Consider the following 110,859-nt stretch of genomic DNA (forward strand, 5'->3'; position numbering starts at 1 on the left):
GCCAGAGATACTTTATGTTATCTTTTCTGAGAAAGACTTATCTCAAAAGTGATGGTCTATTTTGCAGTGTTGCATGAGAAGTCTGCATATATAAAAATATCTTGATCTTCCCACTTCCAAATATTTTGTTTTAGCTACCTGGGCAATCTGTTCCTTAATGGTGAAATCATGAAAACAAGCCACTATGTCCCGGCTTCGGTTAGGCATGGGGGCTCTGTCCAGTTTTATTTAGGGAGGTATGTAATCAGCCTCCGAGTTAGACACAGTTAGCAAATGCTGGCAGAAGCACGCAATGAGTTCGTTGCAGTTTTCATTGCCTGAGGTCTCTGAGAAGCCGCGGAAACGCAGGTTGCTCTATCTAGCTCTGTTTTCCAGGTCGGCAAGCTTCAATTTGAGTTGTAGGTTGTCAGACTAGAGTTCATTGCACGCTGATTTATTATTTTTGGATAATTCGGCCTGACAGAGTCTCGTGTCCAGCTCATCAATTCTATGACCCATGGTGGTTAGCTTCTTCTTCACTTCCTCCATATGGGACAGCAGCTCTTGTCGGTATGTTTTTATGTCGGCTCTCAAATTGGTGAACCACTCCCAAAAATTCAGAGTTTAGCAGGTTTGGAGGATCTGAGGCCATTGTATCTGCTCCTGGGCTCGAAGGGAGCAAATTGGCACAATCTTGGATATCGCCCACACCTTCTTCCCAGTTCTCTGCTGAGTGTTTCCCTTCCTTGCTATAGGAGAATCGTTGGAAATCTACATTTTTTGATTTGAGGTCATGTCTGAGAGCTTAGCCATGCTATCGAGTATATTCTGGAAGGAATGGAGGCAGATTCAGCTCTGATTCCGATGGATTAACGGAACGGCAACGGGTACTCGTGAATTAGGCTTCCATCCTCCTCCGTGAAGTCACTTCCCCCCACGTCCTCTATTTCTGTGGATAACCCGATCATCCTCCCAGTCACCTCACCTGTAAACCAGGAGACATCTTAAGACTTCTTGCTCTCCTTCTCTACACATAGCCAAGAACTCTGCTAAAACAAGCTGTTTCTATAACTTCCAAAATCCATCCCTTCCTTTCTGAACACACTACCAGAACCCTTATCTACTCTCTCATTTCATCCCACTTAGACTACTGCAACCCACTCCTCAAAGGTATCCTGGCAAGCCATCTCTCTCCACTACAATCTGTCCTAAATTCAGTTGCATGATTTATCTTTCGCCAAAGTCATTATGCCCATATAATGCCTCTTCTCAAGTTACAGCATTGGCTCCCTATCTGTTCCCATATATAACTCAAGCGCCTCTTACTCACCTAATATAGCCTTCACTTTGTAGCTTCTCACTATGTCTCCTCTTATCTCTCTCTACACCCCTCCTCGTGCACTCCGCTCAGACAAATCACTCCTATCTATGCCCTTCTCTTCTCCTGCCAATTCTTGTTTCCTTGCTTTCCAGCTGGCTGCATTGTGTACTTGGAAGAGATTTCCTTAACTGGTGCATCATGCTCCCTCTTTTACCTTGTTTAAATTCCATCTAAAGACCCACCTTTTTGAGGTTGCTTTTAAATCTTAAATCTGATTGTCCGCCTTCAGCCTCTAATTTTAACCATTGATTTACTATATGAAACTCCAAGTTTTTTAACCTGTATGTTAGTCTTGATTGTAAGCTCTATTGAGCAGGGACTGTCTCTTGTGTGGTTTGTTCCATGCTGGGTATGGTAAGTAGTGATAGAGAAATGTTAAGTAGTTGTGGTAGTAGCAGGAGCCCAACAACAACAGCACCATGAATAAGAATGTTCTAACTCACACAAAGTTTAATGTATATAATAATTAAAAAAAAAAAAAAGACAAAAGTGGAAAATCTGAAGAAAGAACACAAGGCATAAACACTCCAGGCCTAGTGTCCCATAACATGTCTCAATATCCCTTTAGATAGCAATAAAAAGTCTTATCTCACTCAAGGCACCATAGCTAGCTGCCTAGCTTGGCCGCCAATGGTTTGCACAGACTACTGCATCTCCAATCAATCCCAGTACAATCTCTATCTTTCCCATTTGCCACGAGTTCTGTCTGTGGCCACACTCTGCACAGCCCCTCCCATGAACTGCTCCATGGTCTGCCAAGTCAAGTCCAGCTCAATCGGGTCACAACACTCCCATGCACGCAGTGCTGAACAGGCTTTTTTTGTTTGTATTTTTAAGACATTAACATTTCCAAACCTTGTGTTACCCTGGGTGAAACCAAGGAACGTTCTTTTCATTGAGGAGGAAGGGAATGGTTAAAAAAAAACCAAACACAAACTACAGAAATAGTAGGTGAGTGGAAGCTGACTCCTCCCATCTCTAAAGGGAGTCTGCCAAGGGCATCATTTACTTTTAAATGAGCAGCCAGCACAGAAGCAAAGCATCCATTCCATGAACATCCTGGAAAAATAAAATACAATATCCAACAGACTTTACCTGGAAATAGCAAATGGCTTTTACCAGAATTCAGCTCTGAATTTTCATTCTAAGCCAGCTCCAGGTGTTTTTCCCACCTCAGCTGATCAGAGACCCAGAAACAGTATTAAGGCGGTGACAGTGTGAGAAATACACGCAGTGTATTACACATGATTGACATGTGACTAGAACCAGTTCATACACCGGTCCCAGCAGAGAAACCAGTTCCACGTGCTCTTCACACAGTTCGTCAGCTTCTCCGTCACAGGGCAGAATTATCCCATCAGTCCACGTGGCAGAGAGAGATCCTGACCACACCCCTCTCCCTTTCCCTTTCCCTCCAGCCCAGGGCTTAGAACTGCTGGACGATGAGTTTCTTTTTCACGTCATGAGCGAATCTGTTCAGTTTGAAGAGTTCACTGTCGTAAAATGCTGAAAGGTTGTGAATGTTAATCTGGCGAGCCTAGAGGGGAAAATAAAAGATCCATTACAAAACATCAAGAGCAATCCAGGGCAGCTTTCAGCTCTTGCACTGCAACGCAGAATATAACACTCAGACCTCATCACACTGTCTTGTGACCTCGAGATCAGCCACTTTGAACATGAGATCTGTTCCCATCCCCATCATGTCCCCTTCCGTCTGAAGGTGAATGCACCAGCCACCATCTGCTGGAGACAGAGAAATACTGAGGAACTGCAGGTGACCAGTGCTTATCCAGCAGTGTCAGTTAAGCTTCCTCTATCTCCATCTGCTGGCACAGATGCATAAACCCAGGAGTCTGGAATGATCCAGGTATGTACAGGGAAGCATATTTACACTGCTTTGTTGTGAATCTTAGCTATCAAGAACTTGACCATTCCTAATTTACTCAAAAGTGTCTACTGTTAAAATTCTTAGTATTTCTCTGCTAAAGAAATCTTCTCTTACTAAGCCCTCTTCACTATCACTTGTGAAAACATGAAGCAGCACAAGGCCCTGTACTGATCCCGGAGGCCCACTCTTTGCTTAAGCAGAACTCCATTTACCACCACCTTCTGTTCACCACTCAAAAACCAGCGTCTAACAAGGCCATCAAGTAGTGCTAGAGAAATAAGCAGTAGTAACCACCTCGAGGCTGCTCAGTTTATGAGTTTTGTGGATACAGTGTCAAAAGCTTTACTGAATCCGGCCCACATCCTGCTTTAATTCTCTGGTCATCCAAGCAAAGAAGTTGATCATATCTGTTTGACATTATCTCCCAGGCATGTAGCTCTTGTCAAACAATCTGATCAGTTTCTTAGGGTATTAATTTCACCGTACTCCCGCCACAAGTTAAAGGTTCCTGTCTATGAAGGGTGGAAGCTTCCAGGTCATGGCAGAGGTACTAGAGCAGAGGCCACAGCAGTGAAGTTGTCTGAACAGACAGTCAGTGGAATGGGAATTTGCTGACCATATATCCTGTAAAGCCTCTCCCCTCCTTCCATTTGACTCTCAGGGGGAACACAGTGAACGACCAAATTTCTTTCCATGTTTCCAAACCCCCAATTATTTTTGTCCAGGTTCACACAAGGGTTATTACAATTTCGGCACTCTGTGTATCAGGACAAGTTCAAACAGCAGCCCATGCTGACTGATTAATTCCATGTAAACAGGAGACAGTCTGGCTGCCAGCGAAAGATTAAAACAGAAGGTTGTGTGCACTAAACGCCTGACCTGCACACAATGAACATATCTCACCGCTAAGAAATCCTTCAGAATAAAGGGGTGGGGAGGTGGCCTGTCTAGTGAGCCAACACCATGTGCTCACCTTTCTTTCAAAGTGAGACCTGAGATGACGCTTCATTGCCAACACAACACATGGTAATGGTCAGTCCCTGCAGAACTGGCCAGGACTGCCATCGGACAAGGCAGGAAAGAACTCTGGACTCACCAAGGCAGAGCCATCCTTGGGGGGGGGGATGAGGCAGGGTGTAAACCACAGTGACTGTCCCAGGCCCTGCAATGCTGCAATAAACCCTGCCTCCAGCACTACATTCTCTGGTTGGTGGGCACTCTGGGACTCTGCAACCCTCCTAGGATCAGCCCTGAATCTAGAGGGGAATAAAGCTGTCCCAGGAAGAGGGTAAAATAGTAAAAACCTACACCCAGAGGTCAAAGCTGCCCCTGGGATGGACACTGCCCTATCACAGAACAGCAGTATTAAAATTGGATTTGCAATCAAACTGATGTGTCAGCACTCTGCTAACAGAAAACTTCCATCTGAAGAGTCAAGATCAAGAAAGCGAACATTACAAGCTCAGCAAGTTCCTCTGCACAGACAGATCTCACTCCTCCCCCTCATCCTAGCAGCCGAGAGACAGCACCTACTGCATGCTGGTTGCAGAGCTTCATCACTGCATATCCCATTAAAAATTAAACAAACCCAACTGAAAAGCACCCAAGAGAAGTCCGATTATCTTGGGTGCCGAATGTTTCTGGAATAAGCAGAATGCTGCCTATTGCAAAGCCGGAAACAGCAGCAGGGGGAGAAGACTGGGGGCAGGACGGATGATGGATGAGGCTGGGTTACTCCCCACGTGATAAAATAGTTTGTGCCAACAACTACCTGCTTTACCCCCTTGATACAGATGTTGGCATTTCCTCCCAGTACAGCCTGCATCAGAGCCAGGCTGATGGCTTTAAGCCCAGCACTGCTGCTCGAGCCTCACAGCCCACAGAGCTTAGCAGAGTTTTATTAGTTTGTCTGAAGAGTCACTAAAGTGACCCATAAAGATCAAGCCGATCAGCTGCACGTCAGATGCAGGTTAAGCCTCGCAGCTGCGTCACTTTTCACCAGCATGCTCGACTGTGGGATCTCTCAACTGCCACCTCCAAGCTGTGGCAAACGTAATGTAACTTGGTTCCTTCCCTTCGCGGCCCAACATTTAACCAAGGACATCGGGTTTTCCATACAAGCTGATGTCATCAGCGTGCTGCCGACAACTCCTCAACCGTAGGGAAATGGAGCAGGTTGCCAGAGTGGTGCAGTTTCCATGAAGATTAGCGAGGAGGAATTTAACACAGCAGGGAAGCCAGAGGACCAAAACACACTAGCACATGAGACCCTGCTTTGTAAACTTCAGCCTGGGTAGCCAAAATGTATGACCGACAGCTTTTAGAGAAGAGATTCAGGTAGGGGTTTATAAGCAGTGCAGGGCAGACAGGAAGAGAACAAGCAAACCACAATTGAGAGCTTTTGCCAGTCACTTGCTCTCAAACTCCACTGCTGTACATGAAGAATCGGGGGGAGGATTAAAGAACATGCATCTCTTGTTTAAGAGCGCTGGTGACCAGACAAGATGTCTTACCTTGTCCACTAGGTCCTTCTCCGGCACTTCAATCGCATCCTGCTGGGCGCCATAGCGGTTCCTCTGATACGTCACCTGCTCTGCCACCAGCTGCTTCAGAATGAAGAGCAGCAGCTCGTTGTTGTCCCGCCTGAATGCTAGGTACCGGGCGAAGGTCTGCAGAGGAAAGGTCACAAAGGGTCACAGGGGGAGAGGCTGAGGATGGTACGGCTGCATCACCATTCGCTGCACAGGAGCTACTCAGTGGCCGGCGTTTTATACGGCTACAAAATTCAGCCAAACACCCCACTTCCCATCAGCCATGCCTTAAAAACTTTATTTATTTATTTTGGTTTGTAATAAACACCCCTGGCTGCCCCAAAAAGAGGATGGGGGCGGTGGAGAAGAAGGAATGGGACGTAGGAACGAGACACCCAGGAAACCACCTGTCAGAAATAGTCAGTACTTGGCTGAAAAAAAAAACTGTCCATGCCAAGACTCCTTCACCCCAGTTCAACCAAACACCCCCACAGGGGCCGGGAGCTTCGAGATGGGCTCGCTCTTCTGGCCGAAGGCAATGGCCAGGCCCCCGGGGTCTGGTCACCAAGCCAATATAGAGCTGCTGCACCAACCAGCCCATCCATCTGCTGGAGGCAGAAAATACTGGATCTCTGCTGCTAGCACCACCTCTAATGTGGTGGCTGTGATGCCACAGTAGAAATCTGTCTAGTCTGCCTCCACCTACTGGTAGGGGGACCTAAGCACTTGTCAGGGCTGGACTGGTGTAGCAGGGACGACATGGAAACAGAGATTAGTGAAGAACACGTACTGAAGCTAAACCAATGTGCTTTTATACTATCTGCAGGTCCCTCTGGCCCACATGTGGTGGAAGTGGAACACTTTTCTGGCTTCACGAGAAAAGTGAGAACTTGTGAGCAAAAGGGGCACGCTGACACTTACGAATCTCGGGGCTTGAAAATAGCAAAAAATAGCATAAAGATGTACCAACACCTATTAACATGAAGGGGCGGATCTGTGTTTACATATGCGTGGTTTGCAGAAGTCAAAACATTGTGTGCGCATGATTTGCGGAGGTTAAGCTGTTGCTAACAAGCTATCAGAAAGGTCTCCAATGGCTTTCATCCATACCTAGTGCTCAGTCTGACTGTAGGGCAGGCAGGCGCAGCACCGAGAACCATTCTATAGCAGCAATGCTCAGCTCGGGCCATCCCTGCAAACCACTTTGGTTTAAGTGTCTACCTGAAGCACTTTTATTACCCTCACCCCGTCTGGTACAGGGGTCTGTCACCCTGTGTCTCTCAGAAAATCCTTAAGGGACATGGCAGTGAGAGTTCAAAAGACACAAACTATACCACCTTATCATTCCCATGGGTCTATCCATCCAAAGCTTCCCTCCCTCGCCACCTTGCATGCCCTCATGATAACAGCCAGATTCCCCTTTCATATCGCTCCCAATCCCCACCCCCCCCCCCCCCCCCCCCCCCCTCGGGCACACCTTTCCACAGCCACCTCGTGTGTGCATCAGCTGATGCAGCCAGGCTCCCCTTCCAGCTCACCCTTCCCACAGCAGACTTTGTACATACATTACCCGAGGCAGCCAGGTTCCCCTTCCACAACACCCTGCCCGGCGTACCTTGCGCATGCTCCTCATGACGCTGAACTTCTGCGTGTCTATGAAACTCTCCAGCATGACCCGAATGGCCATATTGACGTCATCCTCCATCACATAGTCCCGCAGGTGGATGCGGGCGTGCGCCTCCGCCATACGGATCATGGACTCAATGTGACGCACTGTGATGGGGATACTGCCGGTGGCCTGGAGACAGAGACGCAGCAGAGAGTGAGATACTCACACCTGCCATCACCCTCCTACATCTACACCAGGGGCGGATTCCGGGTAAAGATCGGTCCGGGGATTTTCCGCCCAGGCCGGCCCAGGAGATCTCCCGTGGTCTGCCGTGCTCGGCAGACCACCTGACCAGAGCAACCGGCCCACCAGGGGATGCCCGATCCTCTGATAGGCCAATCTGCCCCTGATCTACACAACAGATTGCTTCACCTGAAATTCACTGCTTAAGAGGACCGCTATGCCCAAAAAAGGTTTTTACATAAGAACCGAAAGACTATTCAACTCTCTGTAATGACTACAGGGCTTATTTGCAGTAACAATCTCAGTTTAAAAATCCACATGGCTGGTTTCCTAATGCTTTTTGTTCCATTCTTTATACCAAAAGACTGCAATGTAATCAGGCCTCAAGTGTCATGACTCAGCCAGGTATATATATTACAAAAAAAAGGTGGCAATAGCACCCTCTGCAGGATTCCACTGGTATAGTAGAAGGGGAGAAACCAAGGAACCCTGTTATCCCTAACTGAGGCCCTCTTCCACTGCAAGGGATGGAGGAAAAAAAAAAAAAAAAAGATAAGGGACATGGTACTACTCAGCACAGGGATCCTTAAAATGAATGACAAATTCAAAACTTTCTCCACAGATACTGTAGTTCTTCCTATGATCTTATTAGAGTGTGTTGCCTTCTTGCCTGAACTAACTGCAGAGATGTTGAACTAGGGGTGTTGGCAGATAGAAGGCAGCCTTCACAGGATATCTTTCAGCCCTAATGTGCAACCATTATTTTAAAAGGCGGTCCAGAAAAGAGCTGCTAAGGTTAGTAAAGTGCTCCGGGGCCTAGACCGACTTAGAAAGGCCTAGCACAGCCCATGCAATCACTTTTAAAGGAATTTGAGCTATGGGCAGGGAGTAGTCCTCAGAATATCTCATCAGAGCCAGAAACACAGATTTACTCAGGGACTGAGTCTCAAAACACCAGGAGGCCCAGTTAAATGTTTCATGACGTGCCAAAAGGGGAAATAAAACAATTCTGCACCTATGGGAAAAAGCATTTTGTAAATCAGGCCAGATTCCTTAACAAAAAACAAACAAAAAAAAAGAGACATGCAAATAACCAGCATACTACAGACACTAATTAGCATAAAATGACTACATTACCACACATTATTCACCAGTGGCCTGCAAAGTTGTGCATTGGACATGCAGAAGTGCAGGATAATTTGGCAAAATTATTTTTACATTGCGTAACTTCAAATCGGGGACACTCTTCATAGGAAGGCTAAGACAGTGCCAGAAGTCCCAGTCAGAAGATAAACCTTTGCTGAACAATGCACTCCCAGCTGCCATGGGTATTCTGGATAACAATATGTAAACTACAGACTAACCTGAGCACCAAGGCTACCCGGACAAATTACATCAAATGTCAAGGAGAAACGAGAAGGTAACACCACCTCTCCAATTCCTGCTGTACCGTGCAAGGGTTTAAATCCCTTTCCCCCACTCCATTTCACACTTCCTACCTTCTCCCTCACCTCCTCCTTACCATAGACTCCTTCCGGAGGTCACTGTACATCTTGGCCACTTTATCCTGATCCATCTGGTTGAGTTTAGGGTGCACCCTCTCCTTGGCATATATAATGTACTTCTTCAGGATCTCCTGGGGAATAGGGTCCACACCGTATGTGTTGGGGAGCACCATCGCTTCAGCCTCACCATTCACCAGCTCCTTGCTGCTGGGATGGTGCTTGATGTGGCTCTTTACCACAAAGCGGGCCAGCATCTCATCCTAGAAGACAGTGCCAGGACCCAGATCTTTAACAAAAGCTCATTCATTCATCACTCGGGCCAAACAGGGCTAGAAAGTGCCAGCCTGCGCTCTTGAGCAGCGTCCAACAGGATACAGAGGACTCGCCCATGACACTCATGCACACAACCTGAGAATATGACCCCCAACTCAAAGCCTCCTGTGTCACATCCTTGGCCCTGAAAGTCTGAAATCTCAGACCCCCTAAATTAAATTTAACCTAAAGAAAAAAAAAAAAAAAGATTCAGCAGAAAATATGAACATTTGAAGTATCGGCCAGAAGCACAGATTTCCAAAATTTCTAAAGGGGACCTGTTCCTTCAAAGTTTAGGTGGGACCAATTTATAGCAGATAGGAGCTATATTATGTGTTTTTATAGTCTTTACATTTTAAATTTGTTAATTTTTATTTACAAATTCCTGTTCTGTTATAATTGTATATATTTTATTTTTGTGTTTTATATTCTGTATATTTGGACTGTGCATGCATTCTTCTGTACACCGCCTCCGGCAATTCTTTTTGAATCAGGGAAGTAGTTATCAAGCAATTTTAAATAAATAAAATAAAACAAACAAATCTTAGCAGCATGGAGTAGACTCTGAATACAGATCACAGCCTAGGAGACCAGTCCGCCTCTGCCGAGTATCTGGTTTCAGAAACAAGGTTTTCTGGCCTCTAACCCCATTGTCTATTGGCTCCGAGTGATCTGCCATTCGTTCTACCAAAGATGCCCAGATGCTTCACATTCTGCACGCCGTCAGCAGTGCCTACCTGAACAGGATCCACTGTGTCTCTCACCACACACAGCACATCAAAACGAGACACAATGGGCTCCGTTAGATCCACATTTTCTGAGAAGGTCAGCGAGGGATCATATCGACCACCTAAGGGTAGAAAACAGAAATGCTGTTTAGTCATCATCATGATGCTCCCTTGAGCAACTGCTTCAGAAGAAGGAGTCCTCTGCTCATCCCAGGAGGAACAACATGGGGGGGGGGGGGGGGGAAACACACACACAGAAAAGAAAATTCCTTACCTGCTAATTTTCGTTCCTGTAGTACCAAGGATCAGTCCAGACGGTGGGTTATGTCCCCCGTCCAGCAGATGGAGTCAGTCAAAGCTTCGAAGGGTGCTGCCTTATAAACCGTGCACCCTCCGACACTCTTCATTATAGAGAATATCAGAGCAGTAGACACAGAAGAGGATGGATCAAGAAAACCAAACACGTATAACTACGCAAAATAGTGCGTATGTAAAAAAACCACCAATGGGTGTCAAGTAGCGAACTTGCAAAAAGAACTACTGAACAGCCCCATAACAGAGAGGCTATCACAGGAGTAGGTGAAAACAGAGGAGCAAAGTCGGAGCAAAGTCGAGCAGTAGACCCCAAAAAATCCCCAGAATCCCCAGGGAGGGCGTCTGGACTGATCCATGGTACTACAGGAACAAAAATTAGCAGGTAAGGAATAATTTTCTTTTCCCTTACGTACCAGGATCAGTCCAGACGGTGGGATGTACCAAAGCTTCCTTACGTGGGGTGGGCCCTTGATAGCCCTGCTCGAATGACTCTGTCGCCAAAGTAGCCTAAAGTCGGCGACTGGAGATGCAAACGGTGGTACCTAGCAAAGGTATGTAACGATTTCCAGGTCGCCGCTTGACAAATCTCCTGAGATGAGATGGACTGATTCTCTGCCCAGGATGCAGCCTGAGACCGAAGAGAATGCGCCCTGATGCCCAAGGGGGGCTGTCGACCCACACCTATATACGCTGTCACAATAGCCTCTATGAGCCAGCGAGCGATCGTTGTCTTTGTAGCCTTGGATCCTTTTTTGGGCCAGACCAAAGGACAAACTAATGCTCCGACAGACGAAAATCATTAGTGACCTCCAGGGAACGAATCAGGATGCGCTTGACATCAAGTTTATGGAGATCTCGTGGATCGTCGGCGGAGAAAGATGGGAGTTTCATAGTCTGATTCAGATGAAATGCAGAAACCACCTTGGGCAGGAACGAGGGCACCATGCACAAGGAGACACCAGAGTCCGTGAAACGGAGGTAAGGTTCTCTGCAGGACAAATCCTGGAGTTCGGAAACCCGACGGGCAGAACAAATGGCCACGAGGAAAACAGTCTTTAGAGTGAGGTCCTTGAGGGTAGCGGCGTGCATAGGCTCGAAGGTAGGGCCGCCCAAAATCCGGAGGACTAAGTTGAGGTTCCAAGAAGGACAAGGAGCCTGAACCGGGGGGCTCAGGTGTTTCACTCCCTTGAGGAACCGGACGATATCCAGGTGAGAGGAAAGCGAGAGTCACTCCTGGAGATGGACCAGGGTTCCAAGGGTAGAGACCTGGACCCTCAGAGAGTTGTAAGCAAGGCCCTTCTCCAGACCTGCCTGGAGGAACGCGAGGATCTGAGGCACTGAAGCCGTCTGCGGTCGTGCTGCCTGGGAAGTGCACCAGGATTTGAAGACCTTCCAAAAAAACTCGCACATAAGAGATAGAAGTTGAAGTCTTCCTAGCCTCGAGAAGAGTCGAAACTACGGCCTCTGGGTATCCAAGGCATCTCAGTCTACGCCTCTCAAAAGCCAGGCCACAAGACAGAAGCGATTTGCCTGGTCGAAAAATACTGGACCTTGATGAAGGAGGCACGACAGGTGTCCCAGATGGAGAGGACCGTCCACAATGAGGTTGATCAAGTCCGCGAACCAGGGGCGTAAGGGCAATTCCGGTGCTACCAGAATCACCGGACCTTGGTGGATCTCTATTCTCCGGAGGACCTTGCCCACTAGGGGCCACGGTGGGAACACGTAGAGGAGGAGGTGACGTGGCAATGGAACGACTAGTGCATCCACGCCCTCTGCGCCGTGCTCCCTTCTGCGACTGAAGAACCGCGGTGCCTTTGTATTGTGGAAGGTGGCCATAAGATCCAGACGAGGGGTCCCCCAACGATGAATGAGAAGCTGCATCGCCTCCTTGGAGAGTTCCCACTCCCTGGGATCTAAACATGGTCAACTTAAGAAGTCTGCCAGAATATTGTCTACTCTCACAATGTGGGAGACCGCCAGTCAAGCGAGATGGACCTCCGCCCACGCATCAACATCAACTTGTCCGTTTCCATCGAGACATGATGACTTCTCATGCCCCCCTGGCGGTTGATATACGCTACAGTGGTCCCGTTGTCCGAGAGAATCCTGACCGCCCGATGATGAACGAGGGGAAGGAAGTTTCTCAGAGCCAGACGGAATGCTCTTGTTTACAAGCGATTGATCGGCCAAGCGGCTTGAGACTTCGTCCACTGCCCCTAAACTGAACTAGTCTGGCACACTGCCCCCCAGTCGGATAGACTGGCATCCGTGGTGACTACCACTCAGTCTGGAATTTCCAAGGGCATTCCCTGCACCAAGTGGAGCGGGTCGAGCCACCAAAGCAGACTGTCTCTGGCCTGCTGGGGGAGTGGGAGGATGGTCTGATACTCTTGTGACACCGGTTTCCAGCGAGAGAATAACGCTCTCTGCAGTGGACGCATATGCGCAAATGCCCAGGGTACTAGATCGATAGTGGATGCTATGGATCCCAGAACCTGTAGATAATCCCAGGCTGTTGGAGAGGAGAGGCAAGAGAAGTGCTGAACCTGCACCAGGAGCGACTGGGCCCGGTCTGGTCGCAGGGAGACTTTGCCCATCGCCGTATCGAACCGTGCTCCCAGGAAATCCAGAGACTGTGACGGAATAAGACTGCTCTTGGCGAAGTTGACAACCCAACTGAGGGATTGTAAGAGATGTACAACTCTGTCGACCGCCCTGTGACCCTGATTCAAGGTCTTTGCTCGGATCAGCCAGTCGTCCAGATATGGGTGAACCAGAATTCCCTCTCGTCAGAGAGCTGCCGCCACCACCACCATTACCTTCGTGAATGTACGGGGGGGCAGCAGCCAGGCCAAAAGGCAAAGCTTGAAACTGAAAATGCTGACCTAGGATCTTGAAGTGGAGGAAACACTGGTGCACTTTGAGGATGGGAATGTGAAGATAAGCCTCTGTCAGATCCAGGGAGGCAAGGAATTCTCCCTGATGCACTGCAGCGATCACCAAGCGTAAGGTCTCCATCCTGAAATGAGGGACCTTGAGTGACTGGTTGACCAACTTGAGGTCCAAAATTGGGCGGGAGGATCCCTCCTTTTTGGGGACCACAAAGTAGACTTCCATGGGCGGTACTGGGAGGATTCTCCGAGAGCTAGAAGCCTGTCGAGAGTCTGTCATACAATGAGCTGCTTTTGTGGTGGTCAGCAGGGAGAGAAATCTGTCTCTTGGGGGTCAAGCAAAATCCAATGCGTAGCCGTGCCTTAGAATGTCTAGGACCCACTGATCCGACATGATCCGGACCCACTCCTCAAAGAAAAGAGAAATCCGTCCCCCGATCGTGGGGGTCGGGGAGTGGGTCAGTCTGGCATCATTGCGAGGACTTGGAGGGAGCCCCTTGGGCCACCCCGTCCCTTACCGGTCTGCAGCCTCGAAAGGAACGGGACCAAGACTGAGATCGGGAAGAGGGCGTCAGAGGCATCGACTGTCTAGTGGTGCGGAAACGTCGTTGACAGGGGAACCGGCTTCTGGATGCATTAAACGATCTCGAGGCTTGTGGCCGGTCTTCTGGAAGTCTATGTACCATATTCTCTCCGAGGGACTTGATAATCTGGTCCAAATCATCCCCGAAAAGGAATTTCCCTTTAAAACGGAAGAGATCCCAACTGTGTCTTGGATGAGGAATCTGCCGACCAGTTGCGGAGCCAGATGAGACGGCGGGCAGAGACTGTAGAGACCATTGATCGGGCTAGAACTCTGAGGTCATACAGGGCATCTGCTCCATAGGCTATGACAGTCTGTCTGTCTTGCTTCCTCTGGCGGTAGCTCCTGTGAGGTAAGGAGCTGCTGAACCCAGCGAAGTCCTGCTCTTTGCGCAAGCGAGCTACAGATGGTCGCCTGGATTCCCAGCGCGGAAACCTCAAACGCTCTTTTGAGATAGACTTCTACTTCCTGTCCTGCAGATCTCGCAGAGCCGTGCCTCCTGTCACAGGAATGGTCGTACGCTTCGTGACAGCTGAAACTGCGGAGTTGACCTTTAGGACCTTAAGTAGTTCTAAGAAGTCCTCAGGGACAGGGTATAGTTTGTCCATTGCCCTGCTGACCTTCAGTGAGGCTTCAGGCGAATCCCATTCCCTAGCCAACAATTCAAGGAAGGTAGGATGGGTAGGAAAGGCCCTGGTCGGAAGGCAGAGACCCGCCAGTACTGGGTCTCCCTTCTTCCCCGAAGTAGTGGAGCCAGGCGGATCCTTGGGGACCTCAATGTCCAGTTCTTGTAGGATGTGTGGGATAAGGGTGTCCAACTAATCTCTCTGAAAAATCCGGAGCACCCTAGGGTTGTCCCCTTCCTCTGGGCTGCCAGTAGGAGATCATCCAGGTCAAGCAGGGGATCATCCAATGCAGGGTCTGGCACCATGTCTACCCCTCCCGTAGGGGGAGAGCCAGACGCACCCAGGAGAACCCCTGAGGGACCCCTGGCACCCCCCCCAACTAGGACCTCTACTCCCTGGGGGACTCCCACGGGAGGAGGATCAGCAGCTCTGAGTACTTTGGGAGGCGGAGGCCCTGTCACGGAATCCGGGGGCTGGTACATTCTGGCCAGATATGCACTGTGCATGAGGAGCACAAAGTCAGTGGAAAACTGAGGTGGGCCCAGGGGGGAGGGCAAAGCAGGGGGATCCCCAGGAGGGAAAAAGGTTCCCAAAGGTGGAACCGGGGTTAAAACCGGCAGTAAAAGAGCAGAAACATCTTCCAAATCGTCTCCTTAGAATGTCTAGGACACATTGATCCAACGTGATCAGAGAGCGACGGTGCAGCAGACTCTGAATCCAAAATGGCCACTGTTCCCGCACTAAGCGGAATCGGAGCCGGCCTCTGCCTGTGCAGGCGCACTTGGACGCGCGAAGCAGGACGTCCCGTTGGCTGTGAGGTGCCTTCCCCACCAGGGAGGCACCTCGTGCAAATCCCCTCGCGGGAGAGCCGCGATCCTGGCTCCCCGCATGCTGCACATCTGAAAGCCCTCGGCATGGAAGACGAGGGGGGGGGGGGGCGAAACGAGCCGTGAGGAAAACAGGCAGTGCCGCGGGTGGCAGGAAAAAAGCCTCCGCTTATAAACTCACCGACCCAGGAGATGCACTAGCGCCAGCAGAGGAATGTTACCTCTCTGCGGTCAGCAGCCCCAAGGAACGTGCTTCTCGGGGCTGCGGGTCAGGACGCGGCAGGAGGGGGAAGAGGTTGAATCCTCCAACGTGCACCCCCAGTAGCGCTGCGTTAGGGAATAAACCTAAAAGAAGCAAATAATCACAACAAAACTTACCCCAAACAGCCAATGAGGGAAAGTAAAAGACAGATAGTGAGAAGGAACAGATCTGTCTGCAAGTTAAAGAAGTATAACTTTTTATTTATTTATTTTTTAAAATAACTTGATCCATCTAACAAAGCTTAAGAGAGGAAAGAAAACAAGTCCTCTATCCAAGTACTGGGGAAACAGAGGTTCCCCTGCTCCTATCTGCTGGAGTCAGAAAGATACTGAAGAGTGTCAGAGGATGCACTGGTTTATAAGGCAGCACCCTCCGAAGCTTTGTCTGACTCCATCTGCTGGACGGGGGACATAACCCACCGTCTAGACTGATCCCGGTACGTACAGGGAATTAAGCATCTGTGAAAGTGAGGAAGTGTGAGATACCTGGGCACCAGCTCTAACAAACTTAAAATTTTGTTCAACAAGTTTGCAAAGGAACCATGTGGGCACGAAATGCTTTATCTGACCAACAAGTTGGATCAGAAATGAGTAAATTGATCAGTTTTCATGAACAGGAAACTCCGCTTGAGTCAATCAATATGTCTACTCCAAGTAATGATTTTCACATCCACTGTCCTTTGCCCTCTGCCCCGTCGCTTTGTACATCCCCTATCCTCCTGCTTGGGGTCACCATCTGTGAAGAGTGAACATTCCCAAGCATCCTTGAAATTCACCACCTTCCTTGGCTCACACAACTGCAGGATTTGTCGTCTTAAAATTGATGGTTCAATAAGCTTGTTGGTTTCCTAGTTTAGCTCAGAGGTGGTTAAGTGCAGAACTAAAGCACCATCCTCTTCCCACCAAAGCCATCAGTTGTGGGAAGGTGCATAAAAAGGAAAATAAAACTTTTCAACAGGATATGGTCTGATCCAAAGTATATTTGGAAAACAATGACCAGCTCTCTTAGCAAGGTCTTCTTGCACAGTCAGGCAACGCTTGATCCAAGGAGTATGTTCAAGTCCCTACCATATTATTCTAAAACAGGATACGCAAGATCTAGTGCAGGCATGGAAATACGTGGAGGTGGGCCATGAACCTACCGATGGGGTTAGCAGCTGCAATGACAGTGCACCGGGCCTGCAGGGAGGTGACAATGCCTGCCTTGGAGATGGAGATGCTCTGCTGTTCCATTGCTTCATGGATACTGGTCCTGTCCTGATCGTTCATCTGCAGGTGAGAAAGTCACGAGACAAAGAGGTAGAAATATCTACAAGGCTGCTGAGGGTCCTGGAAGAAGACAATCACCACCACCCCCAACCTCAAGTCCCTCACACCACAGAAAACTAGGGTTTATCTTTGATGGCTGCATGAGCTACAGCTGAGCAATCAAGCAAGCTGAAGACAGGCTTTTTTTTTTTTTTTTTTTTTTAAACAATGGAGCCGATTAAACAAGCAGGGGAATGCACCTCCCCTGAACAGCCTCAGGCTCTAGAGCTCCCTTCAGAGGAATGTGACTTCTCTGGAATCGTAGGGGGGGGGGGGGGGGGGGAAGGGACCGGCCCACCGGTAAATCCCCCCCTTTACCCGGGTATTAGTAAGGTCCTCCGGGTACTGCGGCTGGAGGGCACTAAGCCCAGTCCTGCCTGTTACAAGAGGGGAGAAGGATCTGCACTGTCTTAATGCTTTTATTAATTTAATTAATTAATTAATTAATTTTTTATTTTTTTTTTTTACTAATTCTCAAAAGCTGGTCTAGTCAAAGGTAAACAAGAATAAAAAGAACCTCTTTCCAATAGAAATGAATCCCAAAATTTGGAAAAGAACAGGACCACAGGTTATGTCTTCCTGCATTTGCTGGAGTCAGAGAAATACTGAGGGACAGCAGGTGGCACACTGGGTTATCAGAGGGTGCCTTCAGCTTTTTTCTCTGACTCCATCTGCTGGAAGGGAGACACAACCCAGCAGTCTGGACTGATCCTGGTATGTACAGAGAACAACATTTTTTTTCCCTTATTTGGCCTAAGCATGGATGCCAATGGCTGCCCCAACCCCAGATCCTCAACCTGCACCCTTCTGACCTTGAAAATTAAAAAAAAAAAAAAAAAAAGGTATAAGACTGGAAAACTGACCTTATCAAACTCATCAATAAGGCACACCCCTCGGTCTGCCAACACCAAAGCACCGGCTTCCAGTGTCCACTCCTTGGTGACCGGATGTCTCTGGACATAGGCTGTCAAACCAACAGCAGAAGCCCCCTGGCCTGTGGTGAAGACAGCACGGCTGGACACTTTCTCTACATACTTCAGGAACTGAGATTTGGCCGTTCCTGGGTCCCCGCACAGCAGTACATTAATGTCCCCGCGTACCTTGTGCTTTCCGCCTAGATGCCAAACCAGGAAAAATAAAACGTTTGCACAATGCCATCTTTTCTTGATGCTGTTTGTTCTAAATCAGGAATATCTACACAGAGTTAATACACAGAAAATGCTCAAATCAAGCAAACTTTGCAACTATTCCATAGAACATTATGGAAAGTAAAAAAAAAGAAAGCCACGCAAACAGGCTGAAGCAATACCGTGTGCCGACGCAGCGCATGGCTTGATGCGCGTCCATAACCCCCAATGCAAAACGGGGATTAGTGTGTCCAAACTGCGTGCAGGTAATAGCCTCATCAACATGCATTTACATGTGAGTGCTATCCATTCCACCCGATGCAAAAAAAAAAAAAAAGTGTGCCTGACGCGCACACATTTTTTACTTGCAGAATTACCACTTGCTAGGGGCAGGCGTTAGTTTTGGAGGAGCCCAAAAAAAAAGTGTACAGAAAAGCAGAAAATATTGCTTTTCTGTACTTCCTCCAACTTAATATTGTGGTGAAATTTAAGCCAGAGGAACTAAAATATTAGAAATGTTCCCCCTCCCCCCAAAAAAAAGGTGCCGGCAGTCAGGTTAGGAAAAGGGACGCTGAAATTAACAAGCGTCCATTTTCCTAACCCGTGGCTGTGCACAGGTTAGAAAACAACAGATGCTCTAAAATTGAACGTCCATTTTCCTAACCGGCTGACCGTCATCTCTCCCGGGCGCCCACTAGGAGCACTAGGGGTGCACAATTTCCCCTAGCGCTTCCTTTTTTACCATAGCACCAGATTTAAATATTAAAAATTGGGCGCTCAGGAGAGGTAGAACGGTGCGCGTTAAAGGGAATGGGCGCTCGATCATGAGTGCCTGTTTAACACGCGCAGATAGTGCATTGGCCTGAATATCGTAAACTTGACCAATTTCAGGAGCAGGAAGCTGCAGTTGAGTCAATAAGTCAGACCAGCCTGCTGGCTCAGTGGCAGTGCTGTGTGATGCCATGCTGAAGACCCGGGGTCCCTTCCTGGACTGGGCAGCCCCTGGGGGAAGGAGAGGGCAATCACCCTGTAGTCAGGGCCATTATTTCAGTGTTCTGGTGTATGGCCCCTGGCAAAAAGACTGTCACTGGGCTAAGTGGGTTGTAAGCAGAAGATAAAGGCACCATGCCCTGAATGGCTCATGCTGCCAGATCCCAGCTCAGCTGAAAGAATGTGCCAGACCAAGCGCAAAAAAAAATAAAAATATATATATATCAAGTGTGGCTTCAGGTTTTTTTTCCTTGCAACACTGAAATATAGGTGAGTATTTCTGGCAGTCTGGAGTGGATTTTTTGTAATGGAACTAAGCTATCGTTGGGCCACCTTAAGATCTATCCAATTTAAGAAGATGGCTGCAGAGCGCTATTTAAGTGTGAAATAAAACCTTTCTTGAGCTGTAATGTGTTTCCATGCTGGAAGGCACAGGGCTGGTCTCTGCGTGCAGCTGAAGCAGCTCCCTCTCCTGCCTAATTGGAACAAAGGATCAGACAGGGGCAGGAAGGAGAATTTGAAGCACGCAGGTAGAAAGGAAAGGACATTTGCCGGCTGCTGTGCTGGGAACCTTCAGCGCATTATACAACAAACCCCACCCGGAATGATGGCTGAGAAAATCCCGACAAGACAGCAGGATGGAAGAGGCTCACCTGGGTTTTTGGCTTCCCCTCCAAATAAGGCCAGGGCAAGTCCTCTCTTGATATCCTCGTGCCCATAAATAGAGGGAGCGATGCTGGCAAAGATCTGGAGTGCAATATCACAGAGGAGAGTCAATGAAGTTGTGTGCCAAGACCCTCAAAAAAGGGACCACTACACACCATTCGTCCTGCTCTATACATGCAGCAAAACCGGTCCTATAGTTGAACGAAAAGTTCCAAGAAAAACACCTATTGAGTGCTCTCGGCTTTCCAGCCAACGTACTGAAAACAAAGCACCATCGAAGATGCTATAGACTATTGCAAGCCCCTTCCCCCCTTATGTAGAACAAGGCTCAGCCGACTCTTTAAACATTAAATCTTGCACACAGTTTATAAATAAACTGAAGGATCAGCTTGCTACAGAACAAGTGCTCATAGTTCACAGAGCATTAACCATATAGCTACGCTGCCGGAGCTCAGAGTCGTATCAGCAGCTCAGTTCGTGTCCTACCGCACTCACCAAGGTGATAAGCATACTCAACTCTTTCCCCAATCCTCTCATCCTTGGAAAGCGCCACGATGGTTTTCACATCCTCATCCGTCAGCTCTCCGACGGCCACCTTATCATCCTTCTTGGTGATGTGGTTTGCCAAGATCACCGTAGCAAACACTGGGAACCCATTGGCCGTGTTCAGAGATCCATCATAGTTATTGTGGTAAATTCCCGTCAGTTCCTAGAACACAGGGATCAAAAAAGGTTTAGTAAAAGCATCCCCATCGCTCTGTCCAAGTATCTAAGAGGTTAACACTCTTCTGCATGGTTTTACAATCAAAACAAACCCAAAACAGATTCAAGACAAGACAACTTCGCCTCCATCCTGGACCTGTTCCTTCAAAATGTAGGTGGCGACAATTATCAAAAATGTTAGATTGTGTCAGAAAATGTATACAACACTAACTAGGAAAGTCACATCACGCGGTCCCTGCAATCTTAATGAGCACCGGGGAAAGCTCTCCAAGCATAAAGCAGCACCCTTCGAAGCTTTCTCTGACCCCATCTGCTGGACGGGGGACATAATCCACCATCTGGACTGGTCCGGGTATGTACAGGGAACACTGGATGTGAACTGAGAACACAAGGCATTTGAGGCCTGGCACAGAGACACAACGTCTGCTCTTTAATGGGCTTGGTTGTTTGCTGAACTGGTAGTTTCTACAGAACTGGCAGGCAAGGAGGACGCTGTTTGACTGAGCTGTGGATTATAGTTTTATGTACTAAACAATGCTTACAACCACTGCTCCCTCATGGCCGCGTGCGTGTGTGCGCATGCACGTGCGGAACGTAGTGCCCACGGGGTAAAGAAACCAAAACTTTTTGTTCAGCTTGCAACACACAAACCCAATCCTTAGAGGGGACATGACAACACCATCACAATGTGTACAAGTTATAGGCATGTCCAATTAAATTGGAAAAGGAAGAATGCAAGCCAACAGTCAGTGAATGTTTATTCACTTACTCCACGATACGTGTTATGTGCTTCAAGAAGGTAGAGTCTCCTAATCTCAGGCAGCCTTATGGCACTGGTGTGCCAGTGCTCCCCTCCCACCCCTGCCCTCGGCACTGCACTTACGATTTCATCTCCTGGTTTGCAGCCATCAACCAAGTCCGCGAGAAGGATGGCGTCCTTGGAGCGTGGCAGTCTCCCAGCTGCCACTTTCCCAGGACTCTCTTGGATAGTGATTCGCTGATAGTTCTGGTACACGGTCTACAGTGAAGAGCAGAGACATCACCACCAATTCCCTACACTCCCACCAATAAAAAAAAACAAAACCACAAACAAAAACAAAGCATAACCCAAGGCCGAAAGATGATAGAGCATAATCAGTTCTAAAATCTTATGCAAACAAGCAGCATCTTGCTATGTGGACATCCAATAGGATATGGGCTTATCATGAATACATGACAGTACACGACGGCAAAAAGAAACCAACTGGTCGAGATTATCCAGTTATTGTGCTCCTAGCTGTACAGCCATGATTGCTTGTAAGATATTACCCAGCACCCTCCCCATGTCCAAAAGCTGCTTGTTTGCACCACCTTCTAGGTCCCCTATACAGCCTGCCAGACAAGTGCCAGCACTTCTGTTAGAGCTTTTCCTTATTACTGGATTTGCAGCCTGCCAGGCAGACCCGGTTGTGCGATTACCTTTCTGTTAGGACTTCCAACATTTCATATTTCCCACCTTTGCCACTTAATCCGGCAGCCCTGACACTCATCAAATCATTTGACTAGGACATGTTAAACTCGGACCACTAGGTCGTGCTTCCACCATCTCTTTACTTGTTAGAACGTAAAGATCCTCTGGACTGATCCCATGCCATTAATTTGTTGCAAGATGCAGAACTGGACGGTGGTGCAAAGAGCCTGGAGTATATTCCCTTAGGGAAGGGCAAAGCATTGAGCATTTTTCACTCTAGCATATTCCAAGCTATAATTGTATTGCTGAAAATGGCATTACAACATTTAATGTTACAGGCAATATAAACAGCTTTCTGCATTGGGCTTGCTGCAGTAGACAAGGGGCGTACTTGACTATGCTTTTTCCCCTTTAGTCACAGAAAGGGAAAAAAGCCTCAGTAATATCAGGCCTATGTCACTAGCTCCATATTTTTAACAACCATTAAAAATACTACTACTATACTCCCCCACACACACACACACACACACACACGCACACAATGGTCTCTTCTTCTCCCTTCCCTCCAACACAATAAGGGGCGGATTTTAAGAGCCCTGCTCACGTAAATCCACCCGGATTTACGCGACCAGGGCCTTGTACGCCGGTGCGCCTATTTTACATAGGCCTACCGGCGCGCGCAGAGCCCCGGGACTAGCGTAAGTCCCGGGGTTTTTCGAGGGGGGCGTGTCGGGGGCGTGGCCGCGCCCTCCGGAACCGCCCCCAGGTCCCGTCTCGGCGCGCTAGAGGCCTGCTGGCGCACAGGTATTTACTCCCTCCGGGAGGCGTAAATCCCCCGACAAAGGTAAGGGGGGGTTAGATAGAGGAAGGGAGGGGAAGGTGAGGGGAGGGAATGGCGGCAGGCTGCGCGGCTTGGCGCGCGCCGGCTACACGAAATCGGCAGCCTTGCGCGCGCCGATCCAGGATTTTAGCGGCTACGCGCATATCTACTAAAATCCAGCGTACTTTTGTTTGCGCCTGATGCGCCAACAAAAGTATGCTAAGGCGCGCTTTTTGAAAATCTACCCCTAAATGAATGTTGTGACCCAGGAACCAGAGCTAGTTCAGGGTCGCTTTCTTTTGCAGAGATCGGACATGATCTTACCTCCTCCATGTTTATTTCAAAGGGTCCCAGGGACTGGCACTCTGGACAGGAGCCTGGCTTCACCTCCTGGTTCTGGGACTGGAAGAAGGGGCCCAGGATAAAGCTGCACTTGTTACAGTTGTACTTCACCATGCTGAGTTGGGGCAGGACCCCGGTGCAACTAGTCACCACCCCACCGGTACGGATCAGCTGATTCAAGTGAAGCTGTCTGAGAGAAGACCGCAAGAGTGAGTGGCTACAACGTTCTGAGGTGGGGGAGTTTCCGTGTCACGTTCTCATGTGGAAAACAAACAAACCAGAATTTAGGTTCTATTTCTGGCAAAAAAAAAAGAAAAGGGATTCACTTGGGTCTTCTCTGGCCAGTTGGAAGTCCTCAAACGTATGCTTAGGCTGATGGTAACTAACACTCAGAAATCTCAATAGGAGTATTTGAAAGGAAAAAGCCTTCAGCTGCTTTGTGCATGAAAGTCCACAACAACTGCACAGCCCTTCCACCACCGACCTACAGATCTTCAGAATTTGCTTTCCCTTATTAGGGCTGAGCCTGGTTGTGTGTGTGTGTGGGGGGGGGGGGGGTCTGGTTTTCAGAGTCAGCGTCTATTAATGAACTCCCTGCAGAAGATAAGCCTGGGGACAGCTCGTCGCACTGTCCCTAAGAACCACTTGCCTCAATGAACGCAGCTCTTCCACCAAAGGCAAGTGGGAGATGCGGACGTGGATCTCCCGGGCGATACGGTCGTACTTTGGGTACATGACCAGGACAACTTCCTTGGCCGCTTCATCAAAGATCTTCAGCATCTCAGCTGGAGCTTCTGGGAGGAAGTAGGCCAAGACATGCTCACGGGCTGCAAGGTCCTCGTAGTTCACCACCAAGCTCTCCTTATTCTCTGCAAGGACAAGAGGCTCTGCTTTAGTTGCTCAAAACAAGGGGACAAGGACCAAAAGCACACCAGTCCAGATCTCCCTTGCCTCACACAACTAAGGCACATGTCATGCACCTTAAGAAAAAGCTGACAATCACAGTAAATACCCACAAAGGCAAAGAATAAGGAAGCCCCACTGGAAAGTTCAATAGAGCTACTGAGATTTATAAACATGGGTACACTGACATGATTGGGAAACAGATTTACTCAGTTAAGGGCTTATTTTCTGCAGGAATGTGGCACCCATAAGCCAGCCAGCAAAGGACAGGCACTGGTCTGGAACCTATTACAGCATCAGCCTCAAGGGGATGCTGAGCAGTGCAGACCTGCACAGGGCTCTGAGCCAGTCTCCCAACACCACAATGGAGCAGAGGCCATCCCTAAAATAGGTTCAAACTAACAGCCGCACAACTCTGTGCAGGTTATCGGCTCAAGACCACCAGCTGACAGAAGCAAGGATAGGTTTCATGCTCTGTAGTGCTGTTCAGGGACCTAACTACTACCAAACATCCAATGGATTAAAATGAGGAGGAATCAGCCCTGCTCACTTTACCTTTGCACATATCGCTGATCTTCTCCTTGAACACGTTGTGCCCACGCTCATCCACATGGGTTCGTAGGAAGTTCCTGAAACGGTGATAGATCTCCAGCCGGGTGGCTGCCATGGTCACCCACTCCCGCACACTGTGCCCCTTCATGTCTTCCAGATTCTCAATGCTCTCGATCATATCCTCCTCTTCCTCAGCCATGCCCTCAGCAGCACGCTCCGCCATTCTCCGCTTCCGGGCTGGACGGTCTTCATCTTCATCCTCACTGTCTGAAGGTCAAAAGCCGCAACAAGAAGATGAACAAACACACAGTATACAATAGATTCCCTCCCAGACTTGCTAAGACAGGGGGATGGCTTCAGATTCAGATTTCCCCCTGCCTTTCCCTAGAATGACAGAAAGCGTGGGCTAGTGTTTAAATGTAGAAAGTTGAGCCAGGAGTCATTCTAGGATCTCAGGAGCTGCCGTGCTGTTGCTCACTATGAGACCTCATGCTAGGCATCATTCCTATCCATCATTATCCAAAAATGAAGATATCCTATGGTAGCTAGGCCTCAATCCAGCTGCCAGAAGTATACTGCTAGTGCCTCTGCCCCAGATGTGTGCGGAAACCAGCAAGGAGTTATTTTAGTTTACGTGAAGAACTTTGTTCCACTATTATTCCCACCTGTGGGCAGGCGTTAATTTCGGAAAGTAAAATGTGCGGCTTGGCTGCACATTTTACTTTCTGGATCGCACGGGAATAACTAATTGGGCCATCAACATGCATTTGCATTTTGCGGGCGCTATTAGTTTCAGGGGGGGGTTGGCCGCGCGTTTACACCACTGTACTGTATCGGCCTGAATGATGGTAGCAACATTCAAGCACCTGCTGTGGGTTTCACTAATCCACCAGTAAGGGTGGCTCTGAAGACCAGATCCAGTTCTGTTACCTGCAGCCATGGCACTCATACCAGAGACACGGGAAATTACTCTTACTAGAATCAGGAGAATGACCACACATATCAGATTAAGTTAGTACAATACGATGGTACCATCTTCTGCATGTTTTGACTTTTCTTTCTGTCCATGCTTGTGGACTATCGTGGTAACCACAATACTTTACCCAGCTACTTTAAACAGCATGTACAAGCATGCTCGTTGCAAAACTTCTGCTGTTCCGGACAGTGTGGATCCACGGAGGCAGGAGCCTGGTAACCCTGGAAACCACAGTATCCACAGAAGGCTTGACAGGCAGCAAGGCCACAGATTGAAGTGTCAGGCTGGGGAATGGCAAGGGTGCATGGGTGAAAACATCACCGGTGAATCTCGCTGGGTGTAGGCTCATACAAATATAATTCTGCACATGCATATACATACCATAAAGAAGGCCCCTTCTCATTCGGCCCAGCTCATGGCCCAATTGCCTGTCTCGCTGCCTCATTGCCTGCTCTGCTGCTTCCCGCTGGCTGGCTGTCAGTTCTTCTGCATCGTCATCATCCAGGCCCTCTGCTTCATAAATATCCAGCTCTGGGATGGCTCGGTAATCCCTAAATACATACAAGTATGGAAGTCAGCAGCCCAAATTCTGTCCAGAAGAGGTCCTGATGCAGGCCTCCAGCCCCGAGTCACAGGGGATGATAAACCAAAACAATCCGTTCTTCTGACCTTCAGAAGAAAATCAGTTGATCCAGTAACCGTCAAAGAAAAGAAATCCCCAACCGTCAAAGAAAAGAATCCCCAACCTCTCCTCCATCCCATTGGGAAGTTTTATTTAGCCAGAGAAACATTTTTGGTCCAGTTTATCAACAATTTCTCCTATAAGTACAGAACAAGACAAAATGCTTGATATATTTTACCTAAAATGAAACCAAACAACTGAGCAGTTGAACTTATGCATGCTTTCAAAGTAGCATAGCAAAAGACCAACTGACCCATCCAGTCTGCCCAGTTATGCCCACCCATGCTGCCAAGGATTTATCCCAGCTGCTAGCCATAGTGTGAGACTGCCTGCAGGATAACACACTCTACCAAAGATGGTGTCTCCTCTTCCTCCACTGAATATTACCCTTCTGGTTAGCAAAGCAAGATCCCTCCTATTTAGTTCCCATCCCAAGTCTAAACCACAAAACTACTATACTAAACGTTTCTACGGTAATATATGACAAACACAAACATATTAAAAAAAAAAAGCAGTCCCTTCTCTATAGAGCTTACAATCTAATAAGAAAATCACAGGGCAACAGACTTGAAGCATTTCATAAAGTAAAACAATAGTTTAAAAAGTTAAATTAATGAAGTTAAAAGCAGTCAATCAGGCCTAAGATTTAAAAGCAGCCTCAAAAAGGTGGGTCTTTAGATGGGATTTAAATAAAGTGCAAGAGGGTTCTTGATGCATCTGTTCAGGAAGTCTATTCCAAGCATATGGTGCAGGCAGGTGGAAAGCAGGGAGTTGGGAATTGGCATTAGAGGAGAAGACCATAGATAGCAGTGACTTGCCTGATGAGCGATGTGTACGAGAAGGGGTGTAGAGAGAGGTAAGAGAGGAGAGAGAGGAGCGAGTGAGAAGCTGCTGCAGAGCAAAGGCACTTGCAGGTGAGAAAGAGAAGCTTGAACTGTATGCGGGAGCGGACAGGGAACCAATGTAGAGACTTCAGAAGAGGAGTTATAGGAGTGTAGAAACTTTGGCAAAAAAAGATTTACGCTTTGAAATAATCTAGCCAGCCACCAATATTAGCATAGCAGTTGCCTGAATATCTGGCTCCTAGATCATCTTGGCCTTCCTGGACGTACCCTGCCACCAACCAACATACTTCACCGATCAGATTGGTCGCTTTCTTTACACGATTGCAAACTTAAAATCGGCGATAATCAGCATATCACATTTATGGACACAGCAGTTGGGACCCTACTCTTATGGTTTGTCATCAATCTACAGTATCTAAATCCATTTGATTACTACTAGTTGACAGATCCAGCTGCGGTCAATCTACCAGAGATCCAGCAGACCTCCTAATTTTTGGCCTGCTAAATGAACCCCCACCTCCAGTTCTTTTCATCTTTATTCTTCTGCTGTAGCCTGCTGGTACCAAGTCTGTTACCCCCATGACCTGCGAGGTCACTTAGTTGTAAAGAAGTGACGAGCGAGGGGAAGGATGACCAATGATCCTCTGTGCCCATCCCATGCCTTCCTGAAAGCAATTACTGCCTTACCCTCCCACCAACTGCTCCAGGAAGGCATTTGGTGCATCCACCACCTTTCCATGAAGAAATATTTCCTGACACTGTGCCTCACTTCCCATCCCCCTTGAAGCCTCTTATTACAACCCCCTTGCTCTGGAACTTCCTTACCATTCAGAACATTTGCTTCTTGTATATTAGTACCTTTCAAATATTTGAATGTTTGTGCAAATGTATTAAGAAACAGAAACAGTAGCAAATATATCTTGCTTTAGCATGAATTAAAAGCTGTCACATAATATAATGGACATTTATGGAACTTTTAATAAGGCCAATCAATACACCTAATAAATACAAGGTCTCAGAGCATGGCAGCACCATCAATTCCACTAAATCAAAGGAGGCCCACGCATCACATTACCTTTCCATGCCTTCCCCAATCAGTTCTTCGCCATCCTCCTCTTCATCTGGGAGACCCCCCTCATCCAGAAGACCTTCAGACTCATCCTCAAATGGGGGAAGGTCACGGCCTGGGCTGGAGGTCAGGGCATCCCCACGCCGAGACCCACGGCTTGGGCTGGTGGCCATGTTGAAGGACTCTGATGAATCCTAAATGTGAACAAAAGGCAATACATTTAATGAAAATTAAAGAACACATCTACAATCCACGTAAAAAGGGAATTTGTGGTACCTGGCTGATTAAGGGCAAATGGGACAGCAGAATTAACTTTTGGCCTTTACCAGCTTTTCTATATTAGTCCAAAGTCCAACACCTAAATTAACACTGACGTGTAAACACTCAATCACACAGTCTATGGGTGATGTCAGGATCCGCTAGACTAGAGTCAATACAGAAATATGAAGTTTCTACCTTGTCACACCACATATAAATGGAATATACTGAAACACCAGGTTTATGCCACTAACTTCATACAATATCCTTGCATCCACTTGTGGCATTCCTCCTCCCACCTCTTAAATCATCTTTTTTTCTGCAAAATTCTGTCTGCAGTAGTACAGAGGGTCCCAATGTACAGTCTGGACAGGGCTGTCAACTCGTTAACATTTGTTTTTACCGCATGTGTCAGATTTTTTACCCCAACCTAATTTTATTTTATTTTTTTAAACTAGACATTTTATTGCTGCCATTTTGTGCACAGTTTGCGTTTTTATGCTGAGATTCACCCCTTCCTATTTACACAACAGCTGCCCCTACTCCTCTCCAATACTGCAGTCTGACATGATATGAAACTATTTTTATGGACTGCCCCCCCCCCCCCCCCAACTGACAGTAAGCAATCCCAGTCTGGGCCCGACCTCTGATCGAGAGGAAGCACTACACAAAAAGAAAACAAGACAAGTTGGAAAAAAAAAAAGAGCAAGTTATTCACTAAATACAGGCTCACATTTAGTGCACTGCAGATGTACAAAAACAGACTTGGAGTTTAAAATTGTTGTATACCATTTTGTTGGCAACTTGGAAAAGAGGATCCCGACTCAGTATAAGATTCAGAATCCCTGACCTCTCACTTGTAACCAGCTCTCCATGTTTTGCACAACTCCATTGGAAAACCTCATCTTTATATGTTTCTTAAGCAGACAACAAGCATTCTTTTCTCACAGACAAATCAGGACGATCCCATGCCTTCATCTCGAGAGCTCTTTAACGGCTGAAAGAGGACGGGGCCGCCCCGATAGGCCAATCCGCCGCTGCTCCGGCCGCGGGGCAGGAGAAAGGCACCCACAAACCCACCAGCTGCATGTACCAACTATCCAGGCCCCCCCAAAAAAGGAAAAGTGCTTCAAGATCGCTCATTGCAGACGGCTAATTTCCTTCCCAGTCCCGCTGCAACCCGGGTTTAAACAGCTGCGGGAGGAAGACGGGAGCTCCACTCTCCAGGAAAGCAGATTTCTGAGTCTGAACTCAATTGCTGGAATTTCTAAATAATATGGAGAATCATCATCAATGATAACGACAGAAGGCTTCAGAACGAGGGTAGAAAGAGTGAAAAGCGCTTTTCCCTTAAGCAGTGTGTGCCAACTGCTATAACTCCCACTGTACTCGGAGCAGTCCCCTGGTCGCCGGACAACAGGCCTGATCTAGTCCGGTCCCGACCTCCGAGGGAAAGCCGGGAGAGTGTCCTTCAGTTCGCAAGACCGCAAATTAAACATCAGCAAGATAATTTACTCACAGCCATCTTGCGCTCGCTGACTCCAATTCACAAGGAAATGATTTTCGCGCGAAACTACTCACGTGACCTACCAAAGCCCGCGAAACCTCCTGAATATTAATTAGTCAGAGGCAGAGCTCCAGCGGTAGGAGCATAATTGGTCACCAAGAGGCTAAGAGGGAGGGATCTCTGGCCAGCTGCCTAATCTGAAAACAGTATCCGCCAGTGACTATGCTGAGTGGTGTTGGGGGTAGAGAGAAAGTATATGACAGTACAAATGATGACAGAAAAAGACACAAACGGGCCGCCCACTGTTAACTGCTGCTCTGTATATGTTGAATGGATGGGGGCTGGTGAGAGAGAAGGTGCTGGGTAGATGGGGACTGAAGAGAAAAAAAGATAAGATGCTGAGTAGTTGTCAGGGTGTCGAGCTCAAGAGAGCGAGAATGAACATGTTGGCCCTGTGCAAACAGGACAACTAGATTGGGGTGATGGTATTGCTACTACTATCTTAGGTGTGGAGGGGGAGAAAGGAGAAAGCTGTGTGATGGGGGAAAAGAAGAAATTAAGGGCGGGCAGGTACTGGGTCAGAGCCAATGCCACCAGAGGAGTGCATGATGTGATGGAGCTGCAGCCAGTCAGGGGAAGGGGGCACAAAACCGAAGGTTTTGCTTAGGACACCTAATACGCGTGCACTGACCCTGCCAGCTTTTTGCTGAGATGTCTGGTTGCATATCCTTGAACTAACTTCCTGTTTTTGTGCTATATTAGTTTCACTATTGGGGGGGGCAATGGGAATTAAAGGCCATACTCCTTGTTTTGTTTTTTTAAATCACCTTCCTCCATAGTTTGCTGTCAACAGCATGTGCTGTAGTCAGACTTTTTTTTAGGTGTCCATAAATGTCAGATAAAGTTTTGATAAGAGCAGTTTTGACAGTGCAAAAAGAAAACTGCAGAAAGAATGAGTCAACTGAGAAAAGGCACTCAGGTCTATCCAGTAAAGTGCGGCTGCGTTTACCCCGCTCCTAACTCGCGTTCTACTCACTTTTTGGCCGCGTTAGCCCTTCCTGCGATACACTATCCCCTTTAACCTACTCTTACCGCGTCCTAAAATCCCAGGGCAACCCCTTCCGCACGCAGCATGTATATTGCATGTAAACGATCGAATTAGCTATTCCCTACCATCCAGTAACGCGCACCCCGACTATCGCTATTTTACCCTGCCGCGCGTTTAACCTGCTAACTTACAGGTCAATACAGTACCGAGCGGTAGGAAGATCTGCGTTAGTGCCCGGCGCACCCATGGTTGCCGCACGCACAGTGCAGCTCACCTACCGCTCGATCCTGTATGTAAATAGCTTGCAAATGCAAGCTGCATCTAAGAAGCGTCCGTGAAGCGTTAGGCCCGCGCAACCCATTTTACTGTATAGAGCGCCTATACAGTAACCTGGGTGCGCGGGCCTAACGCTTCACGGCCACGCTGGTATCTGTCATTTCAAATGTCATTTCAAATGACGTTTGGCGTCACGGCATGTGACGTCACGTCTTGAGATGCCCAATTGCACAAACAGGGGCCGCTTTTGCCCGTGCAGGCGTCCATCTTCGCGAGCAGCTGGAGGCAGGAGAGGGGAGCCGCGGTCGTCCTCGCCGATGTCCGGAGGGGGGCTGCAAAAAGTAAGTCGCTTCGTCGCTTTACACTGCCAGTCCCCCCCTCCCCTCCTCCCGGAGCAAGGCTGCTTTTCGCGTCCTGCTTCAGGAGGAGGGGAGGGGGGACTGGCAATCCCGAGCGTAGGATTGCCCGTCCTCTCTCCCCTCGCTCTCTTGCTACTTTTTTTTTCGCTTTACACTGCCAGTCCTGTCTCCCCTCCTCCTGGAGCAAGGCTGCTTTCGCGCCTTGCTTCGGGAGGAGGGGAGAGGGCTGACAATCCCGAGCATCGGAGAACTGTCCACTTCCTGGTACCTGTCATTTCAAATGACATTTGAAATGACAGATACCAGCGTGGCCGTGAAGCGTTAGGCCCGCGCACCCAGGTTACTGTATAGGCGCTCTATACAGTAAAATGGGTTGTGCGGGCCTAACGCTTCACGGACGCTTCTTAGACGCAGCTTGCATTTGCAAGCTATTTACATACAGGATTGAGCGGTAGGTGAGCTGCACTGTGCATGCGGCAACCGCGGGTGCACCGGGCATTAACGCAGCTCTTCCTACCGCTCGATACTGTATTGACCTGACTGATAGGTAAAAAGCCAGAATTAACATCCGTTTTCAGAACTGGTTTGGAGGCTGCAGATGTTCCTCCTTCCACTAGCGATGAAGCTACAGGAAAAAAAAAGTGGACGACATGAACTGGCAGCAGCCCCCTTTCCGGTGAACCTGAAGATGAAATAAGTGTGGGCAATGAAATTAGTAATATAATTATGTTTAAAGAGAAATGACGGGAATAAAGTAATTTGCAAACATTTTGGTCAGACGCTGCTTTGTGGCTGAGTATTTGAGTCTGGGGTTAGAGGCACTAGTTCAATCCAAAATGTTCCCGTCAGAGTAGATGATCAGGATGTGCTTTCATAGAAATAAAGATCATATGGCTGTGCTTGTCCCATGCTCTGTTGAGTACAAATATTGTCCTTGTTTCCACCATTTCCAAGGGGAGGTTGTTTCATGCATCCACTACTCTTTCTGTAAATAAATATTCCTTAGAGATTACTCCTGCATCTACCCTCTTTCACCCTTGCTTTGTAATAATCTAAACAGCCAATATTATTAATGAGGCTCTCCAGATATCTGGCTACTATTATTATTAATAATTGATTTATATTCTGCTTTTTTTCAGGCATTTCAAAGCAGATTGCATTCAGGTACTGCAGGAATTTCCCTGTCCCTAGAAGGCTCACAATCCAAAGGCTGTTCTCCTGTTCTATGTCTATGGGAAAAATGCTTAATAAATGAAGCCTTAAGTTTGTATCTGAGGCAATAGAGGGTGAAGGACTTGCCCAAGGTCACAAAGAGCAGTAGCAGGATTTGAACCCTGGTTTACAGCTCTGCCTGTAACCACTAGGCTACTCTTCCACTCCATTCCCATTGATGTTAGAGTTGTAACTATAACCGCTGGATGCAGACATGTACAGATTTCAAGCTATTATTTTCACGTTCATACTATTACAGTGCAAATGTGTTATTTTCATTCAGGAGGTGTAATGGTGAAATTGTTGCAAGAGAGTGTTTAATATACGGTACTCACTTTCATCAGGAAATGCATTCTGTTTCTTCTGCAAGTTCACACGCATACACACAAGAGGATACTGGCTTTCAGAGAGGCTTTAGCGGCTCAGTGCTTGGTATGTGAGATGTTTCAAGTTATGAAAGAAGTCAAGCTCATTTGGCATCAGTAGAGTGTTGGCAAGGCTGATGCTCAAATAACACAAGAATTAGATCACAAGATGCAATATTGGCAAGACGTGCTGTGGAGAGTCATGGAGACAACTACATTTTTATGCTGATGTGGATTGACCATTCTGAAAACCACCTCCGTTTTCAGCTCTCAAGGATCCTGATTGCTAGTTCAGTTCTTATGAGTGGGGATGTAAGATATGTCCTCCTTTCTCACTGCAAAAGTCCCCCAAGTGCCCCTCAGAAGAGCACCCCGATTAGTGGTCTCAGCAGTGACACAATTGTTGAACAGATGTGGAGACTACTTAAAAGCTCTCAGCCTTATACATGGTCTTTCCTGGACAGACACAAAGTGCTTGTTCCCAACCCTATCCCATTGATCCCACACAGGCCGATACAGTACAGTGCGCTCCGGTGGAGAGCGCACTGATAACCCGCATTTGGATGCGTGTTTTTGATGCGCTAGCTTTACCCCTTATTCAGTAAGGGGTAATAGTGCGTCGAAAACGCATGTCCAACCCCCCCTCCCCCCCGAAACTAATAGCGCCAGCAACATGCAAATGCATGTTGATTCCCGCGCGATACAGAAAGTAAAATGTGCAGCCAAGCTGCACATTTTACTTTCAGAAATTAACGCCTGCCCAAAGGCTGGTGTTAATTTCTGCTGGCGCCGGGGAAGTGCTCAGAAAACTGCTTTTCTGTGCACCCTCCGACTTAATATCATGGCGCTATTAAGTCGGAGGCCCCAAAAGTAAAAAAAAAAGTAAAAAGTAAAAAAAAAAAAGTAAAAATCGGCCCGCGGGTCGGAAGACGGACGCTCAATTATGCTGGCGTCTGTTTTCTGAACCCGTGGCTGTCAGCGGGTTTGAGAACCGACGCCGGCAAAATTGAGCGTTGGCTGTCAAACACGCTGACAGCCGCCGCTCCTGTCAAAAAGGAGGTGCTAGGGACGCGCTAGTGTCCCTAGCGCCTCCTTTTACTGCGGGCCCTAATTTGCATAGGCCACCCTCCTGAATCACGCGCCCAGGAGAGTGGTCTGTGCGCGCGCCGGGAGAGCGGGCACTTGCCCCCTCTCCCACACGTTTTTCTGAATCGGCCTGACAGCCAGTTGGATTTTCAGGATATCTACAATGAATATGTAAGATAAATGTTCATGCTGTGCATCTCCAGCATATAACTTATGCACATTCTCTATGGATATCCTAGAAACCCAGCTGGTTGTGGGGTCACCAGGATAGGTTTGGGAACCACTGGCTTAAGAGATAGTTATTGTTAAGAGAGGAATTAAGTCTTGCACTGTTGTTGCTTGTGCTCTAATTTTATAGATAAATGGAAGACTTCAGCTTTCAGTCCTGTGAATCCCTGGAACCTTTTACGAGCACTAAATTCCCAATTATTAAACAAAGAAGCTGTTTACACCATGCACAGATGCCGGCAAAGCTGTTTCTGAACTCCCATCTAAACTAGAACAAGTCTTAAGGATGAGAATTTTACATGCTAGGCGAAGTGTGCAGTCATCTGAGTGCACTGAAGAGAGCAATAATTCTTCCAAGTCTGAAATGTGAACATTGATATCGAACATAACAGAGGCTTTTACAACTCCTGTCTTTCCAGTCAACAAGCTGCTGGCTCATGTAAGTACTGACAACCCAGGCACGACTGACAAAGATGGGCACTGAGATTTGCAACCTATAAATCTGAAGTCAAGTACCAGTCTGGGAGAAATAAGTGGAACACAGATGCTGCTTGATGAAGGCTGCTGGAAAAAAAATCAACACAGAGTTAGCAAACTAGAGCTGGAAAAGTTTATCAATGTTCCAACTTAAAAAGAATCTAAAAAAAAAAAATAATAAGAAAGAGTGATCAGAGCTTGCTGGGAAGTGTATGTGGTTAAAATGAGGTCTAGCAAAACAGAGACCCAGAAATCATTACAAAAATTAGTGCACCAACTCTGAATTTCATGATTCAGGAGACATTCAAGAAAGAACTAGAAGCCTGAGGAAGCACACTGGGAGGAATCTGAGTTAAACCTTCCCAGACAAATGTTTGTGTAAGAGCAGATTAGGCAAACATTTGCCTGGGAAGACGTAGGTACAGTGGACATTGCCTAGAAGCAGGGAGACAGAGTTTCTTCTAGTTCTATATTTTATATGGTTCCATGATTGTTTTAAATAGATTGTGCTGGCACTGGTATCTGAGTCTATTGATCCAATGTTACACCCTGCTGCCCACCAGGATGTGTTTCAGAGGCTAAAACTGGAGATCCCCCACACAGGAAACAGCAGTGCTACTAATACGCCCATTCAGATTTCCTCTTTTAAATAGGCTATTATTAAGATCCATTGAACTGCTTTATCTTTAGAAAGCCTCTGCTCCAAGCCACCCTAGTGGCTCAGATGGCAGGTGCTGTGCTGGGTCATCTGAGCTGGGTCTTCTGCTCCCCAGGTTAGCTTGGGTCTGGGGTGCCACAGAGGCAGCTTTCACAATCCCCAGGGGGTGTGGGAAGGGGAAGTCATGGTCATTGGTTAAGGGTGGCCAGATTTGGCACTCCTGATTGCAGGGGTAGAAGAAGACATGCTAGGGCCAAGGGGATATAAAATAGAGGAAAATAGCCTTGGGTGGTTGCGAATGAAGGCTCATGGCCGCAGATCCCAGCCTTTGTTCTGATCGAGCTGAAACTGTCAGTTCAAAACCAATTCTCTGTCCCAGTGATTTCACCTGGTTTTACTAACATATCTGTTGTGCTCTTTCTGCAAGGCTGCAATTTGCTCATCAGATGCTTTCAGGAAGCATATTTTAAATAATACAGCTTTGCTGTCTGCTTTTTAAATGTCTTGATTGGTATTAAAGGTATGTTCTTTTAGAATTTAAAATTTCTTAAATATCTGTAAGTGTTCATTAGGAATGCTTATATGAATTGTTAAGGAATCTTATCATGTTTTTACTAGTTTATTTTAACAATGTTTTTGTATACTTAACTTTTATTGTAAATGTTCTTTAAGTGAACCAGATAGGGGTTTTAAGTGGGTTGTAAATAAAGAAACCATAACCATGTGTCCTTTCCGACATGCTGCAAAATAAGAAACAGCAGCCTGCTGCAATTAACACTCTTACACAGATCTGAATCATCAATACAGATCCTGTAAATGCTTTGTCAGAGTTTATAACATCCAGAAAAGCAGCTGGCAGATTATTTGATGCAAAAAGTGTAGGACTTCTTAGCTGAAAGTTCCCAGCCTACATTTTTCTGTGATTGCCACAATCTACTTTCATTCGGGCCGATACAGTAAATCCCGCGGGACAGCCAGTGCTCCGAGGCGAGCGCCCGCTCTCCCAACGTGCGCCCAGGCCACTCTCCTGGGCGCGTGATCAAGTATTTAAATGAGGACCCGCGGTAAAAAGAGGCGCTAGGGACACTAGCGTGTCCCTAGCGCCTCCTTTTTGACAGGAGCGGTGGCTGTCAGCGGGTTTGACAGCTGACTCTCAATTTTTCCAGCATCAGTTCTCGAGCCTGCTGACAGCCACAGGTTTGGAAAACAGATGCCGCCATAATTGAGTGTCCGTCTTCTGACCCGCGGGCACATTTAAAAATTTTTTTTTTTAATTAAAATTTTTTTTTTTTTTTTTGGGGGCCTCCAACTTAATATCGCTATGATATTAAGTCAGAGGGTGTACAGAAAATCATTTTTTTCTGCTTTTCTGTACACTTTCCTGGTGCGGGCAGACGTTAATTTCTGAAAGTAAAATGTGCGGCTTGGCTTATACCATGAGACTTGCCTCACATGGCAGAGGAAGTAAATCCAGTAAGTACTGCAAGATGACTTGGGACTGAGCGAGAGGGAGAAAGAACCTAGAATGAAGGGAGGCTGCTGAAGATGGAGAGAGGATCCAGGTTGGATAAAGAGATAACTGAGGATTGTGTGAAGGGAGAGAGAGAAAGGATCCATGATGGGGGGTGGGGAGGGAGGAGAGAACTGGGACAGGTGGAGGCAAGGAGAAGGAGAGGGCTGGGGAAGAGAAAGAAGATTAGGGATAGAGGAAGACAGGGAGGGAGAGAACACTGGAGATATGGGGATGTGTGAAAGAGGATCCTGGATTTGGAGGGGGAGAGGGAAGAATCCAGAGAGATAATGTAAGAGGAATGTCGATGTATTATCTCTATTTTTTTAAAATGTAAACTGCTTTGGGTCCCCTTTGTTGGCACCATGACAGTATATAAGTGTAAACAGAAACACAAGAAGGAGATGAGGAATGGAATAAAGAGCATAGGAGAATGACCGTGGTGGAGTGGGGGCTGGTTTTTTTTTTCTTTTGCAGCAATAGAAGTGACTACGTGTAATGGAGTGAAGAGGGCATAATGGAGTGGGCAGTGGTTTGTAGTTGCTCTGGGAGTGAAGGTGAGTGTGACAGGTTGGAGGTTGCTCTGTATTCTCTGATCAAAGAGGTGTGACAGAAAGTTAGGGGCGTGCTCTGTATTCCTTAATTGATCAGAGAGTGGCTGAGCTAGACGGAAGATTAGGGGCGTGCTCTGTTTTCGCTGCTCTGCCAGTGCCGGGATTCGTTACACGTTCTGGGCCTGTTGAGCTCGGAAGTCCCGGCAGAGTCCTGCGGAGGATAAAGCGCCGTCTCTGCAGCAAGATTTGACAGAAGGGCAGTGGTCACAGGTGAGCAGCTTTGCCCACTGCCTGTGTGTGAGAGAGAGAGGGTGGGGGGGATCCAGGGGCTCCTCCCCGGGGAGAAATCCTGGAGTAGGAATCGGAGAGAGAACTAGGGGCCCCTCCCTGGAGAACCACCGAAGGGTAGATGGGGGGGGGGGGGAGAGGTTGGAGAAGGGATTCCGTCTTATCCCTCCCCCTCCAAATAGTTAACCTAAACAACTCGATGCCCTATCACAGGCGTGAGGAACTCACGGGAGCTCTTCCGCCTCGCTTAACCCCACTCCTGTATCGCAACCTTCCCACCCACCACTCGCCCCCAACCTCCGTTATTTCTGGGAAGGAGGGCAGGGCTGGAGCCGGGTGGGGGCTGTTGGATCCGAGCTTTGCTGCTGTCGGGGTGCTTCAGGGCGGGCAAGGGTAATGATCAGCTGCTGGGGCTTACTTTACTTTCAGTTTTGCTGTAGAGATCACGGAGACTTGTCATCTGACTTTTGGCAGGAACTGACACTACCAGGGCGCTGGGGGGTTGGTTGGTGTTATGGGTGATCAGTGAGAGGAAATGGATTGGGGGGGGGGGGGGGGGGGGGGGAGGCGTTTTGGAGGGGATGACAGTGACGAGAGATACTGTATAGCTTAATACTATGAGGGAGGTACTGTGTGTTATGTCTAATGTCGAGAGAGATTCAGATACATTTATTGGCATGGCAATTTTACTCATATTGCCAAGGTAATATACAGCATGATTAAAATAAAAAGGGTAAGAAAAAAAATTACAAAATAATGAGTCAAGTAGAGGTTACAGACAGTATAGTACTGGGTATAGAGGCGTAGGGGAGGGTTTGTTACATATGAGAATTTATTTGAATGATTTATGTTCCAGTTTTTGGCACGTCAAAGCCGATTACATTCAGGTAGGGTGGGTATTTCCCTGTCTCCAGGAGGGCTTACAGTTTGCAGAAGGATTTAGACAGCTGACTAGGGAGTTAAGCAAGAACTGCTGAGGTGTAGTTTGTACTGCACCCCCCATGCAGAGGCTAGAAAGTGCCTGTGTCATTCACAATCTCAATAGGACATGCACTGGTGGTGAACTGCTGTCTATTTATAAGTAGGGCTATTGTGCCTGGTAGTAGAGGAAGTTTGTGCTGCAGTTATTGAGATAACACCACAGTTTTAGCTGCATTAAAAAGAGGCATTCATGGGAGCATGCTTAGGTCTAGGAAGTAAACTGTGTGCACATAAATGTATTTTCAAATATATGTACATAATCTAACCCCCTGTTCCTCTTCCCACAAAATAGCAGGGGCAGGGTGCGCAGGCTCTTTTGTACACATGTGAGCTGTAAGCAAAATTTAAAAAAGAAACTTCCTACCTAGTTCTTGTGGCCTGGTTTGGCCTCTGTTGGAAACAGGATGCTGGGCTTGATGGACCCTTGGTCTGACCCAGCATGCCAATTTCTTATGTTCTTGGTTTCTCTTTGAAAATTCCCTAAAACTTACAGGAGTATAAAAGCAGCCACATATCTCCATGCTGAGAGGCTTACCTGACATCACTCCCATAATGACAGGCCCGTGCAAGAGTATTAAGGCTCCTTAGGCAGCCATTGGTCTTGCACCCTGCTCCACCCTCCCCAAGTCTTACTGGCTGCAGCTCCTGTCCTTTTCAACTGCTGGCAGAATGGGCCCTGCTGGCAGCTTCGAGCCACTTCTCATGTTTTTGATGCCCCCCCCTCCCCCAAAGGTCAGTGGTTCTCAACCTTTTTTCTGTCGGGACATACCTGACAGATGGGTCTCACATGCGAGACACATTGAACACATGACAGTCACAAGACTAAATGTTAATGTACACTTTGCATCCACAGGAACCCCCTGTCCCACCCCTCAGCAATGGGTATAAAGCAGAACTAGAACATTCCCTGTACAACTCATCCTACAAAAAAAGATATTGTGGTGTTATCTCAATAACTGCAGCACAAACTTCCTCTACTACCAGGCACAATAGCCCTACTTATAAATAGACAGCAGTTCACCACCAATGCATGTCCTATTGAGAAAACACAATAGCCATTCTAATTAAATACCTCACCTCATTCTCACACACACATAGAACTGACCTTCACCAAAAACAAGAAAGATCACAGATTACAAATAGAGACAGAAACTGGAATGGAATCCCCAAAAAGTCATTCTGCGTGCAGTGCAAACCTGGAGAAATGGAAACCGAGATATAGCACCTAACATACTCCCAGGATCTGCAATAGTGCACACAAACTAATCTGCACAAAGTTACACCTGCATGCACTCAAATGGAACAACCCTACCTATGAAAAGGCAACACTACAAATATTAAACTAGGCCCTAAACACCAATGCACCTCCAGTTAGGAAAACAGGAGAAGCCAAGCTGCTATAGCTACCCACACAAAAATAATTGTAAAACTATACTAATAAATGTTTCAAAACAGCTGATAAACAGAATATCAAACAATTGAAAACTCTTAAAAATTATTACAAATTATCCAAACACTAACACATTATTTCAAAACAGCAGACACATCACATAATACCCAATAAATAAATGGCAGTCAGTCAAGAAAAATGAATTTAAAAAGCCACCTTTACTTACCCTCTCCAGCAGCTTTCCTACTCCTTTCCCTTGCAGGCCAATAGCACTCACCAGAAGCAGCAAGAGCTGCTGAAGCTCTGTCCTCATGGTCCTCTTCCTTAGGGACCACAACCAGTCACACAGACACACATACACACATGACCAGTTTCTGTCTCTCACAGACCAATCATCTCCCTGACCAGCCTCTCTCGCACACATACATACATACATACATGTCACCTTCCTGACCTGTCTCTCAATCACACAATGCTCTCTCTTACCTACACACAGGCTTTCAGTCATATGCATGTTCTCTCTATCTCACACACAAGCTCTCAATCACTCACATACTCTCTGGCTGGTTGACTGTCTCACTCCCACTCCCTCCCTCCCCCAGAGCATAAATGGTAGCTGCAGCAGCCTCTTCCAACCCCCACAGCCCAAGAAAGAAGAATCCCATTGCCCATGGGGGCTAACGCTGCTGTCTCCCTTGCTGATCTCCAGCTGCTTCTGATTTTGCTCCAGGCCTGCCCTGCTGCTTGAGACCAATGCTGCCGCTGCTTTTCAATGGAGCATGGCCTTTTCTTCCTGCACATCCTGCTGCAAATTCTCTCTCTCTCTCACACACACACACACACACACACACACACACACACACACACACATGCCTCTCTGCAGTTTTCCTTTCTCCGCCACCAGCGGCTCTACCAGGGCCTCTCTCTTGCCTTTATTTCTTCAGCTGCTGGCCCTTTCTCTCTTTCCTTCCTTTCTTTCTTCGACTGCAATGGCCCTCTCTGGGCCTCACCCTTTCTACCACTGCTGCCTCCATCCTCCAGGTGTGAGACCCCATCCCTTCCCTTTTATTCCCCCTTCTCCCCTCCTTTCCCCACTCCGCACCCTTCTCTTTGCTTCATCCATCTATCTCTTTCCCTCCTCCTCTCACACTGCCTTTCTTTCACTTCCTTTCCCCTCCCATTCACCTCACTCATCCCTTTCTTCCCCTCTCATTTCTTCCTCTACTCTCTCATCCCAACCTCTCCACTCCCTCGCCTGCTTGGTCCAGCCAGGTCGTCTTTAGAGTGACCTTGCCTCCCAGTCAGTGGCTTTGCTCCTGCAATGCCCCATTGTTCTTCTTCTTCTACAGGTGAGGCTTGGCTTCCCCGTTGCACACCCGATAGTGGTTTGCCTGATGCCACTTTTCCTCATTAACCCACAGCTTCTTACCCTTCTCACTTTCTCACTCACATCCTCATACCTTGTCCTTCCATCCCCTCTCACCTTCCCCTCTCACCTCATTCACAACCCCTTCCCTCAGCCCTCCTCCACGCCCTCTTTTTCCTGGCAAGCTTTTGCTCTGCAGACAGAGGATGGAAACCCAGCCAGCGCACCATTACTCTTTTTGCTGGAGAGGCCTGGTATGTCATCAAATCGCACTGCCGCACCCACACGGAACTCTCTGCCTGCCGGGCAGTCAACAAATCGCGCCGTCCTTATCCTGCCGGTGGGGGTGGGAACCTCACTGACACATCGCTAAACCGCGCCGCTTGCTTTCGCCTACACTGCTGCCTTGCTTCTCCGGGCTTGAATGTGCTGACAGCCTGGGCAGGAATGGCAACAATGCTAGTCGAAGAAATGGGTGCAGCGGGAGACCAGGAAGTGTGCGACACACCTTGCCAGTGCTTGGCAACACACTAGTGTGTCGTGATACACCGGTTGAGAGCCGCTGCTCTAGGTGACCACTTAGTTCACCTCATGGAAATAGTGCTGGTCCTGAGCAATTTTCACAAAGTTATATAGAATACTTGCCTAACTTTCAGTGAATTTTCAAACAGAATTTACCAGGGTACTCATATATTGTGCCCCTGCTATTTCTGTGGGCAGAGGAACAGAGACACACTTGAAAATTAAGTTTGATACATGTAGTTTGGGAACACCTTTTTAATCAAGGTAAAAGTATGCAGCTTGTGAAAATGCACAGAGACTTTAACATAATATGTGGGGTATAATGTTACGGTCGTGGACCCTTGGGCCGGCTGAGACAGTTGGTGGTATGCTGTGGGAACCCACAGCGAGCATCACAGCCGAGAGGCGGCACGGAAGAGACTCGGAAGAGGCTTCACCACTGGAAGTCCGAGGTCCCCCCAGGAGGAGGCCATAGGGACCCGGACCTCTTGGACTTAGGTGGGACCCTATGCGACCAAGGATCTGGGCAGCGGCTGAAGAGGTGGACGAGAGGTCGGCTGGACCCAGGAGGCTGAAGAGTCTTCACCCTTGGAAGCCCGCAGCTCCCCGGGAGGAGCCCGAGCCGCTGGGACTTAGGAGAATCCTCTGGGCCAGCAAGTACCAGATACCTGTGGTGGATGAAGAGGCCGAAGTCGTGGTCCAAGGACGGAGCCGGGTCAATAGCCAAGAATCAGAGGTTCGAAGCCAAAGCCAAAAGTGGAAGCAGGAATCGAAGTCGTGGGACGGAAACGGGTCGGAGGCCAGAAGTCAGAAGTCAAACCAGAACCAGGGACTGAAGCCGAAGACGTAGTCGGGAACAGAACCAGGTCAGAAGCCAGAAGACGAAATAGGAGATCCAGGATCAGACGCAGCAACTAGAGACTCAGGAACTGAGTGAACCTTGTTGCAAGGCAGGGAAGGAGCCTAGCTGCAGGACTTAAGTAGGGCTGGAGCGACATCATCGGGAGGCAGTCCTGTAGTTTCCCGCGCTAGCCCCTTTAAATTCATAGCCCCTGCGCGTGCGCACGCCTAGGGGGCGGGGCCAGATGTGAAGGAACGCCGGCGGCTCCCTCGAGGAGGGAGAGCTGCGGCTGAGGCCTGGGAAGGCCGAATCGGAACCGCAGTGGCCTGGGCCGGCCTCGAGGTGAGTGGAGGACCCGGGGCACGGCCCGGGGCCGTAACATATAATATTCACCATGGGGGATGTATCCGAGAAACTAGTTATCCACTAGATCTCTTTCAAAACTGCCCTCATAAGGAGAGGAATGTGTGTGTGTTCGTGGGTGTATATTTACTGGCAGGGGCAGGGATTCAGCATAAATATCTCTCGATATTATAAAAATATTAGGGGCTCAAGGTAATCATTGTCTGCTCATGCACAATGTAATGACCTCATCCGGAGCAGTAGGAGGGGCTCTAGGTAGCAAGAGAGGAGCGCCAAAGCCTGCTTTGCAGCATGGGGCCAGCCAGTGCAGCAGCGGCACCAGCAAATGAAAAGCTGGTGAGGGTTTCTAGGTCTCCACCAACAAAAGCAGAGCAGCAAAAGTGCTGGCTGGGATTTTCCGGGCCCTACCACCACAAGGAATCAAACAAAGAAACAAAAAAAACCACCAACCATTGGAGGCACTGGCAGCACAAGAGCTGGTGGGGTTTTCTGGACCCCACATCACAGAAGACAAAATAATAGGCAGCAGAAGAACTGGTAGGGATTTTCCGGGCCCCACCAATGCAGAAGAGAAAGAGAAGGTGCAGTAGGCAGCAGGAGGGCTGGTGGTAGTTTCCAGGCCTCACCAGTGCAGGAGAGAAAGAGAAGGGGCAGTTGGCAATAGAAGGCTGGTGGAGGTTCCCAGGCCCCATCAGCCATGCAAAGATAACTTTGGAGCCTGTGATGGGAGGAGGGGAAAAGGGAGCAGCGGGAGAGAGGGGGATGCAGTAGGAGAGTGACTGGAGGGGAGTGGAGGGAGGAGAGAGGCAATGGGAGAATGGGGAAAGGGCAGCAGTAGGGGAGAGAAGACCAGAGGAGAGTTAGGGGCTAGAGGAGGGGAGCAATGGGAGAGTGATGGGAAGAGGAGATTGCAAATCCCTCCAAGACACCCCCACCCCAACTGTCCCACTTGCACCCCCCCTCTACTCTCCTGCTCACCCTCCCCTGTATGTACACCCAGCCACATGCATCTCCTCTCCATCAACCCATACACACACGAACTCTTACCCAACATACACCCACCCATTCCCCCAACACACACAACCAATCTCCACCCAACACACACACACACACACACACATACCTAAGAACATAAGAACATAAGAAAATGCCATACTGGGTCAGACCAAGGGTCCATCAAGCCCAGCATCCTGTTTCCAACAGTGGCCAATCCAGGCCATAAGAACCTGGCAAGTACCTACATACATCCTCACACCACCAATCCCCACCTTTCCCCTACATACACATCCAACTTTGCACACACGAATAAGGGGAATGTTCTTCCCCATCCAACTCATCTCACTCCACTCCCTCCGTCCCTGACACACATCCTCTACTCCAACTCTCCCATCCCCTGACCTTTTTGCCTCACTTGCGAGCAGTTCTTAAGTCAGGATTTTTCAAGTTACGGACATTGCGCCATGTAAGATATATAATGGACAAAAATGATTTCTGTACCCTAATGCAGTTGTTTGTGCTTTCAACAACTGATTACTGTAACACAGTATTTATTGGCCTTCCTGCCTCGAGCATACGAGCACTGCATGTTTTATAAAATGCAGCAGCCCATTTAATTATGCACATTTGACCCTGGGATCTCATCAGCCCAATTCTGCGAGAACAGCACTGACTCCCCCTTTACCAATGTATCCAGTTTAAAATATCGACATTGGTCTTTAAGGCAATAAAAATGGATGGTCCTCTCTATTTAGGGCAATTATTGATTCCCTATACCCCTACTAGAACATTACATTCCCAACCAAAAGGACTCATAGAAGTCCCTTCTGTTAGTGTCTTATATTTGGCTAGAAGTCGGGCGTTCTCCGCTGTTGGCCCAGTGATGTGGAACATGCTTCCCGCCCCAATCTTGGCTATTAATGATATAAAGATCTTTAGAAAGCAGGTAAAGGCCCTTCTGTTTAGGGAAGTTTTTGGAGATGCTGCAGTTGGTTAGTAATGCTGTTGATATTGAAGCTGTGTTAGATGCAGTGATTAATATTGTTTTGTACTCATGTTGCACTTTGTTGGTTTTGTTTTAATTATATGCATGTTTTATTGTGAACTGCTTTGGTTTAAAACAGTATAAAAGACATTTTTAAATAAATAAATGATGAGACTGGTTGAGATGTTTATAGGCTTTTGCTTCCAGGGCAGAAGGTTTATTTTCAGGTAATAATTTTGTTTTATGTGATTTTTATGTAATTTTATCCATGTTGTAACCCATTTAGCTCAGCAGATTCGTTATATGTGGGCTATAAAATTTCTGAAATACATAAATAAATTAACATGTATCCCTACTCACATGCACACCTACAGAGGAGGAGAAAAAGGGAGAAAGTGGAAAATGCAATGGGGAAGTGCACAGCTCCCACTCATACATCCAGTCATTCCCCTACACTCCTCCCACTCGCACACCCCCACCCAAACCACATGCCCAACCACTGAATGCATATTTGGTTATTCTCAAATATGCACAGACAAATCACTCACGCCAACTTCATAACACATACACACAGCCCCCCTGACATTCCCCCTCCCCCACATACATAGGGGAAGGAGGGGGTGGAGGGGGAAAAGTAGAGAGTGTGATGGGGAGAGTTCACAGACACATAACAGCTCACTCCTTCCTGACATACACATTCCCCCAAACCACACCTAATATCACTCACATCAGCCCCATAACAAACACACAGGGGGGGGAAGGAGAGTCTGTGAAAACTGCAAGGGAGAAAAAATCCAGCCCCCCCAGCACGTATACCCTCATTCTTCCCTCCTCACAATGTACACACACACATGATGGAGGAGAGGGGAAATGGGGTGTGCAGTGGAGGAGGGAGAGAGAGTGTGCACCTGCACAGGGGAGGAGAGGGCGGGTAGAAAATGAGTATGGGTTCCACCCCTCCAACACACACACACTCCAATCATCTTCCTATACTACTTACATATCCACCACTCACAACTACAACACAAACACACCATTCTCACATAGGTGGAAAGGAAAGTGGGAGAACATGGAAAGTGTAAGGGGGGAGGAAGGCGCACACACACCCACACCAATGCACCACACCGCTCACATTCCACCTACACCACCAAATGCATACACCCATCCCCCACCTTCTGCAAACCTTCTAACACACCTTTATCAATGCCTTCTCCACTAAACTCCCCCACACAGTCACCAAGGCATGAACATGGAATCTAGATTGGAGAGCCCACTGTCAGGGTTGGTGAACAAAGCAAGCAAGGGTGCAGATTCTAGTTTATATCTATTTATAAAATATTGGTAGAGGGAGGCAGAGAGTGAGTGTGTGTGTGTGTGTACACTGGCGGGCGTATACACCATTGTTTCCCAACCTTACTGGAGGGTTTTCTACATTGCCACAATGAATATGCATGAGATATATTTGCACACCTTGCATCTTCAATGCATCATTATGGATATTCTCAAAACCCGACTGGCTAGGTGTGTCTCCACGAGAGGGTTGGGAAACATTGATGTATATACAGTGGTGGCTGGGAAGTAGAGATTGGCAGGGAGCATGAGTAAGGGGAGGGGGTTATGTATATTGGCAGGGAGGAGTTAATGTATATACAGTGCCATGGGAGAGTGTTTGTATATACCCCGAGAGAGGCGGGGAGTGTGTACACTGGTTGGGGTTGAGGGTGGATTGTGTATATTGGCTGGGGTATATACACTGGCAAGGGGAATGAGGTGTGTATACACTGTGAGGAAGTGCACATACTCTGATTGGGGGAGATATTGAGTTGTATATATTGGCAGGGTTGTGTTTAGCGGCAGTAGGTGTGTATACACTGACATGGAAGAGTAGATTTTGTATACCGGCAGGGGGAAAGATTGGGATGTGTATATTGGCAGAAGGAAAGAGTAGATCGTGTATACGCTGGCAGGGGGAGGATGAAAGTATGCACATTTGAATTCTGCGCCCGGGCAGTACTTTCCTTGCAGCATTTGAAGTTAGCTGCGCCAGTAGCGGCACATCGATGACTCTGCGCTCCAAAGGCCTCTGTGCCGAGCGCCGAACTGTGGAGCTTGTCACCGGCGGGAGGACGCGGGGACGGGGGCCCGCGCTCCGGATCCTCCGGTACGTGAAGAGCAGAAAGGGGCCGTGGGAGTTCAAGGAGATGAGGGCGACCCAAGGGAGTAAGGCCGGTCTCTGGTCCGAGGCCCTTAGCGAGCAGTAGTAACTGTGAGCGGGAGGGAATGGGGACAATTTCCGCACCCCCGGCTCAGTGGCTCGGAAGCGGTCGGATAATGGAAGCTGGCTCGGCCTCTTCTGTTGCTAGGCTTGGTGGGGATAGTTGTTTTCACCGGAGAATTCGTCTTGGAAGCGGCGGGTCTGCACCCGAGCTTTCAGTCCCGACAATAGGGACCGACCTTCGGGGCAGGTTACCGAAGGGTCCCGTTCATTTGTGACTGGGAGTGGGGAAGGAAGGTTGTTAAACAGGGCCCTTGGTCTAGAAGGGCAAGGCCAGAAAACAATTTTACATGTTCTCTGCTAGGACTGTCTACTTTAAGATGTAAATATTTTTATTTATAAAAACTATAAATAATAGTACAGTAGAAATTAAGGCCAGAGCGTCCGTTATTTGCAGTTTACAAAACTCAAATTACAATACATTTTTGTTTGTTAGCTTTTATTGCTAGGTTACAAACTGATATGGATAACAAATTGCGTAGCACAGTTACATTCTGAAAAAAATTTAAAAAAACTTTGTGTTCGGTCATCATCTTCTTCCTCAGGTGCCAGGCATATGGAGCAACCTATCATCCTTTTCACCACTAAAATTAGTCTAAGCCCTGAGCTGAGGATGGTCCTTTCATGTTTTTTGGCTGATGATCCGATGTGTATCGTACTGGAAAGTGGGGGAGTTAAATCTCTGCCACACGATAGGGGTTAGGCAGCTATTTAGCTTTTGGACAACCCGAGAGAATTAAACCTCCCATAGAATAAACAAAAAATAAATCACCTTTATTTCTTATCATGGCAGCTATTATTTGCCTCTGCTTTTTGTCATCACAACTTGATTTTTTTGCAGGGCTTCTCTGGGCAAAGGCTCTCTGGCAAACACATTTCTCAGATGCTGTTCATACTATTTTACTTATGTCATCAGCTAAAAGAATTCCACTAACATGGAAAACTTTTTAATTTGCTATTTAACATCATAAAACCAGCATAAAGTATTTTCATCTATCTTTATTTTTTGGGGGTGTTGGGTGACACAGTCCTCTCTATGGAGTTCTATTTTGTTTTGCTTTTTCTGTCTTTACTAACTGCTGCTGTGATAATATCAAACAAAACTGAAAAAAAGAAGAAAATATTTCTTCACAGAAAGGGTAATGGATATATGGAACAGTTTACCAATAGAGGTAGAAGAGGCAAAACACTATGCCAGCCTTTTAGCAGTGGTGGTTAACTGGCACAGTAGAAGCACCACCAAACCGTGGATAATGATAGAGCGGGGCTTGGTGGGGGAACCCCCCTTAATATATAGAATTTGGTCGTCCCACAAACAGCAAGGGGCTAACCTTACGACTTTTTCAGAAGTGGTGATGCAAGCATGGGTGAAATGGAAAGGGAAAATCGTAGGGGACAATGTTCTCCATCATCATACTTCATTTTTATATAACCCACTATTCCCCCCAGGAATGGAAGGGGCCTTTATTAAGAGATGGCAGAGTAAAGGACTAACCACACTGGGTCAATTGTGGAAGGACAATAAAATTGTACCCTTCTGCGAGCTGCAGGATAGTTACTCCCTCACCGCGTCCGATCATTATGCGTATACCCAACTCGCGCATTTTTTTTCAACTCATAGACTAGGTAAATTGTTCAGTCAGGAAAAGGCTCCGTTTGTTAGATTTTGTGAAACTGCAGACCAATTTGGGAAACCAATTTCTAGAATATACTCACTACTAAATGGTCAGCCAGGAGCAAAACCGACACACCAGGTGAAATGGGAACGCGATATTGGTGAAACTTTGCCGGCCACAGTATGGGAGAAATGCCATCTCAGTATAGGTCGTAGCTCAGTTTCAGCATTACTAAAAGAAAATGGTTATAAGGTACTATATCGATGGTATTTAACCCCTGACAGGCTACATCAGATGTCTATTCGATCCAATGACAAATGCTGGAGACAGTGTGGTATGGCTGGTACCTTTATGCACATGTGGTGGGATTGCCCTATGGTGACACATACTTGGCAGGAGGTTATGGCTTATATCCAACACACTTTAAAGATATCAGTAACTTTAACACCACGGACCTGTTTGCTGCAAGATGCCCTGGAAGGAGGCAATGTCTGGCAAAGATGGCTAGCCATGCAAGTGATTTTAGCAACCAGATGTGAGATTGCTTATTGGTGGAAGAAAGCCGAGACGCCGGCGCTGGGTGACATACTTGCCAGACTAGATAGAGTGTATCACTTAAGCCATTTAACAGCTATCCGTAATGATAAATTGCCTAAATTCCACAGAATATGGGAACCTTATATATCAGGGAGAAACACTGCTCCAATGGCTGGGGGGAGTAGTGTCAGCCAGTCGTAAAGCTCCTTTTCTAAGTCCCTTCTGGAGGAGAGGACACGATAGTTTCATGAGTGCACAGGGTACGGTCTACAATAATGGACTTTGTGGGACTTCACTTACCAGTCACCATGCTGGTTGATTCACAGTCGCAATACTGCCCTACTGCTGCCTTACTTACTGTTGTATTTCTGCTCTATAGCTACTCCAGCTCTGCTACTAAAGCAGAGGAGAGCGGAGACGATCTGCGGATAGAATTTAAGGGATTGGGGGGGGGGGGGGGGGGGGGGGGGGGGGGGGGTCTGGGGTGGGAAGGGATGATAGGGAAGGTTACCACACGCAGTAGGATATGGAACCCCATCATAGTACCAACACAGTTGTCTGATGGTTCCTTACATGTTGCTTTTGTGGTTTCAGCACTAGCACAGGATCCAAAACATCTTTTATTTTCATGTACTGAATATATGCATACAAGGTGTTTCTACATTTTTCGAATGTCATATTATCATAATGTCCCCCTATGTATAATTATGTACATGTTTATTTGATCCTAGAGCTTGTTCTGTTGTTTGGTGTTATTTATCTATTCTGGTATTGTGTTGTGGTTCTGCAATGTAACGCATGATATACACCAATAAAATAATAATTTACAAAAAAAGAAGAGGCAAAACAATATTGGAATTAAAGAAAGCTCGGGACAAGCACAGAGGTTCCTTATCAGTAGATATGTGAGGAGTAAAGCTGAAGATCAGGTACAACATGCAGAACTATAACAGGAAAGGGAAATGGTTAGACTGGAAGGGCATTTTGTTTATTTAAAATACTTATATGCTTTTATCTACTGTTTAAGGTGAGAGCAATTAAGCATACCTAAAATCACAAGACAATATTGGTTGTTATTGTCCATTTGTTTCTCTGTTTAATATAGCAGAGCAGTGGTGGTTTCCAATTTTCTTGTTCATTTTCTCTCATTGTTCTGTTAGGATTCTGGAGTTCCTGCCCTCATTGTTCTTCTGTGTAAAATTCCAAGTGGTGTTTGTAACTTGAATTCAGTGAGGGCAAGGCAGGTCTCCACTGAGAGCAAACTGATAAATACAGAAGGAGCAGGCTGTTCCAAGCCTAGCAGAGCATTGTCAGCAAATTGCTTTCACTAACACATTGTGCTTATCAGCTATAAACTGAATCATTATAACCAATGTGAAGCTGCTCTCCTAAATACAAACTGCTCCAAATAGTCTTTTGGCTATACTGATAACTGGGCTGATGCATGTAGTAATTAGCACTCTGTTGTATATTTTCAGTATATTATATTTTTTGCACTGGCCCATACAAGAGTAGCTCGTGGAAGTTAATCTTTGGGGTTGAGTGTACTATGGGTCAAAGTTCAGTTATGAGACAGTAAACAGCAGTGCACTCAAACCAGGCAGCTACTCTCTCCTCCCCCACACAAAGCTAAGTTTTCCATATATTCATTAGGGATATCCTGAAAACCCAACTGGCTAGGGTAGCCAGAGGACCACTGCAGTAAACAAAAGGGAAAATTATATCAAACTTAAAATTAAAAAAAATAAAACAACCTAGAAAAAGGTATAGAGTTTTATTCATAGTGTAGTTTTTCTCTTAACAAAAATTAGTAGGGATATAGTGATTTATTATAGAACAGAAGTCCCAGAGTGAAAAGCATACATTATTATATACATAGATTCTATTTAAAAGTATAAAAAATCCTTTTTACATAAACAGGCCTGGTGTTAGTTTTTACCCTGAACTCCAGTTATCTAATCTAAGGAGTGGCCTCGCCAGTTCTGGCACCCTGAAGTTCTGTCTCAATGATATTACTCAGCTTCACCTAGGGGGGATCCCTTGTGGTGCTGCGGCCCCCAGGAAATTTCCTTGCTTTCAGATTTTGTATTCTGTATTGATTTTTGATAAATACGAAGCTGCTGCATTGCTTCTTCATGTTGGCTCTATCTACTGAATGTAGTCACATGTATAGCATACACTTTGTTAATCTACATTCAGGAAGTACATGTTGAGTGATTATTTCACCTTGTCTCACAGGATGGAATCTTTCCCAGGATTCAGGGAGAGAGCGAGAACAGAAGCTCTGTGTTTGCAAGTTTCAGAAAAGCTAAACTCAGGGGATTTGCAAATGTCACAAGACTTTATGATTGGAGGATATTTATCCCTTTACTTTGCCTTTCAGTCTTGGAGCATGCTCTTAACAAAAAAGTCCTTAACTGCCTCTTTCTGTATTCTCAGACTCCCTGGCAGCTTAAAGTCCCGTGGAAGGAAAATTTTTTTTTTCAAAATAAAACCTTGGAGGTGACAGCTAGCCTGCGGAAAAGGTTAGCAGAATTTTGCAGTTTCGGTGAGCATGTGTAGGCGAGATAATGTGTGTGTGTTTTGATAATTTATTTGTAGAGTATATTGCTGTTCTACAGTAGACGCTTGGATGCTTTTTTTAAATTATAAATCTAATTTATCTTTAAATTTACATTCTTGGGTAGCAAATGTGCGATCCTCTGAGTTCAGGGCACTGCGATGGAGTCTGAGCTGTTGTTGGTGTTAGAACTGCTCAATTGAAATTCAGATAAGTGATGGCCACAAAATACAAGTTTTGGAAAACAGGAATATTGTAATTCTTAAAATGTGTATGGGCAGAAGAGCTGATTTTGAGAATATAATGTGTATCTATAAAAGACTAATACATTTTGTATAATACATGACAAGGAGTCTACTCTGAGTGCTGTGAGTTGTCTGCCAAGGCTGAAATGTAGCCCTAGAACACAGTTTTTTCTTTATTGTAGCTATTGTGTAATGGTGGACCTTGCCAGTAGCATTTGAATACCTTTTGATATAGTTACAAAAGCTTGAAGTATAACTTTCTCAATCTACAGCTCTGCGAATGTCGTATAGCGCTATAGAAATGTTTAGTAGTAGTAATCTTATCATTGTTTATGGTTTTTCTTTTTTCCTTGGTGAAATGAAATGCTTTGTGTTAATTTGTATCTTGTACTCAGAATTGTCACAAACCTGGCTCCTAGACAGCCTCCCCACCAGCAGAGGTCTTCACTGAGCCATGCTCTCTCCTGATCTAGCCACCTACTTGGTGGCTCCATGGTGCAGCAAGGCCAGCTCTATTTAGCCCTGCCTTTCCCACAACTCAGTGCCTCTTCATTGAGTCACCTTAGCTGTTTGCATTGGCCTACCTTGCCTTGCTGTTGCATGGACCCTGTGGCCTTCTTGCCTCACCTTGTGGCCTTCTTGCCTCACCTTGCTTTGCCTTGTCCTGTGGCCTTCTCACCTCGCCCTGTGGCCGCCTCGCCTTGTCCTGTGCCCTCCTCTGCCTTCTTTCCCTGTCGTGTGGCCTTCGGGCCTTTTAGTCTCGCCTTGGCTGCCTTGCAGCCTTCATGCTTTCTAGTCTTGCCTGTTGCTTACATGTCTTGTCTTACATGTACCTTGTTTTACATTAGTCTGTTTCGTGTGTTTATATTTTCTTTTCCCTGTTCTTGTGTTCCCGTCTAGTCATTGTTTTGCCCAGTCCTTGTTTTCTACTGTCCTGTTCTCCCTGTGGCCCCCTGCCCTCTGTGGGCCTTCAGTTCCAGCCCTTGTCTCTCACTGCTGCCTTGCCTGCAGCTCCTGCTTGACTCCACTTCCAGTCTCTGTCTCAGTTCCAGGCTTTGCCTCCAGATCTAGCCCTCATCCCCAGCTCCTGCTTGTTGCTAGCTCCTGCCTTTCTCCAGTTCCAGCTCTTGTCTTCAGTTCCAGCCCTGCCTTTCATTCCAGGCTTTGCCTCCAGTTCCTGTCCTGCCAGACCACTGTCATGTACTGTGCCTGAAAAATCCTGCTGGCCCCCAGAATCTGTGGGCTCAGCCCAAGCGGGAGAGGGGTGGCCAGGAGGAAGACCTTATCCTGCTCTGTTCTGATGTCCTGTAGTGTTCCTGCTAGGGGAATACCAGAATCTAGCCTGCCTGACCATGACAGAATGAAGAGGACAAATGGACCCTACAGGTGTGATTCCAGGTCTCTCTGCAAGCCTGGTAGGCCAAGTACAAATTTTTCAAAAACATTTCCTATCACTGCTATCCACTGGGCATGTGAGAGATGCCAGTGTTGGAACCCACCACTGTTTTACAGTTTGTCCAGTGCCATTCCACTAATCCGGCCTGGTGGTGGAGGTATGCATTGTATAAAATTGCTAACCCCATATATGCAGTTGCCTGTCTTAGCATCTAAAATGGGTTCCAAGTTACAAACTCCAGCTCCTGACATGCTACCTGCTGCTTAGAAAGTTCCCAGACCAGCTTCCTTTAAATCCATAGTTAATTTAAACATTATCAAAACTAGCCAGAGTAGTCAGAAATCAATAGCTGCAGAGGTAAGTCCTGCTCTAGAAGGAGTTCCAAACCAGAGAGCTGCTTTCAATTCAGCTTCTGTAACTGGCTGAACCAGCTGCTTCCAGCCTAGCCTTAATGAGGTCTGCACTAACTCCCAGCAAGGTAGCACGTGCATTCCCAACAGCTGTTCTCTCTGACCCCTCTCGATTAAACCAAGCTCTGAAGTTAATTCTAGTCCCGTTCCTTAGAATCCTGTCTGGGTTGCCCCTGCAATTCTTTCTAAGACCCTGGTTCAAGCTCTGCGTTCATGCTGCTTCTGTAGCAGCACCAAGGATCTTTCTGTAGATGGTGTCCATAACAGAGAAGTCTGCATCCCAGGCTTTGCTTGTCCCAGCACCCAGTACCATGCTCCGGTCTGCTTTCTGTGCAACAGCACCAAGGACCTTGCTACAAGCTGTGATGTCCACAAATGCTAAGATTACATTCCCAGTGACCCCAGTCACTTCCAGCCACTGGAGAAACCAGCAATACCCTTGACTCCAGTTCTTCCTGCCATGTCTTCTCAGCCAGACAGACCAGTCCCTGCTACACCTCTGCAACAAGCTGAGCTGGTCCCTGCTATAACTCTTCCAGGCTGAGCCAGCTTGTTCTGTCTTCTTTCTGAGAGGTTGGTTCCAGCAATTCCGCTCCAATGACTCCAGTTTATCAGTTCCACTCTAGAAGGACTCCAGCCTCAGGGGACTGTGCTCCAGTGACTCTAATTTTTACTGCGCGTGCTGCACACCCTAAGATCCCAGTCTAAGCTGCATTTACAGGTTCCAAGCCATGGACTATGCACGTTATGACTTCACTGAAAGCAGTGCATGCTGCTGCTGCAGCCGAAGTCCCTGCCTTTGCCTTGAGGAACACCCAACCAACTGTTCACAGCCGCCATGCCAGATTGGACCCAGGAGGAGAAGGGAGTACTGTCATGATCCTGGCTGCTAGACAGTGCCCCCTAAAGCAGAGGTCCTCACTGAGCCATGCTCTCTCCCACTCTAAACACCTACTTGATAGCTCCAAGATGCAGCACAGCCAGTTCTGTTTAGCCCTGCCTCTTCGAGTCACCTTGGCTTCTTGCATTGGCTTATCTTGCTTGCTACTGTGTGGCCCCTGTGGTCTTTTTGCCTCATCTTGCCTTGTCCTGTGGCCTTATAGCCTGCTTAGGCCTGCTTGTCTGTTGCTTGCTTGTCTTATATGTACCTAGTTTTAAATTAGTTCCTGTTTTCCTGTGTTTTGTATTTTCTTTGCCCTGTTCATATGTTCCTGTTCAGTCCTAATCTTATCCTGTCCAGTCCTTGTTTTGTACTGTCCTGTTCTCTCAGTGGGCTTTCAGTTCCAGCCCTTGTCTCCCACTGTTGCCTTGCCTCCAATTCCATCCCTTGTCTCTAGCTCCTGTCTGATTCCATTTCCAGTCCCAGTTCCAGGCCTTGCTTCCAGTTCCAACCCTCAGCCCCAACTCCTGCCTGTCTCCAGTTCCAGTCTTTTGTCTTCTGTTCCAGCCCTTCCTTCCATTTCTGTCCTGCCCAACCGCCACCATGACCCATGTTAGGAAAGTGCTGCTAGCCCCCAGCACCTGTAGGCTCAACCCAAGGGGGAGAGGGCTGTAGTGCTTCTGCTGGGTGAATACCAGAATCCAACCTGCGTGACCATGAAAATAACCAAATGTATTTGTTTCTCATGTCCAGGTTACAGGCAGGATGTCTGAGTCTGTGACAATCTGGTCAAATGTTACATCAGTGCTACCAGTGACAAAGCCTGCAGTCAATGATACCAACATCACAGTTCCACACAAGTGTCTGATTGTACTGTATGAAGATATTGGAACATCCAGGTGAGAATGTAGCAGAAAGAGGGAAGTAAAATTGCTTCTCTACAGGTCTCTGGTAAAACCTTACCTTGAGTAGACCACATCTGCAACAGGACATTAACAATGAGGAAGAAGTTCAAAGGGGGACTACTAAAATGGTGCATAGCTTGCACTATAAGCGATACACTCTGAGAGAGCTAAGATGTCCTCTCTAAAAAGGGATTCAGGAACTCCAGTCCTTGAAGTCCATAAACTGGTTGGCTTTTCAGGATATTCCTAATGAATACACACGAGAGATTTTGCATGCACACCGTCTCAGTTGTATGCAAATCTGTTTCATGCATGTTCATGGTATGCAGAAAACCTGCAATTGGATAAAAACAAAAGGAGCACAAAAACCTTTCACTATTATACATACAGGTCCACAAAAAAAAAAATTAAGGTAACAAATATATATGAGGTATTCAACTCATATAAGAGTAATATAGACAAGGTATACCACCAAGCAGACCTTAAATTTGTTGCATTGAACCATACGATTTGGTTCTTAAGATGTCAAAAAAAGGTCCCAGTTATATAATCATTTACCCAGCCACAGTATCAGATTTTCTTTGTAATTAAAAATCCTCTCTCAATTTGTATCCAAACAGTTTTCAGTGGAACTTTAATCACATAAAGTACTTAGCTTAAGCACGATTAATAATCCACACTCAACTGTAATCAAAACTACTGCTAGAATTCCAAATAATAAGATGGGAGAGTTAGATTGTATAGCACTGAATAATGAGAGATAATTAGCATCTCGGAGACCTGGTGGAAAGAGGATTACCAATGGGACATTGTGATACCGGGGTATAAATTATATCACAGTGATAGTATGGATCAAATTGGTGGAGGGATGGCACTATATATTAAAGAGGACATTGAGTCAACAAAGTTAGTTCTGCAGGAAAAAAAACCTGTAGAATCTTTGAGTAGAAATTACATGGAAGCAGGAAATAGCATAGCAGTGGGTGTGTGCTACCGTCCACCTGGGCAACATGAACAGAGACTATGAAAGGCTAACAAAATTAGCAACACATTAATAATGGGTGATTTCATTTACCCTAGTATTGACTGGGTTAATGTAACATTAGGACATGCTAAGGAGGTAAAGATCCTAGAAGAAATAAATTATTACTTCATGGATCTATTTTAGACCTAATCCTTAGCGGAACAAATGATTTGGTGCAAGAGGTAATTGTGATGGGGTAACTTGGCATTAGTGATCATAACATGATCAGATTTGACTGGATAACTGAAGGGTGAGCACTAAGGAAATCTACTGCGATAGCATTTAATTTTCAAAATGGAGAACATGGAAAAATATCAAGGAAAAAACTGAAAGTTACAGCAAAGATTAAGATTTTATATTATGCATGAATGTTGTAAAATACCATCTTAGAAGCTTAGACCAGGTATATTCCATGCATTAAAAAAGCTGGAAGGAAGACCAAATGACTGCTGGCATGACTATAAGGTGAAGTAAGACAGGCTATTCTAGTGAAAAGAACATCTTTCAAAAATGGAAGAGGGATCCAAATGAAGAAAATGGAAATCAGCATAAGCACTGGCAGTTTGGATGCAAAAGCACTGCTTGATGTTCCTCCCACCAAGCAGGCAACGCTATCTGCAACCAGAGAACGTGTATTTTCCATCATAGCACCTACCCTCTGGAATTCCCTTTCTCTAGAAATTAGGGTGATAGGGTGCCCAAAGATTTTTAAATCTGTTTTTAAAACATTTTTTAAACAGGTTTTTAATTTATCTTAGCTAGGGTTAGATCCTATCTTAGTTTGATGACTTTGTCTACATTTTAGAAATGATATTTTTGTTTAAGCTTTTTAAGATTTTGCCCAATTTTGATTGACCCAATTTAGAGATTTTACGTTTTATTTATTGTGTGTAATATTATGATTCTAACTGGATGTCTTGTTTTATGTTGCACTTTGTATGTTGTTCTGTAAGCCACTTTGGGCCAAGGCAGTACTGGCCTGTAAATGTCAATAAATAAGGTAATGATAAGGAAAGCAAAGATAGAATTTGAAAATAAGGTCACTGTGGAAGCACAAATTCATAAGAAAAACATTTTCAGGTACATTTGAAGCAAAAGGTCTGCAAGGGAGTCAATTGGACCCTTAGATGATAGAGGGTAAAAGGGGCACTAAGGGAGGACAAGACCATAGCAGAGAGATTAAATTATTTCTTAACATTCAGACAGGTTAATCCACACCAGTGGGCTATGCAGCTCTACCAGCAGATGGAGATGGAGCAAAGCTTACGTCACAGTATATATACCCCTGCACTGACAGCCTGCCAGTATTCTTCGTCTCCAGCAGATGGTGGTCCTAAATTTCCCTACTTGGGGATTGCTTAAAAAAATTGTAGGAGAAAAGAAGTTAATTTGCCCCACTCTCCTGTGGTGATACCTTATGGTCCCTCCGTCATTCAAGTTTTCCTGAGGTGATATCTTCAGATCCTTCCCTCAGATGATTGCCTTGGTCTGGTAGCTGGTTTTCCATGCTCGGCACGTCAATCCGATGTCCATTCCTGTCTCTGGGGGAGCCTGGAGAATCATGGAAGCTTGGTGGGTTGAGCGGCCTTTTTGGCTAGGTCCTGCTCTCGGGCTTTGCTTTGTTGCCACGTGGTAGGCCGCAGCGGCGTTCGCATACTTTTCTGTGCACAAGGCTGCCATGAAACAGTGTTTGTTGTTGGTTCATGTGTGGGCGCTCAGATGTACGTTTAGGAGCACTCAGGAGAGCACCTGCTTGAACCGTGAATTGGGCGCCTACATTTTGGGTGTCCTTGGTAATCACTTATTGCAAGCGCAGCTAGGCCCACAGTTATCAGACGCTTTTTGGAGCATACTGATAGTGGGTGTTTAATCATGGCACTGGTAGCAAAGAAGCCTAAGTGCCCTACCCTTTGTACTGCTTGCCATATTCGACCTCACAGCCTGGCGTCCTCTCCAGCACTGCTTGGATGCTCAGGGAGAATTGTCTCAGATTGATTTTGCTAAGCCTGGTCCTTTCCAGCATGCTGCAGGAATGGAAAAGGAGGGGGGAACTGCCAGAGGTTTTGCCTGGTTTTGGTGCTCCCCTAACTGGTTCGTCAGCAGGGGAAGGTAGTTCAGAAGTTGCAGGACTGATGCCCCCTGGTTTTGGTATGGATTCCTTTGCTTTTTCTTGAATGGAATTTTTTCAAGGGTTGCATTCTTTTCTTGAGGCGCAGTTGGTGGCCCTGGCCAATGTACGTTGTCAAGGCCCCTCAGCCTGTGGGCTGTAGTCCCAGTGCCCATGTCACAAGAAAATATGAGCCGATATTCCATTAATTTTGTTGTGCCCAAGAAGGAGGGTTCCTTTTGCCCCATCCTAGATCTCAAGGGAGTCAACTGTCATTTGCGGGTGACTCATATCCGCATGGAAACATTACTCTGTGCTAAAGACAGTACAGTCTCTACATATTCCCATCCATCTGGAGAATCATTGGTTTATGTGTTTTGGGGTGACGTTAGTTTCTGGACAGTTGGCTGATTTATTTATTTATTTTATTTATTTTTAATTTTTATATACCGGAATTCCTGTATACAATACAAATCAATCCGGTTTACAATAAACAAGTTACCCTGGTTGGGGCGGTCCGACCTGGGTTTATTACAAGGAACATTGAAAGTAACAATAACATTTAACAAATAACATTTGACATTATTCGTGTTTTGAAACAGTATGTGTGTTCAACTTTTTACAAGGGACTTTAGTAGCATATACAGTATACAAGTATACAGTTATATAGAATGTGATTAATGACTGTTAAATACACATTGCGAAAAAGCAAGTATATAAATTAAGTGTCAATGGTGTTAGTGACACGCTGCAATGATTGGATCTGAAAGTCAGGAGGAGGTGCCTAGTTACACTCTGGGAATTGGAACGCTTGCCTGAAGAGCCAGGTTTTTAACCTTTTTTTCAAGACTATGAAAGAAAGTCTTTAGGTCTCGCTCAAGGTGAACTCCTTGCTACAGAAACTAGGTTGGTTGGTGAACTTGGCCAAGATCAATCTCCAGCCATCCCAGATGCTGGAATATCTTGGTTTTCATTTTGACATGAAGCAAGGCAGGGGTTTCTTGCCATAGGTCCGCATTCAGAAGCTGATGGCGCATGTGCGACTATTGACAGAAAAAATACACCTGACGGTGTGGCCTTATCTACAGGTGCTCAGATTGATGGCAGCCACTCTAGAGGTGGTTCCGTGGGCAAGGTGCGTCCTCTTCAGCACACACTACTTGCTGGTTGGAGTCCATGGTCCCAGGACTGCTCTATACGGCTTCACTTACCGGTGGAGTTCAGTATCCAACTGCAGTGGTGGTTGCAAGCGGATCATCTAAGGAACGGAGTTTCCCTACGAATATCAGACTGGCTAGTACTCATGTTGGATGTGAATCTCCAGGATTGGGGGGGCTCACTGGCAGGAGTTGACTGCGCAGGGGTGCTAGAATACAGAGGAGTCTCTCTGGAGCATCAATTGGCTGGAAGCCCATGCCATTCGGTTAGCATGCTTGTAATTTGTTGACCACTTGCAGGGTTGAACGGTCTGGATAATGTTAGACAGTGTGATGATAGTGGCTTACACCAATAGTCAGGGAGGAACCAAGAGCCAGCAAATGTCACAGGAAATAGCCCAACTCATGGAATCTGTGGAAGTACATCTTCAGGAGATCTCAGCCTCTCACATTGCAGGAAAAGACAATGTAAGAGCAGGCTTTCTCAGCAGACATAGTCTGGATCCAGGAGAATGGGAATTGTCAAACGAGGCGTTCCAGCTTATAGTGGACCACTGGGGCCTCCCATTTCTAGACTTGCTGCCGACATCTCACAATGTGAAGGTTCCTTTCTTTTTCAGTCGCAGGAGAGCTCTAAAGTCCTTGGGCATCGATGCCCTCGTGCAGGAGAGGCGGGAAGGCAAGCTTCTATATGCCTTTCCCCCGTGGCCCATGTTGGGCATAATGATTCGGAGAATTGAGAGTCATATGGGGATGGTGCTTCTGGTTGCACCTAGAAGGCCGTGGTATACAAATCTGTGAAGGCTCCTGGTGGGCTTCCCTAACTGATTATCATTTCATGGGGATCTGCCATGGCAGGATCCTGTTCTTCAGGAAGATCCAACTTGATTTTGTCTTACAGTATGACCCTTGAGAGGCACGGCTTTTGAAGCTGTTGTGATTGCCACTTTACTGCGAGCGAGAAAGTTCTCCAATTCCTTAGCCTATGTTCAGGTTTGGCAAGCATTTGAGGCTTGCTATGAGGATTGAGGAGTTCATCCTGATTCGGTTAAGATCCTGCTTATTTTGGGTTTTTTGCAGGATGGATTGATTAAGGGATTGGCCCTTAATTGAAGTACATGTGGCATCTCTTGCCTGTTTCTGAGGGCAGGTGCATGATGGACCCTTGTTGGCCCATCCGGATGTGGCCCGATTCTTAAGGGTGAAGCCGCTTTGTCCTCCCTTGCGGTTACCATTGCCCCAATTGAGTCTTAATCAGGTTTTGGATGTTTTGGCGGGTCCCACCTTTTGACCACTGCTTAGCATCTTCTTGAAATTACTTACTTTGAAGACTGTGTTTCTTGTGGCAATTTGTTTTGTGTGTAGTGTTGCCGATCTGCAGGCCTGGACTTGCCAGGGAACAGTTTCTGCGAGTGATTCCAGGGGCAATACAGTTGCGTACTCTTCCATCATTTTTTGCCAAACGTGGTTTCGGATTTTCACTTGAATCAATTAATTTCCCAGCCAATTCTGGACAGGGAGAGAGATGCGAATGAATATCACCTGTTATGGACCTTGGATGTCAAGAGGCATATCTTGAGGTATTTAGAAGTTTCTAAACCTCTCAGGAAGACGGAACAGCTGATTATACTCCATGGTGGAGTAAACAGGGTCAGCTGGCGTCACATACTACGATAGCCTGCTGGATTAAGGAGGTAGTTGCGGCCGAGTATGTGGATATTGAGCAGCCAGTGCCTAGTCAGATTAGGGCTCATTCCACTAGAGCTCAGGCAGTGTCATGGGCAGAGATTAGATTGTTGTCTCCCATTGAGATTTGCCGTGCTGTGATGTGGTCCTCCTTATACACCTTTTCCAGGCATTACCACCTGGATGTGCTGGCCTGGGAGGATGCAACCTTCGCTCCTGCGGTGTTGTTCGGATCATGGGCAGCCTCTTGCCCTGTTCGGGATTAGCTTTGGTACATCTCACTGGTGTGGAATAACCTGTCTGAATACTAAGAAAGGAGAAATTACTGCTTACCCCCTTGTGGGTTGGCTGCCTCACAAGCAAAAGGGAGAGAGGTGGTGCTTTCAGCATGGTGTGGTTTCCTGCTTTGTCTTGCTCGGACAGCCTATAGCTTGGGAATCACCCATGTGTAAGGACTACCATTCTGCTTGTCCACTGAGAAAGCAGAGTTGCTTACCTGTTACAGGTATTCTCCGAAGACAGCAGGATGTTAGTTTTCACAAAACCCACCCGCCTCCCTAGGGAGTTGGTTTGTCCATTTATTAGCTATATCTTGGAATGAGGGACTCTGCCTAGGGGGCAGGGTGATGACTGCAGCTGCACATGCTCAGTAGGACATGTTTGAAAGTTCTAAAATCTTTGAGATCAAAGTTCCGGACTGGTGCTTCATATGATGATGTCACCCATGTGTGAGGACTAACATCCTGCTGTCCTTGGAGAACACCTCTTACAGGAAAGCAACTCGGCTTACTTTATGAAAATCCCCCTTTTAATACAGTTTGATTTTCATCACTAATCCAAGCTTTAAGAAGCTGGCATATAAATGAAGTACTTGGGAATCTGCTATTAGCTAGGTAAGGGCATGTGGAAATGTAGCAATATTCCTGGAAACAGAAGATAGATACATGAAGGAATGAAGATAACTCTCTAGTTCTTTCAGAACAGACTGCTTTAGCATTTCTTCTAGGTAAGACTACATTCACCATCCTTAGTTCATAGTTATCCATTACTTCTTACAGTAACCTTCGTGGAAACTTTTGGGGTAGCTCATACTTCCTCCTTCCTGTTCATTTGGCGAATAGGGTTGGCCTTCATTGAAATAGGCAGTGTGAGCCCTGACGTTTCTTACTTGGCAGCATGATGTGATTCTCTACTTGTATTTTATATATTATGTTATCATGAATATTTTCCTGAAGCATTCCTTGTTTCAACAGGTTGAGTTTGCAGGTCAACAGCAGCTGGGTTTGTCTGGCAGGCTGCAGTATGTGTAGTTGAAGAAATGGGAATATGACATTTTCAGTATTGTACAACATTGAATCACAAGGGGGTGGAAATTGGGTTTATGAAATGTGATAAAAACTTGGATGAGGAATTCTATCCTACCAGCAGTTAAGCTTCTGTAGCTGACAGCTGGGATATGTTCTTAGTGTAGAGTGGGTTGTTGGCCTTTTCTGCTGTCATCTACTATGTTACTGTGTCCTGATTTTATATTTTGTTGTGACGGGAGCAGTAGGAAAATTCCACTGTGACATGTCTAGATACCTTCGTTTTCAGTTTTTATTTTATTTTTCCTGGAAATTTATCATCTTTATCGGCCTTGAGACCAGTCCAGATAGATGGGATTCTCTCCCCTATCAGCGGGAGAGCAAAAAGCTTTCCTGTACTCTTGGTACTTAAATTACTGTGCCACCTGCAGTCTCTAAGCATTCTCTGTCTCCAGCAGCTGGAAGGGATGTCCCTCCTGCAGTTGGACAATTTGGTGAAAAAATTGCTCCCAAATGTGTTCGATCCTTTTGTGCTATCCTCTTGGTAAAGAAGAGTCAAGCAGGGGGTTGGTGATTCTTGGTTAGCTTGTACCTTTGTATTGAGGAGAGTCTGATAGCCAGTGGTGCTGGTTCCCTCATTTCCTGGCTGCCTCTTCTTCTGTGAGAAGGAACCCTTCTTTGGCTCCTGATGAAAACTCCAAAGTATTGCCTTTCATTTTAAGAGCTGACTGCTTCTGGGGGCGTTTCTTAAAAAAACCAAAAAAAAAAACCCTGCAGGGAGCTTTTCATCATGATCAGACAGGAAGGGAAGGACCAGTGGCGGTCCTGCCCACAGGGTTTAGGGTGATTGCTAAAATTAGTAGTGCACCAGGAAATTTGCTGTTGCCATGTGATCAACGCTCTGAGCTACCTCCCCAGCCTGACATCATCAAAAGCCAGACCCAAAATGTCTCCTTTTATGTTTTAATGCACACAACATTGACCCAGCCTTTGATGTCAGGCTGGGGGAGGCAGTTCAGAATTTCAGCAGCCCAAAGTGGGTGCAGAGTTTTATGTTACCAGTAACTGGTGCCAGCAGCCAGGGCCGCTCAAGGCAATTTGCTGCCTGAGTTGAAAGATGAGATGGTTCCCCCACCAAAGTACCCAAAAGAGATACGCTCTCCAAAAGACCAGATCCTCATCAACTCGCCATATAAAAAAAAAGTTTCAAATTCTCATGTCACCTCAGTAACAGGTACACAAACACCTTTCAGTGCCAGAAACTTTGTGAAGTAACACAAGCACACTTAGAACCTTATAGAGAAAACCTACTGTACCATAACACATTAACTCCCAGAACTCAAACAGCTCCAACTGTACCTGGGAAGGGGCAGCACTACACATATTACTATAGATCCTAGAACACTAGCACACCTCCTATTCGGAAAACAGAACAAGGCCGACACTTCACACTAGCAGAATCCTCACCTAGAACACAAACCAATCCATATTCCACTCTAAAATCTGAAAACATGTTCTACCTTTGTGAGGCATTTTATTTTTGTGATTAGGTTGGTCCTGGTTACTCTCTTCAATCCTCTCCATTCTACTTTCGATTTCTTCTCTCCTCTTAAGAGTCATCTTCCCTTCTCTACATCTGTCTCAGACATTGTTCCTTCCCTTTCATATTTTTCTCCTCTTCTCTCTTCTTTGACTTTCTAGCCACTCATATTTAAATTACACCCCTTTCTCACCCCCTCTTTAACCGTTCAATCCTCAGTTTCCCTCTTTCCATCTCTCACCTATCCACTTTCCATTTCCCACTCTCAACCCCTCTAGCCCCTTCCATTCCACCTGTCTCACTCCTTCAGCATCCCCCAGGCTCCCAATTCCACCATCCTCAGTACTCACCCTATCCACTTCTTCCTTCCTGTGCCCCTGCTCCTTCCTTGTCACTCATTTCCTTTTGGCTTCCAGCCCATTCTTCTCTTTCTTACCCCCATCCAGTATCTTAATACCTATTTTTCACCACCACCGCAGCCCCATTCCCACCCTCTCACCCCCTTCATAGAACCATCCTTTCCTTCTCACACCCCTCCACAGTACTCCAATTCTTTTCCACTGCCTTTCATCCTTTCTCCAATCCTCCAAGCTATTCACACCACCTCTCAATTCCTCCCCACCCTTCAGCTTCCTCCTCTTACTACATCTCACACTCTCACTCATACTCCCCCACCAAGCCCAACTAAGAGCCCCTACTAGTACCCACTCAATTGCCAATCCCTACTGTCCCCTCAAGTTGTGATTTAAATCCCTGCTCTCCACCATTAACAAGTCTCTGCTCTCCCTGAGACTCTGTCCTTCCTCTGCTCTCCACCTTAGAACCTGCTACCCCCTACCAGTTCCTTCCTCCCATTTTTCCCTGCTCTTCCCTTCAGTGCCATTCTTCCCCTGCTCTTCAGCCTTCCCCCTCCTCTACACTTTCTCTTCTCTGCCCCAACTGGCACCTCTAAACTGCAGCTTATACATTGGCATCTCCTCCCTCCTGCAAACCTGTGGTGAAGTATCCCATTTCAACAAGCTGGTACAATTCTAACAGCAGATGTTTGAACCATGTGGGTTTCTCTAGATACAGAGCCCTGTGGTTCAAACAAGAAACGTTTCACCATGGGCTGCAGGGGGAGGCGAGGCGCCAATGTTTCAGCTACAGCCGGACCAGCTTAGAAGTGCCAGTTGGGGCAGAGGGAAGAGCAGGGGAAAATGGGAGGTAGGGGACTGGTGGGGGGTGAGAGTAATAGTGAGGAAAATCAGTGGTGCATGGTGCACACCTTTTTAAAGCTGGTGTTGCTTGTGCACTAGGGATGCTACACTCCTGCCTGCCCGTGATGTGGGCTGATCAGGACATGGAGTTTTTTTTGCCACAGTAGGGAAGAAAATTAAGCAGAGAAGGTGTGCTTTTATTTCTGCTGGATGGCATTCTCAGTATGGCTGCTCCCAAGGAGCATGGAAAGTTGTGTTCAGCATGAGGGACCACTATTCTAAAGCTTTTTTTTCCTCTGGGCTAAGCAGGAGAATGTGTGGGTAACGGAGTGCTATTCGGGAGACCCTTTCTTGGCTGGTAAATGCAAAAGATCTTCCACGAAGTAGCAATTGCTGGGCCACGGATTCAGGCTCTATCTGGGATGATTCAGCCAGAGCGGGAATGGTGGCCATTTTAGCTTCTACTCCTGTGGTTCAGGGAGATTGTGGAGAGGCCTTTACAGACCCACTGATTCTAGTCTCTGTGGCTGGGGGTGCGAGGGCTCAGCATGAAAAAGCAGGGCGAGCCTCTGTTTTGTAGGATTTGTGGGAGAAGGATTCTATGGAGCCCTTTTCTCCTGAATTTGTAGTGCTTATGCATGAGGCATTTTTAATTTGAAAAAAGGTGCTGCATCCAGTGGTTCTTTCCCAAAGGGGTTCTTTTTGGGGGTCCAGTAGTTTCTTCCTGTCCCAACTTTGAAATGGAATTGGGGGCTTCGGAGGAAGAGTTTCAGGAGGAACTTCCTGAGGAAGATGACAGGGATTAGGATACTGTGGAGGACGGTGAAATCCCTGTGGCTGAGGAGATGATCTTCAGATGCTCTTCTCTTTAAGAGGGACACATTGGCCACCATGATAACTCAGGCTCTGGGGGAGCTAGGTATTAAGGAAAGCAGAGTTGAGTCAGAGCAAGAAGGGGAAGTGCCCATTTTAGAAGGGCTTAGGGGTCCCACTAAGGCTTTTCTGTTTCATAGATCTGTTACAGGCCAGCGCAATAAGGGGCTCCCAGTGTAGCGGTTGGGTGCATATTTCGATGCACAATAATAGCATTCGATGCAGCAAGGAGATTAGTAAGTCTAAAATGCACGCCCTAACCAAAACATATCTGATAGCTAGCGCCCATGGCATTTAAATTGAATGCAAAGAAAGACATTAGCTATTACTGCCCAATGCAGGAAAGTGAGCCCATAGGCTGGTTGCCCAGTGCACATTTTATTGTGCCAGAAAATTAACTCCAACTCTGGAGGTGGAGTAAAGTTTATTCAAAGTCAAGCATTCATGAGAAATCTAAAAAATTTGGTCCTCTGTGTTACAATAAATGTGCCCCTTGTAGGATAAGATTTAGAGAGATTAGTATAAAATTTAGTTATTTGGGGTTAGAACAAAGAAATTAAAAAATGTATATAGGGATTAGTGGCACACAGCATGAAGATTAACTAAAGGACACCTTAAAAAGCCATGGGTGATTCCTTTACTTTTGGTCAACAGGCATTGCAGATTTCTGTACCTTCATGTAAGTGATGTACTTCTGTTAGGAACGCACAATTTAGACGTCCACGTGCCCAATGCAATATGCTTTTGAGAGCCTGAAACACATTTTTTCCCTAGCGCACCCTTTTTGTGTGCCGCTTCAATTTCTTTCTCATTAGAATATTGATTCAGGCGCACAGGGGATGTGGATGCATATGGATTAGGAAAACAGGTGCTCTATATGAGTACGTTTTTTGCCTGCATCTTATTGCATAGGCCTGTTAATCTTTGTGGAGTGAGATACTCCAGAGGCTAATTTGAAAGTCGGCAGAGCCATGGTGAAGTTGTATCCCCTTCCAGAAGAAGCATTGGATTTATTAAAGCTATCCAAGGTACATGCCTTAGTTTCAGAGTCCCTAAGAAGGCCACAGTCTCAGTAGAAGTCTATGCCTCTCTTAAGGATTCTCATAATTGGAAGAAACAAAATTTTGAAGTTTTGGCCTTTGTAATCAGGGTGGCTGTATGTAGCAGTTTCATGGCTCATGTGTGTTTACACTGAGTGCAACAGATTGCAATAGTTGACACTGAGGAAGGACTTTCGGAAAAGGAAGCAGAATGCTTGGAAGTGGGCTTGCCCTTTCTTGCAGATACTTTAATATATTTGCTTTGCACAGCTGCTAGGAATATGGTGTCAGTGGTATTGACTAGGCATTTGCTCTGGTTGTGTAATTGGACAGCAGATTGTATGTTCCAAATCTCAGCTTGGTAACATCCTCTTTCAAGAGTGGGTGATCTTTGAAGAAGATCTGAGGAAACTGGTTAAGCATGTGGGGGAATCAAAGACTCATAGGTAACCTGAAGATAAAGTTTCCCCAGTCGATAAAAGTTGCAGGAGGCCAGGAATTATCATCCTGAGAAGACGACTACTTCACAGCATCAGTATTCAGGCAAATCTCATTCCTTTTGAGGCTTGAGGAATGCTAGGATAGTCCAGGTTCCAGTTTGGGAGGACTCAAGGGTTTGCAGTGAAGTTCATTCAGTCCTCACTTCGGTCATTTGGATAGATGGTGGTTATCTCTTTTTTTTATGAAGTGGACCAAAATAATTTCAGACAAATAGGTTCTTTCCATTGTAAGAGAAGGTTACGCTTTAGATGTTGTGCACCAAGTAGTCAAGGCTTTCATGATGCCTCCCTGTGCTTTGCGGATCAAAATCCACATTGGATTGTCGTCTTCTTTCAGCAGTGGTAGTCCCAGTGCTGGAGGAAGAGAAAGATCTTGGTCTTTGTGGTGCTAAAGAAGGAGGGCATGTATTGGCCCATTCTGGATCTAAAGAAAGTGAATGCATGTTTGCAGGTACCCCATTCCATATGGAGATTCTCTGCTCAGTAATTGCAGTGGTCAGGAAAGGAGAATTTCTGATGTCAGAGGCTTATCTACGCATTGCAGAAGGCTCTTCTCTCACAATGGTATTCTTAGTCACAGGATTTCGAGATCTGATTGTCTCTTCAGAGGGAGGCCAGGTTGACTCTCTTTCTTTCCTGATTTGCTCTCACAAGACAATTATCCAAAGGGGGTGTAATTGCAGATTCCAGATTGGATAACAGTAACAATGGATGCCAGTTTGAATGGATGGAGTCCCTCTGTCAAGGTTAGACAGCACAGAGTTGATGGACTGTGTCAAAAGCCTTCTGGTTCATCAGTCATTTAGAGACAAGGTCAATCAGGAGAGCCTTGCTGTCCTTTCTGCTTTTGGTCAAAGGTGAGGCTATGAGAATGCTGTTAGACGATGCAACAACAATGGCAAATATAAGAAATGAGGAACCAGAAGCTCAGAGGTTTCCTTGCAAGTGGAAATGTTAATCTGGTGGGTGGAGCAGCATGTAAGAGCTCTTTCAGTTTCTCACATTGCTGGGGTGGAGAATGTGCAGGCAGAAATTTGGAGCAGGCACAGGCCTGGACCTTGCAAAATGGGAATTGGCAGAGGAAGTGTTCTCCCTCATCTGGTCCAGGTGGAGGAAACCCAAGACTGAACACCAAGGCACCAAGGTTCTTCAGTCAGAGACAAGATACGAAGATAGAGGGCCTGGAGGTCCTGTCTCAGATGTGGCCTCAAGATGTCTTTCTTTATATGTTTCCACCTTGGCTTCTAATAGAAGGGTTGTAAGGCACATAAAAAGATATCGAGGCCGAGTGATTCTAGTAGCCCTGGAGTGGCCTCAGACGACCATGGTTTGCGGATTTAATGTCTCAGGGTAGAGGGGCCTTTGTAGCTCATTCATGTTCCTTGTCTTATGCATCAGGGTCCAGTTTTCTTGGAACAGATGGTTCATGTTTGTCTTGTGGCTTGGCTCTTGTGAGGAGATGGTTGAGAATTAAAGGCTATATTCAGAGGAGGTGATTACCATTTTGCTTCAGGCTAGGAAGACTTTGACTTCCTTGGAGTATGTTCTGGTCTGGAAGGTATGTGAGACCTGGTGTCAATAGTCTGGAGTTGTCCCTACTTCAGGCTTCAATTCGCATTATCCTCTCCTTCTTGCAGATGGGATTGCAGAAGAGTTTAGCCTTGAATTCTCTTAAGGTACAAATGGTGGCATTATCCTGTTATAGAGGGAAAATGCAGAGCTCTTCCTTGGCTTTGCACCCTAATGTGATGAGGTCTTAAAGGGTGTAAAGTATTTGTAACCTCCAATTAGAAGTTTGGTTCTGCCATGGAATCTTAATTTAGTCTTGAAAACCTTGTTCAAGCCTCCTTTTGAGCTTATAAGGAGAGCTTTTTTGAAGGATTTTACTCTGAAAGTAGTGTTCTTAGTGGCTATCTGTTTGGCGAGGCATATTTCTAATTTGCAGGCATTGTCATACAGAAATCCCCTCCTCCAATTTTCGCAGGGTGGGGTTTCAGTTCATACAGTTCCATCCTTTTTATCAAAAGTGGTTTCTTCCTTTCATCTAAGTCAATCAATAGAATTATCTGCATTCAGGAGATCAGGATATGCTTCTACTGAGCAGTCTCAGGAACTCCGTGTTTTGGATGTACATAGGGGCCCTCCTTAGATATTTGAAGGTCACTAATGGATTTCACAGGTCAGCTCACATTTTTTGTTTTACTTGATGGTCACAACAAAGGGGAGAATGATTCCAAGGCTTCTATTGCTAGATGGATTAAGGAGATAATTACGATGGTCTACATTTGAAGTTTCTGTAGATCTTAGAGCTCATTCTACTAAGGCTCAAATAGCTTCGTGGGCTGTCAGTTGATGTCTCTGCAGGATATTTGTAGAGCCACAATTTTGTCGTCTTTAACACTTTTTCCAAACATTACAAATTGGATGACCAGTCTCCTGAAGCTGCTGGCTTTGGGGCAAGCATTTAAGCAGGTTTTTCAGGTTCTTGCCCAGTTTGGGTACATCCCATCCATCTAGACTAGCTGGTGGATGATAAGGAAGGAAATTTGGTTCTTACCTGTTAACTTTCTTTCCTTAAGTCCTACCAGACCAGTCCAGAATCCAACCCTTTGAATTTGTAGTCCACTTTTCTGTGTGTGTTTATCTGTATGCAATATTTTTGTTCATTTACTTGATAGTTTAAGACACCTTTATGTTCTTGGTGGAGGGTTGTGAAGCCTAACTTAGGGTTCACTGATGATTTAAATTTCCCCTGATCCAAAGGGGTTAGTTTAGCTTTGTTGCAGGTTTACTGAGATACTGCAGGTAGCACAGAAACGTAAGTACCAAGAGTATAGTAAATCTTTTTATTCTGTAGAGAAGAAAAATCCATCCATCTGGACTTGTCCAGTTGGACTCAAGGAAAGAAAATTAACAGGCAAGAACCAATTTGTCCATGTTTGTTATAGCAAAGAGAAACTGGAGAAAATAAGTGGAAAGAGTGATTTTCTTCTGTTTATTATAACAAACATGGATACATTTCCAGGAAAAATAAAACTGAAAATGAGTCTCTAGTCATGCAAAAATTTACAATTCCTTTTTCTTATCTTCCAGAGTCCGATACTGGGATCTTGTACTTCTGATTCCTAATGTGCTTTTCTTTACATTCCTGCTTTGGAAATTGCCTTCAGCAAGAGCAAAAATTCGTGTCACCTCCAGTCCAATATTCACAACTTTCTACGTACTAGTAAGTACAGGCAAGGATCAGAAAGATGACACTAAAACTCATTTTTATGCATGGCTGGTATGAGCTTGGCGGTTGACGGCTGAGCTCATTTCAAGAGTGTCTACTGGCTCAGTGGCAGTGTCATGTGGAGGACCTGGGCTCTATTCCTGGGTCAGGACTGCTCCCTGGACCAGCTGGGGATACTGCTTCATTCACAACCCCTGGGGGAATTTCCAGTTATTGTACAATGGCAACACCTAGTGGCCAGACTTAGGGCCTCTGATTACAGGGTTTCAGAAGGTCTCCTGGTACATGGAACATGGTTTATGGTCCTTGGCCAAAAACTGTCACTGCAATGATCAGAATAAAGTAAGCTGGGATGGGATATAAATTAGGAGAAACATTCCTGAGTGGTTGCAAATTAAGGCTCATGGTGCCCTAGCCACACAGAGGCCGGATCCAATTAGAGCTGGAGGCTCAAAGGAGCAAGAGAAAACTGCTAGGTTTAAAAACAATTCTGAACTGTGGCAGGAGACTGAGTGACAAGGTAAAAACAAAAAATACATCAGATTGGAAGAGGAATTCTATGTGTTCATCCCTGCTAGGTCTCTGACCTCCATGTGTAGGGCCCTAACTTATGGTAAGGATAGAATCTGTGTGTTATTCACTTCTATTTATAAGCCACAGAATTGTAGTATTGTGTATCTCTGGCATATCATTACTAGATGTTTATTTGGGTTTTTGGATTATTTGCTGCTGTTTATAATGGAAGCAATTCTGATCTGTTTTCATAGTTGGGCTATATTGTAAATTGGTAAAAGCTTGGATGGAAGGGCTACAGAAACACATAAATGTTTTAATAGTCAAGTGTCTGGGAAGATACAATTTTGGGAATCCTTAGGAAACTTGTACATACAGGATGCAAGAAATCTGGGATTTTTTAAAATGTTATTTTATTGAATTAATGTTGATACATTGCCAGATGCAAAATAGTTTAAACAATATGGAAGTTTCAAAACACAAAATAACACATCTGCTCTTAATCAACATCCTAATGAACAAAAAGCTCCTTTTATCCTAAAACCATTCACCATCCAAATATCAATGCAGAGAAAAGCTCCAATATATTGTAACTATGAATCCAATTGGTCCACTCTCTAACTTTATATCAAAAGGCTCTCCAACTACCCCAACTCATACAAAACCCAGCTAAACCATTGATAGTAAGAGAGGCATAATGTTTGAGTGAAAAGGCTCCCATATCAGAGGTACATTAGAGTAAAAATCCCACAATTGAAAGGTGATAAATTCCATGGTATAGGTCTGCCAAAGCAGTCATAAACAACCAAAAATGGGATGGAAGCTGATCTCCAATGGCAAGCAACATTCTGCCTGACATCTTAACTGATGAAAAAGTCTCCCATGGTTCACCTAAAAGGACAATTACTGGAATTAATTTGCCTTTAGACCCTTTAAAGTGATATATCCAAGAAAGAATCTCAGACCAGTAAGCTTTGATTTTAGGACATGTCCACCAAATATGGAAAAAGGTGCCCCTTTCCCCACAATTGCAACAACAATTATCATGACTTATAAGGTCCATTTTTTTCAGTTTATCAGGGGTATAATACCTTTGATACAGGAACTTGTAATCATTTTCCTGTGTAATATCACATAAAGAATGACCCTTTTTAGAGGGCAAAACATTTTTCTCCAATGCTGGTCAGGTACCCCCTCCCTAAAATATCCTCATTTTTTTTCATCCCATCTTTTTTCTTTGATTGTAAAAGATAATATAAATTGGAAATGAGACCTTTACTTTGATAGGGACTCAGTACCATTTTTTTTTCAAAAATTGTCAACCCCCTGCTACAGGAATTCTGACTTGACATAGTAGACAGGAAACCCTTAATTGTAGGTACTGGAACTCAGGTGGAAGTTCTCCATTTCTCATTATTTGCAGCTGTTGAATAGAATAAAACTGGCCCTTCATCGTACATCTGATCTACTGTGTCCAAACCAAGCTTCTTCCATCTGTAAAAGGGTCTTGTTCCATATTGGAAAGGGAAATCCGGATTATCCCATTCAGGAGATAATGGGGAAGGAATAGATGTAATGTTGCCCCAAACCACCTTTTTCCATGTGTCCAAAATTGGGCCGATAATAGGATGTTTCCCCAGATGTTTGTAAGGCCTGTAAAATAAACTCAAGGAGATAAATTCTAACCCTGTTCAGCTGCCCAACCTCTCTCAAGTTTGACTCAGTATTTGCCCTCAGGACAAGTATGCAAAGCAAGCACATTTTTAAAGGTATCTCTCTTCAATATAGTGAAATATCTGGGAGACCTAAGCCCCTTGAATCTTTAGATATTATTATTTATTTATTTATTTATTTATAACTTTTATATACCGGCATTCGTAAAAAAAAACATCATGTCGGTTTACAGACAACTGAGAAAGGAAATTACAATGATAGATGGAGGAAGGATAGGAAGTTAAAAGGTGACAACTTTACTGTAGAGCCAACGGGCGCCACAGTTATTAAATGAGATTACATGTGGTTAACCAGGTTGGACATAAATTAATTATATACAAGAGGCGACAATTATATACAAGAGCGCTTTCTGAGATGATCTTGACTTCTTCCCTTGCCATATAAATTTAGAAACCATTAAAAAGATGAAGAAAGCTTCTGGTAATTTAATGGGGAGCATTTCCAAATAAAAACAAACTCTTGGCAGGATATTAATTTTAATAGTAGCAACTCTCCCCATCCAAGAGATTGAGTAAGGGGACTATACTGCAAAATATTCCTTTAAAGTCCTCAATACAGGCATGGAATTCAGAGAATACAATCTCTCCCAGTTGCTGGAGATGAGAACCCCCAAATTACCTGATGGACTCACTTGACATCTAAAGGGGTAACATTTAGATATGCCATCCCTAACCTCCTTCCTAATGTTCATCTACAAAATTTCCATCTTCAGAACAATTTTGTAGCCAGAAAAATTACCAAAACTCTTAATTGTGGTCATGATAGCCTACACAGAAGAGAATGGATCACAAACATATAAATTATCATCTGCAAATAGCGAGCTCTTGTGTTAATCTCCTGACTTTGTACAAAACCTCTTGATATCTTTCTGTGCCCTAATCTTATTTGCTAAAGGTTCACATGCAAGGGCAAAGAGGAGAGGAGAAAGTGGGCATCCCTGCCTTGTACCTCTTCCCAAAGCAAAGGGCATAGAAATATGACCATTAACACAAACTTGCACTTCTGGATCAGTATTCGTACACAATACCCAAGTGATAAAGTGCTACCCAAAACTAAACTGAGTCATTACAGAAAATAAATGCAATTAAATTTAAAATAGTTCCTCCCAATATGATCAAAAGCATCGAGGGATTTTGACTAGACACATGTAAATGAGATACAGTTTTCTGTACTTGTGAAAAAATTATGTTACCATTAGAAAAAGTAGTGGATAATGCTGATCTGAAGACATTTTACCTTTTTCTCCCAGAGCTCAAGTTTCAAATCCAGCTGATACTCTTTGTGACCTTGGGCAAATCATCACACCCTCCATTGCGTCCGGTACAAATGAAGGGGCCTGATTACCAAAGGTTTTCTCCCATTGTATGTCTATGGGAAAAATGGTTAGTAAATAGGACCCTCAGATTGTAAGCCCGATAGGGAAATACCTACAGTACTTGAATGGAATCCACTTTGAAGTGTGATGAAAGGTGAAATATATATTTAAAAATATTAATTATAGTATAGTTCCATCGTCATTATGTGGAAGGATACACACAGATGTAATGATCTCTGGTGCCTTTTGTAGGTGTTTGTGGTGGCTTTGGTGGGAATTGCTCGAGCCATCGTCTCCATGACAGTCAGTGCTTCCAGTGTTGCTACCGTCACTGATAAGGTGAGTGTGGAATGGAGCTCAGGAGTGGCCACACTTTTTGTAAAGATGGATGGAGCGAGACTGAACACAATGAAGTGTTTTATGAGTAGTATTTAGCCATCCTTTGTATCACTGCACTTCCTTCTATATCAGCTCTTCTTTCCTCTTGCACCCTGTGATACCAACTACTTCCAGCCTTTCTAGTACTTGTTTCTTACGTGGGGGTAGGGATGCCAGCGTATGCTGAGCATTTGCTGGTACAGAATGTATCATTGGACTGTGTGTGAACAAAGGCTTCCAGTTAGACGAGCTACCAGAACAGCTAAGACTTCAACAAAATATGAAAGAATTTAAAAGGGACCTCAAAACGTGGCTCTTTCACAGGGCGTATAATGAGCATGAACAAAACCAGTAAGACCAGAATAGTTGAAGGATTTCAAAGGGGCGTGGGATAAATACTGTGGATCCATAAAGTCTAGAGGATGTGAATGAAGAGAAGAGGCATGGGGGTGGCTTGCGGAAATGACAGCTACTACATGGAGATTAATACCCTTATTCAATAAACATACTCACTGTTAATGCGACACCAACATTGCTTTGTGCTTCAACGGCAAGAGGAAATGTGGAAAAAAGGATTTGCATTCACAAAAAAGCGGGGGAGTAGCTTGCTTGTTGTGGCGGTTACTGCCCCAAACCAAATAAGCCTGATACTTCACTTTCAATGCATATCTAGCATAGCTCTCTGCTTCAATGGCAGGGGGGAAAGAGGAAAAGAGGATTTATATTCAGGCAACAACAAACAAGGACTGAATTCCATAGTCTGGGTAAACAAATAAGCATAGGAGTAGCTTGCTTATTGTGGCGGTTACTACCCCTAACCAATTAAGCTAGATACTTCTCTTAGATGCAGCTCCAGCACTGCTCTCTACATTAATGGCGGGGTGGAAGGTAACTAGAACCAAAAAGTTACTAATAAGGGCCAAGAGCAACAGATAAGTATGAGAAAAAAAATAAGTGTGAAAGCTTGCTGGGCAGACTGGGCCATTTGGTCTTCTTCTGCCGTCATTTCTATGTTTCTATAGGACAATTAATTTTAATTTGTTTTTGTTCCATACATTTTATTAAGTTCCTTATTATTGTATTTATGATTATTTTATGGTTTTCTGTCTTTTATATTAGAAATTGCTATTATTTTTATGACTTATTGATACCAATTATATGTGATTATTTTATTCCTTTTATTATTTTTAATTGATTATCGTAAACCATTGTGATGGAATATTTTCTAAATGACGGTATATAAAACCTAATAAATAACTAAATAGACATTTCCTATAATCCTGGCATATACTTTTGTAATCTTTATTTTTTTTTTCTTTTCTTTCATCTGTTTTCTTTGAATGCGACATGTTTTCAGAAACATGCGGTTTTGTACTTATAGCATGTAATTTTAACCTACTTGCCGGTTTATGGGCCAGGGACGGAGTTCTTGATCTGATGGGAGGAGAGAACTAGTCCTTTAAGGCCCAAGGTGTCAGGGGCTACCCAAGTTGTTGCCCTAGAGGGATAGCAGTTCTCATTTGTCAGTAAAAAATGTAAGTGCCAAACAAATGACTCAGGATGTTCAGGTTGAATGGCCAAAATGAACTCTTTACTGTGAAAGTTCTTTTAAAGTAGAAAAGAAAATTATTCCTTACCTGCTAATTTTCGTTCCTGTAGTACCAAGGATCAGTCCAGACAGTGGGTTATATCCCCGTTCCAGCAGAGGGAGTCAGAGGAAAACTTGAAGGGCGCTCTCCCAGACACAGGTGCGCCCTCTGTGTCCCTTCAGTATTAAGAATATCAAAGCCAGAGGAAAAACGGAGGATGGATCATGGAAAATCAAACAAGCAACTGTAAACATGTACGAAAACTTGAGTTTAATATCAAGAAGAACAACTTGCAAACTGAACCATTAAACAGGTACAAACAGTCTGAAATCTCCCCAATCATCGAGCTGGAGGCTAATCCCAAAAAACCCAAGAAAATCTGAGGGTGGACGTCTGGGCTGATCCGTGGTACTACAGGAACGAAAATTAGCAGGTAAGGAATAATTTTCTTTTCCCTGTACGTACATGGATCAGTCCAGACAGTGGGATGTACCAAAGCTTCCCTAGGTAGGGTGGGCCCCGGATAGCCCTGCTCGAATGACCTGAGTGCCAAACGAGCCAAAAACCGTAGGATGGAGATTCAAATGATAATGACGGGCAAAAGTATGCAATGACTTCCAGGTAGCTGCCCTGCAGATCTCCTGTGGAGAGACTGCTTGAGTTTCCACTCAAGAGGTTGCTTGAGCCCGAAGGAAGAGCGCCTTAATGCCCTCCAGAGGTGGCTTCCCGGCACCAATATATGCTGCAGAGATGGCTGCCTTCTGCTAGTGAGCAATAGTAGTTTTGGAAGCCGCATTCCCCTTCCTGGAACTGCTGCAGAGGACAAAGAGATGATCCGATAGTAGGAAGTCACTGGTAACTTCCAAATAGCGAAGAAGAGCTCGCTTAACATCAAGCCGTCGAAGTTCCTTGGAATCCTCGTCAGGGAAGGATGGAAGCTCCACTGATTGGTTCAGATGAAAGGCTGAGACCACTTTTGGCAGAAAAGAGGGCACTGTACTCAAGGATACTTTCGAGTCCTAGAAGCGGAGGAAGGGTTCTCTGCACGACAGCGCTTGGATCTCCGAGATCCTGCGGGCAGAACATATAGACACCAAGAAGACCGTCCTAAGAGTTAAATCTTTGAGTGTAGCTCTGCACAACGGCTCGAAGGGTGGCCCGCCCAAGGTCTGAAGAACCAAATTTAAGCTCCAGGAGGGACATAAGTGGCGAATCGGTGGATGTAGGTGCTTCACTCCCCTTAAAACGCGGACTATGTCCGAATGCGAGGAAAGAGGAGTCCCGTCCAGGCGACGAATGAGAGAACCAAGGGCGGCCACCTGAACTCTCAGGGAATTGTAAGCCAAACCCTTCTCAAGGCCTCGCTGCAGAAAGGAGAGGATCTGGACTACAGAAGCATGACAAGGCGATATCTGGATGGAATCACACAAGACTTTGAAAACTTTCCAGACCCGGACATAGGAAATGGAAGTGGACGTCTTCCTGGCCCTCAGGAGCGTCGCGATAACCTGCTCCGGGTAGCCCCGTCTCTGTAATCTGCGCCTCTCAAAAGCCAAGCCACAAGACAGAAGAGATCTGCCCGGTCGAAAAATAGAGGACCCTGACACAGCAGATTCTGCAGATGTCCCAGGCAAAGAGGACCGCCATCGCTAGGTTGATGAGGTCCACGAACCATGGTCTTTGGGGCCACTCCGGTGCTACAAGGATTACTAGCCCCTGGTGAATTTCTATCCGTAGAAGCACTTTGCCCACCAGGGGCCATGGTGGAAACACATAGAGCAGGAAATGTGTCGGCCATGGAATGACTAGGGCATCCACGCCTTTTGCGCCGTGTTCCCTTCTGCGACTGAAGAAGCACGGAGCCTTCGCATTCCGCTGAGTGGCCATCAGGTCCAGATGTGGGGACCCCCATCGTCTGATGAGCAGTGACATCGCTTCGGCGGAGAGTTCCCATTCCCCAGGATCTATGTGCTGGTGGCTTAAAAAGTCCGCCTGAACATTGTCGACTCCTGCTTTGTGGGAGGCCGCCAGGCGGGAGAGATGGAACTCCACCCAAGCCATTAACTTGTCCATCTCCCGAGAGACATGTAGGCTCTTTGTTCCCCTTTGACGATTGATGTACATTACTGTAGTGGCATTGTCGGAGAGGATCCTTACCGCTCTGTGATCCCTACCGCTCCAGAGGAAGGAAGTGCTTTAACGTGAGACGAACCGCTTTGGTCTCCAGACGGTTGATTGGCCATGTTATCTGCACTGACACCATCGCCCCTGAGCAGACTGCGATTGACACACTGCTCCCCAGCCGGAGAGACTGGCATCTGTGATGATGATCACCCACTGAGGGATCTCTAAGTCCACTCCTAGGAGCAAGTGGTCCAGACAGAGCCACCAGCTTAGGCTGTCCTTGGCAACCTCCGACAGGGGCAGGAGGGCTTGGAACTCTTGAGACACAGGCTTCCAGCGGGAGAGCAATGCTCTCTGCAATGGTCTCATATGTGCAAAGGCCCAAGGAACTAGATCTGTAGTAGAAGCCATCGAGCCCAGGACCTGAAGATCCAGGGTCTTTGCTCGGATGAGCCAATCGTCCAGGTAGGGATGGACCAGAATCCCTTCTCTTTGTAGGGCTGCTGCTACCACCACCATAACTTTGGTGAAATGGCGGGGAGCGGTCGCCAGACTGAATGGTAAGGCCTGAAATGGAAAATGTTGTCAGAGTATCTTGAACCGAAGGAAACGTTGATGCTGCTTCAGGATAAGAATGTGAAGGTAAGCCTCCGAGAGATCCAAGGAGGCTAGGAATTCTCCGCGGTGAACCGTTGCTATCACAGATTGCAATGTTTCCATCCTGAAGTGTGGGATTTTGAGGGCCTTGTTGACCATCTTGAGATCCAGGATTGGTCGGAAGGCGCCCTCCTTTTTGGGGACTGTGAAGTAGACTGAATAATGGCCTAGTGTTTGTCGAACTATATATTGTTTCTGCAGGGAGAAAAGAGAAATCTGTCTCTTAAGGGGCGAACAAAGTCTAAAGCGTAGCCATGCTGTAGAATATCCAGGACCCATTTGTCTGAAGTAATTTTGACCCACTCCCCGAAGAAGAGGGAAAGACATCCCCCTATCCTGAGAGTTGAGGAGTGGATCGGCAAGGCTTCATTGGGCTGGCTTGGAGGGGGCCCCTTGGGAGAAGCCATCTCTGGCTGGTCTGCGGCCCCGAAAGGACTGAGACCAGGACTGCGACTGTGAGGAAGGAAGCTTCTCTGAAGGTGGCCTTGACTGACGAAAATGACGCTGGCCCCAGAATCGGCCTCTGGTAGAGTTGAAGGTCCTAAAGGTCCGAGGACGATCCTCTGGCAACTTATGCACCTTATTCTCTCCCAGGGATTTAATGATTTGCTCTAGATCTTCCCCAAACAACAACTTGCCCTTGAAGGGAAGAGACGCCAACTGAGTCTTAGAGGCATCTGCTGACCAGTTTTGGAGCCAGAGAAGACGTCTAGCAGAAACTGCAGATACCATCGATCTGGACAAGACGCGGAGAAGATCATATAAAGCATCCGCTCCATAAGCTATTACCGCTTCTAGACGTTCTGCTTGCTGCGCTTCCTCTGGAGGCAGATCTTGAGTGCCAAGTAGCTGTTGGACCCAATGGAGATCAGCACGCTGCATCAGGGAGCTACAGACTGTGGCTCTGACCCCTAAGGCTGAAACTTCAAAAATCCTCTTGAGGTAAACTTTGAGTTTCCGATCCTGTAAGTCCCGAAGGGCAGCTCCACCCGTCACTGGAATAGTAGTTCTTTTAGTGACCGCCGAGACTGACGCGTCAACTTTGGGAACCTTGAGAAATTCCAAATACTCCTCCGGGAGAGGGTAGAGCTTGTCCATTGCTCTGCCAACCCTTAGACTAGCCTCCGGCGAGTCCCATTCCCTGTACAACAATTGCAGTAACATGGGATGGAAAGGAAAGGTGCTTGCCAGAAGGCGCAGCCCAGCAAGGACAGGGTCACCCTTCTTAGTTCCCGAAGGGGTAACTGGGGACTCCTGAGGAGCATCAATATCTAACTCCACCAGAACATGGGGAATGAGGGGGGTCCAATTCATCCCTTTGGAATAAACGCAGGACCTGCGGGTCATCGCCTTCCACTTGCACACAATCATCCAGCATATCTTGGACAGTATCTGGCAGTGGAGAGGGATCCTGAGGAGGAAGATTAGGCTGCAGAACCACCCTAACCCAAGAAGTACCTTGAGAAGTTCCTGCAGAATCGAGGGGATCCGCAACCCTGGCAACTTTGGGAGGGGTAGGTCCAGGAGCTGGATGCTGCTGCTGCTCCAAACTGGCTAGGTAAGCCCTATGCAGAGATAAAATCTGCTGAGAAAATGGTTGGGAGGGGTCCCGGGGGGGGGGGGCGTCAGGGGGGGCCTCTGACGGAGTCTCCTGATCAGGAGGGTTCTCCGGAGTCAGAATCGGCAGAGAAAACATATTTAAATCTTCAGGGGGCTGCTGAGGAGAAGCCGGCACAGAAAACAAAATGGCCGCCGTTCCCGCTTTAGACGGGAGAGGAGCTGACCCGCCATCGATCTGCCCCGCTTGAGAGCGCGTTGAGGAATGCTGGCCCCAAGGTACCCTCCCCACCAGGGAGGCAGCTCAAACACAGGCCGTGGCGGGAGAGCCAGGTCCCCGGCTCTCCACATGCCGAACATCGTGAAGGTTGCGGCATGGGGGAAGGAAGAGTAAACAAAAAGTAAAAGCAACTTCCCTCGAAGGCTGTGAGGAGCGGGAAACAGCGAGAAACCTCCACTCAGGTAAAAAACAACAACCCAGCAAATATCCAGTGAAAATGTCCTTTATAGTTTTTAATTTTTTAAATTTTTAATTTTTTAATTTTTTTAAAAACAGAGGAATGCCGCGTCTCTGCAAGTGCTGCCCTGAGGTAAACGGCTTCTCAGGGCAGCGGGTCGTTGTGGGGGGAGAGGTTGGACCACCAACGTGGACCCCCAGACAGCCAAAACTAAAACTGTGAAGTAAAAAATTAGAGACTTACACAAAATTAAACTAGTCTGCTGCCGGTTCAGCTTGCAAGAATATTAACTGAGAAAGCCAGGAGAAAAGAGAAGAGGTCTCTGAAACTTTCTCAAGAAAATATCTTTTCTCTATTTTTATTTATTTATTTATTTATTTTAGAAATTATCCATCCAACAGAGAGAAACAAAAATTATTGAAAGTAGAGATGAAAAGGAAAATTCAAACCCTGTAGATTAGTAGGGAACCGCAGGTTCTGTGATTTTCCTCTGCTGGAGTCGGAGCAATACTGGAGGGACGCAGAGGGCACATCTGTGTCTGGGAGAGCACCCTTCAAATTTTCCTCTGACTCCCTCTGCTGGAACGGGGACATAACCTGGACTGATCCGGGTATGTACAGGGAATTAGCACTGTTCACATCAGTTCTTGGCAAATTGAAAACTACAGATCTCCAGCTTTTGCGCCGGCTGTGCAAGGGTCTCTTTAATTCGAGGCCAGGGAGCTTCTCACCCTCCAGAGAGTGGAAAGCAAAGTTCCCTATTGTACAAAGGATATCCTGGGTTAGGCAGAAAAAAACCCTTCAAACTTGGTGGAAAAATGTAAAGTTTAGTCTTTGCATAGACTCCCAAAATATCTCTCTCCTAGGATGAAGACTCCGGGTGGGAGTCTTCAGAATAGAATTTTAGATCTTATTCACAGTTCTTCTCTTCAGATGACAAGGCAGCTCTTTATTTAGAAAAGTCCAGATAGCAGGGTAAACAGCAGTTCAAATGTTCCCTTTTCATGCAGAAAGGGTGATCACAAACTTCTTCCTGGAAACTCAGGTCCCAATACTCTTCACAAAAATAGCAAAAGACTGGAACTCTTCTGCAGTGGGTCACCAAAATTGCAATCTTCCCTACCTCCTGATCTAACCTAGCACTGGGAGTCCCCAAATTCCCAAGCACCAGGGCTTTCACAGATGGTGTCTAAAATTCATGAAGTAATTTACCTGTAAACTATCCCAAAGTCAGCCAAATAATAGTTTGCCTCCTTCCAATTAATGTAGGACTCAACAAAGTACAACTTAGAAGAACCTCCTGCTACTTTGACTCCTAACTCATAGTGCCATACAAAGCTATGCTGTCAGCTGCTTTTAATATTGTCACCAACAAATCACCTCATAGAACTGTTTACTTCCGCTTAATACTTCAAACACTCAATTAAATATCTCAATTGAGTAACTCTATAATCTGAATAAATGTATACATTTAAAAAAAAAAGTTTTGTAGCTAGAGAGGAATGTTTCATACTTTGTTCTTTTTATCCCCACAATCGGGTAATTTATATATTTGTAATCATGAACAAACCTCCACCAACCAAATGTTTTTATGTGAATATTTTTCATGTAATATGTGAGTTAAAAGTTTAAAACAGTCTGCCGTGTCAATGCAATTAATCTCAAGTCCGCTTCAACTGAAGCTAAGCTGTAACTGTACAACCATATTCTCTGTACTTCACTTAAAAACTAACACTGACGGAGGGCGCAGAGAGAAAGAACACTCCAACATACCTGCACGAACTGCCTGTGAGTAGCCGGGGTAAGAGACCTTGCCCGACGGTATCTCTCAGCTGCGGTGGATTTCGACGCCGTGACGTTGCAAGGGCGGACCCGGAGGCGGACCCGGAAGTGCCCCCATTTAAGCGGGGCACTTTGGAACTCAATCCGAGGGCGCAGAGAGAAAGAACACTCCAACATACCTGCACGAACTGCCTGTGAGTAGCCGGGGTAAGAGACCTTGCCCGACGGTATCTCTCAGCTGCGGTGGATTTCGACGCCGTGACGTTGCAAGGGCGGACCCGGAGGCGGACCCGGAAGTGCCCCATTTAAGCGGGGCACTTTGGAACTCAATCCGAGGGCGCAGAGAGAAAGAACACTCCAACATACCTGCACGAACTGCCTGTGAGTAGCCGGGGTAAGAGACCTTGCCCGACGGTATCTCTCAGCTGCGGTGGATTTCGACGCCGTGACGTTGCAAGGGCGGACCCGGAGGCGGACCCGGAAGTGCCCCATTTAAGCGGGGCACTTTGGAACTCAATCCGAGGGCGCAGAGAGAAAGAACACTCCAACATACCTGCACGAACTGCCTGTGAGTAGCCGGGGTAAGAGACCTTGCCCGACGGTATCTCTCAGCTGCGGTGGATTTCGACGCCGTGACGTTGCAAGGGCGGACCCGGAGGCGGACCCGGAAGTGCCCCATTTAAGCGGGGCACTTTGGAACTCAATCCGAGGGCGCAGAGAGAAAGAACACTCCAACATACCTGCACGAACTGCCTGTGAGTAGCCGGGGTAAGAGACCTTGCCCGACGGTATCTCTCAGCTGCGGTGGATTTCGACGCCGTGACGTTGCAAGGGCGGACCCGGAGGCGGACCCGGAAGTGCCCCATTTAAGCGGGGCACTTTGGAACTCAATCCGAGGGCGCAGAGAGAAAGAACATTCCAACATACCTGCACGAACTGCCTGTGAGTAGCCGGGGTAAGAGACCTTGCCCGACGGTATCTCTCAGCTGCGGTGGATTTCGACGCCGTGACGTTGCAAGGGCGGACCCGGAGGCGGACCCGGAAGTGCCCCATTTAAGCGGGGCACATGCGGCGCGTAGCAGAGCCGGCGCGTCTCTAAAGCCGCGCGCGCTCAAGGGGCGCGCGCTGTACCGGCTTAGCCCGGCTTCGCCCGGATTCGTCGCGGAGTCGGCAAAGTCATCTATGCTGGACAATTTAAAAAGGTATTTCCAAATATTATGGACTGTAACGTATTACCATCCCTCTGCTTAAGATTCTGTTGTTACGTTAGTGTTTGGGTTTCATAAGCAGAGCATAACTACTGTGTATCCTGTAAATTATCTGTTTATTAAGAATTATGCCTCCCAAGCGTAAAGGGAAAGTGAGGATTTTTCCCCCACTTCCCTTACCATCACCAATACAACAGGAAATAAGTAGATTTATGCTCTCCCCTGCTATAAATGTAGAGAAGACCAAGGATTCCGGTGTGCCACTCAACCAGGGAAGGTTAAGTGTGCCTGCGGATGAGACTTCTCTTAGCCCTAACATCGGCATACCACCTGCACAAAGACTGGTGGATTCAAGCCCTGAGGGAGCTTCGGCCGAGGTTATCGGAGGTGAAGCACCTGTTACCAGGAGTGCAACTCCAACTATTGCAGAAATAGATTTGGAGTCAGCAACTCCTTTAGATGGGAATCTGCAACATCTATCCCAGGGTAATAATCCAGGACCACCCGCCCGTCCTGCGGTGGTAACACTTGAGACATTGTGGGAAATGATGGTGGGAATGTCAACTAATATAAAGGTATTAGAAAGGAAAGTAGATGCGCTAATGATCGGGAATCAACAAGATATGTTGCAAGTTCAAAAACAGATCAAGGAGTCAGCTGACAGGATAAAAGGATTAGAAGATTCTCATAAGAAAAATCTAGAATTTCAAGCAGCCGTTGTCAAAGACAGGGGAATAATTACTAGGAGACTGGAGACTCTAGAGAATAGTGCCAAAAAATATAATCTAAGATTTTTGAATTTCCCTAGAGTGATTGGGGAATTGCCCTCAGTCACTCTGAAAAAATTTCTAAAGGATATACTTGGCATAATCTCTGGAGAAAATATTTCTATAGTAAATTGTTACTTCCTGCCAAAAAATAGGAATATTAATAATAGAGAAGAGTTGCCATTTCAAGGAGACCTCACCAACTTTCTTGAGACTAGTGCTCAGATAATTGACTGGGGAACCCTTTTAGTAAATTTTTCTTTAATTAGTGATATAAATCAAATTATGAAAGGTTATTTTCAAAAATATCCAGTCAACTACATGGAAAAGCCAATAAAGATATTCCCTGATCTGGCATATTCTACCCAATTAAGAAGGAGAGCCTTTTTGGCTTATCGCCAAGAGGTGATTTCGTTAGGATATACCTTTACACTAAGATTTCCGTGTAAATGTATATTAAGAAAACAAAATGATATTTTTCTTTTTTTCATACCTGAACAATTAAAAGATTTTCTCGAACAGAGACAAGTCCCATCTTCATCCCCAGTCTCAAATTAGTAAGATGATATGTGTTATAGTAGAATTTATGAGATACCCTATTACAAATTAACAAAAATGTTTTCTTTATAAACTCCCCATGGTTTCTATCTAACGTTTCAACAAGCTCTCAAGGCTGTTTGATACTAATGATTTTGAACTTGCACCAAAGATTTAAGTTGTTAATTAATGGAGAAAGTGGAATTTCTTTAACTTTATAGTTGCAACTCAACTCATGTATTTCCAAATGCAATATTATTTATATGTTTGTATTTTTGTTGAAAATGAGAAATAAAGAATTAAAAAAAAAAAAAAAAAAAAAAAAACTAACACTGACTTATCTGTATAGCCGTTTAAGCTCCCAACGTGGCCGCATTTCAGATCCTCCTGGATCTTTCCTCAGGTGGTATAAACTCCTTTGAACGGTCGGACTCTTTGTTGTACAGCCAAATTTCTCAAGGGGTTATATCACTCCCTGTCCAGCAATACTTTCATGATTCAATAATCTCCTTCATGGCGGCACACACATCTGTTTCCACTGAGTTCAGTACCAAAGCTAAACGCTGACAACATTTTTAAAGGTCAATCAATTTTTCACCCAATCCAATGTAAAACCACGCTGTTAATGTGTCATCACGCCAAGTTCCAAAGGCTGGACCTAAATGTGATTCACTATTACGTCCATCTATTGCCTCCAATGACCGAATGTCAATGCAGTTCACTGTTAACGTCCATCCATTACATCCAATAGCAAAATGAAAATGCAGTTCAAAGATGGACCTAATAGTGGACAGAGGGAACTTTGTGTGATGGGCAGTACTGAAAAGCGGGGTCAAATTCTGGGAGTGGAGATAGAATGGAAGGGTTTGAGCCTAGATGGCAAGGGTAGCGATAGTGGAGGAGGTGGGGCCTGAGAGGGCAAAGTGAAAGGAGACTGGCCAGAGGAATAGGGAGAGAGGCTGGAAGGGACATTCTTACAGTATATTTCTAGGGAAATTCTGCTCAAAATATTTAAAACTCGGCATCTTTAATAACTTTTTTTCTGTATTACATATTAAATTAATATACATGACAGTCTTTAAGTAACTGTTATTTTGACCAATATAAAATTTGCAGAATTTTAAATTATTTTGCACAGAATTCTCCCAGGAGTATAACTTACGTAGTTACGAATTCATCCTATATACTTAATAGTACTTTTGCTTTTGTTTCATACAAGGGGGGATATGATAGAGGTCTTTAAGATCATGAGAGGTCTTGAACGAGTAGATGTGACTTGGTTATTTACACTTTCGAATAATAGAAGGACTAGGGGGCATTCCATGAAGTTAGCAAGTAACACATTTAAGACTAATCGGAGAAAATTCTTTTTCACTCAACGCACAATAAAGCTCTGGAATTTGTTGCCAGAGAAGGTAGTTAGTGCAGTTAGTGTAGCTGGGTTTAAAAAAGGTTTGGATAAGTTCTTGGAGGAGAAGTCCATTAATGGCTATTAATCAATTATACTTAGGGATTAGCCACTGCTATTAATTGCATCAGTAGCATGGATTCTTCTTAGTGTTTGGGTAATTGCCAGGTTCTTGTGGTCTGGTTTTTGGCCTCTGTTGGAAACAGGATGCTGGGCTTGATGGACCCTTGGTCTATCCCAGCATGGCAAATTTTTTATGTTCTTAAGGCAAACTTCAAATAACTAGCAAATAAAATGTCAGTTTCATGCACTTGGTCATGTTTATTCAACAGGCTAATAACTATTAAATCACGAGCTAAACCTTACTTATGAAATATAATAGTCTTTTAGGAGTAAACAACTTAGAAACATAGAAATGACAGCAGAAGACGACCAAACAGCTCATCCAGTCTGCCCAGCAAGTTTTGCACTTTTTTTTTCCTCATACTTATCTGTTTCTCTTGGCTCTTAGTAACCTGTTGGTCTATTTCCCTTCCACCCCCACCATTAATGTAGAGAGCAGTGTTGGAACTGCATCTAAGTGAAATATCTAGCTTAATTAGTTAGGGGTAGTAACCGCTGCAATAAGCAAGCTACACCCATGCTTATTTGTTTACCCAGACTATGTAATTCAGTCCTTGTTGGTTGTTGTCTATATATAGACCCACTTTTCTTCATTCCCCCTTCCGTTGAAGCAGAGAGTTATGCTGGATATGCATTGAAAGTGAAGTATCAGGCTTATTTGCTTTGGGGTAGTAACCGCCGTAACAAGCAATGGGTTGGTTCTAAATTACATCTTTTATATTCCAACTCGCTCTCTAAGATCTCAAAATAAAGGTTTGCTCGAAATTCCATCTATCAGAATAGCACATATTGGTGAAGTAAGGGAGAAAGCTTTTTCTATTGTGGGACCCAAACTTTGGAATACATTTCCTGACTGTCTGAGATCGACTGATTTAAAATTGTTCAGAAAAGGACTCAAAACGTAGCTTTTCAAAGAAGAATATGGTTAGACTCTCAAGATATGATTGTATATTCCTGAGTGTAAATTTGTCCTTTTTGTTTCCTGTCTTACTTTTTTATATTTTTAAGATTTTATTTGTTTTTTGATTTTAATATGTTTATGATTTGACGATATTGTGATAGCTGTTTATTTTATGTCACCTCATTATATATGTTTAGTTGTAAACCGCTTTGATCTCCTTTTCTGTTTGGAACAGTGGTATACAAAAGTTTAAAAAATAAATAAATTTATAAATATCTAGTTTAAACTTACAGCTCTTGTATGCTTTGCCCTTTATTTAGCCCACTTAATCTCTTGTTCTGTCTTAAACTGTTTCTGTTGTCTGTATAAAATGATGCTAAGCTTTACTGTGCAATCCCAACTTTGTCAACCATAATGCATCACTACCTAAGGGAATCCAACTAGGAATTCCCATTGGATACAACACTGACCATACCAAAGAGTCGTTACATAATTTAATAAAGTGATCAATGCTCTCTACATTAATGGCGGGGGTGGAAGGGAAATAGAACCTACAGGTTACTAAATGCCAAGAGTAACAGATAAGCATGAGAGAGAGAGAAAAAAAAGTGTGAAAGCTTGCTGGGCAGACTGGATGGGCCATTTGGTCATCTTCTGCTGTCATTTCTATGTTTCTATAATGTCTGGGAGTAGGATAGGAATGGAATGGTAAATCCGTTGGTAGGATAAAGCCAATAAAAATAGAAATGTTACTTAATGTTTACTTAAAAATTGAACCTTCTGTTAAAGTAAATTTGCACAGTTTATGGAGGAGAATCTTATTAAATGTTGCATGTTTCCATTATTTAATTTCTAATGTTACCTAGTGTAGAATTTTAATAACTCTATTGGTCCCGGAGAAATCGGAAGTCTTTTTGGACAGTACTGTTTTTTTTGGTTTTTTTATCCAGTACATGAGATTGTACTATATGAGCTTTTGAGACTTGTTCCAAGGCACAAAGGAAGCTTTTAATCTAGAGAATATTGTCTGGTAGGAGCTCCCACTAAAGATGTCAGCAGGAGGTATAAGCAGAAGCTGGATTAGCATCAGAGACAATTTAGCTGCTGAAAGGTATCACAGCCTTCAAAGATTCACCTTTATCTAGTGATTCTTCACTCAACTTTCATTGTTTTATGTGTTCTTGTTTATTTTGTGTAACATTCTTGTTTGCACCTCGCTAGCTTTATAAATGAATAATTACTGGACATGCACATGCAGAATGTGACAACAGCTTTGTATATGATTTATACGTTTTTTGTTTTAGGGATTTGGATGGATCAATTTAATATGCTGTACTCTGAGCCAAACCAGCTATTCCTTGGCTGCCAAAAATGAGTAGTAATATCATTTCGTTAAATTCTGTGTAGTCTGCTACCAGGAGATGGGCATCAAACTCTTTAACCCAAGTTGCAAATTTTATTTAGTTTTCTCCTTTAAGGCTAATCTGAGAGGGTTTCTATTGCTTATTTTACAAGAGCTCTCCTTTGCCAATGAGTGAACTTCCAAAGAGTAATCAGGGTAGCCCCCTGAGTGTGAGTCTTATTACCGGCTGTGGGAAGAGGAAAATAAAAGATTAAAATTGGTCTCAGCTCTGTACAGCTGTGATCTCTGATCACCTTGAAAATGACTCTGCACTAAGGGTTGCAGGCATCAAGTCCTATGTCATCATAACGATTCTCACTGAGACAATTTGTGATCAGTTTTGTAACTGAGGTGGGGGGTCTCTCTGTTTCAGATCCTGTGGGAAATCACCAGATTCTTCCTCCTGGCCATTGAGCTCAGTGTGATAATACTGGGCCTCGCCTTTGGTACGTTTATCATAAGGCTTCGTTCATGCATGGGGAACCGTTGGTCATGGTAATCCTTTCCCTTAAGAGTTTATGGCAAGAGAACTTTTTTTCCTGCTATTTGTAAAGCTGGAAATGATCTTTATTCATATGCTGCTACTGTAATGTATTGTAAACCACTTTGAGTGAATTTTCAAGTTCAAAAGGCAGGTAATCCAGATAATAAATTGATTTTACTCTGTCTCCATGGGGATTATGTATCCAACCATGTCCAATACTTGAACAAGCTACTTCTGTACTGTGCATGAAGTGACACCTTCTATCAAAATGAACCCTTTCAGCTATATTTTATCTTTCTGGACCTACAGCGAATCCCTTATTGTTGAAGAGAGAGTACTCCAGGCACAGGGATATAAAGCAACTTCCCTGTACGTAGCCGGATCAGTCCAGACTTACCAGCATCACAATAAGTGTCTGGGAAAGGATGAACTTGACCTTTGGTCTCCTGATTTCTAACCATTTACTCAAATTACTAAGCCACTTTCTAATCCTGTAACTGGATAATATATTTAAGAAATATAAATTAAGTAAAAGGAGATGATATCACTACATATATCTTTGTTAAATTTTTCTAGAGTTAGTCTTATAGTGTAGATTAGATGATTTTTCCCTGGCATTAGTGAGCACATGTGAGATTCTGCGGCCTGTTGGTATGTGGAGTAGTTGACTAAACACGCATTGGGTGAATAGTGAGACCCAGAATATATCAGGGTTGGAATGCTCAGCTAGTGCTAATGTCCTCTTCCGTTGTCTTTCTTTATTTTAGGTCACCTTGAAAGCAAGTCTAGTGTTAAGCGTGTCTTGGCAATCACTACAGTTCTATCACTGGCATACTCCGTGACCCAGGTGAATGTGCAAATGAACTGTTAATAATACAAGTATATGACTGCTCAATAGAATGGTCCTCCTAGACCGTTTTTCTACAGGATGAAAATGTTGGTTTCTAAGCACTGACAGCTTCATTTTTATAATGGGAAGGTTAACCTGTTGAAAAAAACCCAAAAAACTGAAGAAAGCCCTGGAACTCTTAATACAGGAACAGGTATAGGCCATGTTCAGCAGGGCCACGTAATATCCACTTGTCACTGTATTCCACAAGACATGTGAATGAAAGTGCTGCTTCATAAATCTGAGTCTGTTTTATATCTTTAGGGATCTTCATTTTCAGTTTTCATTGTATTTTTCCTGAGAATTTCAATGTTATAACGAAAAGTAGACATTTTTCTCCTGAATGTTATAACAGTCATTTTTCCACTGATTGTTTTTGTTACTACATTGAAATTCCCAGGAAAAATAAAATCAAAGGTCTCTATATATTTTATATTCTGTGTTAGGGGTTTTTAATTGGGTCCTTGAGTATTCTCTAGCCACTCTGGTTTTCAGGATATCCACAATGAATATGCATGAGATATGCCTGCACTGCACCTGTTGTATACAAATGTATCTCATGCATGTTCGTCATGGATATCCAGAAGAACAGAGTGGCTAGGAGGTACTCAAGAACCAGGTTGAAAACACTTGTTTTGTATTGATGCGTAAGTAAATCATGCAGTGTGTGTGTGTGTGTGCTAGAGGAGACATTTCCTCTGTTTGACAGCTGCAGAATTCAGTCATTCAGGACAATAATAAGGGTTTTCTTTATGGTTGTACATACACTTCCACAGCTGTCAGAGTTCATTATGACTGCATATTTCAGGAAACTATACTGAAGATCAAGAAGCTGAGTATTTTTAGAATCTGTTTCTACACTATTAGGTTAAAAATATTCTCTGTTTTTTGTGCTTCATGTTGGTATATAAGAATGAAATATCTCTGTTCATAGGTCAGATGCTCCTGTTTATATACCACCATCAGTCTTGTAGTACAAGGCAGAAACATTTCACACAATGGCTTTTCTTTGTATTAGGGAACACTGGAGATTTTATATCCTGATTCCCATCTCTCGGCAGAAGACTTCAATATCTACGGCCATGGTGGAAGGCACTTTTGGCTCGCCAGCTCCTGCTTTTTCTTCCTGGTAAGGCAGCCATTTCCTTATCCTAAATTACATTTCCAGCTGGGAATTTAGTTTGGATTAGATGTAAAGCAAAATCTTGCTGCAGCCTTCGCTGTTCACTACAGCTATTTGCTTCTACTTGTTGTAAAGCTGCCCTTAAGCTTACCTGATCTGGCTAAAATACTCTCTGCAGGAATGTAACAATGAATTAGAATGCCATGCAATAGTACAAGGTATTTTCCCTCATAATTATACTTCCTATTAGTACAGTACATCTGAAGGGAGCATGCAAACTTAGCTGACCTTTGATTAGGTAAGGCAGAAATAGTGGTCTTTAATCAACTGTTGGAGTCCACAGTATAGATTCTCCATCCTAAAAGTTCCAACTATTTTATGGGTTCGAGCTATCCTCTGTTTTATATGCAAGAATTTTTTTTTTTTTAAGTTTTTAGAAAATGGATGGAAAGAGTTGGTAAATTATTGCTAAGATTGTATGAGTAGTTGGTGTGAGGTGGATTTGAGGATTAAGGAATTTTGTCTTGACATTGGATAGGTTCTTTGGCTACACCTGGAGTATGGAGTTCTGAGACTCACATTTAAGAGGAGGTGTTGGGAAGGGCAGCTGCATTAATTGGAGGGATTGGCTTATGAAAAAAAAGTTTATTGGTATCTTTCTAAGTAAACAGAATTGAGAGGAGAATTAATTACACTGTACAAATGCATTGAAAAGTTGTATAAGGATCTTGCAGAGAAATTATGCATCTGCAAAGTAATTAAAAGGCCGGGTTGCTTATGGAAATTTGTATGCACCTCTCTCCAAAGTGGATAAGTCTGAAATAGGCAGATTGAGTGGACCATTTTAGGTTTTATCTGTTGTCATTTACTGTTACTTTCTGGAGTGGAAGAGGTTTGGTTTCATTGTCTCCAAATGAAGGACTTTCTCATTGAGAATGGTAAAGCTGTGGAGCTGCATCCAGTAGACATGGACATGTTCGCTAGAAGATGTGATTAGATCTTAGAGGACAAACCTTAGTGGACTGTAAATTCTAAACCAGGGAGCTGTGTTTTTTGGCATTTTGAAGACCTTTTTCACTGAAGGCCAAAGTTGCTTTTCTCTGGATAAGCAGTAAAAGATGATGAAGGCAACTGAAAAGGTTGTATATGTGATTAGCCTTTTTCAGTGGAAGGGAAGATATGGAACTAGAGATTGATATGAAGCTCCATATGGGGGTGGGGGCATAGATCAGGAAAGGGGTGTGTGTGGGTGTGTCAGTCAGTCAGTCAGTCATGCCCTGCTGGAATGGGGGCTACACGCTATCATGGTAATATCATAGTGGTTGCAAAACTTGAACAGATATCAGAAGCATAACCTAGTGGCATATGCTTAAAATTCCCTATTTGAATGGTTCACCAGCTAGTTTTGGGGATGCTGGAATGAATGGCAAAGTGGATACTTCTAGCATTTCATATCTGAAACACAGGCACTTCAGGCTACAAAAGGGACCTAGGAAGTAGATGTTCAGGTATCAGCCTCTTTGAAATTGGTAGCTATTTAGATTGAGGCTGCAATGATAAAGTGAAACTAGAATCTTGATCTAGGATCCATGTACAATAGCAACTAGAAGTCTGAGTGGAACCGCAGATGCCCATGTAGCTGGGCCTGTCTGACAGGCTATGCAGGGGACCTAGTTTGGATTAGATGTTTTGGCAACAGCCATACTGGTATTGTTGGTGGTTTAGATTATTACAAAGCTTTTATGGGTGTATATATGGAAAAGATGGGAACTAAGTGAGAGATCTTTTATGTTCATTGGCCTAAGATAGTAAAGTACAAATGAGAGAGACAACAACTGTCCTGGATAAAGAGAGAGAACTGACTAGCAGTTATACTCTACAGCTGGGATATATCCTTGGCAGAATGGACAACAATAACTAGGCACCCTGGATGGGTAGACTAGTCTTTTTCTGCCATCATCTACTATATAAGGACATAAGAGATGTCATACTGGGTTAGACCAAGGGTACCCCAAGCCCAGTATCCTGTTTCCAATAGTGGTCAGTCCAAGTCACAAGTACTTGGCAAGTACCCAAACATTAAATAGATCCCATGCTACTAATGCCATCAACCAGCAGTGGCTATGCCCTATTGATTAATAGCAGTTTATGGACTTCTCCAGCAACTTATCCAAACCTTTTTTCAAATCAGCTATACTTAATCACATCCTCTGGCAATGAATTCCAGAGCTTAATTGTGTGTTGAGTGAAAAAGAATTTACTTCGATTTGTTTAAAATGTGCTACTTGCTAACTTTATAGAGTGCCCCCTAGTCTTTCTATCTGAAAGAGTAAATAACCGATTCACATTTACTTTCTAGTCCTCTCATGATTTTATAGACCTCAGCTGTCTCTCTTCTCCAGGTTGAATAGCCCTAACCTCTTTAGCCTTTCCTCATAGGGGAGCTGTTCCATGCCCTTTATCATTTTGATCGCCCTTCTCTGTACTTTTTCCAGTGCAACTAGTATCTTTTTTGAGATGCAGCGACCAGAATTGCACACAGTATTCAAGGTACGATCTGACCATGGGTTGATACAGAGGCATTATGACATCCTTGGTTCTATTTGCCATTCCCTTCCTAATAATTCCTAACCTTCTGTTTTCTTTTTTGACCACTACAGCACACTGAACCAACAATTTCAATGTAATATCAACTATGACACCCAGATCTTTTTCCTGGGTGGTAACTCCTAATATGGAACCTAACTATAGCATGGGTTATTTTTCCCAGTATGCATCACCTTGAACTTATCCACATTATATTTCATCTGCTATATGGGCACCCAATCTTCCAGTTTTGCAAGATCCTCCTGCAATTTATCACAATCCACTTGTGATTTAACTACTCTGAATAATTTTGTGATATCTATAAATTTGATCACCTCACTCGTCGTACCCCTTTCCAGATCACTGGTCCAAGTATAGATTCCTGAGTCACTCTACTGTTTTACCTTTTTCCATTGTGAAAACAGACCATTTAATCCTACTCTCTGTTTCCTGTCTAACCAGTTTACAGTCCACGAAAGGACATCTCCTATCCTATGACTTTTTAGTTTTCATAGAAGCCTCTCATGAGGGACTTTGTCAAACGCCTTCTGAAAATCCAAATACACCACATTTACTGGTTCATCTTTATCCCACATGCTTATTCACCCCTTCAAAAAAACGTAGCAGATTTGTGAGGCAAGACTTCCCTTGGGTAAATCCATGCTGGCTGTGTCCCATTAAACCATGTCTGTCTATATGTTCTGTGATTTTTATTCTTTATAATAGTTTCTGCGATTTTTCCCGGCACCAGTCTAGTTTTCCAGATTACCTCTGGGGCTCTTTTTAAATATCAGGGTTACATTGGCCACCTTCTGGTCTTCAGGTACAATGGATGATTTAAATGACAGGTTACAAATTACTTGAAATAGGTCTGAAATTTAATTTTTTAGTTCTTTCAGAACCCTGGGGTGTATACCATCTGATCCAGGTGATTTGCTACTCTTCAGTTTGTCAGTCTGGCCTACTACATCTTCTGGGTTCACGGTGAGTTGGTTCAGTTCATCTGAATCGTCACCCTTGAAAACTGTCTCTGGAACAGGTATTTCCCCAGGATCCTCTTCTGTAAACACCGAAGCAAAGAATTTATTTAGTCTTTCCACAATGGCCAATGGTCTTTAACCCTTTGATCATCTAACAGTCCAGCCAACTCCCTCACAGGCTTCCTGCTTTGGATGTATTTAAAAAAAAAAAAAAATTTATTGTGAGCTTTTGCCTCCATGGCTGACTTCTTTCCAAATTCTCCTAGCCTGTCTTAGCAATGTTTTACATTTAACTTGCCAATGCTTATGCTTTTTTCCTATTTTCTTCATATGGATTCTAATTCCACTTTTTGAAGGAAGATCTTTTGGCTAAAATAGCCTCTCTTACCTCATCTTTTAACCATACCAGTAATTGGCCTTTTTTCCATCTTTCTTATTGTGTGGAATAAATCTGGACTGCGCTTCTTAAGATGGTATTTTTTAACAATGTCCACGCCTGTTGTACACTCTTAACCTTTTGTAGCTGTACCTTTCAGCTTTTTTTTTCTGTTTTTCTCATTTTATATTTCCCTTTTGAAAGTTTAGTTTAGAGCTGTAGATTTACTTGTTTCCCTTCCAGTCATTAATTCAAATTTAATCATGTTATGATCACTATTGCCAATTGGCCCCACCACTGTTATATCTCTCACCAAATCCTGTACTCCATTAAGAATTAGATCTACAATTGCCCCCTCTCTCATCGGTTCTTGATCCAGTTGCTCCATGAAGCAGTCGTTTATTACATCCAGGAACTTTATCTCTCTAGCACAGTGATGGCCAACCTTTTGAGCTCAGTGTGTCAAAATTCATTAAAAAACCGAGCATAACTCGGGTGGTGTGTCACTTCTAGAAAAATCCATGATTTTGTGATATTTGTAGCTCTAATTAATAACAAAAAGTTATAATTTTAATATATGTACTGTATCAACCTAATGAACGAAGCTTGACCGACGCGCCGCAAATGCGCAGTAGAGAGCAGCTCTACCGCGCATGCGCGGGCGAGCACGTCGGCCAGAGCTTGCCCATAACAAAAATGGCTCTGGGAGGAGTGGAGGCGAGGGGCAGCGGTAGCGGAGGCGAGGGGTGGCGGCGAGGAGCAGCGGCGGCAAGGCTCAGTAGCGGCGCGCGCGGGAGGGAGGAATCTCCCCCAGAGATCTTCTGTTTGTGCCATCCGGAGGGGGAGTGACTGAGGGGAGGGGAGAATAAGGTGGGAGGGAGGAGAGTGAGGGGGGAGGGGGAAGGGGGAAGGAAATTTTAATGTAGCCCATTGTTACGGGCTTAACGGCTAGTTTATTAATAAAGCAAAAACAAATAATTCTTTACCTTACTCGCTTAGTGACTTTTTTGTTGCTGAATTTCATTGGCTAAATCTTCAATTGAAGGTTGGTATTTCGTACACTTCAAGCCCAAGCAAGCGTTACAAACTTCATCTGTCAGTCGGTTTCTTTTATTGGCTCCCATTCATTTTCACACCACTCCCTCCCCATCCCCCAGGCATGCACACATTCATTCTCACACACACAGACCCCCAGGCAGGCACCCATGCATTCATACACATATACCCCCAGGCAGAGTCCCATTCATACACATGCACACACTAAAGGCAGATCCCCCTCTCTTTTGCCAGCAACCTCGGAGCCTCTCTCATTCCTCTGCTGCCACTGTCACTGCTACCACATGGCTATTGGGGAGGTGCCGATTGCTGCCTCTGACACTGAAGCCCATTCTGCTGCCTCCTCTGTGCAGGCCCTGTGGACTTCCACTTTCTCCATGCTGATCTCGTACATTGTGAGATCCGCATAGAGAAAGTGCTACTCTTGCACATTCCCAAAGATTACATGTGCCAATCACTAAAAAGTAATTTTTTTTTTTTTTTTTGCCTTTGCTGTCTGATCTTAGTTTTTGAATTGGTTGGTCACAGGCTTTTTTTTTTTCCACCTTCCCTTTCTTATTTTTTTTGCCAATTCCTTTTATATTGTCTTTTTTTCTGTTTCTTTTCTCTCCATCTTCTTCCCTCAAACACACAGTCAGGTTCTCATTCTCACATGCATTTCTATCTCTCACACACACACACAGGCTCTCTCTTATACAATCATTCATACACACAGTCACTCACTGGCACATGCTGTCTGACTCTCACTCCCACTCCCACATGCTGCCTTGCTCAAGCACATCCTGTCTCTGCAAACATTCAGGTCCTCGCTCTCAAACACAATCTCTCAACTCATCTCATACACGCATACACACACACCCTCTACAGACCCTCAGCCTCTCTCTCACCTCTGGGCCTCCTCTTTGCGGGTCTTCGCCGCAGGATGGGCTCTGCAGCGGCCCTGATCTTCTCTGGCCGCGGCGGCCCTGCTACCGGGCCTCTTCCTCTTCTCGGGCCGCTGCGACTTGGAATTCGTGGCGGCCCGTAAGCGCAAGTGCTGCTCCTCTTCTGCATGCGCTGATGCTTTTCCTCCTTCCTGCCCACGCGGCTCCGGCAACGTTTACTTCCGGGGCCGCACAGGCAAGAAGGAGGAGGAGCATCAGCGCGTTTAAATGCGATCTTTTTCTTCGGGCCGTGGAGACGTGAGCCTCACCACGGCCCTGCCTATTGCTGTGCCGCATGAGCCTCCCTGCGCCCGGGGGCATTGGGGGGGTGGAGGGGTCTGGAGGGTGGGGGGATATTTAAAAAAAACAAATTTTAAAGGGTCGGCACAGCCGAAAAAAAAAAAGGCTCAGCACAGCCGATTTAAAAAAAAAAAAAAAAAAAAAAAATTCCCGATAGTCCATGAAACGCTGCGCATGTCAGCAAAAACGTCTTGGCGTGTCACCTCTGACACGCATGTCATAGGTTAGCCATCACTGCTCTAGCATGTCCTGATGTTGCATTTACCCAGTCAATATTGGGGTATTGGAAATCTCCAATTACTGCACTACCAGTTTGGTTAACTGCCCTATGTTAATATGGATGACGCTTGGCCTCCCTCTAAACTTTGTATAACTTACCTCACGACACCAGTAACCCCTTTCCAAAAAATGTAGGAAAGGAGCAACAGCTTAATTTTTTTTTTTATGGTGGTTAGGGGAGAATTAATAGGAAACCCGTGATTTGATATTCAACAGCTTAAGGTCCTTCTGAGATCTAAAAGAATTAGAAAACAGCCTGGCTTGCTTATTCTGGCACTCAATACTTAGATGTTCTTTCAGGAAAACTCCTTAGGCTTTTCTCAAGGTCTATGCATGGCATCTCCTTTTCTTAGGGCCTCATTTTCTAAAGTATCGCAGGCCTGCGATACTTTAGAAAATCGCGCTAATGGGGGGCGGGGGGTCGACACGGGGGGAGGGGCGGTCCTGCGCTAGCCTGCAGCGATCGCACCTCGCTGCCGGTTTTCCACCTAATAGCGCCACCATAGAAAGTGTAGCTATTGGGCTCAAAATAGAATGCGAAAAGGCACCTACCTTTTCGCCGTCCGCGGCGTCTTCGCGGAGTCGGCCCTGGTGACGCCCCGACTCCTCCTCTTCTGCGGCCTACTCCGCCCCGATTTAGGTAGTGCAGGCGTGCGATAGCTTTAGAAAATAAGGCCCTAAGTAACATAGTAAATGATGGCAGATAAAGACCAGTTAACCTATCCAGTTTCCTGCCACTTGGGTAAATGAGCATTTAAATTCCCATTCACCTTCTCCCCACTTGTTACCTGACCTCAAGAACCCTGTTCCCACCACTGTCCTCTGTCTCTCCCAAGCATGTTAATTTGTTAGGTTTATGACCATGGCTGCTCTGTGCTGTGTACCCAGCCTTCTAGAAAGATTAATGCTGTTAGGGTTGTAACCATAGATAGTCCATGCCAGTTTCCCAAACCTTTTTGCAAGCTCTCCACAGTTTTATATTACTGAGCAAACACCTCTACCTCTTATTGGGGATATGCAGACAAAAATCAATGTTTGGTGGGGAGGAAGGAGGGGCATTATTGTTGGATTGCTGAACAAAAATAAATATTAAACACTACCCTCCCAAAAACACAAAGGGACCCTATCCTGGACCTCGGCCACCACTTCCCAGATCCTCCCGAGCTCCTGTGGCTCCCTCTCCCACCCCCAATCCCTGCCAATAAGCTGGGACCCATGTTTTCCAGGCTGGGCTGACCAAATCTCAGCCAGCATCTCCCTAGGCCCCTCTGTGCATTGCCCCTGCCCCCCACTTTTCCCAACTGTGGGGGGTCTTGCTGGAAGAAAGAGGAGACCCTGTAAAGTGGCAGCTGGGGCCTGGGGAGACCACTTTTTTTTTGTTTTGTTTTGTTGGGGTTTTTTTGTTTTCTTGAAACAAATTGAAGTTACCTGAAAATTTTCAGGCAAGGCTATTTAAAAGAATGTGCAGTCCACCTACCTTCATCATTGTGCTTTAGCTCTACCTCAAGCATGACTACATTTTATTTTTCAAAGTTTTGGTCGCCACTGCCTCTGTTAGGAGACTATTCAAGGAATCTGCCCCTCTCCGAGTAAAGACATATTTTTTCGTGTTTCCTTTGAACTTTCCTCCCTGAAACTTCATATTATAACCCTTTGTCCTTGAATTTTCTTTTCTATGGAAAAGTCACCTTTCCATGCTTTATTGAACCCTGTCAGATGTTTGAATGTTTAGACCATGTCTCCCATTTCTTCTTTTCTCTGCATCTTTGAGCATCTTAAGCCTCTTTTTGTAAGGTTTGTGCCACAGGCCTTGTATCATTGTAAAGCCCTTTTCTGAACCATTTCCATCCTCTCTGGTTTTGCAGAAATAAATTTCCAGTGAGATTTCTAACTTTCTTTCATTTTTGCTTTTTTCACTTGTTTTCCCCAGATATATACTTTGATTGTGATCCTTCCTAAAACACCTTTGAAAGAGCGGATTTCACTGCCATGTAAGTAGTTGACAGTCCAGCCACAAAGTAATGTGTTCCCAGAACAGTAAAGGCAGCAGCACCTCTGTCTCACAATTGGGCTGAGAGATCAGATCTGTGCCCACTGGAAAGAGAATTTTGACTGGTGTACTAAATACTGATAAATTCTTGTGGGGAACAAGACTTCCATTAAATGGTCAACATGAAAATACTTAAACTGGCTTCAAATGTGAGTTGGCAAATCAAAAGAGAAAATGTGGAAATAGGGATACTCCAGTTGGCCAGACACATATCTGGCAAAATAGAGGTCATGGAACGCCTGTTGGTCTGCTGGTTCCTGGAGTTGCTGTGTGCCCTGGAAAGAGGAGTAGCCTAGTGGTTAGAGCAGAGGCTACAAACCAGGGAAATTGGGGTTCAAATCCCACTGCTGCTCCTTGTGACCTTGGGCAAGTTACTTTACCCTCCGTTGCCTCATCTACAAATTTAGATTACAAACCCTCTGGGAATAGGGAAATGCCTACAGTACCGGTGTAATTTAAAAAATAAATAAGGCCTTCCTAGGGCCGCAAACCTGGAATCTGGGATAGTGATTATTCTCTGCTAGGTCACTGACCTGGAATCTTCTTAAACTGTGGAAAATTTCTTCTTCCTCTTCATCCAACCAGACCAGTCCAGATGCATGGGTTATGCTCTCCAGTCAACAGATGGAGGGAGACCTAGAACAACTTGGTTGCTGACATCATTCCCTATAGGATCCCATGCTGCACACAGCCTGTCAGTATTTTCCGGCTCTAGCATCCTATGTTATGGTTGAGTCCTGGTATAGAACAGATGAAGCGGAATCTGTTGGCTGATCCCAGAGTGATTAGTCCTGCTTCTTGGGAGTATCTGCAGATGCTGGGGATCTGTGATAGTGATGTTGGATTTAGTCCCTTGCAGAGCACTTTATTATCCAGGTGATCTCCCCAGTCTAGATTATTCCAAAAAACTAGTGTTGCTGAGTCAGGCAAAGAGAAGTTTGGATTGATGGTTGATTCCCAAGAACTTGGAAGTGGGAGTGGACCTCAACTCCCCTTTTGTGGGTTTCATTAACAACCGATACCAGTCTGGTAGGTTGCGGGGGGGGGGGGGGTGAGAATAAGTGGCTCAGGGCACATGGTCTCTCTGGAAGAGAGCAGGTGGTTGATCAATTGTTTGAAAACAAGGGCCATAAGGTTGGCACTTCTATATTTCGCTCCTCTCCTGAAGGGGCAAGAGGTCAGAATTATTTTAGACAGTGCAACAACAGTGGCATACATGAATCACTGTAGAAGAACCAGGAGTCCTCAAGTGGCTCTAGAGGTAAGTCTGTTGATGGAATGATACAATGGGCAGAAAGCAATGTAAGGATGACCTTGGCGGTTTATATAGTGGGAATAGAGAATGTGCAAGCAGATTTTCTCAGCTGGAACTCTCTGGATCTGGAAGAGTGGAGGCATTTTTCCCTGATAGTGAACGGCTGGAGAATGCCAGTAATGGATTTGATGGCTTCCCAGAGCAACGCCAGTTGAGGAACTTTTTCAGTTGAAGGAAGGGAAAAAGGTTTGCCTGGGTTAGATGCTCTGATTCACAGATGACTGGATGTTGGCCTGCTTTATGTGTTTCTACCATGGCTGTTAGTGGGCAGACTGGTGCAAAGAATTGCCGAGCATTGGGGGTCTCATCATGTTGCTCTCCAGGTTTGCCAAGACATCCCTGGTTTGCAGATATGGTAAGAATGTTAGAGGGTGATCCTCTGGTGTTTTCTCCAATCAGGAACCTGTTGGTTAAGGGGCCAGTAGCTTACAAAGATTCAAATGTGCTCTATCTCATGGTTTGACCCTTGAGAGGGCTCATTTAGTGAAAAAAGGTTATTCCCAGGGGGTTCTAAATACGCTCTTGCATGCGAGAAAGAGTTGGACTTCTTTGGCATATGTATGAATTTGGAGAGAGTTTGAGGACTGGTGCAAGGGCAGAGGAGTGTCGCCCAGAAGGGCCTTGCTTCCTTCTATTTTGGAATTCCTTCAAAAAGGCTTGAATAAGAGATTAGCTCTGAATTCCCTGAAGGTACAGATAGCTAGCAAAAGTGGCAATAGAGGTTGTCTGGGAGGCATACCCTTATCTCATTCTCATGTTTCCTTGGTGTTTGGATAGAGCATCTTCAGCTTTGGTCCTGGCTTGGAGTTTGAATGTAGTGTTGAAGTTTCTTGTGTAGCCCCTGCTACTATTTTTGACTTGTTTTCCAGCATCTTGGGGTCCGCCCCTTGCCTTTACCCCACCTTTTTGTGGCATGTGTCTCAGAAATATAAATGTTTCCTCTAAGCATGTAGAAAGGGTTTTTTCCTCTGAGGAGTCTACCCTAGAGGACTGCTTAGGATCTTACTGCTTCCCTGGTGGATTGACCTAGGAGTTGGAGGAGTAAAGAGTAATAGGAATAGTGAGAGGAGAGGAATTTTGAGAAGTAAAGAGTTTGGTTATTGCTATCAGGTGGATCAGTTCCTGATAGAAGGGCAAGCCCCCATCACGGGAAGGACTGAGTATTTGGGGTGCTTTCCTCTGTAACTAACAACAAAAGAGAAGATTGGATCGGTGATTGAGAAGAGAGTTTTTGGAAACAGCTATTTTTTTAACCAACAAGAGGTTTTTGTGGGCTACACCATTTTATGATTGAAGACAATCATCCCTCCCTCTATGGGGAAAGGATATTAGAGACTGTGGAGACTGGATCAGTAGGAAGAAAAAGAGTGGTTAGAAGATGCACTATGGATTAAAAAAAAAACAACAACTCACTGCTTTTTCTTGTGGTGATTTTTATTTTGTGTTTTATGATTTTTGCAATGCCACTCTAAATCATTCTGATCAAGTTGTAGTAAAGCTTTTTCATTTGAACACCAGTATTGGTCTCCATCCTTTACTACAAGAGTACATTGCCCTTCCACACAGATTAGCCACTGTGAGTACCCCCTGACCCATGCACTGGAGCACTGAACTGAGTGTGTTGTTCCATTTCTGCACAAGAGGCCCCGAAGGTGTAAACGTCCTGTCCGCTGGAGGAACTCCAGCATCCAGTGGCTGTGTACTTTTCCTTTGAGATAGAAAGAGAGGCCCTGGGGACAGTGTAGCACCCTGGATTCAGCCCCTGAGTGAACTGGGGTCCCATTACATGGGACAATTATTTGAACAGATGACGCAAGCTTCATCAAGCTGATTTCCCAAAAGGCTGTGTTTTTTGGTGGCAGTCTGCTTGGCAAGGTGTATTTCTGAGCTTCACTCTCTTTCGTATAGAAAGCCATTTCTGTGGTTTGCTGATGAGGCAGTTTATCATATAAGTGACATCCTTTCTACCAAAGGTGGTGTCTTCTTTTATCTTAAATAGGTAGTGTGTTTGTCTTCTTTTCAAAGGGAGTTTTGTGGTAGTGATTACTGTCAGCTCCATCAATTAGATGTAAAGAGGATTATATGGAGATACTTAATTTATTAATGATTTTATGAAATCTTTGTCCTTTTTAACAGTCAGAGAAGAGGTGAAGTAGCTTTGAAAGCATCGAAAGTTCAATGGGTCAAAGAGGTCGTTACTGCGGCCTATGTGGACAAGGGCTGTCCGCTTCCCAAAGGGTTGAGAGCCAATTCTATCAGGGCACAAGCTGTGTCTTGGATGGAACTTCACTTGGTATCACCCCTGGATATTTGCAAAGCGGCAAAGTGACCTGCATTGCAATCCTTTGCAAACACTATCGTCTAGATATCCAAGCTAGGGAGGATTCCGTTTTTGGTTCAGGAGTTTTGAAAGTGAGGTTGGCAGAGTCCCACTCATATGAAGGGTCACCTGGGTACTTCTGATGCATCTGGAGTGGTCTGACTGGATGAAAAGAGAGGTAAAATTAATTCTTGCCTGATAATTTCCTTTCCTTGAATCCAGCCAGATCAGTGCAGGACGCTCCCTTTCTACCAAGAGAGTTTCTACCTTCTTTAACGCTATGGCTTTACTGGAAATCAGAAGAACAGGTTGATATACTTGGTTGGGTCTCTTTGGGACCTTTACAGGTAACGCTCTTAAATTGTCTCCCTGATTTTAGAGTTTTGTTTTATTTGTCAGCTTACAAAAGAGATGCGATACTGGGTCAGACCAAGGGTTCATCAAGCCCAGTATCCTATTTCCAAGAGTGGCCACTCCAAATCAGAAGTACCTGGCAAGTACCCAAACATTAGATAGATCATAAGCTACTATAATTACTGTCATAGCAGTGCCACTCATGTATAGTATTTATCCTTTAGGAACTTATCCAAGCCTTTTCTAAACCCATTTACACTAAATGCTGTAACCACATCCTCTGGCAATGAATTCCAGAGCTTAACTATGAGCTTGTTTCCTTGGAAGCCCTCTGGTTTTTAGGCTATGGGGATTGACTTAAAATGTTTTATCTTAGCTTGTTACATAGAATACTGACAGGCTGTGAGTGCAGCATGGGATCCTATAGAGAGCGATGTCAGTAATCAAGTTGTTCTCTGTCTCCCTCTGCTGGCTGGGAAGCATAACCTTTGCATCTGGACTGGTCTGGCTGGACGCAAGGAAAGGAAATTAGCGTATAAGAATTAATTTCAACTTTTTCCCCATTAAAGCCAGAGTGGAAGATAGAAGCCTTTATTGGCCTGACTTGGTATTTTTTTTTTTTTTTTTTTAGAAAAATTACCATTCAGCTGGGATTTACTTAGATTTGATGTCTTGAAGCCTGAAAATAATTTTTTACCTGCAGATCATAGTTGATGCAAGTTTAACGGGAGCTTTTAAAGAGAGGTTTTCTTTCCCTGGATCATCACAAATCAATAATTGTCCAAATATGGGGAATTTTGAAGTAGAATATATTACTTGATGGAATAATGTATTCTTTCAGGCAGATAAACTGTGACATGTAACTTGAACCATGATGATAAGCAATAGAGACTCTTAACATAGCAGACATATGTTGTTTTCTATAGCAACGCAACATGAGCAATTCCGGATTTTATTGGGAGCTTAATGATTTATATCTGAGGGATTCTGTTCTTTTGTTTTACTCATAAAATCATTCTTAAAAGGTTGCAGTACCTCAAACAGCTACCCAGTGATAGTCTTGGAGTCCTCCTCAATAGGAGAAATAGATATTAGAAAGATGAATCATTTTGTATGTTCATGATCTGATTTTGTATTAACTACTGATGGTATTTTACACATCCTTCTGATAAGGTGTGATTAGCTCCACCTTTTGTAAACAAGATATTGCAACCAGTAATTATCTTGTAACTTGTCTTGGGGACATGTTTGGAAAGGCTTGAGCTGAATAAAATTATTATTGCCACATTTATGAAGTGCTCTAAACCAGAGTGTTTTACAACAAATTACCTACAGGTACAAGTAGTCCCTGTTCCAGTGAGCTTGCAAGCTATTTGGCTACCTGAGGCAGTGAGAGACACTCACTTGCCAAAGGTCACAACGAATTCCAGTAGTACAAGTCAGATTTGAATGCAGATGATCTGGTTCCCAGATCTTTATTCTAACCACTAGGCTACTTGTTTCACTTTCCAGTTAATAAAGTTCTCCATTTCAAAGTGAAACATCTAACCTCTCTCTATCCATTGTCTTTCACAGCAAGGAAGAGCTTTTACATATATGCTGGAATTCTTTCTGTGTTAAATCTGATCCAAGGCTTGGGCAGTGCACTGCTGTGTGCAGATATTATTGAAGGATTATGGTATGTATAGAGCATTAATACAGAAATTGTGCCACTCGTGTATAGTATTGTTAGTAATAATTGGTAGAAGTAACAATTATTGTACAGATGCAAGGGCCTTGTGGAATAGGGTTAGACTATTTTTTCCTTTGACTTATTACCCTTTTCTCTGACAGCTGCGTTGATGTTACCACATTCCTCTACTTCAGTTTCTTTGCACCACTTATGTACGGCGCATTCCTGAAAGGCTTCTTTGGGTGAGTAGCAGGTCCTGCGGAGCAAGTTATCACTTCGTAAGTCAGCATTTAAGCCAATGAAACTCTACTAAGTATATTGGGATATCTTCTGATTGGAATTTCATAGGGACAGTACTTGTCTTTTAAAGGCACCTATTGTGTTTTATTACCTCCACATCTTTACTGAGGTGATGTAGCCATTTTTATTTATTTATTTATTTATTTATTATTATTTCAGTTGATAAATTGCCTTACTCAAACAACTCAAGGTTATGTATAGCACTTTAAATACATAACTGATCAAACATAAATTCAAAATACTTAACCAAACTCCTCAACCCAACATCATTTACTCAGCCAAATAATTTGCACATCTTTTAAAAACATAAAAGAATGTTTACAGATCAACAAATATTGACAGAAAATAAAAGAATAAAAACAACTCCCCCCAAAAGAAATAAATCACAGCTCCTTAAATTCATAAACTGCATAATTATGCATAAAACCTCTGCATAAATAACCTATCACAGTCATTTAGCTCTTAAGTCTCCCAAGCAAACACAATAGCAAATTAAACAGACTTTAAGATGATTTAAAAAAATGGAGATAATCTATCATCAATCCTAATTCTAAAAGAAGACTATTCCACATTTGTAGGGCAACCAGTGAGAACATATGGTGCTGAGATCTTTCTCTACAAATCACTTAAACATCAGGAACAAATAAAAGTTCCGACTGAGAAGACCAAAGAGTATGCCACTTAACACCATGCACCAAAGAATATGATAGTTTATGCCGTATTATGGGTTTTTAGAACTGAAAGATAAAGTTGGTGTATGAAGGAATATCTGTAGACTATATTTTTAACTCCAGAGCATCCCGACTAGAGCATTATTTATCAGAGCATTTATTTCCAAGGCAATAAACAATCTAGCCAATATAGCAAAATTAACTTTTATAGCGGTCTTCATCAGTGTCGCCATATATAGTGAGACTGATGCAGACAGCTTCAAACTAGTCTCTAGTTGGTTTCTATCTCTTGGATCATTTGTAACCCATCCAGATTTGGCTTCTGACCTCCAAAGGTGTAAGGTGGGAGCATTAACCCTCTGCACTGCCAAACTCCTGGAAATAACTGTGGATATATTTTCAATTGCAGGTCAGAACCAAAGATCCTCTTCTCTTACAAAACTCAAGTAGATGAGCCCGAAGACACAGATGTTCACCTCCCACATGCCTATTCGGTGGCCAAGAAGGAGGGCTTAGATTCTGGCTATTATTCCAGCACTCAGATTGACACTGCAGCATATCTAGATGATGTTGCCTCTATGCCCCATCACATTGGTAGCATTAACAGCATCGACAGTGACCGGTGGAAAGCTATAAATGCCTAAAGAATGCTGGGGCATTGTCTACAAGAACTCTGCTCTTCCCCAGCCTTCCATGCACTGGAAGAATTTCAATCATTGGGCTGGGGAGGGATTTATTTTTTTTTTATTATTATTAATTTTCCTTTAGGATTTTATAAATCCATTATGGAACCAAATAATTCCACATTGCCAGGTCTCTCTCTCTCTCTCAAAAAGAAGTTTTATCATTACAAGATAATGGACCATAATCAGGGAAGTTGTATTTGGAATGTGATTCTGAGAATTCCCAATCTGGATACAATTGTTGTCTGAGACATTGTTTGATAGTAGCCTGTTTGGGATGAGCACGGCGTCCCTAGGATCTACTGCATGCTGATTTGCAGGAAAACTGATAGGTGGTGCTACTGCTGGTCAATGCCAGTGTGAAGAAAAGGCGCTGCATGCTATGTGCCATGTGGTTGACATTTCCATAGGCCATTGCTGACGAGCAACCATGATCTCAGGATGCCTACACAAGCTGTTTATCGTATGTAAGAGCTAGCAGAGGTTTGTGTGTGTTTGAAAATCTACACACATCCTTTTATTTCATGTACGTAAAAAATGAAAATCAAGAAGCTGTTTCTATTAGAGTTAGGCAGGAGTTTTTAAGTCTTGTTGCTGTTCAAAGGAACAACACTTTCTGCATGAGCCTTAATCATTGGAGGGCCTGGGAATTGGCATTTTGTACAGTTTATTACTGAAGAGGAGAAGAACTAAGTCTCTTCTCTACGCCTCCTGTGTCCCAGCAAATAAATAACCTGACCCCTTCTCCACCCACCTCTCTCTCCCCAATCTTATTGCTGGAAAGGTCTGTGAAACAGCAAGATAGTCAACAGAATAAAACTGGCATCTTGGACTGGTTCTATAGTCTGTCATACATATCCTTTTTAGAAACAATCATATTTTATAATTTTTTTTTAAATTTTCAGCTTAAGATCTATAGTTGGCTATCTTTTTCTAAGCAATAATTAGCTTTGCAACCACATAGAGTATTAAACATTTAGGACCAAAATGGGGTGACCATGAGAATGTCATATGCCGAAGATATTATACCTTGGAGACCAGGGCTGCAGAATCACCAAGCACACTTAATCTGTTCCTAATTTAAATTCATTGCACATTCTAGAAAACTAAACTAGACAATTCACAAATGGCAAGATTATTAGTGTTCTGAGCATAAGAGCAGTTAGCACAGACTAACTAGAACAGCATGCAGTTTGCAGAAGACCTACTATTTTATTTTTGCAGGGCATAGCTAGCTTAAATAAGAATGAAAGAATCAAACTACAAAAGGATGTGCTTGCACCCCTAGTGAAGTTAGTATTACATATTTGAATGTTGAGGAGCATGGGTTATGGCTATAGAGAGACTACTAAGGGTGAAGGAAACGTTCAGTAATACCTAATGCTTTAAAGTTTTAGCTATGGGCTGTCCCGTTAGCCCTAATGTCTTGTATGGTCTTGCACATGAGATCGGGAGTTACATTTTCACTTGTATGTCCATGTATATGACTAGCTGCATCAGGAATAGATGGGGATCTGTCATGGACTCATCCTCTACTGGCCCCATCCCCGTGTTGTCCTGGTGTTTCCTTGGGTTTGGGTGATGTGGAACAAAGACCAAGCTGCACTGAATGATAGTATAATATAATGCAGTATTAATAGACCTCTGGTGCTGGATGCATTATCTGTCAGACAGCAGAGCAAAGATGAAGAACCTGTCATATTAAAACACGTTTCTTAATGCATAATCCTCTAATTAAGCGTTATGTACTCTTAATTAGTATAGTGCATGTGTTTATCAGTTCCTTTTTCCATGGTCTTGAGTTCTTTGTGCTGCTAGTAAGGGCAATGACTCTGCAACCTGTTGTGTGAATACTGTGGTAGCTGTCATATCATACCCAGCTGGGGCTACCCTACTCCATTTTAGCTGTGCTGTAGATGGTAGCATATGAAGTGGTGGTTCCCTCTACAGTGCTTGGCATTCTGATTGATATGTTGAGCCTTAGCAGAATCTGTTACTAGTAGAAATGAGTTTGTAAACCTTTTGTTTCCTTGCTCTGTAGCTCCAGGTGCTTCTGTAACAGAACGTACATGACCACGAGTCTGATAGTGCACTTATAGCTGACTGGATCCTTCCACTCATTTTGCTTTCCCCAAGTCCTGTTTCTAAGTAGTG

General features: G+C 45.0%; 2 protein-coding genes across 8 annotated transcripts; one reads left to right on the forward strand and one right to left on the reverse strand.

Annotated features, from left to right (window-relative positions):
* Positions 1 to 1,823: 1,823 nt before the first annotated feature.
* On the reverse strand, positions 1,824 to 30,045 carry MCM2 (minichromosome maintenance complex component 2). 2 transcript variants are annotated; one of them, XM_029601318.1, is made up of 16 exons: positions 29,183 to 29,303; positions 28,142 to 28,329; positions 25,921 to 26,090; positions 24,567 to 24,830; positions 23,758 to 23,977; positions 23,091 to 23,298; positions 21,380 to 21,514; positions 20,291 to 20,482; positions 19,761 to 19,854; positions 17,854 to 18,104; positions 16,825 to 16,951; positions 10,186 to 10,298; positions 9,154 to 9,396; positions 7,395 to 7,577; positions 5,762 to 5,917; positions 1,824 to 2,897 (listed from the first exon to the last, which is right to left on the reverse strand). In XM_029601318.1, exons 1-16 carry the CDS (start codon positions 29,183 to 29,185, stop codon positions 2,787 to 2,789), a joined length of 2,658 nt encoding a protein of 885 aa, XP_029457178.1. In that variant the 5' UTR covers positions 29,186 to 29,303; the 3' UTR covers positions 1,824 to 2,786. The 2 variants fall into 2 exon arrangements, with proteins under 2 accessions (XP_029457178.1, XP_029457177.1); XM_029601317.1 differs by lacking the exon at positions 29,183 to 29,303 and adding an exon at positions 29,913 to 30,045 and having other exon boundaries at positions 1,825 to 2,897.
* A 7,765-nt stretch (positions 30,046 to 37,810) lies between these two features.
* Positions 37,811 to 109,543, forward strand: TPRA1 (transmembrane protein adipocyte associated 1). 6 transcript variants are annotated; one of them, XM_029601322.1, is made up of 12 exons: positions 37,811 to 37,943; positions 52,273 to 52,381; positions 56,078 to 56,223; positions 71,753 to 71,885; positions 75,706 to 75,792; positions 90,718 to 90,790; positions 91,596 to 91,675; positions 92,736 to 92,846; positions 101,271 to 101,331; positions 106,955 to 107,057; positions 107,213 to 107,293; positions 108,432 to 109,543. In XM_029601322.1, exons 3-12 carry the CDS (start codon positions 56,090 to 56,092, stop codon positions 108,664 to 108,666), a joined length of 1,098 nt encoding a protein of 365 aa, XP_029457182.1. In that variant the 5' UTR covers positions 37,811 to 37,943; positions 52,273 to 52,381; positions 56,078 to 56,089; the 3' UTR covers positions 108,667 to 109,543. The 6 variants fall into 6 exon arrangements, with proteins under 6 accessions (XP_029457182.1, XP_029457180.1, XP_029457183.1 ...); XM_029601320.1 differs by having other exon boundaries at positions 52,273 to 52,358; XM_029601321.1 differs by lacking the exon at positions 37,811 to 37,943 and adding an exon at positions 47,217 to 47,566.
* Positions 109,544 to 110,859: the final 1,316 nt, after the last annotated feature.

This window comes from Rhinatrema bivittatum, chromosome 4 (assembly GCF_901001135.1).
Source record: "Rhinatrema bivittatum chromosome 4, aRhiBiv1.1, whole genome shotgun sequence".
Taxonomy (NCBI): domain Eukaryota; kingdom Metazoa; phylum Chordata; class Amphibia; order Gymnophiona; family Rhinatrematidae; genus Rhinatrema; species Rhinatrema bivittatum.

Excerpts from the sequence above, each read along its gene's own strand:
- MCM2 (XM_029601317.1), bottom strand. Across the intron at positions 24,831-25,920 it reads GAGAAGGGGCCTTCTTTATG|ACAGTGAGGATGAAGATGAA; the intron begins GTATGTATATGC and ends TTTGACCTTCAG. Across the intron at positions 23,299-23,757 it reads GAAGAGCTGCGTTCATTGAG|ACAGCTTCACTTGAATCAGC; the intron begins GCAAGTGGTTCT and ends GTCTTCTCTCAG.
- TPRA1 (XM_029601322.1), top strand. The coding sequence starts at position 56,090 with ATGTCTGAGTCTGTGACAATCTGGTCAAATGTTACATCAGTGCTACCA. Across the intron at positions 71,886-75,705 it reads TCACAACTTTCTACGTACTA|GTGTTTGTGGTGGCTTTGGT; the intron begins GTAAGTACAGGC and ends TGCCTTTTGTAG. Across the intron at positions 92,847-101,270 it reads GCTCCTGCTTTTTCTTCCTG|ATATATACTTTGATTGTGAT; the intron begins GTAAGGCAGCCA and ends TGTTTTCCCCAG.